Source organism: Trachinotus anak, unplaced genomic scaffold, assembly GCF_046630095.1.
Source record: "Trachinotus anak isolate AG129_WGS33_773 ecotype Australia unplaced genomic scaffold, CSIRO_AGI_Tana_v1 ptg000009l, whole genome shotgun sequence".
Taxonomy (NCBI): Eukaryota; Metazoa; Chordata; class Actinopteri; order Carangiformes; family Carangidae; genus Trachinotus; species Trachinotus anak.
This window is the reverse complement of record NW_027273860.1, coordinates 8,138,033-8,282,211: the sequence shown is the minus strand read 5'-3', so window position 1 is coordinate 8,282,211 and position 144,179 is coordinate 8,138,033. Positions and strand designations below refer to the sequence as shown.

Genomic DNA, 144,179 nt, shown 5'->3' with positions numbered 1-144,179 from the left:
GTGTGAGAGGATCAACAGATGATTTGGGGGCCAATAGGGGGCACTGGGGGCCTAATCCACAAGTTTGGGAGTAAGCAGTACACATGCCTTTCCTTTTACTTCTCCACTGTTACACTGAACCTAGTCTGAGCTGGTAAATTAAGAAAGATGAAAACTTCATGACTCTCATGTTATTTGTGGAGATAATCTGGGTTAAAGCGGCCTCACGCAATCAATCTTCTGTGCTCTGTGAGACCGCGGACACGGCTGCTGCTGTCTCAACCATCATCAGCGAGTCAGTGATGTCTAATCAGGGCTTGATTGGCATCCTGGGTAGAAGCGGCCTGTAAATCAATCAAATGTGAAGTGCTGTCTCAAGGGCTCAGTCAGTTCTCGGCAAGTATGGTTGCTGCTGCTGTGCTTCTATCAGGAAACGCATGCATTTAATACTGCTCATTTTCCTTCATATACACTCCATTTGTGCAGTTTTAATATATATAAATATATATGTATTTTTAAATCTGCTCATTATCAGACTGTGTTTATCCTATTCAACAACTTTGAGAAGCTTTCACACTAATTATAACTCTACTGTAGTGAATTATGATAAAGTACATTGTTGTCACCAATTATCCTGCATAGAGAGAGTGACCTGCTCTCCTTCTCTACCTCCTGAGCTGTGGTTACCAATGGAAACAGTGCAAGGCTAACATTTACCCTCACTCTTTTGTGTGATGTATTGCAGTAAAAGAGAAAAAAAAGATGAACAAAGCACAGTAGCATACTGTGTGTGTGTATGTGTGTGAGAGAGAGAGAGCGAGAGAGAGAGAGCGAGAGAGGGAGGGAGACAAGGCTCTGCAGAGACTGAACTTTCTCAACTAGTGTACCTTGTGAGTCTGGTGGTGACAAAGATAAATTAGCCAAAGAAAAAGAAGGGGATGCTTCAGCAGCAACCGACCCTCCGACACCAATTAGCAGATTGATTACGCGCCTGAGAGAAGCGGACGCTTGTCAATCAGCGCCACACAAGGGGAGCGACAGGAAGGAGCTGGCGTGGATGTACCTGGAATGTTAAAGGAACAAGAGGCTGCTCCAGGGAATCCATACAGAGGCACTGATCCATAGGACTGTGTAGCGCTCAACACTGACACACTGAAACAGCAAAGGTGCAAATACCACTATGCCACATGGAGGCCTGAATACCTTCACAGGCTGCAAACTTAAATACCTGTATGACTGGAGGCACACAGGCCTGTTGTGATGGCTGGTCATGCACCCAGCTTCCTGTGCTGTATGATCTGAGTGGATTACTGCAAACAGTAATTGTGCGAAAGGAGGTCTTTTTTCATGTGCACGTGTGTGTGCATGCATAGATTATTTGCACACATGTATATTCCTGTTTCTGTTCATGCACACATACACACACACTCACAGACGTGCACATCCCCACATTATCCATCAACTCCCGAGGGGCTGGGCAGTGCTGTCCTCTGGATGGTGACAGTCCTGTTCGCCTTCATTTAGCAAGGACACACCAGCAAGGACATAAAGTAAATAAACGCCAGCCGCTAAATTTAGTGCTGCCTGACAGATGCAAAGGCCCAAAGAAGAAGAGAGAGTTCATCTTTTTAACTCAGACACAAGAAGACTGCTCCTGCTGCTGTTTGTGGAGATGTAAGCCAGGTTACCTGTGTGATGTCAGTAGCAGAAATATCAAGAATCATAGCAGCTAACAGCAGGAGTAATTTGATATATAACTTCACATATGCAAAAACACACAGAGGCAAGTGAACAGTTAAAGTCCAGACAGCTCAGTCCTCTTCAATGGCACAGTTAAACTTGGAGAAGATAAGGGCACAATTAGATTTGGCTGAAGGAGGAGAGACCATTAGGTCCTGATTCTCTGCCTCCCCTTCACAATATATGGTGCACAGTCAGTCTTAAAAGGATGAGACGATGACATCACCTCCATATTCAGAATACCTTCCCCATGAAAGAATGAAAAAAAAGGAGAGGAAACAGAAACCAATTTGTTAGATTAAACATTTCTCATGCAGCCGCATGATTTAGAAGGTCTGCTGACCGCAGTCGCACAAGGTTTTACCTCCCCTAAGACACGGCATTCTGTCAATCTGGCCCAGCCAGAATTTCTAATTATAGGCTGCAGACGCAAGAAGGTCAAAAGCTTATTAAAAGTCAAGATTAAAATTCCCAATGCATATTACAAGCTACCTCCTCCCCTGACTAGCAATTATTTGCTAACTCATGCCAGTACAGTGAGCAATATTTTTTCATGATGAACTTGTTACATATGAGGTGGATGTGTGTGTCTGTGGGGTGGGGTAATGGTCTTATAAATAATTGTGGTGCGAGTTGTTTGCCTTTGCTGACATCTGCTTGCACCTGTCTATTTCCTGGTCATAAAAAAATAATTCAGATCACTTTAAAAGCATCAAATTACAGTTCAGGTGGAAGAAACTTGTGTTGTCTTGTCATTAAATTTGTCTTTTAATGGTTTGTCATAATGTGTCCGTAGATTAACTTTTCCTCCTAGAGAGCAAATCATTCACTCAGATTCTAATGTGATGTTGTTGCTACTTGCTGACTGATGAATGCAGTGTGTACAGATGGTGTCTGTGTATTGGCAGGTCAGGAGTTTAAGAGAAGCAGAAAATATCTCAAAACTTTCACAAATGAGTCATGTCACTGTTGCTTTTCCTTTGAAGTTTAGCATTGACGGATAATTCTGGTTTATCACAACTTGGGTCTTTGCGGTAAAAGATTTCAGAAATTAAAGGTAACCTAGGGATGTTGCTTACTTGTGACTAAGCAAAATAATGTTTACATTTATTGTTTTTCACCAAAATGTATTGTATTTAGCCTTGAGGCTAAACAAATGTGCATGTTCCTCATGAAGCATTTTCTGGATAATTTAAATCCAGCAATTTTTGCATCAATGTTTGTTATTTTGCTGTTCACAGGCACATGCATGATATAAACAAAAGAGGGACTCACTGGTAAAAACATAGCTCCATAGCACTGTTAGGAGCCAAAAACACCAGGTGGTACCTTTAACTTGGTGACACAATGTTGTTTTTTCCTGATAAGATTGATGGCCATAACAGCTGTAATAAAATATTATGATCCTTTAAAACGTTGACACATTTTTCAGTCCTGCTGCTATGATAAAAAAAAAGTATAAGCCTGGCTGTGGTGAAAGAGAGCCATGTAACAAACTTCTAGGATGTGCAAGTTTAAAAAAAAAAAAACACTAGTTTGAGATGTGTGTTGTGCCTGACAGAGCCCTCCTTAAAGGATGCATTTTGAGATATCCTCAGAGTAAAGGTTGTTGAAGAACTAAAGGAAATGTAATGACGCAAAGTCATTTAACGGTGGTTCAAATCAATATGTCATGACCAGAAAAACCTGGTGATGTATTCCATGCCTTGTTGATGTAGTTTCAGAGGTCTTAACTTGTAGGTTGTCTGAAAGTCTAGCCCTGGAGTAGCATGTTTTTGCACCATGGAAGCAGCCTGACAGTGTCAAGCGGGGTCATCACAATAAACATCTTTTTCTCCCTCTTGCTCAGAGAGACTGCTTTACTCACCTTCTTTAAAGAACCTACCAAAAGATGTGTGGACAGATGCCTCAGTGGACCAGCTAAGCTGTTGCTAGCAGACATGGTCTGTTATGAACCAAGGCCATTTCAGTCAGCAGGATCGATCTGGAAAAAAAAAGTGTCTCTCTCTTCTTTCTTTTTTTTTTTTTCTTTTCTGGAAAGCTTCCAGCGACATCTAATCACCTCACTGCTCCGGTATAGATTTGAGTTCACCTTCCGTTACAGCATTATAGAGCTTGAATCATAATTGAAAAATTGATTACAAAATAATGACATGACACTTGTTTAATCAGCTCCCTCCAAGCCAAGCAAATAAACTTACGTGTGCACATACACACACTTTCGGGTGTGTGGGTAATGAAAGCTGCAAGGTGAAAAGCACTTTATCAAATGAATGGCTGAAACACTGCAGACCATAGTTATTATCAGTCCCGGCTGGAGGCTGAGACTCCTGTGAAAACCGGGATGCAGCTGAGAGTAATCTCTAACTGGATTTAATTGCTAGGTGGAGAACGTGTGTGTGTGTGTGTGTGTGTGTGTGTGTGTGTGTGTGTAGCGGGAGTGGAGGGGCAACTGGGGGGGATTGCCATATTTATGAAAGTAAACATGATACCTCGCTTCCATGCTGCCTCCTCACATGTGGTTTCCCGATCTCAGGTCATCTTCCCTGCATCTGCTCCTCATGAAGGCAACTGCTGAGGAATAAAGTATTAATTATGGCTGTGTGGTTGAATGGTGTCTGGGGGTATTGGCGTGGCAGAACATTTTAAGTTTTGCCCTTCATAATTCCTGTATGTTTGAGCTCAGATGCAGGACCGGGCATGTTTACGGTCTGAACTGATGCATTCAGGGTCTAACGCAAACCCTGAAGAAAGCCATACATCTGTATTCATGTATTCACAATACAACAATGACCCTCTCTGTGGCTCCAAAGGGGGATAACGCTGGCTATGTGACATCCACACAGTGATCAATTTACTCCGCCACACAAACATGTTATTGCTGAACCCCCTCCTTGTCCTCTCTTCCTCTCTTTTGGTGTGGGTGACTGGCACTGCACAACAGGCCGACATCATCTCTGAATCACGTATTGGTTGTGTTATCTACATTGTAATAATAGGGTCACTTGATATTTCGTGGTTGTCCACATTGCATCATTCATGGCACCTGCAGAACGCTGGGAAAGAAAACCCCCCACCTCATCTCACTATGGTTTTGTACGTTTCCATTATGGTAATTTTCAAGTCTCAGTTTTTGTTTTGAATTTCCGGATAGAGCTTATCATCTGCAGACTTAACCATACATTGGATCACCATGTTTTTAGTTTTAATTTTAATCTCCTTTTGATGTGTTCTTCCACGCAGGAGAGGTAGCTTAATGCACAGGTATCAGTAAGAATTACAGGCGGGCTCCTGCACACTGTCAGCCACACTTTCTTGTGGCTTTCTAAGTAGAGCTGGCTGCTGTCGAAGATGAAGGGCCACTGTGAAGTTTTACATAGATGATCATGCCTGATGTTCTCTGCTCCAACCTTTGAACACAGGATGTGTTTCCAAGTCGAGTAATTAACTCGGGGCATAGCCATTTTTATCCTCAGTCTGTCAACACGTGTGGAGGGAAAGTTACCAAATAATGAAAGTGAAAGATCGATACTTTGCAATATTACATTGCCAGTTGCATTATTCTAAATGTGTGTGTGACTCAGTTGCAGTGATTACTTAAATTGTGTAATGAGGTCATCGAAGCAAACTTAATTTGAGCCAAGTTCTGAAACCATTTCAGCTCGCCTCATAATTTACAAATGCCTCAGTTGAACCCATTGCTCTGCATTTCCAAAGAGGAAAGTATATTACAGATTATAAATTGCTGAAATAATAAATGACAAAGCAGTTTTTGTATGGGAGTAAGTCTGAGTGTGGGACTGTGTATGTGTGTGTGTGTGTGTGTGTGTGTTTGCTTATGTGCAAACATTTGCCCAGTTTTTTTCTGCCTAAATACTAAATGTGATTGAGTGCATGACAGTGGAGTCAGGACATTTCTCCTCCTGTCCTCCTCATATTTTCTCCGTGGACACGTTGTGTCTTCTTGTCGCTTTGTCTAGTTGTCTCAGAAGCTGGAGAGAAAGTTTTGAGCTCCTCAACTCACAACGTCCTCTATCACATTTGCCCAAATCTCTATCGTTCTTGACATTTGATGATGCCAAAGAGACTCAAACTAAAGGTTCACCCACACTGTGTCCTACAGTGTCTACTGGAAAATAAACAGAAATAATGGGCAAAAAATGTTCATAAAATAACTTAACAGTGCCTCAAAAACAGTGGATTTATAAACTGCAAGTTTCTTTTTTTATTAACCCTTTTATTAACGCATTAAAAATTGTGCGCAAATACTTAACAATAGGCTAACAATAATTGGTAAGTACTGACCCACCTTAAACAATAAAAATGGCACTGAACTTTAGCTATAGCAAAAGTAGAGTTACACTTTTCTGTACAAACTTATGACACAGAATCCAAATCCTTTATGCTCCCACCAAACACCTCAGGTAAATCCTCAAGAAAACAAATTACTGTCAGTATCCAGGATGGTCTGCTAACTGCCACTGTGCAGACAGTAATTATCTGCCATCACCATTGGCTCTTCCTTTATTAGCCGACTGAGCTGATCAGGGGATTTTGGCCACTAATATGATTCAGAACAGCAGCCTATGTGTTTTGTTTTTCTTTCTGTGCATTAACTCAGAGAAAAGGAGAGACAGTATGAGTGATGTGACATCCTCTCATTTTCAAACCCAGTCACCGTATCTCTGGCAGCTTTGATCAAAAGACTGCGCTCTCAGACTAATCGCTTCACTTAAAAGTAATAAATTTGTCAGGAGGGAAAAGCAGACAACATCAGAGTCGGTGTCAGCTTATTAGAGTGTGACAGATGAAGTCATGCCTCTGGTTGCGCAAGCTGTCAAGTGAGCTAAATCTTTGCATTTAGCTACAGTTTACCTGCTGCTGTAATATGTTCGACACAAAATGAGATTCATTCTCAGTTGTACGTGCAGTCGTCAGTCTATGACACTGACAGCGTGTGAAGGAGCAGGCAGGTTGGCCCGAGTCGGTGAGCGGCTGGTTAGCTGGTTGTTTGTTTGGTAATTGTGATGCTCCCAAAGTTTTGATGTCAAAGACCCCAAAATACATGTACAGTAAGATACCTTTTTGTTGCGATGATTTAGTACAGAGCCGCAACAGCACACACTACAAGTTAAGAGATAAAAAGTTAAATAAAAGTAAACTGTTATCACAATATGATGAAAAATGTAAAGATCCCCCCCCAGATGCTTTTGTGATGTTACATCTGATCCAAAGACATACAGTATTTTCAATTAAAACTATGTACTTACTTCTTATTTACAGCAATTTGATAATATTTTTTTAATCAGTGTCAGTAGTTTAGAGTGGATGTCTTTGAAGGTGAGTTCAAACAGAATTGCAGTATGACAGTATGATTGTACCGAAAGTCGACAGAAAGACGTGAGAAGTGGACACAAACACCCCCCCAACCCCCACCCCCCATGGCAGGGCAAAAACTGAAGTGAATTATCCCAGAGCTTTACTGAAACTGTCACTGGAGACACATTTGCATAAATAATAAAAACAAGATCATCAGATACCCCTGATGAACCCTGAACCTCATTTTGGGAACCACTGGCACACTGTGGTCCTGCAGGAATTTATGTAGGAATTTGTTTTCCTAATTAAGTCATGATAAGAAATGTAATCATCAAACACAAGCATCATCTGGGTGGCGTTACGTCCTTCAGAATGCATCTGCTGTTGCAGGTTAGGAGAATGCAGACATAACTTTTAGGCGTTGTGTTGCTGTGTAAGCTGCAGACTGGTAGACTGAACAGATTCTCCTGCTGCCTTCACTGTGTCAGTGCAGCCTGAGCATCTCTGCCTCACTGCCAGCCAGAGGTATCAATGATGTAATGCTGCTCATCCAGAGACAAATACAGATATATGATATTACATCATCGGTACTAAACCTGGGTAGAGTGCGCACACACACACACACACACACGCACGCGCGCGCACACACACACACGCATACTGTACACAACCGCACACACACACCCACACACACATTTAGGATAATTAAGCTTTTGCTGCTCAGCCTGCATTGTTGACATTCAGCAGCCTTTCAGAACTTTTGAATGTGGTGCTAATTTGACAACGACGGTGCCTTTTCTCATTTAGCAGATGCTTTTCAATCATGTGTAATGCTGGGGAGGGGGTTGGGGAGAGGGGTGTCTCAGGATAGTCTAGAGGAGTTTGGTAAGTTGGTGGATTTTTTGGGGGGAAATGAGGAGGCTTTCAATGTGTCTACACTCAGGGTGGGAATGACAAGACCAGGGTGCAGGAAGAAGCAATTATATCCCCTGAAGAGTTGTTCGACAGTTTTATAGTGCAACATCTATTTTCTCTATCCTCCATATCGACATCTGTCTGGGGAAAAGAGTGCCATTAGTTCCTCTAAAACACATCTCAATAATTAATGTTATGCTTTGGAAAATCACTGAATCTGGTGGATAGAAATGTTGTAGTTGGGCCATTGTTGTCAGACTGGTCTGAGGAAAATATCAGCCTCTAATAATACACTTAAGGGTATTAAATGTTCTTGACATGTTCTTACATGTTTAAAATGAGATGCTGACAAACATAAATGCTACTTATGACACGTGTAAATCATTTTAAACACTTTCAGTGCTCAAATGTCAAAGTGGTTATATAATTAGATATCTTACAGCCTGTAATTATAAAACCCTGACAACAAACAGAACAGGATCAATAACTGGAGGATAGGGTTTCTCTGAGTGCTTGTTCATCCAGAAAGAGATTTCACAGCTGTAGAGAGGTTAGGGCAATCTAGACACTGCAAAAGTATCATATCAGTAACAACAGTCAATAGTTAACTAATGCAGCACTGCAAAACAGCTTGGTTTCTAATTTTTGATGTCATATTTTATCTTTGCCTTTGTTTCCTCTGTGCTTATCTTGTCTGGTCCACAGCTGTAGGAGGAAAGGCATGGCCATATGCAGTTCAGTTACACAAATGATAAGGATGAATTTCCAGATAGTGGAGTCCAGGACAGTAAATATTTACCTTTCCCTGCTAATGAGCCTGCCAAAGTACAATAACACTCTATAACTTCTAAGAAATTACTTGTTTGAGTATCATTAAGCTTGAAATATGATCCCAAGAAGATGGGATTAAAATCAATACCAATTTTCTTACTCCACTTTTTAAAACAATATAAAACTGCCTGCATCCAAAATACATCTGCATAACATTTTTTTCTTTTGCTTGTTGTGCAGATTTCTTTTAAATTTGTGATAGTGAGTTTTACAGTAAGTTGGGTCTAAGTGACCTAACTAACATGCTAATACTTAGCTAATATATGATTTTTATCAAAACTATAAAATAAGAAATACAACTGGACTAAATATCAGAGGTATATTTTGGTCATTAAAATGAAATGACAAGTCCATTTACGCTTCAGCAATCAATTGATAACATTTTAACAGTGAAGACAAGCTGTGAATGGAGTTATGATATCATCAGTCAGTGAGTGAGCAGACGATTTTGCCTCAGGTCACACACTCTCGGCCAAGTGGCTTCCTCTTCACTTGACTGTCTGTTACAGGTGAATTACAAAGGAAAATCAAAACAAAATCAATACATAGCTTAAAGTGCTTAAAGTGAGATGTTATTAATTAGCACATCAGGATTTGAGATCATTGAGGCATTCCTCTGAGATTTGTCAGAGCCTGCAAGGTATTAGATTTTATCCCAGTTTATTGAGAATCTGTAGGACAGAGTCTGTCCATCAGATGAAAGAAAAATGAGGAGCTACACATCAGTCTTTTTAGGAGTCTTTTCACTCTTACAGGTCCTTCTCTGCAGTTGAAAAACCTGTCACATTCAGTGTAAAAATTAAGTGGATATTGTGAGAGATGACATATCTTCATATAGGACCTAACAAGACGTAACACATTCATCAAAGCTCCTTTGTACAATAGGCGTAGCTGTATTGAGTTGATAAACTTATGATAGTAATACAATTATTGCCTTGAGCGTTCATATATAGTTCTATTCCAAAAAAGGGAAAACCTGACCGTACTGATAAAACTATACTTGGAAAGATGTACAGCTGCAAGAAGTCGACCATCAAAGCCCCTTAAGACAAATTTTCTCAATCAGCATCTTACTGTAAGTGACAGGGTCTTACACAAACACACATTCTGCCAAATTTAGAACAGTTTTGGTTATTTTGTATGATGTCTGTACCTGTCGTTTTGTCCTTAATTTGCTCACAATTTGCCCACACAGTCCCAAGGAAGCAGTGCAACTGAGTTTTTAAGCATCAAACTCTTAATAAATAATGTAATAGAATGTTTCATCTGAACTTTAATAAGTGGTACTTATTTAATGATTAATATATACAGAGAAATACTTCATATTTAAAACCAAGTTTTACTAAACACCAGAACTTTATTATCAAGGTTACAGAAAGCAGCATTAGATGTTTTACCTTCCTCATCCCTTTCATATCATTTGGTTGCAGACTGGAGGGCAAGCTGAACTGAATACCATAACTCAGCTCCCCTAACAACTCATTCTACCTTATCCAATTGGTGCTGTATTAGTTGGAGATGTGGGACGCAGGTTAGTGAAGTAAAATGACCCCACAATATTAATCCAATGGAAATATCCATTAGGTAAAGGATAGATTGTGACCATGAATCTCAGCAGCAGCATCAGCATGTTTAGAGACTGTGGGCTGTAGTGCTTAGATCATGGCTTAATTGGTTATGAAGGGTCTAATATATATATACATATATTTTTATTGTATACTCAAATACATATTTCCATTAAACTACCAGTAGCTGTCTGCAATGTTGAAAGTGGATTCATGGTGTTGGTGCCAAATTCCTACTCTGCATTGGCAGTAGTGTAACTCCTGGCAACATGTCATCTGCTTCAAAGTTTGTTAAGCTGTGTGTCCTGATGTGGCCCTCTGCATATCACTCTGCTGCTGTTTTCTTCACAGTTCTCATCAGTGCGTTTAATCCGAAGATCCACCGCTAACTGGATGGGTATTGAACCAAAATTGGCAAATTCACGTACTTAAAAAAAATCCCACAACTGCTGCAGCTGACGCACCTGGCATCAGCAGTCATATCATGTTCAAAGTTGTCTAAATCACATGTTTTAACCATTCTCACATTTAGTACAATGGAAACCAACTGCTGACTCACTGTCTGCAGGATCAAGCTGTGTGTGTAAACAGGAAGATGTTCTTAATAATGTGGCCACAGTGTGTATGAACAGGGAGGAGGAGCCTGTCTGTTTTGACCCACGCAGTGTTTTCCCACAGGAGGAATTTCATAACTGCATTGTTACGGTGAATGAACTTCCTTGTATAACATAGGCGTCAATGTATTGTGGCTTTTGTAACCAGTGAGAGTTCTTGTTGCCTCTCACAATTACGTGCGAGTGTCATCACTATTTAGCTGAATACCCTGTAATATTATTTCTTCTCACCGTGAATTAGGGACTATGAAAATTACAGGCTGGAGGTCTGCCTCACAGTTTTATGGACTTTAAGTGCTGATATTGATGGAAGGGTAATGGTAGTCCTCGGCCCTGAGTGTAAATAGTATCTAAGGTGATTACTCTTTTATCACGTGGGTAAAAAGGTGGAGGAGCACTTAGGGGAAAAGATATAATGTGAGACCTAACACAGAGGGCCGCAGTCTGAGAAAACAAATGCTGCTTTAGTTTCATCCCTATATCATCTTTATTAGTTGTCAGATTTGGTCTATGATTGAAACGTTAACATTAACAAACATTATGGTATAATGTCATGTGCTGATAAAACACCTTTTTTTCACTTTTATTATTACTATTGCTACAATTCCTACTCCTCTAGAAAGAACCTCATTCCTTGCATATCAGTAACACTTGTTGGGTGTCTAGTGGTGCAAAGTAACGTAGTATATTTACTCTACTACTAGTACTATATGTGAGCACAATTTTGTACTCGAGTATTTGCCTCTTCTGCTACTTTATGCTTCTGCTCCTCTGCATTTTAGAGGGACATCTGACAGCTATAGTTCATTAACAGTTTAAGAATTTTCATACAAATATATTACAGGCTTATAAAATATGATGCATTACTAAAATACTCAATAATTGATAATAATTGCAAAACCAATACTTCCATTTGAGTAAGATCCTGAGAGCAGGACATTTATTTACATTAAATACATTTACATTGCATATTTTACTTACTTAGGGTCTGAATATATTTTTCCAACACTGTTTCTATTATATTTTAGGTCATGTAATTTTACATGTTGTCATTGCCTCTAATGATTTGTGTGTTGCAGCTGAGGTGCAGCTTTACACAGCTGAGGTGTAGCTTTACACAGCTAAGGTGTAGTCAAAGACAAATTTCTACTTCAATAAAATGTTATGTTGATAGATTTTCCAGCTTTGCGCCAGCTGATGGGTTTGTTAAATGTTTTATTATACTATTTATAAAATGTTTAATAATAATATAATAATAACATTTATAATAATGATAAAGTTTATTATGTAACCCCTATCAAAACACTTAAATACACATATGCAGACAAATTAACACAAACTTAATAAAGCTATAAAAAAAGGCTTACACTAATAATCTATTTTGTATGCGTAATGCACATATAATAGCATTTTGATGAAAGGGTGCTGCAGATGAAAATAAGTCAGTTTTGACTCACATTAACATTTTAATTCAATCTTTATTAATCATTCATATTTGCGCAATGTGTGTGTGTTAGTGTGTAACTGCAAAATCTAATAAAATGTGAAAATAGCCAGTATATTTATGTGTGTTTGGGACAACAAACTCACTACAAACCTAGTGTACTGTATCTCCACTGAATACTTTAGCTGAGTGCGTGATCTTAAGATCTGGCAGTGGTCCACGATCTGTTCAGCATCGCTCCACAGCTGAGGACTCACCGTCACAGAACAGCACAACGCAATCTGAAAGTTGCACTCCTTTGCTACATCTCCAATCAATCTGCTTGGCAGCTCCTCTCTTCATGGTTAAGCAGCTGTTAAATTGTTTTGGTTAATTTATATCTGGAAGCTCTCGTTACGCAGAATTCCCTAAAAAAGCTCTCTTGACACCCATGTCGAAGGGTTAAGATTTTTGATTTTCATCAGTGAGTTGTGACCCCCCCCCTTCCTCCTCCTCCTCCACCACCACCCCCTCTTGCATTTGGCCTCCTCTCTCTGGGAAGCTGAACATATAGCTGATATCTTTCAATCAAGAGCTCTCCTGTCCTTGCAATCACAGTGTCATTGTTCGTCTCATGTTGTGGAAAGCTCTTTTGACAGAGCGCTGTGATGAATCACCTGGCTAAGGCTTTTGGAAAAGAAGCCTTCAGATCCCATCGCCCTCTTTTTCATAGAGTTGGAAAAAAACAACATTCAATTCATTTCTCCTGCTCTTTCATGTCTCCTGCTGCTTTTTTCGTTTCGTACACAGTGTTTTAAAAGTTATTCACTGCAAACCCTCCTCTTTTCTTCTTGCTGGGCTTCGCAAAGCAAATATCTGGCGGGTTTAGTTCATAAAGGAAGCGCTTTTACTTGCTTAAGGTGCTGACGGCAAGGCACACTCTGTTATGTTGGAGGCTTAGAAAAACAAAACTTTGCAGGGTAAGTCTCAGCGGCCAAATTAAGTGGCAGAGGCTTCTAATTCTTCCCTGCTCACCCTGTGGAAAAACGAATCCCCTCACTCTTTTGTCCAGTAAGCCGTAGCAATGTGGAGAAACTTGTGCTCTTTTTTAAGATTGTCATGAAATTCAGCTGTTTTTTTTCCTCTTATATCAACTCTTAAAAGTGAAAAGAGGGACAAATATAAACTTGCAGGAGCAGCATGTGAGCACATGATCAGGTCCGGGGTGAGTGTTTTTCAAAAGGCTGAACACATCATAGAAGAAACCGACTGTGAGAGAGGTGCAAATGACACTCCCTCAAACCAGGCAAAGAGAGTGATTTAGAGCACCTGTGATTTCACTACACGAAAGCACAATGTGCTTTCAGAGCCTGTCAATGATCACTCATTCTCTGCAGTAAGCTGATTTTAAACGCTGTTAAACATGTGCAGCATACATCAGTGTTTAAATCATGACAAGTGGCAGATTAGCAGGAGCATTTGCCTGAGATTAGAAAGCATCTTGTTAGGTTTGTTACCTGTAGCAGCTCTACCACAGGGGTTGGGTAAAGGTGAAAGATGTCATGCAAGGCAGCCAAAGGGAATTTATAGATCCAGACGCACTGTACCTGCCAGCTGTGCTGCAATCACTCCGCCCAATCCTCCAAATGCAGACATAACAAGCATCCTGAGTGATGGGATACAAACTGTGGGACTGGCCTCCAAAGGCTTAACCTTAACCAAACACTGCAAACTTCAATGACACACAGATCAAACCGTATAAATACTCATATATACATCAAGAAATTCCTGACCACACCAAACATTGGTGTGATCTGCCAAACACCTCAGGGCATGACTTTTTATACCCTACTGAGCAGGTTGTATACAGTGCAGGGAAATTATAATGCATTCTTGATTAATGTTATTTGGAAAGAGTGTAAGTACAGTGCTTAAAAGTATTGCATACACAATACAAAACTGGATATTAGACAAATGTCAGTATGTGAGAGTTTAAAGGTCGGAAGTTCTCTTTAGACCACATTTAAAAACACTACTTTCAAAAGTGTTTTGAAAGAGTCTTTTCCTATTTCTTGCTGCCTGAAATGTCTTGAATACAGGGCAAGTTTCAACATTTCAGCAAGGGGCACTGTTATTTTGTCACGATTATTTTTTAGAGGCTCTTTTATGGCGATATTGAATGAAGCAATCTGTACAATTAAGGCACAGAAGCTTCAGCAATGTGAAGTTCGGAGACCTGGACAAACCCTTTGCTGTCTGCAGCGGGAGGTCTGACACCTGGGCAAACACTGCAGCCCGATGATCTGTCATCAGCTATGGAAACCAGCACCAACCTGGTCGCTTTTGTCAGCGCACAAAAGAAAATGCCTCAAATTAATTTAGCACTCGGCATTCATCTTCTGTTGAGGCTTAAGACCTCATCTAAGCTTGCGAAACAGCAAGGGGCTCATGGGGCTTCATGTAAGAATTTTGGCTCATAGGTGAAGCCAAACGCTGTTAAGACATGACATGTTGACTGTTTAGTGAAGTATGTGTATCCTGTTAATTCAGACAGTTGGTAATACCTGGGATCTACGAAGCCCTTAGATGTACTTCTGTGTGTACCCTCCTTCTCTGATCTCTTTTACTCAGCCTTTCCTCCACAATGCCAGACCTCTTGAGGACATACAAGATAATTGTCCCTCAGCCTCCTCTCTCCCACAGACAACTTCAAACAGTATTGCCAATTCAAGATTATGTTGAGCATTGCTGGTGATGACTTCTAAAGAGCTCAATGATGGCATGTTGAGTTTTGTGGTGGCCGTCCTGGTGACACATTGCTCAGACCTGAAGTAAATGTTCACACAGTCTGGAATGCAAATGATTAATATCATATGGCTTTGAGACATGGTCGTATATCATAGCTGATCATTTTTCTCTGGAAAATGTGCATCTCAAGAGATTAAGTGGTTTATTCATGCAGTTTACAAAACAAACATACTGCTGTGAAAAAATTCCATTGAAGGTACTCTCTTTTTTATCTGCAAAGCCCCTGCTAAAATGAATATACTGTAGTTGTTCTGAAGTCCTCTGAAATCCAACTTACGTCATACACCACCTTTTCCAACTGTAATTTTCATTTCAACAGAAGGTATCCATGAAACTGACACTTACAGAAAAACAAAATTCTAACTAAAGCCAGAAAAACAAATGGTTAACAGACAAAATGTATCAGGATCAAAAGTATCATCAGTGGTAACATTGTAGAAGTACAATCTTGGTGTCACTGCCCAGATTTTTCCAAACCCATCTTGAATGAGGGATGGTAATGTATGTCCCTTCAGTGTTTTTGGATACGGTCACATGAGCAAAACAAAGAACAAATGTACCTTTGAGCAACCCTGACTCCTAAAAATTACGTTTATATGACGAGAAATGTTAATGATGATGATAAAAGTAGCTCAAGTCAAGTCAAATCATTTGATTTATATAGCCCAATATCACAAATCACAAATTTGCCTCAATGGGGTTAACAATCTGTACAGAATTATGGCACCTTCTGTCCCTAGTCCCACGAATCAAACAAGGAGAAATTCCCCTAAAAACCCTTTAACTGGAATAAATGGATTGAATAAATGGAGACTATGGGAAGAGGAACAGAGGAGGATCCCTCTTCCGCAGTGGATAGACATGCAATAAATGTCATGTGTACAGAACACAGCGGCAAAGTAGCAACTTCCAGTTGCCGCCAACAGACAGGACCAGAGATACACAGCCTCCTTACCACCATGCGGACAGACTACATAAAGGACTACACAAAACCAAGCACATCATTGACATGAAGGAAACAAACACACAGGGGAAGAGAGAGACAGTCCTGGAGGACGAAGATCCAGATCCAAAACATCTGGAATGAGGCACCAACCAGCTAGCAGAGGGAGTGAGCTCCCAGGATGGCCAATGGTCCAGCACTGAGAGCCTGAGTGAGAGGAGAGGAGAGGGAGACAAAATTTGAGGAGAGAGAGAGAGAGAGAGAGAGAGAGAGAGAGGGAAACAGGCACACACCTCAACGGAGTCAGACACCTGATGTCAGTAGGGAGGTTGTTCCAGACGAAGGTGGCACAATATGAAAAGGCCCTGGAGCCTCCAGACTTCTTTTTAACTCTGGCGACAGACAGGAGCCCCACTTTCTGGGCGCGATGAGCACTGAATAGAATATTTGGTTTAAAGAGATTAGACAGATATGAAAAGGATAGAGAGCCAATGAAGGGAAGCCAAAATGAGTGTAACTTGGTCAGATTTTCTGGATTTAGTTAAAATTCTAGCTGCAGCGTTCTGGACTTGACTTTTAGTACTAGCACGTGGCAGGCCTCAGTCTGGATGACACAAAGACATGAATTAGAGTTTTGGCATCTACCAAGACCAAATTTTAGCTATGTTACATAAGTGAAAAAAGGTGGTCTTCACAATGTTTTCATCTGCTGAGTAAAGAAGAATGGAATTTAACACCAAGGTTGTTTGTATTGTTGTTGAAAGCTGCTTGTTCAAATTGGTGTCTATGTTAGACCGGTCCAATGACAGCTCAGTTTTTATCTGAATTTGGTAGGAGGAAATTTTGTGACATCTAGCAGACAAGCAGGCCTCTAATGTGATAATTTGAGAATGGTCCTCAGCTTTTACAGGAAGACACAGCTGAGTATCATCGGCATAACAGTGGAAATGAATTCCATGACCGCGTATAATTTGGCCAAGAAGTGAAATATAGAGAGAAAAGTACTACTTGTAGATGATGTATGTATTGGAATAAGATATCTTCTGTTTTTAGTAGGAAACCTTGGTTGGCTGTGCGTGTGGTGAAAATACAATTGTGATTGTATTATAATTTTTGTTACACTTCACCACCACCACATATTTAGGGAAACTTGTGAATATAGTGAGACCAACTGGAATAAAATATATTAAATGAAAAGAAACTACTTGCTGCTGAAGAAATAATTTCTATGAATGATAATTCTGATGATGATTAATTATGTTTTTGGGTTTTTTTTGTCAATGTTATGATTACCACAAAATCTCAGAGTGGGATATATCAAAAACTCCAAAAATGTACTCTAAATTATTTATCTATTTATTTACATGGCTAGATACTGTTGGGGATAAATGAGAAAATGTATCTTTTTGTAATGTGGGTGAACTGACCCTTTAAATTTCTAAACAATGTTAAACTGATTATATATCAATTTGTGTGTGCACTCACTATTTCCATGGTTTCCATGCATTAAAGCCTCAGCTATGAATACATACATGTATTGCAGGTATGATTGCTATATGCCACAAAGCATAGCACAAAAGAAGTAACCTGAGTGCCATTTCCATGGTAACACCATGTGGCTTGGCTGCAATCAGTGCAGCGTAGCTACGGCTGTCACACAAAGCCATTCAGACAGTCAAATGACGAGAGACCTTGAGAGTAAGACAGAAGGAGAGCCAGTGTGACAGGGCCTTTTCTTCTTAGCAGTGCATTATAAGGCACGCTGCTTAGACTTGATCGCACACCAGAGGAACTCATCTTAAGCTCTTTAAACTAGCCAGTAATCCACCAATATGTGCAATGTGACATGAATCTTTTGGCTGGAAAGGAGGGCATGCTACTGCATCGCATTCAGGTCACCTAATTCCTTGTCAGAGTTATCCATCCCACATCCATGTTATTATTCTTAACAATACTTGCTTTCAGATCAAGCACTTAAAAGGGAGTTAGTGTATCATCTGGATTTACTTGAAAGGCAGGAGAGTTTGGCAAATACATCAACATGCAATGCCAGATACAACTCCAAAAATATTTTCATTGTGACATATTTCTTTTAATTTTACTGTTCATTGCATCATATACTCCTGCTACTGAACCTAAAGATTAAATGTTTAGACATGACAGCCCTTTGATGCATGTCCACTTAATCTTCTGAATAAGGATGCTTGTTTGTACCTATGTAATATAGAGCAGGCTCTCATAAAGCTGTGGACTGGGAATGTGTGAATATTAAACTCCCTCACCATAAAGTGAGTTATTTAAGAATAGCTCTATCTGGGCATATGTGCTTCATTTACTTGTTCACCGTGTGAAAATGTTTACTAAATGTTTTGCTGGGGCACCAATCCACATGCACTTATGCCAGTTGTAACAGGGCTTAACTCAGGGTTAAATAGGGAAAAAACACATTAAAATTTAAATCCTCTTGGTGGGAGTGAAAGAGTGTTCACATTTCACTTGTGCAATCAATTCACTTTAATTAAAACCCACAGAGGAAGGTGGAAAAGATGCCCACACCCGAAACAAAAAACAGAAACACTCTGCCTAGTATTTATAAGTGGCATATAAACATTTGATTAATGGTTTATAAAAACAGTATAAAGTAGATTGAAGTTTGTATTATTGTATTTGTCAGCAACTGTAACTCCTCTTGTGGACACCCATTAGAGGAAGTTGGTGTATAAACAGATAATGAATGGTGTTATAGTAATATATGACTTGATAGACTGTGCATTAACAAACACTTTAAATGTCTATATAGCTGCTTATAACTACATTACAGTATGTTGTATAACATTTATTACATGTTTATATACAGCTTTTAAATGCTAAATAGAGGTTGTTTAAGTGTTACCAGAAAGGCTGAATTTATAACATAAAGTGCAGTAAATGCCTTTAAGTAATTTATGAACTAAGATCTGCTAAAGCTCACCATGTGCACAGAACGTCTGTCAAAGACAGAATAAACTTATTCTAGCTTAACCTGTCAGCATCCATGGTGAAAAGAGCACATAGACGTCTGAACATAATTACTTCTCTGCCATATTTGTTTCTTTAGTAGTATGTCAATTGTGCCAGTATGGCTGCCACCATGCTGGTACATTTCTTTGGTAAAAAGCTTTAATAAAAAGCTTAAAAACTACAAACATGGTTGATAAAAAAAACAAATTGAGTAACTTATCATTCAGTCCTCAGTTAACAAATCCTTCCCAGGTTTCCTTCAGTGTAGCCAGAGGATGAACAATATACTTTGTCAGCCCACCAGTCTCATGGCTGGCTTCCCTGCAGGTTTCTTTTCAGCAACAGGTTAGCCACCAGGGCAGATTAAGCCTTCTCCCCTCCCCAATCATCCAGTAATACCAGCAGGCTGTATTGAGCCCATGTTGGGTTTTGCCTGTTGAATGGTGGCTTATGGCAGCTAAAGACCTCTAGAGGGGGAATCCTGAGGGGATTACTCTCACGTTCTCCATGAAGTGGGAAATCAAAACAGTCTTGAGCGTCTGGGGATGATCTCAAACATCCAGCATTCCCCCACATGCACGCACACACCCTAACCTACCACACACACACACACACACTTGTTTGCAAACATGCACAATTACACAGTCTCACAGACACACACACACACAGAAACTTTAGGCATATTCCCAACCCTCTTACCCATTGACACCCAGGGTTTTTTGATACCCAAGTATAGACATCTAACAAGGGCCAACTCCACTCTGAGAGGATTAGTGTAAGTCGGACTGATAATGAAATCATGGGCTGAGTAGCTCTTGGGAGGATTTTATACAAAAGAGGTCTGAATTACTTTGTCTTTTCTTTTTTCAAATCCTTTATTCTCTATGGTGAGAACATTAAGAACAGTATGAATTCTGCAACGCATATCACCCTGTGGCCCCCCGTCCCTCTGCGCAGGGAACCCCAACATTTCCCCCGTCCATAAAGAAACTGCTTAGCCTGGTCTCATCAGCAGCGGAACACATCGTCATGGCATTAATCTGCTGTAAGGCCTGCATCCTCTTTCACCACAAGAATTTCGACTGGGATTACACACACAATCAGTGTTCTCCTGCATAAATAGATTATTGCATGAACTAGGTACAACAAGTAGGCTGTGCCATGGTGAATAGTCAAGTGTCATCATGAATTTCTTAATCATCATATAATCCTATCTTCATTTCCTCTTCGGTTCTTCTACTCACTCTTTGAGTTGTGAGGGATCATATGTAATATTTTATGTTGTTTATTGTATAAACTGTGTTGGGTTCATGCCATGATTTGTAGGTAGCTTTTCAGAGTGAGAGAGCACACTGAATGTGACAGTTTAATTTTGTTTTATATTAAAACAAAATGGATTTTTACATCTATCCATAAATCTAAAAAAGATTTGAAATGTCCAGATACAGTTGCTGAAAGTCTTAAAAAGCAGTGAGTTGTGGAATGAGGTGATTTACAGTAAATCACAGCCATGCAGAAATGTGATGTTCAAGTTTTATAAACAGCATTTTGTTTACCCTAAATGTTGTGCTTCCTTGTGGCTGCTACCTGTCCATGGCCTTGATCACCTGCACTGATTTCAGCAACTATGAGGATGCTGAAAGGAACCAGGCCTCTGCTTTAGAGGTTTGACTTAACATTGTTTACAGTCTTGGGCATGTATGTATAGCATTTTGTCATGTTGTGTCATGTCATGTTATATTAAAATAAGTCATGTCGTGACATGTCTTGTCACATTCTGTCAAGTCTTGAGCACATACTGTGTGTTACGTTATATTCTGTATCATTTACCATTTCATGGTGCATCATGTCATGCCATATTGTTTCATTTCATGTTATGTATGAGTCATGTCATGGAATATCACGTCATGACGCATTATCTTATGTCACAGGATATTATGTCACATAAAGTCATGTTAGAGAATTTCGTGTCACATTATGATGTTCCTTGGATTGTCATGTTATGTCAGTTTACATTACATCATGTCATGGAATATTGTCTTGTTATTGTCTTGTTGTCATGCCCAACTATATCATACCATGGGATGTCAGGCATCGTCATACTGTGAATGTTGTGTCACATTATATCATGCAGTGGAATGTTATGTCGGATTATATCACGTAATGGCATGTTGTGTTGCACAGTGTTATCACATGAAACGTCATGTCACATTATTACATGTTGTGGAATGTCGTATCACAATATTCATGGGATGTTGTGTCACATTATGATGTATAATGGAATGTAATATCACATCATGTCATGCCATCCAATATCATGTCACACGATGTCATGTTATGGAATATTGTATCACATCAAGTCATAGAATTAATTGTTATGTCAATTCACATGTAATATCATGTCATTTTAGGTCATGTCACTAAATGTATGTTATGTTATGTTATGACATGTTATGTTATGTTATGTTATGCCATGTTATGCCATGTTATGTTATGCTATGCTATGCTATGCTGTGCTATGCTATGTTATATGTTCTGTTATGTTATGTTACACTTTCATTCTGTTCATTCTTGTTTTGCACAGCATTAGAAGGAACATATTTACACAGACAGAAGCCAAACTACATACAGTGGAACACCATTCAAGGACCTGTCCACCCACACCATCACTTCATCAAAGGAGGATTTTCAATGTTAGGAAGTTATCTTTTAGCATTTAAAACTGGAGTGAGTCATGCTCAAACGCCCTCTCAACTTGCTTTGAAGCAACACATCCATAAACAGCTGTTACTTTTGAAAAGAAGATTCTACTTTTGTTTGGCAAACACTGTGAGACATTTGTCAATGACTTGGCCTTCTTTAGTTTTGGTCAGAAAATAAAAATTTCCTTGACGTGCCGAGTCACAATCCCAGTGAAACTGACCTGTAGCTTATGCACAAAAAGCTTGGGGAGAAATGTAGGTCAAAAGCTAATTATGTGGTCTGGCAAGTGGGGCTTATATCAAGATATTTCACAAGGACTACCACAGATCTGCCTGCACATGCTTGCTCAAGACATGTATCATGTGATCATTAAGGCTATTTTCTGTTTGGGTATGGGATACGGTCACACCTTCACCTCATGAACTTAATGGTCTTCAGAAGCCAAAGTCCAAATGTCAGTACAAGCTGTCAGAATGCTTTTGTTGACTTAAATCGAAGAGCGAATACAACAACTCACAATTTTGTCAAACCCGTTCCTCATGGAGGGTCTCACAGAAGAGCAGTAATTTAGGGATCAGGAAGGGTGAGCCACCTGTTGAGAGATAGAGGGTAAAAGGTATCTGTAGGCCTTCCCAGCATGCCTCTGTTCACAGCCAGGAAGTACAGTTTCAGGGCTTAACGTTGCATTCCACAAGTTGCCTCAACTGTGATCTCACAGGAATGCTGCTCTCAAAGTGTTTGAGATTAATATTTAACACAACATTAGCTGAAAATGCTGCACAGAGTCTGTGGTTTGTATGGCTGTGTTTTCTTAAGAGCTCTGCTGCCACCGTTGTCAGGTTCTTGTTTATAACAAAGTATTTATGGGTTGTCTGTGTGTGATTGATGCACAGCAAGGTGTGTTGACATTGTCCCAGTGTGCATGCTGACTTTTAAAGCTCACAGGCATATGGGAGCATGGTATTATTTTTTCTGTGTTGTGAAAAAAATAAATTAACTTTGGTGTAATGATATAATAAAAATATAAATTAATTTCAGCAATTCACTGTTCTAGCAAGAAGCAAAACAGTGTTTTTTTTTTTTATTATTCATGACATCCTTATAACCCAAAATACTGCAACAATCCAAAAAATATAAAATGAGCATATGTATAATGTGTAATAATGCAGATATGCAGTAATACAGATATATGATATGCAGTATTTCTTAATCATTAAGACTTATATAGGGAGACCAGCCTTTCCTAATAACTTCATTTCTTTGATTTGACCAATTTCAGTAGGAAACTTGTGACTTGAGATTATTTTATTGTTGGTGAGTCTGTGATGTATCTGCGATTGCAGCCAGCTTTACAAATGTTAATTGAAAAGAAACTGAAAAGAAATGCGGCTTAAACAAAAATACATTTTTTACATTGTTCACATGGACATTTAAATGAGCATGCTGCTTTTGTGGCACACCCTGCTTTACACTAATTCAAACCTGGAGGGTGTCCATTTCAGTGTCATTCTGTGAGATTTAAATGTGTTTGTCAACCTGAAATAAGTTCATACACATGCATGCACAATTATATTGTTCTTGATGTCTGTATTTGTGATATATAATGCTGCAGAGCCTGTTTAAAACATCCACCACAAGGTACCATTTACTTAAATCAAGAGCAACCTGGGCCCTTGTCAGATCCACATATTGCTATAGCAACAACAGCCTGGCCATTGAGATATGAACAATGTGACAGAGCAAACGAAGCAGGCTGAGACTGGAGATGCAGGAGAGATGGGAAACTTCAGCTATAATGAAGATGTATTGGGTGTCTCCTCCAGTTCTGCTGTAGATCATTCAAACTGTGAATCTTTTGTCCTCCTCAGTATGGTATGTTCCTCAAATTCAGAAGGAATAATCTAGATTTGTGATTAAACTGAGACGTCATTAAATCACTAAATGATAATCGTTATAAATCTTAAGTAATTGCAATTTAGATGCATGGCAACAGATCCAGACAATACACTGCCCAACAATGAGGTTTTATCAGGTTTGGTTAAACATTTAATACATAATTACATTAATAATAATGTAATAGGATTTTCTTCAATAGCCTATGTAACATTGATGCTGCACTATGAAGAATGTGGTGTATATACGCACACTTAATGGCTGTAAATATTTAAAAAAACACAAAAGAAACAATGCTGTTGCAGGATTATTTCATGCAAAACCATATATGCTGAATTTGTCTTTGAATTTGTGTTGACTATAGACTTGCAATAAGAACTTGTAGCATTAAATCTTGTGCTTGATTGCTGTTCAATATTTATGAGTAACAAAAACACATCCTTCTGAGGAAGCAGTGTCAGCTGCACATTAAGACCTGATTATGGACATCCTGCTGTTAGTGGTTTGATTCATTACAATGTCACGCCAGCTTGTTCTGGGTGCTAAACTGTTTAGCAATATGAATATAATCAATAAAAACAAAAATACTTGATTTAACTTTTCAGAGAGGGAAGGAAGCTAAAAAACAGTTTGTAGGTAAAGAATGTGGAGAGTCTTAAGAAATAAAAAAAAAATAAAAAAACTGTTGGGCAAACATAACTCCCTCAGAGCGATCATTGCACTGATTGGGTGACAAAGATGAAAAAGGCCTTTTCAATAACTCAGACTAATGTTGTGCCATTGCTCAGACCGGCTGTTGCCCTGGGTGCGTGTGAAATGCTTAGCGTGGACAAAGTAAACCACGGCCGGTGCCCATGCTCCATTGTCCTCAAAGCCTCCTAAAGAGGTCTCTTCACAGGTCCAGCAAACACACTCTCCAGACTCTTGGCATATCTCTGAAGATCCTCCTTTTGTGTGAGGAAACACATTACTCTCTCAAGGAGAGGAACAGGGGAAACAAGGCAGCACTAGTGAAAAGGCTTAAGTATCTCAGCCCCCACCCCTGTCAGACTGCCTCTCCTCCTTGCCAGATGATAATTGGGACTGAAACACTTTTTTCGGTCCAAGCCTAATTCAGTGAGTAAATTGCAACATGGGAAAAACATGAATGGGGCCCAAGCTGTGTGGTGACTCAGCCACAGAGACGCTAAGAGTCGCTCTTTGTGGTCGTCTACAAAAGGGAAATGTTCTGTTAATCAGCATTGTTATATAAGTAAGTGTGCTTTCCTTCAAAACTATGTGATTGAATGCTCCTCCCGAGGGGATGAATGAAAAATATTGATACTGTGGGATGAGTATGAACGTTGCCAATAATCAATGGACATGATGTTGGAAAAGTAAACTTGAGTGAACTCAGAGTTGTAATAACTGCGTGTTATGTTTTGCCTGTATCTCAACAAAGGTCTTTCAGGTTTCTTCATTTCTTTCGTTTCAAAAGAAAGTAAATAAAAAGTTATGAGTGTGAAGTGCAACTGGATCAATTGGTGATTTCTCACAGCAGTTTAAATCCTTGTAGTTGGCATGGAAAACAAACCACAATGCTGACCTGACCAGCTTATACCGAATTGTTTCCCCCTGCTTCGATGAAAAAAGAAAAATGCAAAGCAGATTAAAATGCAACGAGGAATGCAAAAAATGCCTCTCTGCGAGGATCAGCAGCAGACTAAACTGTGCTACCCCAATGTTTACTGCACAACACAGACATACAGAGAGGTTAGACTAACAGATGCAACTCAGAAAAAGGACTGTTAATTTATAAACGTATCCACATGAGTGGGTCATATTGAGCAGCAGGATGTTGACTGCAAGTTCAGAATTAGAAGCAGGGTTAATTTGACTTTAAATTTCTGTATTTCCAAAATACCACAATATGATGGTTTATTTTCAATTTTTGAAAACCCATCAACCCAAAATATCTCTGGTTTCGGATCTGTTCGGGTATGGAGGTCATTGCTCAGATCAGATGCATGGTCTTTAACTGTCCATGGAAGTGGGAACAGTTTGTGATGATCCTGCTGTCCAATATGATTTCCTCCCCAGCAGACTGCAATATAAATTCATTATTTTATCTTATTTTATTTTTATGGAAACCAGGTTGGCATTAAACAGATTTCATGGTTTTACCAGGTAAACATCTGCCATTCTTTGTGGAGAGTTCTGACGTGTATATCTCCATCACTAAGAACTGGAGTTTTCCATTTACAATCTTCATCTTAACCCCCTGAAAATTACAATATAGCATTACCCTTCACCCCATACAAAACATGTTGAGATGGGGTGTCTTAGGGTACAAACAGCAAAATATGACTTACCATAAGGCCAGGTGAAATATGGTTGTGAAAAAGTAGAGGAAAGTGATATAAAAACAATAGTAATGTGCAGCACTTACTAGTTTTGGGCCATGGGGCTGCATAACAAATGCTGAGCAAAAGTGTGCCTTTAGAATAATAACTGTGTGTAGAGTGCCACTGTAAAATAAAGCCAAATAATGATTATGCACAGGAAATTATGAATGAAACAGCCTCCTTAGAGTAGATACCAACTCACTAAAAACTTGGGCAGGTCCTGCTTATACCAGGAAATAGACTGAAAAAAGGAACAAGAATATACAAAAGTATAGCTTCAGGCAATCACAAGTGATAATTTTCCAAATTGCTAGTCTCTTCTTTCTTCTGTCTCTCCGTACAAGTTCAAATCCCTCACTCAGACAGACGACTCTCTCATTACCACTCTCTCCATACATGTGATGTGAACAGGTAAACAGTAGCGATACAGTAGTGAGCTGAATGTGCGTCAAAACTAAGCTGTGCTATGTGATAATATTAGAAAAAAGGATGACGTCACACCTCTGGTTTGGTCAGACTATTATAAGATCACCCTATCTTATAATAGTATCATAGGTATCTGTGAAACATCATTTCAAATCACCAAGTCAGCTAGACCCAAAATGTACATTTTCAGATTAGAGTCACACCTGAAGCACTCAACCATACATTAGATTGCATAATTTTCTGTTTATGTTTTTAACTATTATATAACTGAGTACATTAGCAGAACACAGTGTTCTTGCAAGGATCCTGGGAATGTGAGCTGCGTTTCCTGGTGTATTCTGTATATTCACTGCTCGCAATGGGTAGCAAACCAAGGGACAAAAAGGATGATAATCTCCTTGGAATTCCACTGCATTTTCTTATAGAGAAGAAGGGAGTGCTGGACAGTGGGGTTGAAAGGTCAACGGGACCAGTTTGCTGAGGCCCATCTGTCGGCCCCTGCTCTGTTTACGCACCATCTCAGGAGTGAAAGGCGAGCGTCTCAAGAGCTATCCTGTTCTCATAACACCACAGCGCTTCATATTGGTGGAGGAGACACAGAGGGGAACTTGTGGTGGTCTGCGCCCAACTACCAGCAGTGTTCCCCTTCCTATTCATCATTGCTAGTCCGAAGAGACCTGCAGACAAAAAGGCTTCGACTTAAGAGGGCCTTTACTTTAGAGATTCAATGCTTTCAGCTTCGATGCTGCAGATTTCGCAATATTTTTTTTAGCAGATGAAGGCTAGAAATACATGAAAGCCTTGAATTTGTTCTCTGGAAAAGGTTATTTTTAGCCAAGTCATGTCAAAACACGTGTATTTATAGACCACTTTACAGAACAGATTTGACACAAAGTTATCTATAGAAACACATGACAGATGAAAAATAGAGTTAAAACAACAGAGTAAACGCTTAGAAATAGGGTGTGTATGAGTGTGTGTGTGCTTGTGTGTGTGTGTGTGTGTGCGCACGTCTGCACATTTGCTATGTGCTGTTTCCAAAAGTGCAAAGAGTAATTACAAATATCCCCATCAAAACGGAATGAACACTGCAAAATATAATGTGGCGGTCGCAATTAGAGAGCAGGTGTCCCATGAGCTTCAAATCAGTTTGCTCATCGATGTGTTTCTGTTTTCTTTGCTCCCATATCACATCAAAGTTAACCTGTGTTCATATTTCAACTCAGAGAGCAAAGATTTCATGCTTTTAAAATGACACATTCGCACCTGGAGGCTTGCCGGGTCTAAAATGCTCTAAGTAAGTGCTTCATACCTGCCATTTGGACTCGACAGTGAGTCGTTTCATTCACAAAATCTATGATTATACGTTTTAATAACACCGTGCCACTCAGTGATAGAAAGGATGGCTGACTGAATATCAAATGGTGATATATACAAAATGAGATGGTTATCCCAGCCACTTGAAACTATGATACTGTATTTAGAGTGCATTTTGCCTTAACTTGTAAAAATTACAGCCCTGGCTATGTATTTAAGAAGAGCTCACTACAGTCGGAAGGCAGTATATGAACAACCCATGACCACATTAAACAGCACTTTAATATTTTACTTCAAAGTGGTAAGTAAGAGCACCAGGAGCAAGCACTGACAGCAAAAACAATAATTTCATACATTAGTTAAAATTTAAATCTACTTTTAAGTGGGATTTTATTATGTTTAGCTCGTGTAATGAGAGGCTTGGATCATGAATGTGTCAGGTGAGTAAAGATTCATAAAAATCAGAAAAAATTAAATGTAGAATATTACAAAAGCTCATCTTGTATCTATTAAGTTACCTACAAAAGTTTCAGGAAATAATTTTATAATAATTTACAATAATTTTGATATGTCTGGTAAATGTAAAGAGAAAAACAGTCGGCAGCTAGCTTAGCCTAGCATATAGACTGGAAACCGGGATACAGCTAGCCAACACATCAGAGTTACACTTAGTTTTTTGTAGAGATTAAACAAACAAGATTTAACATGTAATTAGTTAATTATAGAGGTGGTGGTAAGTTGATTTTGTTATCTTTAGACAGTGCTAGGCTGGCTTCCTCTCCTTGTTTCCAGTCTACATGCTAAACTATGTTAACCGGTTGCTGGCTGCTTTATATTCACTGTTCAGATATCAAACTTTGAACCAAACTCTCAGCAAGAAAATGAATATACATATTTCCATAAATGTAACTATATCTTTAAAGTTGGAAAATGGAAAATATTTTGTCTTTTTTAAAAATTGTTGTTTGATTGTAGGGTGTCATTTACAGGTTTGCATCTTGTTTTTTTAAATCCATTTTTAATGCTATTTTGTTTTTGTTATTCGTTAAACTTGGATTCATGCTGAAGAGGTGGTTTTTGTGATTGCATTATCTAAAGAAAGGCAGCAATGTAAGAAGCTGAATACAATGCCCCTGTCAAATGAAAGTAAAGAATGAATGTTTCAGTGTTTTACTCACTGAGTTATTACTAAATTGAGGTTTACATGAGCCATGCCACAAGTGTTCAATATCATTTTTTAATATGAAAGAGTATGTAATTATAAAATAGCCCTGTGAGCAATGCTCATTACCTTAATCACTGAAGATTAAGTCGGCTTACTTAATAGATTCTGAAGTAACATCAGTCAAACGCTTCAGTGGCATGAACCCGTCCAAAAAGGAAACAATGAGGCTAAATCTTTTGAGATAACCTCACTTTGTGTTAGTGATGTGTAAACTGGGGAAATTCCTATTGTTGGCAGATGTACCAGCAGGCCTTGAAAGTCCTGTAGGCATCTACTGTGCAAGTCTTGGCTACACGAGACACAGCCTGAGGAGCTCAGACAAAATACTCACACCCCAGATACAAAAGTCATCGCACAGGTGAGAGAAGAAACATAAATTGTCTTGTCAACTCATGAGGCTTCCTGTGGAAAAAAAAAAAAAAACAGAATTATGTCACCTTAATTTTATGCTATTCAGTAAGTGGCTAATATGAAATAATGATGGAGCTTGTGACAAATAGAAACATCAGAGTTCTTGTGAAACATTTAGACTTGCTTTGTGTAGACAGACTTGATCATGCCTGGACAAGCCTGCATGAACGTTTAATAAATCTTACATTGAAGGAGGAAAACCCTCAGCAGATTGATTAACTGCTGACAGCTTTATGACAAAATTACTATTGTTGCTCTCGGAGCACTCATCATTAGTTAAATCGATGGTAAGGCATGATCATTTATACTATACCGCACTTCTAGTGTCTATGTCAGCCCTTTCATTTGGTCCAAGTCTATCACCAGTGCTCTGCAGTACAACACAGAGGCTCTCCTAATAGGCAGCAGTTATGACAGTACCTGTCATGTGACACCTAATAGCCTATAGTATGTTTATAGAACTGTAAAGGAATTATACAGTTTATTTTAATAGTGAATCTTTTAGATAATTAAATTGTTTGTTGTAAGTATGTTGTTTGTTCTGTTGTGCCAGTGACACATTTTATTTAATCTATTTTTTCTTTATCTCACTCTACCTCTAAGTCCAACTTAGTTACAGCTTACATTTACAATGAATGTGTAACTTGAGGGTAAAGGAACAACCTGCTAACAGTTGCCCCCACATCCAACAGACACGGGGCAACATTAGCATTCATTCACTAACATTGCTGGCCAGCTAACCACTAACTTTGTCTGACTGTTGAGAAATAAGCTGCATGCTGTGGCTGGTAAATAGGTCCTGAAGACAGTGGTGAGACTGAACCGAAGCAATAATGTTGCAGGCCCTTCAATCCAAAACACTGACCTGAAAGGTGCTAAAATGCTTCATTGAGCAAATAGTGTGACGATGTTTTGGGGGCTCATCACTACGAGCAGCACCTTTCATACTACATGAAGTCATTTGATCCATAGGCAATATTATAATACTTATAAGTGCAGCTTTAAAGAAAAGAAAAGTCTGTTTATTTGTGCTGTTCTTATGTGACTACTTGAGCATTGAGGTATAGCTAACGTTAGCGTGCAGTTTCCTGTTTAAGGCTGAAATTTCTGAACAAGTCCACTTTAAGGAGGCGTACATCAACAGGCTTTGAAGCAAATTAAGCAAAATGGTGGAAAAGTGGAAAAACACTCTAAACAATACCAACTTGTTTGAGTGAAATGATTAGGCTAAATCACATTTGTTTGGCCAAAGCAGCTTAAAGCAAGAGGCATGCATTGCCAACAGCAGAGAGGGTGACTGAACAGTCTGACAAAACAACAAACAGTTGGGTAATGGCCTCATTCTGTCTGGGTTTAGGTAACTGTTCATTTATATCAGACTGAAGTTTACATTTAAATGTCCAAAAGCAGACCATCACATACTGCCAGTGTTGACATTATTATTGTGCACCCAGCTATTTACTGCATTCATTCTCGTGTACATGTACAAACCTGTGCGTCAGAGCAGATCTAGAATACATCAAGTACTGATATCTATGAGCCACATTGTTTTCAGTGATGAGGTTTTAATTTAGCTTGAATTAAAATATACCATAATGGCATTTAGCGTGACATTTTCCACAACTGTAATGAATCCACAGGGCCCAGGTGATAACTGAGAGTAAATCATAGAGCTAATTAGCACTCAGTTTTGCCTTCTTATAATGATGTAACTAAATAGGATATATCCCACCCACACCTTTATAGCTCTTCCCTTGGCTGATGGGAGTCTTACTGCTGGTTTGACTACTTCTTGTAAGCGCTCACTGTGCTCGCTGAAACTTAGAATCTCACTCGACACGTACCCCTTTCAAGACGGGGCAATATAATATGCCCTCAGCCTCGGGTCAGCCCCTTCCTTCAGCAACAGCCGCACAGCTCCAGCAGTTAGTAACTTCATCTCATTCACATCATCTTTCACAAAAGGTGTGTCTGTTTACAAAACCCCGGCAAACGCGACACTTACCCCGTCGGCGGGTACAAAGCCCCAGTCGAGTGATCTGGGCCTGGCAATGAAAGATGAAAGCTCAGACTGAGACTGGTGCTCTGAAGCACGTGTCTGGATGATGCTCTCATCGGCCTTCAGACGGACAGGTGGAGGAAGAAGACGGCCAGGAGACAAGGACAGGGAGGATGGGGGGTTAAGCCTTGGCCAAGGTTGGACTAACTTCATTCCTGTTTGATACACTTTGATATGTGCACTCCACCTGAGCCCAGACTGTGAGTGTGAGGGGCGATGAGCAGGGACTTGTCAGACGCTTTATGGGATGCGCCGTTTGTTTATTAATCACTAGGTTCTGTGATGTGTCTCTCATCACCCCAACAGGTATAATTAAGCTTTAAAGGGCATGGAAGGCTTGATGTGTCTGCAATTCATTTTGTTTTATCTCCTTGTTCCTTTTGAAGTCACTGCTGCACGGGTAAAGTGTGAGTGTACACTGTAGAGTGTGTGTGTAAGCACTTGTGCGTGCATGTACAGTAGGTGAGTGTGTGTAAATCTGTGTATGGTCAGAGAGCTTCTGAATAAAGAATTTCTCTGTGGTTCCCATGTTGCATGACCTGAAATGTCTGCTTACACGCCAGCTTGTTTAGCCTGACACATCTTGCTTTGGAGGAGTGACAGTTCAAAGGTTGTCAGTTTCTGATGGCCAGGTATTGTGCTGCTTGTATGACATCTTGGGTTCCCAGCAGGCAGCTGCGCCGGCCTGTTTTTAAGCACAAGTATGTGACAAATGTTGGGGGGAAAATAAACACCAAACCGTCTCGTCACAGCGCTATTGACCCTATCAAAAGGTCAAGCAAATTGGAATATACATCAGAGAAATGTTTGAATTTCTTGAGCTCCTTCCCACTTCATCTCCTAAAATTGATTTGTGGTGTCAGATGAAGTATGTTGAGTGGGACATCATGTAGGAATGTAAACAAGGCAGCACTGTGCATTTCCAACCTTGATCTTTCATGACGACTCTCTTTCAGAGAGAGATAGATTCTTAGATTTACCTTTTAAGAAAAATCTAGCAACCAATCTTAGGAGTTATTTTCCTTTACCCCAAGCAAAATCACATATCATTATGACAAGGCAATATAGGCAATGAAAACACCTTTGCTACCTGAAAGTAGGCCAAGCCATTGTCCATACTGTCTGATGTGCTTCTTCTTGATTCTGTTCCATTTGATTCTCTGTCAGGAGCAGGAAGAGGTGTGAAAAGATGAGAAGCTCACCTGTTTACTTTGGCAGTAGAGACTGAGCAGGCAAACAGCCAGTAGCCTGTCACTTCTCCCACTGGATCACCCGGTTGTGTCCCCTCACATTTGAGTGAATCGATGCAACTCATGCAGAAATGTTACCTGGCGGTGCACTTAACATGATGAGCATGGGTCAGGGGGAATTTTCTGAATCAGTCCTGCCTGGAGGAGCTTATGTAAATTAAAGGCAGTATTTCCCTGACATACAGTACATTCATGTGGAATAACTGATTGTGTCACTGAGAGAGGACGTTATTTTGGCTTAGAACACTACTGTATATGAATATACATTATAGATTCAGAATGGCACTATTTCTACATACATCTCTAAGATTATTGTTTCCCTTGTCTACATTTGTTCCACCGTCTCTGAGCTTAGATTTTCCAATATCCAACTTTCCCATCCCCCGCCAGTTTGCACGCTGTCTCTCAAAGTCTTCTGAACTGAGTTGAATGCACCATGGGAAATGCAATTAAGTGGTGACAGTCAAACATCAAATCAACAACTTCAAGTTTACAAATTACAAATTCATTCTGTGCCACAAGGAAAACCCTCATATTTACTATAACACCCGTTTATGTCTCATTACGGGAAGGAAATCTTGATAATAAGTAAATAGATGGTTAGTTATTTTAGGTGTGGGGTTTATGTCATTAAGAAAGTCTTATTCGAGTCTCTTTTTCAAACCATGGCATTAAAGCTGGGATTCATAAATAAACATTCAACAGATGATCGGAGGAATGGATATGATGAGACAGATAATGGAAACAAAAACATCTGCGGCTGCACCTCTGGCACATTGAGTAACATGTAAATAAGTGTTGCTACTTTACCTTTCATCACGCACTAAAATTACATCAAGAAACCAAGAGACGTTGCTTGTTTGGCAGAATCTCAACAGGCTTTGAAGTATGCGAGCGATGGTGAATGACTTGCCCTCTGAATGGTGAAGCAACGTGTGTCATCTAGAAGGCAGAGATTTGATGTTTTTTTTAATCATCGGTTCTGCTTTTGACGGTCAGATTGTTTGGGGTTGTTTTACTAGAGCAAATGTTTGACAGCTTAATATCGAATGAGCTGGGAATGAGGTTGGGGATTGTATATGGCACAGTAGCAATGCACTGTATATGTATTACGCAATGTTTTCAATTATATAGGAGTATATTTTGGCTGTTCTATGTCATTATAAGCCAATGGAAAGACGAGAGGTAGGAGGAGGAGATAAAGACTGGAAATGTCATACAACAAAGGCTGGACTCAAACCTGGGACACGGCACTATACAGTCAGTGTCCTATACCCTGAGCCCACCAGGATGTCCCAGTGCTTTCTTATTGATCTTTAACCTTTACAATAAACAGTGCAGTTAAAGATGTTCACTGGATAAATGGTTAAAAGTTAAAACATGCACATTGCAACCCCTTTCTGATTTTGGTCTTGAATGAAACCATTCACACTAGCACTGCATGTCCATATTTCATACTACTAACACTGTACAGTATGTACTATTATGCTGAGATGTCCCACTTTGACAGGAGTTTCATCCCATTTTGTATAGTAGTTCTAATTATGTACCTTATTGTGTACAGCTAGTTTAGATGTATGTATAACTGCATGCCTGTGTATATGTAAGAATATGTGAGGATATACAGTATATATGAATATGAATGTAAATGTAGATATGTGAGAACTTGAGTACTATGTTCATCAGGGGTGGGAGTTATAATGGCATATACCACGAGACCATAGAATCTGTCTCCCATACCCATACCATCTATAGTATGGCATTTATCCATTGAACATATCTATGTGTATTATGCCATTGTGGGTAATGTTGCATGTGCTTAAGGCATTTGTTTATTTATGATGGGGTTTTTTTTGGTCATTTTTTAAAAGGTTTTTGTGTAGGTGTTATACTCTACCTCTTGTTGACAATGACAGGTTTTTAATTCATTGGATCAGCCAAAAAAAATCCTGTCAGATTATTTTATCCATAGGTAATTTCTCAATGTCACAATGATTGTCATATATATATCAGTGGTGCAATATAAAATGACATCTTTATATACAATACATGTCTCACATGTACTGTATATATGAAATGAAGCAGCATTTTTTAAAGATTTTAAGATTTAATTCTTTATTTATTTATTCTGAGACATTCCCTCAGGGTTGTTACACTGTTTACCACAAATTTTAGTTTTTCCATTTTGTGAGCCCAAGGAGGGGTCCATCATACTCAAACAAATTTAGTGTGCATACTGAGAATCCAGTTACTGTACAATTATTATATACTTTGGGACACAAAATGTAGGGCAAACCCATCAACATTACCTTGAAAAATTATGTTCAGTGTGTGAAAACCTAAAAATAAAAAATGTAAATACAAACAATATGGACCCTTTAAAGTTGCTCACTTGTTTTTGCCACACTTTCTTAAATTTTGTGTGTTGACGTGCTAAATATGGCTCTTTCCAATCCTTGTCACCTAAATATGGACTCATCTGTTGTAGTACATGTAAGGTAGGAGGAGGAGACAGCAGGGTCCTTCGCAGACGCGGAAAGTCCCCAATTATGTGGTAATTCTAGAGAGTGGTTGTGATATTTATTCTTATTGCCCAAAGAACTTGGCATTTATGAGACTCACCACAAACACATTCCCCACAGCACAGGCAAACTTGAGGCTGTGCACTCGTTCAATCAGATGAAATAGCTGCTGCTGCTGCTGATTTATGGCAGAGTTTGGAAGGAAGTCTCCGGCAGCCCTGCTTATTTAATTCAGGTGCGCCTTTTAAAAAATGAAATAAGTTAATTGTGTTTACAGTAGCTCCTCTTTGAGAAGGTTGATGGAATATGTCCGTAAATATATACAGCCATGACAAACACTGCTCTGTGTTTCCATCCAAGGATTAGACTTTTTATTGTGTTCATCTTAGAAAAATAATAAAAAGGTGTTTAACAACTGTAGCAATGATGAATCTGGAAATTACATCAGACAAATTCGACATCAACTTTTCAAGCATCTTTTATTTATCAGGAATACTGCCATACATTGCACCTTCAACACCCTATAAAGGTCAATTGACTGCATTCTGTACTAAAAGGTATGATTTGACTCGACTGGATATACATTGTATGTAATCAGCATGGAGTCAAAATGTAAGGATGAAAGGGAATGTGTAGAAGTTGCCATGCCTCTCAGACACAGCGGGGGCGGCAGGATTTTCAGTGCTCATGCCTTCACAGGGCACAATTTATGGCCATTATGGAGGTCTATTTCCAGCTATAGTGATGGATTCTGCTCAATTATTGTCCATTACGGAGAAAGATGGCCGCACAACCATGCCAGAAATTATTGGTTCCCACTGCAGTGACATTACATTTAGATCATTGCTGCATGTTCAGCTCAGCCAAAAGTAGCCTAAACTGAAATTCTCTTGTTTTGTGATGGAGTATTGTGGTCATTCCTAACCTTTTTTTCTTTTGATCCCTTATTATATTGCAGTGTCTACTTGTGGACCCTTACAACAGGTTGTATATCTACTGTTTGTGAGCTTGTGAGCAGTTCACTCAAAGAATGATGTTCTCCTTTCTTGATTATTTCATTTGAATAATGTTTAGAGACCTGAAGGACTTGGTATTTCACAAGAAAAAAGGAAACAAAAGGAAAAATCCAAAATAAAAACTAAAAGATTAATATTTTTGGTCTAGTTTTTTAATAACCAGGAGACCCCTTACATTAGTCTATGTGATGTGTACCTAACCCAGCATTACTTTCAAGGCCAAGGAATTTATAGTTTAAGTACATTAAAAAAAAAAAAAAAAAAAAAAAAAAAAGCCTTTTTCATAATAGCAGGTATCCATTGTGTAGTACAGTCCTTACCAATTGTGTGAAAGCTGGTTGTGGATGCTACTATATCAGAGTCTATGAATAGGCCTAACATTAGTTTATCTGTCCTGCTCATTTGGATTTAGGGAAGTTTATATCCTAGAAACCTCAGCCAGACTCATTCTCCCAGATAGCTTTGCCACATTATGAATAATAAAATATAAATGTCTTGCTCGTCAAAGTATTTAAGCTAAGAACCAAACAGGTTAATATTAGAATGAAACAAGTTTGAGAACGCATTTTTTCTCATCATACATGACCTAGCACTATATTGCAATACAAGACTGATGTGGTTTCGTACTCCCAGTGAGTTTTAAGGGACTCATGGTGAGGATCCTGACATTTGAATTTAGCCTTTCAGTCTCAGCATGGTATCAGATATGTATCAAGTATGTATTACAGACATATTTTACAAGGCCCCCACTTCAAAATGAGCCAGCTGGAAATACTGTAGTAAAAAAGACTGAAGACATGTTTTCAACCAACTCATGGAGCTAATGTAAGCTTTATTAGCTAGGTAGGTACAGGTGATAAAATTAGCCAGTGACACTTTTCTTTCTAGCCATTAAAATGGACAGTTGCTGGCTAGAATTGGGAAGCTCGCATCTGTCGTTTTTTAAAATATAAGGATTTTTTATGGCAAAACTGCCAACATTATTATTGTAAACTGCTAATTATCTAACAGTTTTATCTGCTGGTGCTGACCTATGTACCACACTATATCCAATGAGTAAACCCATCATTGCCAACCACTTCCTTTCAATATGTCTGACATATGGAGAAGAATTGGGAACTAGAGGGTTTGTTTTATTCCTGGCATCAGGACACTGCAGTGGCTGTCGTCTCGCCAGAGCTGAGGCGGGCAGTCAGCACAAACTGGAGGTAATTGAGAGGGAGAAGTCCCAGCCAGTTGCACAGTGGGGCCACCATGGGCCTCTGAATGCCACCGTAGCCCCCAGCGGACATTAATCAAAATGCCCGATCAATAACTTCTCAAGTGCTAATAAGCACTGGCACATTTCGTGATATGTGAGCCCCTTCATCATTTCAAATACCCGGAGATTTATAGGAAATCCATTGTTAGGTCCAAAGTATGAGGTAATGTAGCACTTAGTAAATGAAGTAAAACCAAAAGCCTGGGGTGATCTGTATTTCATTTACAAAGGACATGTCTAATCATTAGGAGCTCCATCTCTCGGAAAAGCAACCAAACGGCTGTAATGATGGCTGTGTTCTTTTATAGCTTACTTACTCAGCAATGACGCAGGAGATAACAGCAAATAGTAAAGACTTGCTGTCCTCTACTCCTGACTGTTTCACTCCCAGATAGCCGTGGGGGACTCCTATCCACCATGGAGTGATTAAAGTCATGTTAGGGAAGCATTATGGGTCAGGTCATAAAATAATTTGATTTCTGTCCCCCTCCACTGTCTCCTATCAAAGTGATTGGTCTCCTGGTCATCTCACCGGCTGACATAATTGTTAATTAACCATTATGGGCTGCCCTCTCTCATCTATATCTCACAGCAATTACTCATTTGACAACAAAGCAATATATCACTGTGTATGATGTATGGACACAGACCTGTTTTATGAACATGAACTGACTCAGTATCATGAAAGTGTTGCACATTTACTTACGTCTAGATGTGTTATTTACACAAGTATTGATTAGTGTAGTGTTTGTTTCACATGATATTATCCATAGGTAAAGTCTTGGTAGCTGTGTCTCACTTATTACTACAGCATATGCATGAGTACTGAAGAATTTTCCCTTTCAACCTGTTGTTGGTGCAAATTTGCAATGCAGTTCCTCAGCAAAGTTTTTTTTTTTCTTTTTTTTTTAACCTGTTGCTTAAGTCATCAGCTCTTTGCACGTCAAGGTTGAGTTGTCTTTTCAGAAATACCACAGATCAGGTAAAGAGGTCCAGGGGGAAGAAAGTTAAATAAAAAGCTCTTTAAAATGGTATTCATAAAGAAAAAGACAAACAGTGTCCCTGTTGAAAATAAAAGCGCACACTGAAATCCATTCTGATGACAGTTGGAAGAATGCAGGCTTTATGGGGGACTTGAGCCCCATCTTTGCCATATCTTTTAAGCATGATTATTTACTTAAAACAACAAACCAAAGCCCAAAGTCTGGCATTGTGGACGACAGGCCTTTGATTGAGCTCTGAGCTTGAATTCTTAACTAATAAATTGTTCCACGCCTTTGTCTGGGGCATTAACAGCAGTGGTCTGCGTTTTTCTTGCCCTAATCTCAAGAATGCAGCAGCCTCTTGAGAAGCTCAGGGGTTTCCTCCTCTCCCAGAGCCAGGTCTTCACTTTGTTTTCTTAGAGGACTCCCTGGATTGACGGGCCTCACCGTTAGCCCTCTCCTCGGCCATCTGTTTTCACTGATTCTGACTGAGCACATCAAAGTCAATCAAGACTGCAAAGCATTTTAAAAGTCATACACCCCCGCACTGTGTGTGTGAAATAAAGCAAACTTTTCATCAGGCTCACAAAAAGAGATGGTTTGGATTGTGTGTTTGTGTGTATGGTTTTCCATGTAAAGGTGACCTGTGAGGGATCCCTTAGCTCACAGCACAGGTATGAGCAGCTTAGCTTTGTTCAATGCCTACTCTGACGACAGCTGGGTGAGTCACCTAGACACATAGACTAACCTTCTTTGGTCAGGTTCCAACTGTTCACTGACACCTTCCTGACAATAAAATAATCATTAGTGAGGCTGAGATACTGTACGTAGTTTTCAAAGAGCAAAATTATTTTTGCATGGTGAAAGAAGGGGATAGAAAACTTTGTAAATGTGAGACTATCAGCAGTATTGTTATCCATACAACAGTGTAGAACTTACAATAAGTACAAGCGCAGAAATATGATAAGGAAAATGTACTTAAACATCACAATTAAAAGCACTCATTATGCAGCAGAATGGACATATCACTTCTATATTTAATATATGTAACATTATTTGATTATCGCTACTAACTTATCATTACAGTAACTTACTATTAGATAAATAAAGTGATGTAAAAACTACAATATTTCTCTGAAATGTAGTGAGGTAACAATATAAAGTAATATATTATGGAAGTATTCAAGTAAAGTAAAGCTCAAGATTACACTCAAGTATATCATGTGTAGGGAAAGGATGGAGGGATGGTTAAGAGAGGGAGGGGGGTGCTAATTAACAAAGCTGTAACCCCAGTATCTTTTTTCTTTTAAATCTCATAAATAAATAAATAAATAAATAAATAAATAAATAAAATAAAATAAAATAAAATAAATTGAAAAATAAAATAACATTAAAAAAATCACAAAAAAATATTACCATACTTGAGAAAATATACATAATTACATTCCACCACTATTTAAAAAACACCAAATAAAAGTTAATAATATTATATATAATTTTCAAGCTTTAATGAATGCATAATTTAAAAAACAGGGAAGCTTTGATAGGCACTTGGGAGATCCATCTTACAGCATCATGCCATATTATATAAAGAAATCAAAAGCATCATTGAAGGTATCGTGGTTTTCATTTGGAAACATTAACCAATCAGCTAACCCAGAGGTCTCAGCTCAACCAATCAGAGGCGGCGATGAAGCTCCGCGGTGGTGACGCGATGGGCGGGGACAGGTTACCTGGTAACCGCTCAAACACTGTGTCCATAGGATGGCAATGCGGAAGGTTTGGATTTTAGCTTGTTTACACTTCACTTTGTTATTCTGTTCATTAATGAAAATATGCTAATATACAAACTGCTGCAGATAAATCCCCAGGTTTTGTTCTTATCTCTATCTTCCTTTAGTGTTGTGTGTCGTAGAGTGAAGTTAAATTGCCCCGTTGGCTGTTTATCACCTTCTAGCTTAATGAGATAGCAAACACCTGCGTGGACTGAGCTTCACATGGTTCAATTTACAGCAAAAACAACCAAATATTGTTTAATTTATGTGTAAAATCAAGTTAGACTCCCCTCTTTGTAGGGAAACCAGAGGAAAAGTATAGTATAGCCGAGCTCTGTTGGATTTATAAAGTAATTTCTTTGACACACTTAACTGCAGCATTAGTGAATTATCTTGACCAATTATAGCGTTTCCATTTAGGCATGCAGTAATTTATTTCTGCATTTTGCAATTATTTGGTCTAGACAGTATGTTTCAGAATATATGTGGTTGTATTTATTGCTTTTACTTACCCTGGTCTGAGATAAATAAGATGTCTACATTTGGTGCTTTGCCCAAGTTATTAAGTGAGCAAAGCCTCATTCATCATTTATATAACTGCAGTGATGAACATTCTTTACAGAGCTTGGAGTCTAAATCAAGCAACAAGTTGGTGATCACCTCTGTTGCCTTTCAAGACCATCTCATGCGGAGCCTGCTGCATCCAAATTTCTCATTTTCTGACCCTTTAATGAGATGCAGAAGAAAAGCACCCAGAAATCCACATGCGGGAAGAGGAGTGGACAAGAAGGGTTTGCAGAGACAGGATGGGCGAGACGAGACAGAATATGTGCTTGATCCTGCTCCACCTCCTTTAACATTAGGTAGAGCAAACTTTAGAAATGTCTTGCAGTTTAAGACTTTCATTCATGAAAATCTTACCACCGTATTTCTTCAATCTTTTAGCTCAGAAGATGGGTTTGGTGGCTTCCCCAGCAGAGAGACTGACAGAGAATGAATGGATGCAGGTCAAGGCGAGGTCTGTTCAGCAGGGGGATTCAGCTCAGCCCTGTGCAATATGCAGGGAGGAGTTTTGCCTTCAACCTCAGGTATTCCCCCCAACACAGCAGCTACTGTTAATACTCTTTCTTTCTTTCTTTTTTTTTTCTTAAACATGTTTTCAATGTTCTGTGTCTGTCCTCGGGGAAACCTTTGTTTCCGCATACACACATGAGCACACAAACATGCACACAAAGCCCCCTGCCTGCAGTTCCTGTATGTTCTAATCTGTGTAGACAACTGTACAAATTTACCCATACTGCCTTGGAACTCAAGTGTGACGTGATGATGTAGCAATCAGTGTGTAACTGTGAGGGTCATTCAGTCTTTTACACCTTTCCGATCCCCTTTTAAGATGCCAATCTCCTCAAGAATGCGGGACTAGAATAGGCGGCCTCACAAAGCACAGTTGCCATAGATGCACGTGTAAATATTAGTTTGACTCAGGGAAAAAAAAAAAAGTTAATTAGAGCCTGCTAACAAGGGAAAGTGACAAGAGGGAATCTTTGTTGATTTGGCATTTTCTTGGAAGCCTTCATATTGTAACAATGCCACTGTGCTACAGACTTGTGTTGCATTCAAGCATTAATATGACAATGAAAAATGCTTACAACAGCAGTTGCTCTGAACCAGTTATGTGAACTGCAATCTTTGTCACTCTGTCCAGCTCATATTAATTTAATACTAACAACAAATTATCTGTCATAGATCAGGATTTAAATAGAATGTTCCTCTGCTCTCTATGAAATTTTTATTGCATTTCTTTATTGTGTGTCTGACCTTAAACTGTAGCTTGTACCCTTAAAATGTTCTGAGAAATGAAATTTCTCTCTGGCCTAATGACTTGTGGAGCTCTTGGAAATCGTACACTGCAGGGGGCCCTTTCACTGGTGATGGAGTGTGTGGGTCAGGCCAAAAACAATAGGAAATCAATATGCCTCCCCTCTGCCCTCTAGAGATCTGAGTAAACTGGTTTGTGTGCAAAGCCCCATAGCTGTGGCTGTCTCCTTTCAGACGATAAAAGAGCCCCTCTCACAGGTAGAAGGAGACTATAGTCCAGGTCCCAGTTGGCTTACTGGGGGTCATGCTGACTCCCTCTATCCGCTTGGCAAATAACACTTAAAGGCAGATACACACAGTCACATATGTGCATGAATGCACACAGATTTAGCATGGCTTAAGGCTGACATACACACACCACATGAGCACAGACTTCATATAGTATACTGTATGAGAGCCTTTCTAAGCACTTAAAGAAAACCTGAAAACCAATACACATCCTCATCCTCAACCTATGAAATCTAAACTCTCAAGATTAGTTTAGATGCTGCTTCTTAGTTTACAGCATTAGTGATACTATCGAGTATATTCATATAAAATAATTAACTTATATCAGTGTCCCTTTTCAGGTGTTGCTGTCTTGCTCACACGTTTTCCACAGAGCATGTCTGCAGGCCTTTGAGAGGTTTTCTGGGAGAAAGTGCTGCCCTATGTGCAGGAGGGAGCAGTACGAAACACGGGTGATACATGACGCATCTCGCCTCTTCAGACACCAGTGTGCTACCAGGTAAATGCACTAAGCCAGAGATACAAAGTATAACATTAAAATTTGTTTTAATATGTTTATATAAAGGCATTCACAGTAACTCAAAGTAAGAATTGTACATCACACTATCTCATCAAGTAATTTTCATAAAACTGCAGCATCTACAACCGGTGTTGAAAGAAACTAATGAACATACAAATAGATTATCTAATTGTTGGTTCTTTGTTTGTTGTGGATGTATTTTGTGCGTGTATAGAATTCAAGCATATTGGCGAGGCTATGTTGCTCGAAAGTGGTATAGATGTTTGAGGAAAACAATCTGCCCAAAAGACAAACGGCTGCAACGCAAATTCTTCGAAGCAAAGGTGAGTTTGGACTTCAACTCTGACGTGATCACATCAGGATATTATAGATTAATCATGCTTCTTTTGCCACACTGAACATACATAAGGTCACATTGCCTGTCATCTGTCTCCTCACATCACATTCTCTTCTTACATTTCACCCTGATGTTCTTTTAGCATTTAGTTGGTTTAATAAAAACTGTGACGAACATCACATCTTGAGGGTTGAGACATGGGTCTCAGGGACTCACTGACCCCACTGCTAACACACACACACACACACACACACACAAACACACACCTTCACCTGCTCTCACCCTCTCAAACTCCTTTGATGCTTTGTGAATCATACACTGTTTGTTCACTAATGTGGAGAGAGTTTTGTGTTTTAGTCAAACAGTCTGGGAATTCTAGGGTCAACACAAAAGCACGATGTCTCCTGTGCATGTTTGGGTCTGGTATTCCTTCATCGATCAGTGTGTGTGTAGCGCTGTTACTGGGTTAGATGGGAAAGGGTGAAGAGGTGAAGTTGGCCTGGGTGTTTGGATACTTGACACAGGTTGTCATTTCAGGCTTTGTTCTCTTGTCCATTTCAAAGCTATAAATCATGCAACCACTGGACTCAATAGAGGGAATATGTAAAAGTGGCTGACCAATGGTCTTGAGAACAGCCAGTGGATGGGGTCGTTTGACTCTGAAGCTTGTGTTGCCTTCATGGTGGCTCCCAGGAAAAGGGAACATTGCCACCTAGTGAACCTTGAGGCCTTGGATGACCAAAGATGACATTGATCATTTCTCTTAACCAGATATCAGTTTTTCAAGGATGCAGAGTAATTCCTGATGCAAATTCACCCAATGACCCTACTTTGAAATAATCATAGCTCCAACAATGCTCTGTATGTCCAGTGTCTTCAAGAACAGGGGTATTTATTTCTGTGTGGTGTGTTGTAATCACACAGAGTGCTCCTGCGCTTCAAAGTGGCTGATTTAGCAAAAGTGACAAACGCATGAGGGCCACACTTACAATGTGTTGCAAGGGTCGGAGTGTCCTACCCATCCCCCTGTCAGTCTCCATCATCTCTCCTATAAACCATGCCTTAACATGTCACATAAACAAAGACCCAGCATTTACTGAGCCAATTAAGTCTGTTCTAACACATTAGGCCATGTCCAGGTCCTCATACTCAGGATGGAGTCACAGACGCTGTCAGGCACTTTACATTCAAGTTGTGTGATTCAGTGGTCGTGGGTGGTCATGAGATTGTCTCATATCTTTTGTCACACTGAGGATGATCTTCAAGAGCTGCGAGCTGTGCAACACAGTGCTGAAAGGTCTGATTGACTTGATTTTCTAGGGTAAGACTTATTTGCTTAGCTGACTGTAATGCAAACAGGCGTGTTAGTGCTGGGCTGGAACCTGTGTGAGACGGAGAAACCTATTCTCTCAGCTTTCCTTGTGATAGCAGGAGGCTATAAAGCATGTTTGTACCATGTAGCCCCAGGTGTTCCCTGTGGAAAAAAAAAACATCTACGTATCAGGTATGTTACAGAACTCTTATCAGCTGATCCCGATGCCCAGCTTTCAATTTTTACTTGCTTCGGAGGTCCGACCCTGAGTCAACACATTAAGGGGGACACCACCGACATCTAGATGGATTGCCATGAGATAACGCCTCTGCACTCCACCTCCTCTCCCCCTTCTGTGTCCTCTCCTGTCCCCATCTACTGTGGAGCAAGGCAAAGTTCACCAGAGGCTGTACTGTTTGCCTTGACTGTCGAAAAGTCAGCCAGGCTCATAAAAGCCTCCATCCGAATAGTTAACTGTTGTTTAATTAGTGATAAAAACCTAGCTGTAAAGCAATTCTCATGTGACTGTGGCAGGCTAAGGGATGGGGTTTGTGTGTGTGTGTGTGTGTGTGCGTGTGTGTGTGTGTGTGTGTGTGTGTGTGTGTGTGTCAGAAACAGAGAAAACAAGTACATTTGTGCAAGCAGGTGCAGAGGGAAATGCTACTTCAATTAATGTGTTGCATAACCTTTCCCAGATGTAGTGTATGACATTAATAAAGAGCTGCAATAATAATCATTTAATTGTTCAAATAAGTTTTCAAGCAAAACTGCCAAAGTAGTTTTCACAGTTTTGACATTTTATAAACAAAATGATTAATCAATGGTTTAATCAATCTGTTGCAGCCCTGCATTAATGTACTGTTTGCTGTGATCACATTCAGTTATCGAACTAGAGAAAATGCTCAACGAAAACATTCTTATCACAAGACCTCCTTACTTTGTTGGTTTTTCTGGAACTTTCAGCCACGTCTCATGGCCTTCATCAGTAGGGTTTGCTCAGTTGTCATGGAGATGATTTAGTTGTTATAATTTAATTGTTGTTGCTTACTTTACATGCAGTCAGTTGCATAGTGCCTTTTAAACTTAGAGTATATAAATAGCCCCTCCATTTACTATTGAATATGGTTTTGATATAAACAGTAATATGCATCTAATTGTTGCTTAGCAACAGCTGTTGTAAATGGGGAAAAGACAGATGAATTATGAGATGACAGACACTCAAAGGAGTCTTTAAAAATGGTCAATGTGAAAATGGAACAGTTGACTTGGTATACCAAAGAGGGGAGATTAAAAAAAATAATTTAAATGTACAGAAAAATCATATCTTAGAATCAGGCCTGTAGAAAGATGAGATTGAGTTCCCCAAATCCATCCCTCCTCATAAAATTTGACCATACACCAGAAATAAAGTCCCGAAATGTTTAAAGTATTTGGACTTATTTTATTTAATTTATTCTGTTAGATGTTTAATTATCTAAATGCTTTTTCACACTGACAATTATTGCTCTAAAAGTAGTACATTTTGAATGTTGGTGTAATGTAAATTCTCAAGAGGTGGCCAGAATGCTAATGTGTAGGAACCTGGCTGTGGCTGCACTGGTCCAGAGAAATGGCAGTAAAATTATATAGACACTAATTAGAAGTTATTTCATAGGAGAGAAATTGGTAACTCCATAACACTTCATTTGGAGCGATTAGTAGCTAATTAATAAATTTTCTACCCAAACACTGTGTACAAGACAGAAGAGAGAACAAATGTTTATGTGAGCGTGTATGAAACAGAAAAAGTGTCAGAGATATGTGTGTTTCCATGTTTCCCAGCACTGTCTTCCTTTTCTTACTGGTTTCCATTAATTCTCCATGTTAGTGGGAGACGTGACTGTATTGATCTGGCTGTTTAACAACTGCACCCTGTCAGCGTGCCTCAGCCATTACAATACACACACACAATTAGCCTTCGCCGAAAACACGACTCTATTGTGTATCTGAATGAAACATGCCTCCTTTGTGCCAATAAAATGGTTTTTCTAATTAGTTGCAGGAGTTGAATGACAGCTTTGTCCGATACTGTCACACTGACACGGAGGCTTTTCTGAGTGATATCGACCGCTCCCTGTCATCAAGCAGACGAGTGTTCCAGCAGCTGGAGAGAAAGAGCGTCTCTGAACCACAGGAGAACGACTGGGACCGAATACAGAGCCAGGTCAGAAACAAGACACACTCTGCTGAACCAGAAGCCATTTGTATCATTGAACAGGGCCCTGTAAAATATCTAAACCTAGTCTGATTCTTCTTCACCCAGCCTTGCCTTTCCTTGACATGTTAATGCTTGCATGGGGACGACAGCATCACAGCTGCAATATAGAAAGTACACATCTCTCCTGAGGTGATCATTCACTTTACCAAATGAATGGCAGTAGTAAGGCTAATAATCCTCTGTGTTTACAAAAAACACGAGCCAGTCTGATAATGCACGGCAGGCTTTTCATTGCCTGGACTGCTGCGGAGGAACTGAAAAGACATTAAGATTTGCTGTTCCATAAGGCTCCATTGTTGGCTTTCATAGCAGCTAGTACCATTTTCCATAGAGGGGGTGGGGTGTGTGCAAAGAAGATGTCTTTTTTTTCTTTATCTGGTGTGAAAAGGTTGAGTACAAGGCAGGAGTGGCTTAGCCTTGACATGGAGTATCAAACAGTGAATGAGCTTTCAACACATACCTTGCACCTTTTTCACGGGTGCAAACTCTATAAAGCAGAGAGCAGCTCGATATGAAACATTTAACAGCAGGGCATGTTGGCCCCCAAACACAGGGACCTGTCTTTGGTTAATCACTGGTGGAGCTGTGCGTGTGTTGATTTGTTTTCATAAGGATCACTGGTAAACACGTTATCACCTCGTGTTGGGTCAAACCTGTCAGGTAGTTGCGGATTTGCTTTGGAGTCCTTTCAAATTGAATGGCATTTATTTGAGAAGTAGGGGAGACAAAGTCACTGTTATAACCTGTTATTCAACAGGACAGTTATATATCTGCAAAAAAATATTATTATGTAGATACCTATGCATCTTCCTATATAGACCTCTGTAACAGGAGATAGTTGAAGAACTTATATTGTTTGTGTCAAACTCTGACAGGTTATCCAGAGAGGTGTCTGGGACTGCCCCATCTGCCTGACTGCACTGCACAGCCTGGACCTTCCAACAGAAGCTGGTACATCAAACCATCAACAGCACAGACGAACCGTGCTCCTGTCCTGTTCTCACCTCTTCCACCAGCTCTGTTTAGAGGCCTTCGAGGCCTTTACTGCAGACAGCAGACCTTCATGTCCCCTGTGCAGATCTGTCTACCACAAGAAACTCATCTAAAACAGGACAAAAAGATGATCCCATCTGGTAAGATTTGTAGGCCCAAGTAGCCTGTTCTTGGAGTAAGCAAAAGAGATTCAAGCATTTAATCTTGATCAGAGGAATAGTTTGGTATTTGGGGAAATATACTTACCGTAGTCACCTACTTGCAGAGTTATGGGATGGTCGTTACCACTCTCCTGTCTATATGTTAAAAGAAGCTGAAGCATAAAGAAGGGTACAGTGACTTCCTATAAACTTCTTGCCACCACGAGAGAAAGAGGCAACCAGCATAGACTCAGAGAGGTTACTGTGGTCAACTAGTGTTTGCTAGAACATACTTACAGCACACAACTCCCCATAGAACCATAAGCTGTCATTTTTACATTGTTTGTTTACTTATTTTACCTTTGGACCGAGCCAGGCTAGTGGCTCCCCCTGGTTCCAGTCTTAATGCAAAGCTAAACTAAGCTAAGCTAATCAGGCCCTGGCTTTAGCTCCATCCCTAATGCAAAAACAAGGGAATTGTATTGTTCTTCTTACCCAACTCTCAGCAAGAAAGTGAGTAAGTGTATTTCCCAAAAAAAATCAAATATTCAATTAAGAACTTTATCACCACGACTTACATCTTACAATGACAAATGAAAAGATGTTGAAGCATTTTCTACTTTTATTTGCAAACACATAAACATCAAAAATAACAACATAAATTTAGCAAACTGAGAAATTGTAAAAAATACATTCACAAGACATGTACCAAAAATTACATGCAGAGACCGACTGACATACAGACAGAAATCAAAGCTGCTTCACTTACAGTACAGGCCAACTCTCACCTTTTGAAACCCCCACACAACACAGATATACCATAAAGGCAACCAGAAAAACTTGCTTGGATACAAAATGGACCTGTGAGCTTTCACCTCAGAAGCTACTGCGAGTATGATTGTGATGTGTTGTGAGGGGTGTAATGCTTCCCTGCCAGAGTCCAGTGTTACCGCATTCTGCAGCTGAGTGGATGGAAGCACAACTATGATGGAGATGTAAAACAAAAAAAACAAAAAAAAATCCACTGAGCCATTTTAGTGATTGTAGTTCATCCAGATCAAGTAATACAATCCTTTTTACTTCCACTAAATCATCTGAGAGGTAAAATTCTCTTTTACAAATTTAAAGTATAATCCTTTTTGCTTCACCATATCACTTTGCGCCATTTTGATTTTTCACAGTATCTAATGATCACAATGCTCCAGCAATAAAATAGCGGAAGATAGCAGTATGAGCATGAGATTGCATACAACATACTAGAAAACTAACAAAATTTTCTGCCAGTAAAGAATTAATCTGGACTCTTGCAATTATGTCTTTCAAATTAGAAACACCGTCCTCCCGTTATAGGTACAGCTCACCCTTCTCAGGTCTCAGATTTGCTAATTTGGGAAGATGGCTTCACTATGAGTTATTTGACTGAGAATTGCAAATTTGTCCTTTGATCCAGTCTTTGTTATACAGCAACAACCAATGGCAGATAGCTCTGATGTAAAACATTCCCTGTCCTGAGAACAAAAGTTTTAAATGCATATATAAATTAAAATTTCCTTCCTTCCTTTTCTTTTGTCATCATCATGTCATATTAGTTACCATAGAAACACATGACATCTATAACACCATAAAAACAACATTGTTCGACCACTCAACCTGATCCTAGCAAGTGCTCAAGTTTTATGGGTAATGAACGAATCTGTGACAACATTAATGGCCAAAAAAAAAAAAAATGTACGTTTTATCTAGCTGGCTTTAGACTAGAAACGTGGTGGTGTAGAGGGGATCACAGTGGAACTGTCTAGAGACAAACGATGTACATGCACACCTATGTACATGTGCATAAACAGACTACACAGAACAAGAAACAACCTTAACATTAAGCCTGTGAGATACTTGTCGTATAAGGCATTTAAGGTGGTTCTGGAGACAAAGAACATCACAGTTCAGAAGATTATGCAGCAATACAACGACATGTAAATGGGGCCTGAGTCACCAAGTCTTTCTACCACCTGCAAACTTGCACTTTTTTCACTCATGCATTCTCTGTGAAGACTGTTACAGGTTTGCCTTTGATTTAGGTGTTTATTAAAAAAAATATATGTCCAACAAAATACAGATTGCTTAGTGAGTCAGACCCTCAGTGAGAGCCAATATTTACATCAAAATAAAGCAAAAGAGGTATGAAACAAAATAATATGTACATGTAAATACAATATTTGCAAAAATGACAAATCTGATGAATCTTTCTGTGCCCTGTGAATTTAAAATATTTTTTGGGGATCAGCAAAAATATGATGACTCTTACCATGTGCATAATAAAATTTTAGGAAATACAACCACAGGCTCAGCTCCAAATGCACTAAAGCATCCTGCTCATTGAACTGAAGTGGATAAAACTCCCATATAGTTTCTCATTTGTAGATTAGCTCAAGTCAAATCTAGAGCACCTAAAAAAAACGTTCTTACCCTACTTCATACAAACTAATGACATCATCGATAAAGTTAAAGCGCACTTGAGTAAAGCCAAATAAAAAAGACAAATGATGACATGAGTGCTAAAATCTGAGGCCTATCAGTAACGACGGTGCCAATGCATACAATGTGACCTGTATCGATACCGTGCAGTTTTGCAAACTGGCTGTGATGAGTGTGAAGTGACTTCTTTCATGCTTCACAAAGCACATTTTGTTATTTTCACATTTTGAGCTTAAATCAAAAATGACAAATTGTCACCTTATCATGCCTGTACCAGTTCACACAGCAATCAGTGACCAACGATTAGAGACCATAAACTGCAAGTGCTCACTGACATCGATTACCATGGAGATACTGACATTAGAAAATGAGTCTAACTCAACTGTGGAGATCTATTTACTATGCTGAATACACAGGAGGAACAGGGTGATGGAAAAAGAACCCACTGCCTTTTAGTTTGACGTAAGACTTAAAAAAAGATAGAAGGTGCATTGTTTCACCTGCTGTACCCTCTTGCTTTTGTCTAGTGCAGCTTGATGAGGTTGTAGAAGAATACCAAGTAGCAATGCTGGGGGGGTCCTGAAGCAAGAGACGGGTGGTTTAAAGTCACAGTCGCAGTTGAGGTCAACATCAAGGTCACTGCAGTGATGCCAGTCTATTTCACTCCTCAGTCGCATCCCTGGCTCTGTCCCAGCTTCCATCCGAGATGCAGAGGATGGAATGTCACGAAGCTAAATTGCTCTCAGCCTCCATTTGCAGCATCCGTCAGACACTGCCTGGGTTTATTAAGTTCTTCCAATCCCTTTCACCTTTCAGCAGTCAGGCAGTACTGTTGAAATCTCCCTTTGGCTATGCTAAGGTGTGTGTGTGTGTGTGTGTGTGTGTGTGTGTGTGTGTGTGTGTGTGTGTGTGTGTGTGTGTGTGTGTGTGTGTGTGTGTGTGTGTGTTGATCTGTCGTCCCTTTCACAGAGTTTTCTGATGCCCGTTGGCCGAGAGCTTCCCAGATTCAGGGTCCGTGGGGCTGTTTGACAGTTGCAATTTATCCAGACCTGGGCAGGAGGAGATAAGGGAGAGAAATCTCATTAAAAAGCCTCAGACTTTCACTTAGACAGAAGTATTGATGTGCTTTTTTTCCCTTCAGTCCTTCTGTCTGACATTTTCTAACCCTATCCCACCCTGTGTATCAAACATCCAGGGCCTGTCACCACAAGCCTTTGAGACTAGCCCCATCCTCTGTCACATGTCAGTCCCGCAGCACATTGGATCTCGCTGCAATTTCTTCCATTTTGTCACTCCAGGTCGTGCTGTCTGAGAAAAATAAACACTATCTCTCTCCAAAGCCACAGCATAGGTTTCTGCTGTCGGTGTTTCAGACCAAACCTTTGTGGATTCAAAATTAGGATGAAATTGAGTAGTCAAACGATCTGCTCTCTATTACGAACTAGATTGCTTTCTAGTCTAGACAACATGCATATCAAAGGAAATACTGTTTGTTGCAAGACAATGAAAGAATATGAAGTACTCTCTGGAGATAGTATGTTGTAGTATATTAAAACGGACTAAAAACCTTCAGGATACATGAATGACAAACAGATAAACAGATAAATTTACCTAAGGCCTTGAGGAGCTCTTCCCGTATTGCTGAGGTGAATTTTCTCACCAGAGAAAGTGTTGTCACTACGGCAAACAGCAGGTTGTATGAAAGGACAATGTAAAAGTTTCCCAGCCAATTAAATCTGCCAAAGTCTCCCAACAGATCAAACCTGGTGATACCTGTGAAGAGAGTGACACAACAAATAACTGGTTAGAAATCAAGTTGACACATCAGTCCTTACACAGAACTATGACAATCCTATTACTAGCTTGGTTTGACCTATGATGACTCTTCATAAAAAGGTGTGAGAATTGATAATTGTTTTCCCTGAAGTCCAAATTATAACAAATTCCAGACAATAAACAAAACTCAAAGAAACCACAGGAAGTGAAGTTCCCCCTTGACAAGGTAAGTATTGTGTTCTTAAGCAAAATTCTTTGCAGCACAAGCCTGGGGCTGCAGCAAACGGGACAGTTTAGGAAAGTCTTCTCCATCTGCAGTTGAGGCACTTTGAGAAGTGTCTCTCTAAAGGTCCAGCTCTTTCAACAAGTACAAAAGCTCAATTTGAAAGAAGAGCTTACAAAAAACCAAACAATTTCACATCCATTGCAGTTATGATCTATTAAACTGAGGTACCCCTGATGTAAGGATAATTGTTTCACATTTTGGGTCCAAGACCTATGTGCATCATGTCCATTTTTCAGTTTTTGTCCTATTTGGCCAAGGCAAGAAAGCCACTCCCAAGTCTTCCTCAGATCAAAGTCGTCTGTACGCAAATCCACCTGAGTCAGCCACGAAGCTACTGACACATTGAATTCAAGCAGTAAACACGCACAATCTTGTGTCCGTGACGCAGGGGTTGCACAATTTATAGCAGATTTCAAGAAGAATCAAAAGGTTACCCTTACAAGCAACCTAAAACTGATAAGTCCAGTATATTTAATATCTACTTCTTACTTTTTAGCCTAAATATATAAATATGCTGACAGTGCTGTCATCAAAACATAACAAAGTTTATGTATCTTATTTAATAGAGACAGAAACAAATCCATTCAAACTTACACAAACAATCACTGCACTGCAGAGTTTATGCTTATTTTCATCACTTGACTGTCTTGGTTAGCTACTGCTGTATTGTAAGGACTGTTCCCTATGGAAGTGACTAAGTATAGCAGCAAAGGTGCAGGTGGACATCTCTCTCCCAGGACCTTCAGACAGAGATAAAGGAGCAGTTTCTCCTGCAGGGTCCTCTTAGCTCCACACTGCTAGACCAGTTTCAAACCATCTGTCACAGCTGCTCGCATGCTGCCTGGAAAGCCATCAGCACCCTATTGTTTTCCTGCTTATCCATTTCGGCCTGCCAATCCACATGTTCCCGCACCCTGCCACACAATGATCTAGCTGTACCATTCAGTAACAATGTAATGTAGGGATATAGTTAAGCTGTTGTGTACAATTGTATTTAATGTTACTAATGGTAATCACATCCTTTAAAGGTGTTAATTTTGCATGGAACATTGACCAAGGAAATGAATGCATCAATACGTTGCCCCACAATAATTTTCTATTCAGTCATCTGTGTGCAGAAATGATATTGGGATGTGTGAGACTGAAGAAGCCCTGGTCTCTGGACATTCTACTTCTCCAGTAACATCTTCACAACCTCTGTCGTCAATTAGATTGGCCAATCGATTCAGTGTCTTGAGAGATGTATTTACAGCCGCAGTAAGCAGTTTGCAAGCGTCAAGGACCTTTAACAAAATTGTCTGTGAAGAGACAGGGAGAGAGATGATGGAGACCTCAGTCAATAGAGCTTGCCACTGTGGTCTGGCTAAATTCATTTGTAATGCCAAAGGTTTTGATCTTGCTTTGGTAATTTGAGAAAATCTAATTGGTGGTAAAAAGATTATTGGCATTTGAAATGTCAGGGGTAGAGTGGCAGAGTTGGAGACATTAGCATGCAGCTGGCCTTGCATCCAAGATGCTTATGTCTGATTCATCAGGATTATACGGCACAGCGAGATTCTTTTTTTTTCCATCAATGTATGTGAACCAAAGTTAGGATCTTCATTCCTTAATAGTTTTAAAAAATCTCAACAGAAAAGCATCTGTGACCTATTGTTCTCAATATGAGTTACAAGCCATTACATCAAGGACAAATTACCATGGTGTTGTGTCCTGGTGGTGTGCAGGTTTGAAAAACTGATCATGTAATGGCAGCATCCAACCAGGTATCACTGTTGCATCATCCATCATCTCCTGTCATCTGTCTACGGCATGAGTTCTAATAAGGCCATTGAATGCTCACCAAAAACAAAAGCACAAACCTGTTCGACTGAAATACTTTTTCAAAATAAAACAACAACATTTCGAAGTATATAAACAGTATTGTTTCACTATGCAATACACACTGCTTTTGTTGCAATCCAATCTTAATACAGTAACAGCATGAGATTCATATGTGTGATCATGTACTACCTGTAAGTGGGTATTACTGTCAGGTGGTGGTTGGGGTGATTAATGGCAATAACAGTTGAGTTTTCACTAAGAATCACTGAAGCAGACAAACCTCCCAAAAGAACAAGATGGTTCACTGGGAAAGAAACATTTTTATTTTGTCTGTGGTGACCATAGTTAACCACTGGGTAGACAAAAACCATCAGCACAGTCAGCTGATTTTCTCTTTTGATTTAAATATGATTTTCTTCCACAAGTTCTTTACAGTTATATGTAAAAGTTATAAGTTCAGCCACTCAGCACCATAAAACTGCCTTCCCATTGGGACTGTCCAAACAACCACTACCAGTGTGGGAACTGATTCTCATATTTGGTACAACACTATTTGTCACTACATTGTTAAAACAGACAGAATTCAGCATACTGTGGTGTTGTAGTATACAGTTCCTTATTCTCTTGTACAGTGCATGCTTCCACACTGACACAGAGACGCGCACAAGAAACACATCAACACACAAAAACCTTTCTTGTCTCTTAACATCTCACTTCGTCACACTCAACTCTCCATGTCTCTTTTTTCTATGCTGGGAGGCTTTTTTTCTTCAACTCTGTCTCATGCATTTATTCCTTTTCATCTATTCAGTGTCACAAAGCAGAACCTGTTGATATTTTGTAAAGCTCCCAATGAGTCACTGTATGCTTGCTCCGTCCCATTCTCCTACTCTGTTGGTCTCTCTCTCTCTCTCTCTCTCACACACACACACACACACACACACACACACACACACACACACACACACACACACACACACACACACACACACACACACACACACACACACACACACACAGAGTAGTGCTATTTGAACAGCTGTGCTCTGCACTCTGCATGTTTATTAGTGCCATTGTGATGGTTCTACTCCTGTCATTTTTACCCCTTCTCCCTGCACTCCTTTCTAACGTCACTATGGGAAACTATAGGAGAATTCAACTTGCTAACCTTAATGGTCTGGTGTTGGTGGTGGTACTGAATATGGCTGTGGGGGGGGGGCATTTACTCTTTCTGTTTGGATGTGGCAAGGTCATTATGACACCTCTGAAAATTCAGTTCAACCTACACATATCTTAAAGAAAAAGTTTGACATTTTGAGAAACAGCCCAACTCTTTTCCTCGCTGAGAGTTAGATGAGAACATTAGTACCACTGTCACTTGCAGAAAATATGAAGCTACAACCGCATGCCAGTAGCATGTTCAGCATGAAGGATAGAAACAGGGAAACAGCTGGCCTGGTTCTGTACGAAGGTTAAAAAAAAAAAAAACACCTACCAGCTCCTCTAAAGCTCATTAATTAACACGTTTCATCTTGATTGTCTAATCTGTACAAAAACTGAAAAGTATAAACAACAAGTTGCAGTTTTATGGGAGCTTCTGTGCAGGACTATTTCTTAGCCTAGCATGGTGACTTTACTTCTTGATTGGTCTTTCCTCGGTTTTTGTTCATATTAAACAAACAAGATGTAACTTAACTGGATTTTGTTACATTGAGACAATGCCAGACTAGCTGGTTTCCCCTATTTCTGGTCATTATGCTAAAATAAGCCAAGCTGAGCTAACTGGCTGCTGTCTGTAGCTTCATACTTAGTTGACAGACATCAGATTGTTATTAACTTTCTCCTCTAACTCCCAGCAAGAAAATGAAAAACAATTTCCCCAAAATGTCCATCTATTGCTTTGAACATTTAATCTGTGCGCACAAGGTGTAAATAAGGAAATTAGCATGTCCACACTCTTAATACAGGCAGACAAACGCACTCCTGTACTCACCTAGGGTTCTGGACATCACTGGCAGGGCTGAACTCAGGACCAAGATTGACACACAGCAACCAATGATCTAAAAATCAGAACAGATAATCAAACTTCAAATCTCTCAAGCACATAACATACGGGTTTTAAGGGAGGACTTAAAACTTATGAGAATTGGGAGGAAATGCACCGATTGCACCATCAGTTTCAGCCGTGACAAGGCCACACATATACACGCACACCACTTGATGTTAAATTGGTTCCACATATTGTACAATTAGTACCTCTGAAGTTGCTCATTACCAGGTTCTCTCCATTGTCCTTTCAAGTCCTTTCACTGGAGCGTCATGGCTAGTTAACAAGCCTCCCCACTCCCAAACTCATTACCAAGTGAATGGTTGCCACTATGGGCCAAACAGAGCACACATCCTCCACCCCCCATCACCCCCCAAAAAACTCCACTCTCCCTCTGATGTACAAGAAAGGAGCTTGCACTTTGCCAGTGTTTGCGCAACCCACAAACAAATATTGGACAGATCAACTAAAGCCATTGAGGGGCCCCGAGGAGAACATTAGCGAGCAGTAGGAGTTCACAGTAGAGAGGAAGGCGGGAGAGAGAAGGGGAAAAAGAGGAAAGAGATGAAACACAGGGGGTCCCAAACACATCAGCACCTTAGGAGTAATCTCAGCACCCTTTCGCTCACTTCACCCCTCCCCGTCTTTACCGTTGTCATGGTTGTGTCATCCTTCCTGGGAGTGAGTCCCTCAAAGACACGCAGGCTGTAGAAGCCAACGACAGAGGACACCATCAAGTAGCTGTTGGGCAAATCAATCAAGGACCAAAAAACACTTCTCTGCTGGAAGCAAAGCAGCTTCATTGAGTTGTCTTTTCAAGTATCCCAAGTCTGCACCTTTTCACCAATGATAAAAGGTGACGAAACAGCAGAACATGTCTTCCGGAAGGTGTCCGGCTGAACTATGTCCTGGATAAACAAAGCTGGCTGGACAATGTTGCTCTTGGCCATGGAGCATGCTACTCTGGCCACAGACAAATGGGGGGGGGGGGGGGGGGGGGGGGGGGGGGGGTCACTAAAAGGATACAACATGAGGATGATCTCCAGCACCGCTTGAGCTACGCCAAATGTGGAGAGAGAGGTGTTCCCGATTCCTCGGTCCTGGATGATGGAGATAGAGACAGAAAACTGGGTTAGTCAATGTCATCACACACAAATCTTATATGAACACATCACAAATAAAAAAAAAAAAAGAAAATGGGAAACGACAGCACTGCAGGCAGTTGCACACACATGCAATTACAGAAATCCTGCATAGTAAGTACGCGGTGCATGAAGAATTTCCCCACTTGAGAAAGACAGAATCAAATTGGCAAAGTAATGAATGGAACAAGATGAAAGAGGCTCTTTTCAAATCACTGTCGATCATACAATATGTGAACAGGTGTTCAAACAAAAACGGCACATTGCTTACGGTAAGAAGAGTGTACAGGCTGAAAGCACGCCAAAAACATAAAAACAACAAAACAAATACTTCAGCAAACATACTAGACCCCCCAGCCGCCCACCCTCCCCAAACACACACACACACACACACACACACACACACACACACACACACACACACACACACACACACACACACACACACACACTCTCTCTCACCTCCCCAAACCCCTTTTGAAAGTGGAGCAAGAGAAAGACATTCATCTACATACACCACACATACCAAGCATCTTGTCAACTGATAGGTATTTGCTTTTGTTGCACTGGACACCAATGTTGATCACTTGTGTTGTATGGGGCACGCACATTACTACACAATATGTCTGCAGGTAACACGTGACCAGACTGCTCACTGTCAACATATACAAGTTAGAAATAATACTTATTTAAACTTCACACTGCATATTCAGCTCTTGTTTACTGTACAAGACCATATACAGATGCACCTGTACAGTATGTCTCCAATCAGCGTGGTATACAACACAAATGAATAATATAAAGCCTATTACATTACAATCGATAACATCAATTCACAATGTTTACCATTCTTGCCAAATACCAATATATATTACAGTTGCACAGTATATATTTACCACTGTCGTACTTTTATTATTTTCAGTTTTTTTTATTGGATTTTATTTCTTCTTAACCACCTTGAGTGTCCTTATCTTGATTTGTTTTGTAAAAGAGCCTGAAGAAAAAAGGAAAGTCTGGCAGGTTGTTTCATGCCTTTTTATGCAACTGTCATCCCTGGGAGCTTACTGCAGAGCCATGGTGCAGTGCTCTTTCTCTCTTACACAGGGAATTAGCAGACAGCATCTGATGTCATTTATTAATGGAGGGCGGGCGAGCATGCATTAGGACTGTGTGTGTGTGTGTGTGTGCACTTGCAAATGCGTGTATGCGCACACTAAGGACAGCTAGCTTTCACAGTGCGCCTCCTTTCAACTCTTTACTTCTTTTCATTCCAGTAGCAGGAAGGGTGATGGAGTGTGTGTTTGTGTGTGTCAAAGAGACGAGGGGGAGGGTGGGGGTGGGGGGGGTATATTTGTCTGTGCTGCCTGCCACAGCTCAGTCAGCAGACACATTGCATTTGTGCAATACCTGCACATTGGCATGGTTGTCAGCACCACTCACACACACACACATACAAACCTACATCTTGTGTTGTGACCATCTGACCTCAGGTGGGTCCTGTGAGTAATGGTAGCTTTTCCGAACTTAATTTTTTTTATATTCAAAAAGAAGGTATATATTTTTCTAGACATACAAATTCTAAACCAAGATGTTCTTATACTTTCCATGTACCTTTTACAAAGTCATTACTCCCTCCTACTCCTGGTTTCTTCTAACCCTTGTCCACTTGCCCACCACATAATTCCCCCAGCTCTCACATATCTAACAAGTAGGAGAACAAACATGCATTAAAGCTTCTATTAACTCTATGTATATAGTCTGAATTGCAACGATACTCTCCAACCCATATAGCAAAAACTGGCCCAACATATGCCTGGGTCTCCGGCCTGAGTCTGTCCCATATACTTACAGCTCTGGGCAGAGTCTGGCTGTTATCCTCCGAATTTAACTTACAGCCAGAGGATTTTCTGTGTGTGCACCAGATTTGGTCCAGCTGTTGAAGTAGCATCTTACAATCATGCTGTATATGGGCCAGATTCGGGCCATGGAACTGGGAGTACACTGGGCCAGAACAAAACAAGCAAGTGGCCCAAATATTGGCTGGATTTATTTTGTTGTCTTGGAAGGTGATCGACACATGTAACCCTTACTTTCAACTGGGCTATGGCCTTGATCAAGAGGCATCATGTGACATTTATAACCCACTAGGTTGAAACCAATTTGCCTAGTTTTGTGACAAATCAACAGTAGACAAAAAACCTTGGTACTTTTATCCTATATGGGGATATAATTAAAAGGCTAGATATTATTTTAGTAATTTGTAGCTCTAATTGTAGAGGTTGGAAGTCTTATTTTTTTCTTGCTGTGCACCATATTTTCATAGACACATTTATACATTTTAACATGGGAGTCTGAGTCAGAAATACGAGAGATTCCAGAGGCACATTCTCCCATATAGTTTGCTCCAATACCACCATATTGTGGCCGTTTCTTTAGTCATTTATAATTAAAGCTACAAGTCAAGCTAGGACTTTTTACTGTAGCAGTTTCATGTTTTTAATTCTACTTTATCTTGCCATAAAAATGCCATCGTCATTTTTTCTAATTTCTTAACTGTAGACCTATGGACATTTATTGGCAAAGAGTGCAACAACGTTATTCCCACTGGTATATTCACTCTCACTTTAAGACCATCTTGTCAAGTTTTTTCTTATTTGAAGAATGAATTTCCCATAATTCGTTTTTTATTGCCGGTGTGCGAATTGATGACAATCTTGAGATGTCTGTGGAATTAAACCTTTCCATTTGGGCTCTAGACTCAAGCATCTTTGTTACAGATTTCAATATTTATTCATAGTGTTTGGTATGGCCAGAATGGATGTGGCTGGACTTCTTGTATACAGATATACAAATAAAAATTAGGAAATTGTTCTAATTCGTTATTTTTGCCTCAGATAACCATTGGGGAAAGATGTAAACAGACATGGAACGAGGGGCATCAGACAAGTCAAGAAGTCGTGGTTAAGGTGCTTATGTGAGTGAAACTCTGAAGGTGCTTGAGAGAAGGGCAACTTTAGTGAGGTGAAAATTGCAGTCCAGTTGTAGCTAATTGTCTATTTTACAAAATACAGTGTCAAGTGTGGTGGCTGCCAAACAGGAGGGGCTGCAGTAACAATTTTATTGGTCGCTCTTAGTGCTTGTTCATCAAGCTGTAAAACACTGTGTCCTTTGACAGAGGCAACTCCAGTCCCCCCCCCACTCCTTGTTGTTCCTACAGCATCTTTGCATTCTCTTCTTCTCCATCCACCTGCTTCTTCCTCTTCATCTCTCATTGCTCTTCATCACCCTCCTCCACCTCCATCCTCTGCTCTGTAAAGTTGAGCGGGGCTCTGCTCAGTATGCTAAGGACTACAGAGGGATGCTTAGTTAGAAGGGAAGACAAACATTGACAGGGCACTTCCATTGTGCTCTTCCCCCACAACAATCAGCACATCAGGGTCTCATTTGACTTTCCCACAGTCTCTTTGCTTCGACAGAACCTCATCCAGACCTCAAACCAGCCGTCCTCTCCACTTCTTTATATCACTTTCCCTCCCCTGCCCTTATCTCCTTCCAGACAGAGTGCAGGTAACTTTGAGGGAATTTCTGCGCTAGAGGGAAGGAGTTTGACATCTAGAGGGTAAGGTTAACAGGTGGATAGATGGATACCATATCAATATCGATTATTTTGGAGGATAAGACCCCCCTCCTTCCCTCCCTTCTCCTTATAGTGCAGTGAGATCAGAGGTGTGGCTTCCATCCAGCTCAACAAACGCATAAACCATTTAGTGGGGCCACACTGTCAGGGAGGACAGCTTCAACCTGCATGACAAGTGTAATTTGGGGGATTTTCTGCAACGCGTCATGCCAAAGAAAACATCTCTGCTCAATAAAATAATTGGAATGTTGAGGGCAGCTCTGTCAGTTGCCCGCAAGACGCGAAATTAAATGAGGGAGAAATAGGATACATTATGTTGCCCCCTTTCAGACAAGAATGCAACCACAAACGCACACACACGCGCGAGCACACAAACACGCGCGCAAGTGCACACACACACGCGTGCGCGCACCTCTGTCACTGCAGATGAGAAGAGATAAGGAGAGCTTAAAACACATTGCATGTTAGGCGGAGATGTGAATCTCTGAGAGCCATTCCACACGCAGTTAGTCTGCCTCACAGTGAGAGCCCTTCACCTGGCCCTGTCTGCCTTTGCAGAAGGGAGGAAAAGCAGCTTATTCACCCACTGTTGACTTGAGACACGTCGCTAGCTCACTGAATCTGCACACTGCTGTGAAATGACTTTCAATGAGCTTCCAAAACAAAACCAGAGGCACAAGGTTGGGGCCTGATTAACATCTGGCGGGGCCTTTTCTTCCAGCATGCACCTGAGCATATCCGGAATTTGACTTATGTCTCCGCCAGGAACATGGCAGGTCTGTGTTTTGTGTGTGTGTGTGTGTGTGTGTGTGTGTGTGTGTGTGTGTGTGTGTGTGTGTGTGTGTGTGTGTGTGTGTGTGTGTGTGTGTGTGTGTGTGTGTGTGTGCGTGTGCAGTTTAGACAGCAGGCTTACTGTGGATCCTTTGGGCATGGCAGTCTCATCCACTAGAAGGTAGAGGATATTTAGTGCCACCATAAGAACAGAGATTGTCTGCAGACACAGAGGAAGATAAAGATTTGTTTACACATGGTATAATTATAAAAAGATTGATCAAATCCCCAAAGTATCCGGCGTCATGATATAATTGAATTGTAGGGGCCTTGCTGATCCTTAAGTATGGTAATGCATAATAACCATCTTGTGATTGTTAACTGTTCCAACATTAAGCTCCTCAAAACCTGAACAATGTGGGGGTTGTTTGATGCACGTGCCATGCGTCTCACATGGCCTTTCTGCCTTATCTAACAATATCAGACGGCGTAAATAGTATTCCCACACTATAATCTATTGAAAATCACAGTTGTTGCAGGTGGCTATTCAGCATTGTCTTAAACAGCTATTAAACAAAAGTGGTTTCCCCACCCAGACACTGTGGGAAAACTGTAAGAGGATGGGCTTTGAGGTGCACTGTTAGTCCCAGTGGCCACCAGCCAGGCTGTATACGCCATGAGTAAACAGTTGGGGCTTAATGATAGGTCAGTCTCGGCACTCACCGTTCCTGCGAGCAGGATCAGCATCACTATGGGATACAGCAAGTTCTTCTCCCAACCTGATGCTTTCTTTCTTCTCTCTGGGAGGAAATGAGAGGGAGGCAAAGTGTGAAGTTGTTTGTCTTCAGAAATATATGTAGAGCCAACTCTTTAATAGCAAGATTCAATGATGAACTAATCTCCTCCATTACAAACCACTTTCCACCACTGGTTAATTAATATGTTCATCAAAGACAAGTACTAAAACCTCAAACCCTCTGGCCTTATTTACAGGGTTTGTACAGCTTGGTTTGGTAAAACATATCGTGAGTGTGTGTACCAAACACAACCTCACCTCTCATCGCAACCCCTGGCCCCCTCCCTTCCAGGTAATATACATTTCATAACCTTCAGAAATTATGCTTTTCCTCTTTAATTAACCGCACTCATCACTGCCTTAATTAGTGGAAACAATAATAAATCCTGGATAAAAAGAAATGCAGCAAAATTACTTCTGTGATTTATGTTTTGGTCAGATGTTTGGTGTGTGTGTGTGTGTGTGTGTGTGTGTGTGTGTGTGTGTGTGTGTGTGCATGCGTGCAATGGGCAACTAATGTGTCTCACTCTTCCAATGCCAGATGAAACATTTCAACTTTATCTCTTCCATCTTCATCTTATTTCCACAGATCATCAGTCATGTTTGTAGACACTGATGACAGCCTGTAGACCTCATGCACTATGTCTTCTGTTATGGACATCCACAGTCCTCTTACAATATGCATCTGACTGCCCTCTAGTCCTACCATATTGACTTTCTTTCTCTATTTCAACCTTGTTAGTCCTCCTTATTCTCAAAGTGCACCCACCCTGCCTGCCCGAGAAGTTTGCCAAGTGCACTTTATATGCACCATCCTTCTAAATTAATGACATCACTAAAAGGCTTGCTACAATATAAAGTTTGCATCTTGTCCAATATCCTAAGTGCCTTTGTGCTCTCCTCCCCCCACCCTGCTCCCCAAAAGGCTCAAGCCTCATTTATAATATCCTAAAATGGATGGAAAATTATCAGGCTGTTCTGGTCCAAGTCCAAATTAAGAAATTAAGGCAGACAGAGAGAAAGCGGCTGCCTGTCAGCAATATGTAAAAAGCTAATTCCTTTGGCATATATTTCCAAGGCAGTTCAAGGTTTTAAGACAAAGTATATCAGACGTGTCAGAAAAACAAACACTTACCCAATTTATTTCTCTGATTTCTAATATTGTCCAATTCTTTGTTGAGCTGGTGAGCAATGCTTCCTCGAGTATAAGTGTGTGAGGACGATCCTGCAGAAAGAGAAATCATTGAAATGAATTAAATGATCGGATGTTGTCTAGGGCTGCAACTACCAATTACTTTCATGATTGATCAATCTGAAAATTGTAACAATAGTTAAGTCTATGAAAACAGTCCAAAACCCAAAGATATTCAAACTTGAAAATTGTCAAGTTGAAACTGTTTGGCTTGTTTTCTTGATGAAACAACCAAAACAATTAAATAGCCAACTGACTTTTGTCAGTCGACTAATTGTTTCAGCTCTCATGTTGTTCAAACAGATCAGATACTAAAGAGCCAGTTTCATATGTTATATATATATATATATATATATATATATATATATATATATATATATATATATATATATATATATATATATATATATATATGTATATGTATATGTATATGTATATGTATATATGTATCTGGCAGACCACTGAAGAAACTTTTTTGTTCCCCAAACATTTTTCATACAACAATCAGAAAAAATAGAGCATGGTGTCCTAATTAACAGGATGTTTACTTCACACTCACTTACCCCAGCATATGGTATTTGACTTATCTTTATTAAGCAAGCCCATCAAAACAAGTAATCCTGCTCAGAACATAACAATGTGATCTCAAACAAGTAAAAATAATCTCTTGTGTCAGGAGCTGTCTAGCACATGCCACAACTGGTTGAGTGGGCTGGAGAAGACAGCAAGGGATTCTCCAGGAAAACCACAAGGCCAGCTCATTTAAGGCTAATTTATCTATTTTACTCTGTTTTCCTTCCAGCTTGACGCACTAGCGTAGAGGCCCCTCAGAGCCAAAGTGGAAGAGTATCCATTTGCATCCCCTGGGGTGATTGGCAGATCAAGACCAATTAGTTCAGTGTTACAGTGTTACTAGCGTGCAATAAAAATACCATCTTTCATCTTTGTTACAAGAGTGAGGGACCAATCACTTTGATCAAACCTTTTTCTTCCCTCTGTCATTATGACACGCCCTGTCTGGATGGGTTTAAGTAGGCAGAAGAGGGAAGATAGACGGGGAGAGAGAGTTAACCGTCTTGTCTGTGCCTTCGCAGATACCTGTCCCGGGATCTAAGCAGGGGAAAGTTTGAACCCTCCGAGCAAATGCAGTCACAACACAACAGGAAATGTCACGGACAGTTCAACAGCTCTTTTTCTCCAGAGACGAAGTGAACACTGAACTGCCTTGGGGTAGCCAAATCTGCTCAGCCGCAAGTGAACTAATCTATCACCTATGTGCACAACATATCCAAACATGGCCTTACACATCACCAAGCACAGATAAATCATTGATCAAATGAAAAGTAGATTCCTAACAGCCATGAAAAATTGCAGCTCAAACTAAAAGACAAAGAACAATATCATCACTTGTTCCAAACAGAAGGGTAAAATGGTGAGAAACTCGACTGCAGTATCTTCAATGACATCATTCTATACTGAAGTTAAATATATCCTTCTCCTTCTGCTGGCAGCATCAAGTAAAAGACTGAGTTACAGCGTGGCAGAGATGCTGAGTGAGGCTTCTGGCAGCCAGGAAGGCCCAGAGTAATTCAACGTATCCTCTCCAACCTTCACCACAGCCGAAAAATTACGTCATCTACAAATATGCTAAACACCATGCTGAGACAACAGAGGCACTGGCAAGGTCATTGTGCCGCATAGCATCTGGACAGGCGCTCTGTTGCTCTGATATCAGCGGATCAGGGTCTTGAAAGGGCAGTGTGGACAAGCATGTGTGCCACACTGCCTGTGCTGCAGTGTATTTGTGGACTCTTGTTAAGAGATTGTACTTTGAGAACAGCTTCTCAGCCAAATTACCTGTTGAAATTACAGATACAAGTCATTGACAGGGTACAGCCTGCAGTCATTAGGCGTTATAGCCTGAATTCTTCAAAACAGCTGAGATTATTCATCTCAAAGATGCTTTACTAACTTAAGATCTGTGGCTGGAGTGATTTTAAGTATCTTTCATGTTCCTTGAACCATCTTTAAATCTGTGTGCAATGTGGCTATAAAGAAATGCACCAGACCAGAAACTGGTGATCCAACGTCAGATATGAATTAATTACACATAATATATTATAATGCCACAACAGCCTGTTTCATGTTTACATTTGAGAGTCCAGAATCAACAAATTTGGGTATTTTGGCTTTAAATAAAACTGAAACAATTAATCAGTTATAAAAAACTACTGCAAATTAATTTTATGTCAATCAATTAACTGACTCATTATTTCAGATCCAATAACCAAATCAAATCCAATTACCTTTTCAGTCTGGAACAACTTCACATTTTATAACCTTAGACTAAAGGCTCTCAAAAGCAGTAAAGAAGGGGTGCACAACTATGTAAGCAAAATGTAATAATTGTTTCTTGTAAGTTGAGTGTTAGCAGCTTATCTAGAAGTTTGAAGGAGCGTGTCTATAAACATTTTACTTATTAGGTTCATCATGCCCGTGACAAAGAAAACAGACACGCATGTCCAGTCAGGCAATTCAAGACACAACCTTCTGATCTGCAAGATTTAAAGCATCAGTAATGTCATTACCAATGGGCAATTGCACGTAGAGGGAGTACAATAAAGGCCCAGATATATAAATAAACTGATGCATCAACTGATGTGGCTCAACCGTGCACATCTACAAACACAAACTGGGAAGAGGATAATCTGTTCGAGGAGCTGGATGCACAGAGAACACAGGTGAAGCAAGAAGACGGCATTGCTCACCTCTGGAGTGTGTCCTGTGAACTGTTCCTGAACTGCCTTCTACTCAGCACTCGCAGCAGATCAAAGGAACACCACTCTAGCCTTCAGTTTCACCTATGTGTGAGCACGGACGTTGAGTGTGTGCATGTACGTACAGTGTGTGCATAAAAAACATTCACGTCAACATCCTCCTTTGCCTTTAATTCCCACCTCTTTAACAGGCAAAATGAATTGCAGCATGGCCTTAGTGCACACACGGAGATGTTGACCACTGTTTTGTTTTTTTTCGCCACACAGTGACTTGTAAAGATCAAACAGTCTTGGGGATGATAAGGAACAGATTACAATTATTCTATCATTTAGTTCAAAGCATTGCAGTGTGGAATGAGCCCTAAGGAACCATACGCTTAGGTGGCAGTCTATGGAGGAGGCCGGCGTAGCATTCGAAAACAAGCATTATCAGGGACTGATCTCCCTTACCTCCCTGGTTTGAAAGGACATTCATCCTCTTCATTTACTCGCATCTGTACACTTGGTTGCGTGCTTGAGTTAATATTAAAGTAGGTTTTGGAACCTGGCCCAAATACTTCCTGCTTTTTCAGATTATTCAACGTCAAACAAGGAATTTGGGAACACAGAGGGTGGGACATGAAAAGGAAATGCAGGCTAAAAGAATAACATCTTCACCATCCTTAAACTCTTTAAACGTTCCCTTTGTGCCCAAGTCCAGAGAACAGCACAGGGCTCCTGGTTTCTTTTCAGAAGCCAATGAAAAGTCGCCGCTCTTTAATGTCCACAGGACAAAGCCAAAACTTCTTGTAAAAGATTTAATTTCCATCCTATTACCCAGGCTACAATTCTAAGCCTGACATTAAATGAGGCAATCATTTCGCCAGCAGTGACAGTGCCACTGGAGTGTCTTAAATGGATCCTTAAAAACTTCCTAAACATAAAATATGGTCCTTGCCATGGTGGCTGCTTTGCCCTAAAGCAGAAAGTTATGAGAGTAAGACAGTGGTAGAGAAAGGCTGGTGTCAAGTGTGTGTGTGGACTTTTGTGATTGTCTGTGCATGCATGTGTGCGGCTGTGCGTGTGCCTGACTGAATTTTCAATCCTAATTGATTCCAGTGTGGCATGCTCCATCACACCCAATAGGGCAGTCAACCCCTCCCCTCCCCTATAATGTGCCAACACGTCTCCCACAGACATACCGTTTAATCTCCTCTGAAGGGCTTCCTCCTGCAAATGGATGCAGTAAATCTGCTCATCCAGGTCCTCCAGGATCTGAAGGGGAGGGAGCAGAGGAGGAAGAGATGAAATGGGTTATAATTAGGCCCAAAGTGGGACTGGAGAGAGGGCAGATGGGAAGATGAGTTGGTGATGTATTTGTAGTCCTCTGTCGCAAATGTAAATGGCCAACTGAGACAGACATCTTTCAGAGAGGGGGGGCAAAGGGGTTCAAGTCTTGAGCTGATTTGTTCAAGTTCAACTGGTCTTTCAAAGAGAACCTATTCAGTTTCTATTAACCAAACCATTTACAAATCAACCATGTATATTTTAATATTTCATCCAAATGATTACTTACTGTTGGCTTCACTAGCAACTGGCCCATGACGCTGAACATCCTGGACAATCCCACAGGAGTGCACACTACACAGCAGACAGACAACAGTGTGATCAGCCTGTGTTTCATCACAATAAGGTAAACTAACTGATGGTAACTAAACACCAGAACAGCTATGATATTCTCTTTGCTTCATTGTGTTCAGTGAGTTGAATGGCTTACTTAGTAAAAGCAGTCCCCCCATCAGAGATATACATGAGTATAGGTATGGTAGGTAGAATTCCCAAAGATCTACAGAAAAAAACCACATTAATTTAGTAAAATATACCCAATAAAAGGATATTAAAAGGATATTTTACAGTTGTACAGCAAAGGACGGGCTATTAAAGAAACAGTACCAGCATGCCACTCTCAGTCTTTTTTATATTTTGATTTTTGAAGGGATTAAACAAACAAGATAGAGTTTATTCATTTGTTAGCTAAACTTAAATTTGCTCAAGCTTTACAGGTAATACACAGTCATGAGAGGGGTATAACACTTCCCATCCAATGCTCTGCCAGAGGCAAAAAAAAAAAAAACTGCATTTCCCAAATAGTCAAATTATTCTTTTAAAGAAATACAACAAAGAGATTTACAGGCACAAATGACACAGATCTTTTAAAAACGTACCGTAGAGGGACTCCATACTGGCTGCATCGTTGTCAATGAGCGCTGATGCCACCCACACAATGCCCAGGATGAGCAAAGCCAGAAGGAAGAGCATCACAAAGGTCTCGAGAATACGTGCCTTAATGCCCTGATGGTAAAAAGTGCACATAAAAAGAAAGAAATCTATTTAGATATGACTGGTACAGTTGAAATCAGTTTCATAATATTCACACAGTTTCATTAAAAAAACGAATTCATCAAACTAATGTTCATTGCACTGAGCTGGAAGCTGGTATTTCCTATATTTTACATCCAATTTTTAATCACCAAACCAGATTCTTTTTACGAGACATCCCCCTCCTCACTCCATCCTGCCTCGCTCATACTAAACAGCATCATTTCCATTCACAGCACACAAACATGACATAAACGCTCCCACAGATTTCTGTGTAAAACAGCTCTTTTATACACACATATTGAAGTCTATAAAGTGGGTCTAACAGGGCTGGTGGTGGCAGAGGTGAAATTAAAAAGAGGAGGGGGTGCGGGGGTGCTGTAGGGAGCATGAAGCCTGGCTGGGTCAGCTACTGTCTGCGATCAAGAGCAGGCCTCCCATCTGGGGCTGATTAGGAGCTCCCTTAGCACCACGGCCGTGTCCCGAGCTAAGCAGACAAGAGGGTTTTGGGGTAATTTGGGTTTTCCGGGTCACAAACTGCTGAGTGGTTAATAAAGTCCTCCTCTACCTGTTCACACAGTTTCCATTTCCCGCCCTGCTGGAGAGCCCAGCCGTCTAGCACTGTAAGATAGATAGGCGTTCTCGTACACATGTCAGGTAGGCTACCAGGCATGGGATAACAAGGGCTCCCTGCTTTTGGAGTGCTGCTTAAATTGGGTACATATGAGCAATTTGTTACCAGCTAACATAATGGCTGTGCGGTTGCTGTTCAGTATTTGCCAACAGGTACATGAAGGGGGTCTCTCTTTGAAAGCCCCCCCCCCCCCCTGTTAATCATGAAGTCACTTTATAGAATGAAAATTGTTTTAATTCTGCAGGTTAAATCAGACAAGGTTTTTAGTTTGTTTTTTTTTGTTCCTCAACACAGTTTATGACTGTCAACCAAATATGTGCTTTAGTGTTTGTATTACAATTTGGGTCACTGGATAGCAACTGTCTTCTCTCCCTTTTAATTCACTCTTCAGCTCTCATCTCTTTTACTCTGACAAACTCCTTTCCTGGGTCAAAGACATATTTGGTAAGTATAAAGTCTGAATATTATCACTGACGCATTCAGTCCATACTTTGGATATTGATACAAGGACAATTTTTTTAATCCAGGATGTTCACCATCGTGGGCCAGTTAATTGATTGTCATGGGTTAAAAATCCGCTGTAGCATCCTTTCACTATACACGCTGCTGTATACGCTGCACTACACTGTACATGCCTCTCGCCTCCTCTTAGAGAAGCCTCAGTGAGTGAGTGTGGAATTTTCTAGCACAACACAGAGGAAAGTGGGCAGGGTCTGGAGTGCCCCAGTGTGGCCAAGGTGGACACTGCAGCCACTCGACAGGTAATGTGAGAGGGAGTGAGTGGGCCCTATAGTGGGCTTTAGTTCACTGGAAATAAACCTATATATAATATCTGATATATTATGAATGAAATATAACATTCATAAATACATTACAGTGATACCATATCTTAAGGGAACCATGTAGGTATATGCGCCATTATTCCATTAACAACAATGAGGATCAATATGCTAAAAATAAAGGCTTAAAACTGACATGGAGATGAATTCTGCTGACTGCCTCATGCTCTCTTCTAAACACTCACATACTCCGAGTACACTAGATGGATGCAGCAATCAACCATCTCACAACACAACTCAACTGGGCAGTGGGGAAAACACTCGACACAGCTGAATCAAAAAGGAAGAGAGAGATGGAGAGCGATAGAGAGAAATAAAGAGAGAGAACAACAGAGAGAGACTGGTGGAGGAGAGGAGTCAACGTCTGAGCGCATCTCATTCCCCTGAGGTAAAAGAGGTGAGAGAGGAATGCTTTCAGGGACATCAGCCACGTCCCACACGCGCTCTCTTAAGGATGCATCAGGACAAGCAGAAGCCGCAGGCAGGACGTGCGTCTGCTCAAGCGCACCAGTCCACCTTAACAAGCTGCCCAAGCCATGCTGAAGGTGTATTCCCTTTAGATAGGTCTCTCAATCATTTATAAGGCTCAAATCATTACCCATTCAGATCATTTAGGGCAAAAGCAATGCTTGTCACCTCCCTTACTATCATCCCCAGTTCCTGCCTTGCTGGAAGAACAATCCACAGTGTCAGACCTGATTTGACTGAACAAGAGAAAGAGGACACTGAACTGAGAGGCCTGATTGGTTTCATTGATCCGTCCACATGCCTGACATTGCCCATTTAAAGTTCTGTCTATCCTTACCTACTCGTGCAAGGGAAAACTTAGTCCTTTGTTCCCCATCATAACAGTAAGGAAGGGAAAATTTGTGCTTTGAAATAAATATGGTATAAAAATAGGAAAATCCAACTAAGTCATCATCATAATCAAAGATAAAACTGTCAACTTGTGAAGGAAGGGAGGAAAAAAAGAAAAAGACCTGTGCCTTGGCATTCAGAGCGCCTGCTGAAAGTTTCTATTCTTGCCATTCTAAATGTGTAACTACCTCTAAATATAGCAGCTTTGAAATATTCAGCATCCCCCGATCCTCACACTGACATCGAGTGAGGGGCTGGTTAACTGCAGCTATGTTGTACAAGACTGGAGAGACTTCCAAGAAATGCATGTAGTGGCCAGAGAGGAAAGGAACCGCTTCATATGCACTACCAAACAAACATTCATGAACTCACATACGCACACACACACAGACGGACGGACGGACGGACAGACAGACAGACAGACAGACAGACGAGCAGCCAAGTACATCAACCTCCAAATCCACCAATTACAGAAAGCCGCAGAGGGCTTGGAAACAGTTCACAAGCTTTTCGCCTAGCCTGTACTGCAGAAAAACTAAAGCACAATCTGCCACTGTCTTTGATGTAGTGCTTCGACTGGTGAATCCAGCAGAGAGTTCACCTCTGGAAGCCGAATGCAATTGTGGACAAATGTGAGAAAGAGTGAGGGATGATACTTGGGAAGGTGCAGGCAGGGCTGTGTTGGATGTTTGGTGGGGGGTGTGAGGTGGTGTGGGGTGAGGGGGGGTTGAGAGAAAGAAATCAGACAAAGGAAGAGAGTTAGGTGGTGCGGGAGCTTCCTAGTTGCTGTCATCAATCCTTAGCAGGTCAGCAGGCGGTGGCAGAGATCATCCCGCCGACCATCCTTCTGCTCACTGTCAGGGACGTGTGGAACAAGGGCCAAGAGTGTAATAAGTGAGGGAGGGGGCAGGGTCCTTTCTTGCTCCACGGCAAAAAGGACTGCCCTCCTTGCTAAAGACATGCCAGATGCCCAGGACCTTATTAGTGTATCCTTCAACCAGTCGGCCACAGCGCAATGACCGTGTCAAAGACAGAAAGCAGAGGAGAGGGACACTCCCCTGTAAAGCTGCAGAATGAACTTCTAAAGACTCTTAATAAGACTTCTTAATAAAGCCCCATGGCACGAGGGCATGGAAAATGATCGGCATCACGTCGTATTGTTCAAACTGGGGGTGGGGGGAGGTTGGCAAGAAAAGGAAAACATTGTAACGAAAGATGTACTTCAGTAATATTGTGATATGAATTAAAACTCTTTCAAAAGACCATTCTGTATCCATGCTAGTTTCCAGTTGTAAGTCAAGTTTTATTTGCCGTCCTACAGTGATGACAGCATGTTCTGATTACAGAAAGGTTAGCACCAAGTACACCTCGCAGCCTATCAACATAATACTCTGACTTTCTTGTGTTAAAGAATCCACACGTTTGATAAAAGACTTACTTTGAAATCAGCAGAAGAAACTAAAAGTCTCGTACAGAATCAGTTACGTTTCAGAACTTATTGCTTAGTTTAGAAAAACTGAGTCACGAGAGGGGAAAAAATCCTGAGCAACTCGCTTGTTCTTTTTTAAATTCCCAGCTCGAGCTAATATGTTGCTATGGTAACGAACATTGTAACAGGCAGCTTTAGGGAGACATTGTGACCTTAAAGGAAGGTATGTAAACACCACTTTATATTCTCCGGCTGGCCCGGCCCGAAAGAAGGCCTGGGAAAAATGTCTGCATGTGCAGGAGATTTGAAATAAATATCCAGGCCCCCATTGTGGAGCTCCAACAAAGAGGAGTATCTTAGTAACACCACGCGGGTTTGCTTGGCGAGACATTTTCTTTCTCTCCCCCCTTCCCCTCCTCTCCCTCCACAATAAACACACTTCTCATCATCGGCGGGTTAGGGCTTAGGATGAGATTGATGAGGAGTTTCTTTAACTACCAGATGAAACCTGTTGGCCCTTTGCTAGGTCAGTCAGGGGGTCAGACTCGTTCCAACTCGTTTCAGGATCAAACACATTTCAATACTGTGGGTAGGACCAAAAGACTATTCACAGCAAAGCACACTTTCCACAATTTATGTGGTTTCTTCCTGCAAACCTATTGTTAATTTTGCTTTCTTCATCATACTAAATTTACAACAATTTAGCTAGACATGATAAACATCTGAGCGTTAGGGCTATGAAAGTTAAGATTAGACTACACTAGAAATGGACCAGGAAGGTGTCAGTCAAAACTTTTTTTTTTTTTTTTACCTTGATCTAATTGTTTTTGTGTAAATATAGCTTCAAGATATCATTACTCATCACGTGTAATTATTAAGCCAATTTAAGTGTCTTGATATAAATAGATGTCTGAACAAAGGTTTGTGCTTGTGTCTTCACAGTGCTTGTCAGAACACACTGATCATCTCAATAAGGGTAACACACATGGCTCTCATCAATATAATGCCATCTACTGGTGGTGTGGAGACAACATAACAGATAAGTGACAGAAATGCCATAGTGGGACACAGAAAGTAACAAAAGTGGACACATTTTTATCCATCCAAGTGCATTCAAAACAACAAGAAGTACTTCATTTAGAATACTGCAAATCATGCAAGATGCAAAGGCAAAAATACACCATGGCACACAGGTTTCCTAAACATGATCACAACCTAAAAACCTAAACTACACAAGGCAAGACCTTTAGTGGCCTGTGATGCAGCTCTTCTGCAAAGATTTCAGAACACAGCAGTAAAATGGGAGACATTTTACAGCAGCAAATAAAGCTAGATCATAACATCTGACATCAAGACCCTAAGTCACTCTGATTCATCCACAATTTGGACAATTTGTTAAACTATTAATCATTCAGGTGACAGAGCCTCTGAAGAGCTGAACAGTTAACATTGAAAAAAAAAAAAAAAAAAAAAAAACATCCACATTTCCATCTTTATTCTGGTGGCGTCTTTTAGTACATCGTCAAAAGTAAACACAGCCACATGAAAAGGCTGACTTACAACGTTAGTAGTGAAATTCATCATTCACTTCATTTCCGCAGTCAAAGGGACCTCGTAGTGCCATAACATTAGCCCAGGAGGTTATAATGCCACATAAAACCTTATGACATTGTGGTCTAATGCTGTTATTGGAGAAAGGGATAATATCACATTATAAAAACTCTGATCTGTGTTTTTCATTCCCCTTGCTGTCCGCTGCATGATTGACTCTGCAGGCAGGTCGTTTTTTTTTTAGGTGCAACAGGAGTGTCACCTCCACCCCTTCCTTAGCACACACAATATATACCTGGACGTGCAGCTCAACATTGAACAGTGCTTCCTCTAAGCAAATTTATGGAAGATCAGTAGCAAGAAACAGTCTCACTAAAATGAAAAAGAACAAAAAGGAGAAACGTGAAAGAGGCCCTCATCCTGCTGCCTACACATCAGGGCCTGCCCTCTGTTGAAGAAATCCAACCGAAACAAATTAGTGGGGCTGAGGAAGAAAAGGACTGGCTATACACTACAGTACAGACTAATTTTTATGTGCTTTTGCCAGGAGGGACATAAACCAGAGGGGTTTCAAACTGTGACACAGGATAGAGGTGTATTAAAAGTAAATCTTTCCCCCTCCATTTTGCGAGGCTCTATTGTGCTGTCATGTTGCTGCGACTTTATGGACTTTTGGAACACGAGCCCCCAGCCTCTTTTTTTGGGGGTAATCAATTAAACGAGGAAGTTCGCTGAGCCTTACAACTCGATTATTAGCCTGTCCTTTTGAAGTTTTATTTTAGGGGGCTGGGGAGGGGGTGACAAGGAATCAGGCTTTAAATCAGTGGGGCCGATGCAGCAGTGTTGAAGCGTTTGCAGCCTATGGCCTTATTGGAAAGGTTTGTCAGGATGTGGTGCTGGGCGAAGACCAGATTCAGACTTTCATGGTTAATGAGCTTTCTGCGGTGGCAGTTACGGTCAGTGGCTTGAGTCAGAAAGAGGACAAGGACTAGGCACCTGCTGCTGCTGCTGCTGCTGCTTTGGCTGTTGACAGGGAAGCGTTTGCATGAATAGCAAAACATACAAATATGTCAGCAGGAAATAAGATTTTAAAAAATAAACAGGGTTTCACATTTTCCATTTCAGTTTTATTTATTTTTTGGGCCTTAGTTTTTAAATTGTGCACTTCTGACTCGGTTTAAACGTGTCAGATTCATTTTCCTTTTCTAGTGCTTTTTTGATGATAATTGGTGACCTTGCCTAAGAAACAAGAAAGAAAATAAAACTAAAAATGATACACATAAATACTACAGTAACGTAATGTACCTTTTTCGATCCTGCAAATCCCTCCGACTCCAGGAAGAAATAAGCAAAGGGCATCAGGACAAAGAGGCAAAGGTTGGAGAACAGTGACACCAGGTTCCACAGACCTGCAGAAACCAAACATATGAGCGTGAGCACATACAGTCACATACACAAACCATATGCTATGAATAAATAGTCAGTTTTATTTTCAATCTCAGATTATGACCTTTTTTTTTCAGACTCAGGGTGCACAAACACAGTTTCCCATACTTCCCAGAGTGCTTTCTCTTGAATATTATTATACAGTAGTTGTGAGGCGAGGCGCCAACACAAGGTTTTATCTGGCAAGGGTCACATTGACAATGTCATGGACTCTGATGCCCCCTGGTGGATGTTGGAACACCCAACAGCACTTCACAACATAGTTAACACAGAGTCAAGGATGATGGTGACACAAAAGAAATCACATGACAAAAAGATTGACTTTTTAAATCATGGTTTGGGATTTTAATGAGGGAAACATGAAATGGTTTCTTCCCTCTACAAGCAGCTGTTATTGATGATTCATCATTTATCAAACTTGAAGCCAAAATTATAGTCAAATATTATTATATATATTATTATGTCTTATTTAATTTGTTGTATACATCACTTACTTTAATCACAACTTGAAGTCATTCTACAACATTCTAAAAAGTTTTTGCAGAATTAAGAATCCATATTATTTAATCACTATTATGGGGGAGCCCGTTCGAATGAGCCTGATGCAGCTGATAAAGTGAATAACAAAGCTGCAGCCACAGTCTATAGGTTTATGTTTGCACCTCTGTCAGGTGTCACTGTGTGGCAAAAACCTGTGTTGGCCAACTTTTTTTCAAACAGACAATTGATCAGGAATCGATAAAGATTTAGCAAAAACGATGATGGCATTGGTATCAAAAAAAATTATCAGTTCCAATTCCTATTTCACACAAATCTAAGCCAGAAGAGGCAATTTTCCTTAGAGACAGGTGTAGGGTTGGGCAATATGATGATATATACCTATACCTTTACATTTAAGTATGATTTTTGCATCAATGTGTGATTTATCAAGTATAGAATTTACAGGATTAGACAAAAACAGACATTCCAATATTTTTTATCCCAAAGCATTTTCCAAAATACTTTAATGTATCAGCATACAGGTATATAAGTGGCCTCTGAAATTTGGGCTCCTCTGTATCTATATGGAAATAGGCAGTAATATGGCATATATCATGACTCTTTGTAGAAAAAGCTATTTCACTCAAAGATGCTTCAATGTCATTCTTGAAACTGTTACAAAAAACTCCTCTTTTCAAAGCCTGATTATGAGCAACAGCAACAACAGAGAGTTTTAAAACATGTTAAATGGTATCCATTTGTGAAACTAAGAAACAAAACACACCAAAGTTATTCAAGTTCAAAACATTTGCACACCCATGTCCATTAACCCATTCTTTCAATCCAGTTTCTGTTGTCATTTTTCTGTAAAACCTAAAGCTTGAAACAGCAACAACACAGCAATGCTTTTTTTATAGAAACCTTACTGTTAGTTGTTTTGTATAGTGTTATAGTACAAACTAAAGGAATTATTACTGACTTGAGCATTAAAACCCTCACATCAGATTAGTAGATAAAAAAAAAACAAAAAAAAAACCAACCAAAATAACATACTATATTAGCTCAAATGTTAATTTTCAAATTAATTACATGGTGGAAAAACAACCAGAGAGGGGTTACGATAGGCTTTCCAAATGTTACCTTAAGTGTATGGACATGAATTCCTATTTAAAACTTAAAAAAAAAAAAAAAGACCTTCATTAAAACATAACTTTCTCTTAAACCAATGTTTATGTGGACACCAGTCCATGATCATTTGCACATCATGTTAATCAACACATTTATTGATTCTGACATTTATGCAAAAAGTTAATTATGATTCTAATAAATGTTACTCCAGAAATGTTAGCGGTTATTTACTTTCCTTGAAAAGCAAAAATACTATATCATAAGGGGCAAGAAAGGGAGAGAAAATTAGTTCATTAAACTAAAAAGACATATGAACTGAGTGATCTACTGACCGTGAATGAGGGAGCCATTGAGCCACTGAATATAATAGTTTTTGGGGAAGGAGAGGAGGATCTCGTTACTAATGATTGAGAAAGGCAGTAGGAAGACGGCACCACCTGACACTGCCAGGGTGAAGGTGCACAAGTATAATCTGCAAATGGAATCAAACACATGTACACAAACAGACAAAAACATAGACGCACAAACACACACACACACACAAGTGTTAGGGCTAATCAAGATCAAAACTAACACATGCAGAATCACAACAAGGTAATAACACCATTTTTCTTTTTCAAATCCGATTATATGTTACAAGCTTGGTTACTTGGTTACTGGAGGATTAATTTTGGATTATATGTTATAAAAGAGTCACTGGGTTTACAGTGTGACAGGAATTAATAAGCAAATGCAATTGAGGAATTAACTTATTTAGTGACCACTTAAAGAGCACTGGATTTAACTGCCAGTGGGCTCATTGTCGATCTGTTCTTTCAATTATCCTTCCGCTTCTCACTTTATCCACCCCTGCCCCAGTCCTGGAACAAAAGATGACGACTAGCTGTGTTTCTGCAGCCTGCAATTTGTTGAGTTTCCTAGGCAGTGGGCTTCCAGATTGGGCCCAGGGGAGTGACCATCTGCTCAGTGGTCCTCGCTGGGGCGGCACAAAGTCACCCCTTCATCATATCACTAAAGAAGCTCATTAATCTGAAATGCTTTCCATTATTTTGCTGCGCCTTGAGTACCATTTTCCTCAGTTGGACTCAAAAAGGCAGGATGCAATGTGGCTACAACAAGCAGCCTTGACTGTGATGCGTCATTCTGGACTGAAATATATGTTCCAGCTTAAGTAATACATTGAGAGAATTAGTGGTAATCAGTGGGTTAAAGCAACACTCTTTCAATCTATGGAATTAGTTTTTAGTATCAGGGATAGAACTACTGATTAGTTTTGTTTTTTTTAATCTGCTGATATTTTTTTAAATTAAATCAATTAATTATTTGGTCAATAGCATATAACACAATTGTCTAACATCCATAGTCAAAATAATAATAATCAAAAACCAAAGTTCTTGACCTCACTACCATATAAAACACAGAAAGCAGAAATCCTCACTAATGATAAGACGAAACCAGAGAATATTAAAAGACAAGACTGAAATGATAAATCTATGATGAAAATACCTACATTCATTGTCTGCTGATCAATCAATTGTTTCAGTTCTATTTAAATCATTTCAAATGTATTTAATGTTATCACTTTTTTCCCTCTTTGAGTAGGTGACTAACTTCCTTTACTTGTATTTGCTTAAACATGTTTAATAAAAACAAACTTAGTTTATTAGTTTCTACTTCGGACAAACAAAAAAGTAACTAGTTAGTCTGAAAAGTTGATTAACTCAACAGTGTTTGCCAAATTTTTTTAAATGACTTCGTCCTATAAAAAAAGAATGTTCTGAAATCAGCCTGACTCACGATATTCTGTTGACAACAGCATCTTCATCCTCATGGTCATCTGTAAAGGAAACCAAACCACTTCAGTCAAAAGGTGGGACACTGAGTGGGCTATATACTTAACTCACTTCATACTTAACACAGAAATTAGAAGAACACAACAATTTATTTTTCTTATTTGGGATATACTGATGGGTTTGTAGTAGACAAGTGAAATATCTGCTACTTTCCCATCCATATCAAGATTTGAGACATGCCTATCTTATAGCAAACAGTTTTCTCTGTGCATCTGTAATTGTTTTGAAAACAATGTAATGCTAATTTAACAGTTATATTAAGATACTCAGTCTTTAAAGAACCTTTCATAAAGCTTTTCCCCCAAAAATATGAAGAAAATAACCAAGATCCACAGCACCTGGGTGTAAGAACAAGAGCAGCCTAGATTCCTACTGTATAAAACTCCAGAAGGAATTTGTGGTGCAAAGTGGTCTACTTTCAGAATGAGACAAGGGAAGCCTAGGTGACCTGGACATACTATATTTGTCCTGGGAAAATGGGATACAGTTCATAGTTTCTGCCTGGGCCTTCTTGTTTTCCTCTCAATTTTCCCCTTTATAACTAGTTCAGAAGAGATCAGACGCCTTGTGAAAGACAGTCCAGAACAATCGAACATATTTCACTACATGTCTCACATCCCATGAGTCTTGTATTTGTGATTATCATTCCGGACAAGTTATGTCCGTCGTGGAATTATTGTTACAGTGTTACACATTGTATTCATGCTGCCACAGCCCTTAGAGGAATTTGGGGCTGTTACAGTTCACAGTGATACAGAGCTTACTTTGGCAGATTACTGTACAGGCATGGGTGTGGTCACTCACAGATACACATACACCTCAACGCCTTCTTGGCACTGACTTCCTTTCACTCTAAACACAATGAAGGGATCAGTCTGTGCACAAACAAAGCATGGACAGAGATAACTTCTACACTGTTAGCCGTGAAAATGCTTCTGCTGTGTAAGTATTAAAATGATGCTTTAAGATGTGTGACGGTCTCACTGTGGCACATGTGGATTCCTGTTCCCATGGAGTGAGAAATCATATTGTACAAGAACACTCACCACTCTTCCTCTTGTATCTAGTTATGATGCAGTAGGACACAATGTAGAGGACCGCAAACAGGAGGAAACAAATCTGAAAGGACAACATAAGAATCTTAGTACAAGATATATTATGACTGGAGATGAATCAGCACATCAGCAAGCAGTTATTGACAGTAGAGTACATCTGCACTTCATTTCCTGTTATGTCCCAGACCACAGACTGGGCTGCACTTTCAGAGACCTTAAGAATCATTTTACATGTCCTATAAATTGTTTATTATAGCAAAGACACTTGTCACAGTATATATGTGAAGTATTGTCACATTATATGTCTGCAACACAGTTTAGCCCACAATCAGTTACATAAATTTATACCAGGCAGACGTGGTGTAATGGTTTGATATGATAATCCAACCAGAACTAAAATTGTGGATCTGGGTCACGTGAGAACATCGATGCCTCAGTATTTCCCATGACTAACAGTCTGAATAGTTGCAGGTAGATTCAAAGTCTTACATGGCATTTGAGTGTTAAAGTAGTATCTATAATGCATTTCCTACAACATAAACAGCATAAAGGTTCTTTTCAAGCAATGTATAGTGTCAACTGTGGAAAGTAGATCACCTAAGCGTTTGACTATCTAGTCCAGCATGCGTGCACTTGCCATGTCCTACTGCGGTGGAAGAGAATACCTTGTCTCTTAGTATCTGTACATGGATGTTTGCAGCCCAACAATTACTATATGGGGTATAGATTTATTATAATTTGCAAAGTAGGGAATATTTCCTCTTATTATTACACAAATCAGTAACTAGTCAGCAGCAGTACAGTTAAACATTATTCACTTATTTGAATATAAATCAAAAATAAATAAAAAACAGCAATGCATCACTGTTTTCATACATCTTATGACACTAGTTAGGCCAGTTCTACAAGCAAAGTGTTCCAGAAATTGTAATAAACTAATGTGGGGAATTTATTAGGTAACTCCAGGCTCAAAGCAAGCTGGACGGTCTCACAGAAAGATCACATTCCACATTCTCCCCTTCTACTGTGACAGTGACTGGGACGTAACTAATGTTAGAAGCTCCCACTTCAGCACTTTGCACCCTGTCAACATTGCACAACTCATCATGGCCAAGCTGGGATTATGAGATGACTCAGCCAGACACCAGGCACACCGTGCACATTTCAGACAGAGAAACTAGCATTAAAATATTCCAATGCTCCCCAGTCAATCTAGGAGGTACATAGTGTTATATAACAGCTGTAGCAAAAGCTGTTTTTCTTATCACTAGCAGTCCCCTCCCAAATGAAAGAGACATTAATTTCCAAGCTACAAACTCAGTAATTACATTGGCTTAAGCAAACCCACTATCCATAAACAAACCCAATATAACACAATCGGGTGCACAGGGCTGATAAACTGGCACAGACACAGAGACACAACAGTCTGTGGAAAGATAACAGCCAGCCACCACCACTGTGACTAGTCTAGATATTACTGTTTTCCCACAAAATTCAGAGTCATACAGTGAGCTACAGAGAGGGAGCAGGTAATAACGAGTCAGACTTCTTCTTAGCAGTTTGAAAGCATCCCCAACCAACTTAGCAACAGAATTTCACACCTTTATGATACATGAACTCAAGTTCGAGGTGACGGACACTTAATTACAGGGGTCTCTTCAGGTCTACTCACTTGAATATTCCTGCAAGCATGTATTGATCAGGCGCTGTAGTACTCACCGCTTCCAGCAGTAATTTCAGCAGCGTGAACAAGAAATGTGGGTTCCTTTTGCAGTTTAGTGCAAAAAAAGATCTGGATGTCTGCTGAACAAACCTAAACACTTGGTTTTTTAAGTTTGACCATGCGCACAAAAAAGATGATGGCTAGGAGGAATAAAGTGATGCTGAGAAGTCTGTATTGTAGTTCGAAGTACACGATGAACTGTCTCCTAATTGCAACATCAAGGAACTTAACAATTTGTTCAACACAGCATATGTAGGGCTGATAATGATGTTAGAGCCTTGTTTGGAGGTGGCAGGGAAAATGTAATTACTGACCAGACCACATGTAAATTATCAACGTGCTATCCTACCTTTACCTGATTACTCACAGTAACCTGATTTTCTCTAACATAGGCACAGCATTCTTTAATCATTTTCTTTACAGTAAGGCCCATTGTGGAAGACTTAGGTGTTTCCCACACCTAAGGTCTAGTAAGAGCATAGTATTTTCATGAGTCATGTTTACTAACTTTAAACAGAATAGCCTTGACTACAAAATAAGCAAGGACAACAATAAAAATCAATCCAATGGTGCCATTATTTAAATCCATCTATAAACTGAGTCACCATAAGCATTAAGGTTAAATGACAGTGAAATGAGAAAATCATGCAAAGAGATCTAAGGTGAAGAATATTAATAGGGGATACCGAGAGCCATGTGAAGAGAGATGTGTAGGATAAACTGTGAAAGCTGAATCTGAGATGTTCAGCCTGTCTACTAGTGAGTCATTTGATAGTTTGTATATTCCAAAAGTGTCTGTGAGGAATAATCGACAAGACCAGGTCCAAACAAAGTGTCCCCTCTTGAGCTTTCTAACTTACGCTGTTTTTTTCTGAAACTTTGGCTAGACATCGAGACACTCTAAAAATCATTCTGTTTATGGCGAAGGAAGATCATCATCATCATTACTGTATCGTGCTTTTGCAAGTGGCCAGCCAACAAGGTCTCATATGACACAGTAAAGCTGCAGTGGGAGTCATTTGTCAGATCAAAGTATAACCTCTAACATATGATTACATTACAAAGAAAGAACTTTGTGTCCTGCCCCAAGCCTGATAAATAGATTCTGCAAAACAGATCTCTTCCTAATACACAACTCAAGTTATTGATAATCATCCAACCAGATGAACTCATCAGAAATTAGATTTTCTACCATTAAATAATCATATAATGAAAAAAAAAATCTTATTGGAATTATAAAGCAAACAAAGGCTTTCCTCTTCTTATTTTTATTTTTTTTTAAAATAGAAACACAAACAGATCTTTGAAATCCTGCTTTACATAAGGTCCTAAAATGTAGTTATATTTAATGAAACGATGTGTTCTTTAATTTGGTCTGTACCATATTTAAATTGAAAATGTGTGTTTAAACATATGAACCCATTTCCACCAACAACCATGAATGACTTGGAGAATAATATAGAAGCATACAAAATAAAGGCTTTATCTCTCCAATTCAGGGACACTGTATTACTAAGAAATGGGACATTTTGTCCATGTCCCAGTTAAAGATCCTCCTTGTGAAGGGCTAGCATATTTATTAAAAGTCTGTTCAAATATCCCCAAGCAGTACGTTAGTTAAGCCTGACTATTGTAATCAGATAGTTAATGGTAGCTAGCGTTAACGATAGCTAACTTTAATTAGCGCGTCCACTTGGTATTTTTCATCTAAACAACATTTGTTCAGCAACCTGGCCGTACATGAAAAACCACATTTTCAGGTGCATCGCAACATGAAGTGTCAAGCTTTATAAATTCTGCCGAGTCAAACTGACAGCTGATGCTAACGCTAGCCACCATTAACGTTACTGTGCAGTAGAGGACGTTGTTAGCTAGCCAGCTAGCTTTGGCTAGCCGTACGTTACTTACGATGTACTCTCGAACTTGGCTGTGGAAATTCTGCTCTCTGATGGTAACATCGTCTTCTTCCATTCTTCATATTGCAAATACAAAAAAAGCTACAGACTCACTACATGCTAGCTCGTATAACTGGCATCATCGACAACAGCAACAACAACAACAACAACAACTCTGGACGTCTTGCCGGCTCTGCAAAAATTGCTCTGACTGGTTAAAAGACAGTTTACATCGAAGGGAAACCGCTCAGTGCTAAAAAAAAAAAAAAAAAAAAAAAAAAAAACGCCCCAAAATAAATGACGTCATTACCATGCGTCAGCTCTCCGGCGTGCCCTGGAAGGAAATGGTCACATGTTTGTGGGTCAAGTCAACAAAATAGTCCTCATGGAGATACATGTGCAGGTATTTATCTGTCTTAAATAGTCGACAGCTCTCGTTCCTTGCTTCTTTCGGTTGTTTCAAACCACAAATAACATTAGCCTGTTAGCCAAACCGACCAGCCGTGTGTTTTGAAAGAAGGCTAGCGGGTTGAGGTTAACGCAATCCAGCTCATAGTGAATGAATATATCGAGTTAAATTTGTAGAGATGAAGGAAAAATGGAAGCACGGCAAAAGCAAAAAGAAGAAGGGAAACGCCGTGTTACAGAAATACATGGTGGCCGTGGGCGACTTTGTTAAAAGCAAAAGTGGTACAGAAGAAGAAGAGCATGACCATGGGTTGAGATTTGTGAAAAAGAAAAGCAGGAAGGAGATACGCAAGGAAAAGCGAAAAATGAAAAAAGCCAAAATGAAAAGTCACTATGAGGGGAACAAGACTCTCAGTTTACCCACTGGTGATGGTGAAAACTCGGGGATACGAGCTGAGAAACAAGCACAGGTGCAGAAGAAGAAGAAAAAGGAGAAAGCTAAGAAAGAAGTGTCAAAAACACCATCAAACCAGTCTGATGGTGATACTGCAGAAAAATCAGTGAACTCTAAAGTGCCGTCATCTGCCAAGAAAGGTAAGAAAATTAATAAGCTTCAAGAATCCAGAAAAATGGCACTTATGGAAGCAAATGAACAAGAGGAAAGAGAAATAAAGAAGCTAGAGCGCTACCTGGGATTAAACAAAAGGAAAAACAAGAAAAGCCTCCCACAGTCCTTTGTGGCTGATGGACTTGATTACATCCTTGGCGCGCTTGACTCTGGCTCATCAGCTGTAGGCATGTATGATGATGATGATGATGACATGGACATGGCTAAAGAGAACTTTGAAAAGCTTGAGGAGAATGAGACGCAGTTGTCAGAGGACGATGAAGAACCTGGAGATGAATCATTAAGTGAAGGTAGTGATGAAGATATGGCTTCATTTGATGGAGAAGATGAGAATAAGGATGATGATGATGATGATGAAATGGTTGATGAGGAGGAGGAGGAAATGGATGATGACCAAGATGAGATGGTTGAGAGTGATGAAAATGAAGGGGAAACAGTGAATGAAGAAGACAATCCTGACACAACGACATCAGAAACTGTGAGTTCACAAATTTGAAATATGTTTAATTCCTTTCATAGACATCTTGTCAACCATATAACAGATCTAATCCTACTTTACATCTTCCACTGTATAGGTGTCTTCTACAGCTGGTAAGTATGTGCCGCCTCATTTGCGTAACTTTGGAGATGACAAACGCAAAGCTGAGCTCGAGAAACTGAAGAGGAACGTGAAAGGCCTGGTGAACAGGTAAAAGTCTGAGCACAGCACTACACACATCTCAAACCATTTCCTCACCAATTAACCCTCCTGTTATGTTCCGGGTCAAATTGACCAGTTTTAAAGTTTGAAGATCTAGGAAAAATAGTTAAAAGTATTTTTTCAGTATGAAACTTCTTCTGCTTGCCTTAATTTGTGTAATCAACATATAATATGAAAATGATTTGCAACCACCCCCTGCATGTTTATATCAAACTTTAAATGTTATGTTTCAATGTTATGTAAAACTATTGTGTTTCATATGTTGGTCTTTCAAAAGCAATAAAGTGGTGAAACATTTAAAAAAAAGTTTGAACATGCATTTTTTTTAATGAAAAATGAGTGAATTATCCTAATTGAACCATTACCTGTTAGAGGTAAGGAACACCATTGCACTAAATATTGATAGAATAGTTAGTAATGGAGTTAGTAATTAAATATTCACAGTGCTTGTTAGAAGTTTTTTGGCATCTTTTGGATAATTAAACATGCACTGGGTCAAATTGACCCGGGAACACCATTGCTGTTCCTGACAAATGAACATAACAGGAGGGTTAAATCTTCCACTTGATGCTAGAAAAATGAATTTTGCGAATTTAATGATGAAAATCCCACCCTTAACTCTTTCTATTAGAAAGTAAATTTTTGTGGCTTATGTATCATGAATTTGGTACATACAGTTTTGGACCCCACTGTATATGAAAATTCCACCCTGTATGCTTCTTTCTTGCTTTGTTTGGTCTAATAAAGCTCAGTGATGAAGGACATAATTATTGTATTACCCATGAGAGGAGCGAGGCCTTATCTTCCCAAATTTGTCATTTTATCATTTTATCATTACATTGACCATATAACTAACAATATGGATAGATATTAAAATATCAGCAACAGCCTTATGATTTCCTCTTAGCTTTTTTCTACAAGAAAAAAAAAATAAAACAGTAAATTTTGTAATTAACAGTACATTTAATGCTTGGAAATACAAGGCCAAGGAATAGAAATCCCATACAAATTTGGAAAAACTAATCAATAAATATTCAAGCACGGCCAACCACTGGGAGACGTGGATAAACTGGGGAAATCAGAAATGATCAGATATTGTAAACCACACTTCAGTACTTTCATCTCAAGAAATAAAGAATGAATACAAACTAAGAGACATAAAAAATTTCTTAAGTATTTGCAGTTGAAAAACTGGAAAACAGAAAACTTTGACCTCAGGAGTAGAGTTTCAACTCCAACCCACAGTCCAAAGCTCACAGATATTCAGTTTACAGCGACATAAAACAGAAAAGCAGCAAGTCTTCTCATTTGAGAAGCTGGAACCTACAAACGTTTAACAGTTTTTTTGCTTAATAGATAACTTCAACAATCATTTGCTCATCAAAATTGTTGGCAGTTAAACTTCTAATCAAGTAATTGACTAATTGTTTCGGCACTGTGGAGATGCAACCTAAATATTTGAAGATTTTGAAGAGACTGTCTTGTTCTCATAAAGATCCTTCTACAGAGTTCAGAAGAGAACTTGCTTCAAATATTTATAGATACCAATGGAAATGGGTGGAAATTGACTCTTGTTGGTCAGTGTTTTAGTCAGAATAACCACTGACTGCTGATTCAGATCTCAGGTCAGTTCTCTTAAACTAGGTATTTCTCGCATAATTACCAACTTCTTCAGGCTGAGTGAGCCCAACATGGCATCCATCAGTGGCCAGCTGGAGGAGCTGTACATGAGCTGCAGCAGGAAGGACATGAATGACACCCTGACAGAGGTGCTGCTAGCGGCCTGCGTCACCCCGGCCCTGATGCCTGACAGACTGCTGATGGAGCACGTCCTGCTGGTCAGCGTCCTCCATCACGCCGTCGGGTTGGAGGTAAAGACAGCCGCTTCAGTACTTTCTTTGGAGTTTATACACATTAAAAAAAAAAAAAAAAATAGCTTTGATTTCTGGAGGTATTTTATTTAGAGGACCTCCATTTCACTCTCAGCTCCACTGACTGCACTGACAGCAGGAGCAAGGCTGCTTTTGGTCTTACCAGCACGTGTGTGAGGAAGTAAACAGCAACCACTGATTTGGGAACTAACATAAGCTTTTTGGATTATTCATCGGAGGCCTTTTTTTCCAAAGGGATTAGCTGCTTTTGCAAATCTCAGTTGTACACTCAAGCCCTTTTAATGAATTGGAAAGTGACATCTAACACCTTGGTTTCCTTCATTTAAGGATTGTTATCTCCACCCTGGCAAACAAGAACACAGTGGGTCATCAGTAAAAATTACATGACATTTTCCAAAATAAGACAGTTAGAAGCACACAACAGTAACATTGCTTGTCTGAACTCCATTAGGTTTGACTTTACTCTGTTTGTGCACTGTTCTACAATGTAATGGGCAGATGTTTCATGTGTGTTTATGTAATTAGGTTGCATTGTGGGGTTTGTTTACAACCTTTGTGGGTTTATATTACACTCATATTCATTATATGTCAACATCAAGATATTAACATTCCTATATCAAACAGTACAATGAAGCACAAGTCTGAAATGCTCACATTTCATTATTTTGCAGGTGGGGGCCCATTTTCTAGAGACAGTTGTGCGAAAGTTTGACGAGTTGTACAAGAACCCAAGTGAAGGCAAAGAGTGCGACAACCTGGTGGCCATTGTTGCTCACCTCTATAACTTCCAGGTGGTGCATTCGCTCCTCATCTTTGACATCCTGAAACTTTTAGTGGGAGCGTTTACAGAGAAAGACATTGAATTAGTTCTGTTTGTGCTGAGGAATGTCGGCTTCGCCCTGAGGAAGGACGACGCTCTGGCTTTGAAGGAGCTCATCTCTGAAGCCCAACGCAAAGCCACCAGTTTGGGGTCAAAGTTTCAGGATCAAACCAGGGTAGGGAATAAGTAACTCAAGCAAAGAGAATCAATTTTTAAATATCTAAAATCTCTCATTGACTACAGTGTTGTGAAATTGATTTCTCAGTTAAGTGTGAATTTTGGATGCTTATCTTCGTCGTGTTTTAACTCATCCTCAGGTGCGTTTCATGTTGGAAACCATGCTGGCTTTGAAGAACAATGATATGCGGAAGATCCCAGGCTATGATCCTGAGCCTGTGGAGAGACTGAGGAAGTTGCAGAGGACACTGGTGTGTGAGGTTTACAACATGGCCATATTTGGTTACATTACTGGACATACATTTAAATTTCAACTGTAAACCTCACAGGGACTGTTTTGATTTTGCATACTGATAGTATTTCCATAGCAGCTTCCACCTGTACCACCAGGTGGCTCCAGAGTACCACCTCTGCAGACTCAGAGTCCAGAGTGTTGCTAATGCTTTTGCGATTGCAGGTGTTCTTACATTTTTGTAAAACTGGTGTTTCACTTGGTGCACTTGAGACTGATTGCTGGTGAATGTGTGTTACTTAGATTCACCGCAGTGCAGGAGGCAGTGACCTGAAACTGAGGGTCTCTCTGGACAGTCTCCTGGCTGCAGAGCAAGTCGGCCGCTGGTGGATCGTCGGCTCCTCCTGGAGTGGAGCACCCATGATCGGCGAACCAGGGAGCACATCCACGAAACAGAGCACTGCTGAAGGAAAGGTAGAGTACAGGAACCGCAGAAAATACCAGGATTGCAGCAATGTGCAGTATTTTTTTTTTATTTTATTTTTTTTTCCACAAAGTGCAAATTTTATTCAAATTATTATATTAACTAATTTCTTTCCACATGTAATATTGGTTAAAAAATTAAAACTATTTAAAATGAAATATTTACTGACTTAACATCAAATAATCTTTATTAACCACAGCTGAATTACCTATGCCATTACCAGAACAATCAGGAGGCTACAGTATGGTCAGTATTAAGACCCAGTTTCAAAACCTTAATACTGTTTTTTGATGCCAACCAAAATGTGACAGTAGCACTGAGTTTCCTTGGTCATATTAATAATATTGTTTACTTATTCCTTGTTCAGATAGTTCCTTGTTTACATCAAAATTTTGCCAGCTTTAGAATATTTTATTTATACTTTGATTTGTGTACTTTAGTGTGTGTTTAGACACAGTGAGAGGTGTATCTTGTCTTCTGTTAAAAGAGTGGGTTTTACAAAAAAAACATTTTTATATTTTTCAAAGTAAGGTTTTAGTATTATTTAAGAATCAGTAACAAAACTCAGAAATTATGGAACTGTGTGTTTGGCCTTAGCAACATCTCTCACTTAAATGTTGTCACTGCTTTATTTGTCTCAGTTTAGTGCCAAAGTCTTAGAGCTGGCCAGGAAACAGCGGATGAACACTGAAGTAAGAAGAAACATCTTCTGCGTTGTTATGACCAGCGAAGATTACCTGGACGCATTTGAGAAACTGCTGAGGTTTGTTACAGCTCACGTCTTTGTCTTTATGTCAAGCTGGTGAAACAAAAATGGAAAGAAAGAAATTTATTGTAGCAGCCTTTCATTTTCAAGGATGCTGCTGTTTCAAAGCCTTTTTATTTATTCTGTGTGAAGGATGGGCCTGAAGGATAAGCAGGAGAGAGAGATCGTACATGTTTTGATGGACTGCTGTCTGCAGGAGAAAACCTTTAATGCCTTCTACGCTGTACTGGGAGAGAAATTCTGCTCCCACGACCGCCGCTTCCAGGTACTCCAGCTAAGCCTTAACAAAGGGCATAATAAAAAACCAAAGTACTCTCACTAAAAATATTTATAAAATAGTACATAAGCTAATATATTCTTTTTAAAAGATTTCAGTCTGCTTTATTGGATGTCTGTGAAGGGAACAATAAAATCATAATTTAAAAACATTTCCATCACATCTGTATATATCAAAGATACTTGTAATAATAAATGTTGTTTCTTTCATCATTATGCAATCAAAGGTAGCATCAGTTATGTGTTTTTTTTTTCTGCAGTTCTCATAATTATTTTAACTGCAGTATTTGTATTATTTCTTCCGTAAATGTACATGATGCCTGCTCCTCTGAAAGTCATAGTTCACTCTGTACATGGTCCATAACTTAATGCCGACCACGAGCAGGTTGGGTGGAAATGTCACTGTACACAAGTGGATTTGTGTTTTGAAGGTAGATAAATTACACTCTGAAAAAAGGTCGAATCACCCGGTGTGTGTGTGTGTGTGTGTGTGTGTGTGTGTGTGTGTGTGTGTGTGTGTGTGTGTGTGTGTGTGTGTGTGTGTGTGTGTGTGTGTGTGTGTGTGTGTGTGTGTGTGTGTGTGTGTGTGTGTGTGTGTGTGTGTGTGTGACCACCCAGTCTCTTAAACTGTGTGTGACCTGCCAGTGGCCTACAGTTCACCTCTGCAGTGTGGGAGTCTCTCACACCTCTCACCTCCTTATATTATTTGACTCAGTCTGTGATTACAAACAATGGGGGCGAGACCACACTTCCTACTTTACTGCCATGTAGGCCACAGGTTCATATCAGAAACTGATGACCATTGTCCTCATCAAAGAGCTCGAACCGGGGCTGGAGGGAATGTTTGCTTTTCACATGTAAACTGGATCAGGATGAGAGGATTACCTGTGCAGGGGAGAAGATTACTGATGTTTGTAGTTTCCACTACTGTTTTTGAGAATTTAGTGCAACCATACAGTCTTTTAATTTGATGTCCCGTGTTTTCCTAGATGACTTTCCAGTTCAGCCTATGGGACAAGTTCAGGGAGCTGGCCAACCTTCCCAGCAGCACCTTTAACAATCTGGTTCAGCTGGTCACCCGCTTTCTTCAGAGAAACTGTCTCCCACTCTCCATCCTTAAAGTAAGAGACATGTATGCTGAAGCTTTCACTCTATTATATTCATATATTTGATGTTATAAAATCAATGAAATCCTACATCATATTAATTACAGTTACCTCTGTGTATTTCTGTGTAGGTAATAGAGTTTGGGGAACTAGATAAGCCTACAGTGCGCTTCTTGCGTCAGGTGCTGACTAAATTACTAAAAGAAACTGAACCAGAGGACCTAGCCAACATCTTTGGAAGGTAAGCTTCATTGTGCGTTCACTTTGTTCTTAAAGGTTTGGAGAATTAAGCATGTAAATTATTGTAAATTAAGTAGAAAAACAAAATCAAGAGTCTACTCAACAGCCATGAAATCAGCTCTGTGAGGCTAAGGAGACTTTTAATGGAAAAACCACAAATGTGAATCTCATGGTGTCACTAGAGAAGAACTCGGGGTGACCAAAGTTATTAGGATTCATCCTTTGGGGATTATGAATGTTTGTATAGAATTTCACGGCAATCCATCCAATAGTTGTTGATATATTCAGTGAAAGTGTTGGAGACAAAAATTGCCACCCACAACTGTTTGGCAATGTTAACCTATAGGAGCCCACATCTTGTCAAACCTCTCCTCTTCACTGCTTGGGACTATGTGACCGTCTGAAAATCAATGTCCCTCATTGTTTTCCCGTCCACCAGGATTTCAGGAATTCCCAAGCTAGGAATGCTGCGGGAGGGCTTGAAGCTTTTCATCAGCCACTTCCTCCTGAAGAATGCCCAGTCACAGGGACCAGCTGAGCAAGCAGCGATGCTGTCAGAGCGCGCCCAGGTCGCCACCAAAGCCATGGAGGCCAAAGAGGCCAAGCTCAAATTGTAAAACACACAACAGACGCGCTTTCAAACAGAAATGTGCAACAGAAGAAGGCAAGTTGGAGTGAAATGCCTCTTAATAAAAAGGACAGAAACCTACACTTTACTTTAAAGAAGAACAAAAATAGGATCTTGATATTAAATCTATGTTTTTGCTTGAGGGAGTCCTTGTACATAATATTTTTTCTGTGAAGGTTTTTTAATATGCGGGGTAACAAAGTTTCTCTCAAACAGATTTAATATTGTTACATTACCACAGATGTATCTTATGTTTAATGATAATTTGATAGTAATGCATTGGATATTTTATATATTTCAGCTCCCAGATACATTGTCCATAATGGTGCTTCTATATTTAAGGAAACAGGGTTAAAATGTCAGAGAGTTTTACACTTCACCAGGTTTGTTTTACATCCAGGAACTGAAGTGGAAACATGAGTCATAAAAGCCTCAATAAATCAGACATTTTGCCTAAAGCTCTGAATTATTTGTGAAGAGAAGATCTTCTCTTCTCTCATTTTTTCTTCTTTAATGCTTAGATGTTTTTTTTCTGAGACGGCCCTCATGGAGGCAGCATACAGCAAGAGTTAACATCACAGGGTTTGGACGCCTGGAACCATTCTGCTGGGCTTTACTGAGTCTATTTACACTTTCACAAAATATAGCACATTATAATACAGTCTTTTTCAGCCTTAAACTCAATTGATTTGTGAACTTTGTATGTTTTTATCTCATCCGTTGATATTTCCACTTGTCTGCTCTGAGTGTGACATAAACAAGAGCAGTGAGAATAGAGGGACGGTGGAGTCGTTCATTCAGTGTTTACACGCCCTGATGAAATGACCTGGGGCCTTGAGTCTAGCCTTTTCTGTTTGCTCGCTGACACCAGTATCTCCCCGCGTGGTTAGCATAGCAGAGTCGTTCTGTTACATTTGATACTTGCTCCTATTAATTAGCTCCATTGGTGCGGCTTGTATCAATCTAAAGCTGGAGCAGGGTCTGAGGTCAGGAATGGGCCACCGAGGTCAACCAGAGGAAATGCCCTCCTCTAGTACACAAACCACACAGTAGGCTCATACTGAAGGGAGTACAGAGGTGTTTAAATTACAGGTATGATTCAGTGTTTTGATGACAAAGAGCACACCCTTCCATCAACACAAGGACACACCAGAGATGGAGAATACTGGGAGAAAAACCTGAGAATTAGTCACTCAAAAAAATGGTGATAGCGGGATCAATAGGCTCACTGTGCAACCCATACACTGGCCATTGTCTGCAGCCGCGCGCCACAGAGTTGCCATCAGCTTTACCTGGTGTGCTCCGGTTGGGCTTGACCCTCAGCTGAACTTTGATTTTAGTCAGCTAAAGCTAAAGCAAACAGCTGAAGATAACCAGCAGATCCCTCAGTAATCCTGTTACAAATGGCCCATAATCAGTCAACCCCTGCTATAGTATAACGCTGATGACGGTGTGAACAGTGATAACGAGTAAGACCATTCTGTGGGCTGTGTTTGCTGGAAAGCAACTGATGCATAGTGTAAGCACATGCACGAGTGAGTTATCAAATTGTCCCAATAGCTCAGTCATATTGGTAGACATAAGATTACAAAACAAAGGACTATGCTGGGAAAAAAAAAATCATATTGGATATCAATATAGTAGCTGATAAGGCACCCTAAATAAAAACACGTTTTGTGTAGTAGGAAAGTGATGCTGATGGGATGTTTGTTTTGCATTTGATGAAGTCTACTCTTATTTTCTTGTAAAATACAGAGCCCAGCACAAAGTCATGTGGACAATTTATAGATGCATTATGGTAATAGTTTTTCATCATGACTTATTTTCAGTTATAATCAAATCAGGACAATTTTACATCTTGTGTCCAATTTCAGTGATCCCCCATTCGAATACCTTCAAAATAAAATGTGAGAGTCTATGATTTTGACAAAAATGGCTTAGGGCCTAATTTACTGTAGCAGCATTTAAATTGCTCTTTATAAATGGGGGAAAATATATATATTTAGAACATTTGGACTTGTAAATGAGTTTGAAATTATTTCAGGTCTGAAAATAGTGCCTGCAGCTGTCGCTTAACAAGCCGTTTAAAAGGTTTATTAATACGGGCCCATTGCTAGTGTGGTGTGAAATGTTTCCTCCGTCTGCTGCCTGCTCGCTGTTTGCTCTCACTGCACGTTTGCACAGATCCGACAGCGCTATTAACAGTAATTCCCATGACCCCACCTGTCAGAGCAAGGAGAAAAACACAAGCCTCTGTCCGGGCTGCAGCTCTGCGAGGAGCTAGGTCGTAAATCAAGGGACTAGATTTAAATAAAAAAAAAAAAAAGGAAAAAAGAATTTTATACAAAAACATTTTATTTCACATTGTTTGCACCGAGAGAGACGCTAAACAATAATTTAGCATGCACTGGTATGACCATTTTATAAATACAGTATAGAAAAATAAACATACATTTTTTTTTTTCCCAGCGTGATATGACACACTACGGAAGTATAACACCACAAAGAACAAAATAAGGCCAAAATAACAACAAATGGCAGCAGATTATAGACTGTGTGTGCTGTGGGATATTATTGAAAGGCTATTGCTGGGGAAACTAACCATCACTGCACGGAGAGATTGCGAAGTCCTGAGCCAGTTTACAGCGTTTTGCATATAAACCATGCAATGTCACAGTGTCACTATAGCCGAGTGCGGAAGGGTGTTCCTACAGAGTGTGTATCATGAAACTTAAATATCCTGTTTTTATTGCGTGTTTAGTAGCCTATGACATGAGGGTCATTTCACCTAAATTTTATTCTTTTCATGACAAAAAAAAATGCTCATTTATTCCATGTAGGTGATTAGAGGTTGGATTACATGCAACTGCATTTTATAGCGAAAATCCCCCACAGTCATTATAAATGGAGACCACCTTCTTCTTCTTCAGGGCTGAGGACTTATGTCACTGGTGTGATTCCTCTCGTCGTCCGAGGAGCAGTCTGACGAGTTGTACAGGAAATTATCGCCTTCGTCGTCGTCACTGTCCCTGAAGTCTCTTATTCTGCCATTTTTTGAGTCTGTCTTGCTGTGATAATCCGACTGTTCGAGTCCGTCAGATTTCTCCTGGCCGCTCTTGGTGCCCTTTTGCTTCTCGGCCTCCTGGGCGGCCTGCTCTTTGGCCTTCTTACTTCTCTTCCACTTCATTCGTCTGTTTTGGAACCAGATTTTGACCTGGAGAAATGAAAAACCCTTTAGTTGAATTGAATGAAGCATCTAGGCGCTGTAAAACAGGAGAGTTCGCTCTGTGGCCAAGTGACAGCAGCGGTTTCTTCAGGCTGGGGAACTTTGCTACACATCATTTTTGAACCCCTGTCTCCTCTTATTACCTGTCACTTCAGAAATAGGCACAAAATGCGCCAAAATACACAAAAATTATATAAAAACAAGAAAGTCAACTGTGCGTAACTGTGCGTAAAGACTGCGTAAAGGTCAAAATGACAACCTGGCACTGACCTCCTGGTTGTTCAATTATCCGACACTGAAAACATGTCCAAAATGTTCTTGTTTTGAGATTTTAAAAATGCCTTGAATTAAGTAAAACATGATATAGATGGGAAGACTCAACTGCCATTTCCATTGCAATTTAGATACCAGTGGTGTGATGGAAAAAATTCAAAACAAGTGAGATGAAAAATGAGATTTCACAATAACATTTTTTTTTTTTTTTTTTACTATAAATGTATTTTTCATATTAAAAGCCAAGTTTAAAAAAACCCTTTTCTAGGGTGAACCCTTTCAAAATATAACTGTGACACCAAAATAAGTTTAATGTAAATCGTGTGTGCAGACATCATTTACCTGCGTTTCCGTCAGCATGAGGGACGTGGCCACTTCAAAGCGCTTCGGTCGTGACAGATACTTATTCAGTTTGAATTGATGCTCCAGCTCCAACAGTTGCTGACTGGTGAATGCAGTTCTGGGTCTTCTGCACTTGCCAAGCAAGTTGGACTGTGCCTGAGCTGCAAGAAAAAAAACCAACATAAATTTCATGCACTTTAAAGGGTTTTAACGTAATTCCTGACACACAAACTGGATCCAATAACGTCCACAGCCAGCAGCCAGTTTATGGCAATAATTGATATTAAAAATAATAATTATATAGCATTTCGACAGGTTTATGTTGCAAGGGAAATTAGAGCCATCTTCAAAATCAGAACAAAATTGCCAACCCTCGGCTGTTATTGTATTATAAAATCTAATCTCTGAGCTCCCTGTTTAAGCAAAAAGGTCGTCCACATATGAATATGTCCATAGAGAAGCTATTTGCCACTCCATTTTGAACAAATCTGTTAAAACGAGCAGAAACAAAAAGGCAGTATCTGGTGAGCAAACAGCATGTCGACTGTGGGTTTCACACTCCTCTGCTACTTTCCCACTGTCCATTATCTGTCAATTTTAGTTCCTCTCAGAAAAAGCATCACTCTGTGACAGTCTTTTTCATTCAGACCATCTTAGTGCCCCAGAAATCTCCAAAACCGACTTTATTTTTGAAAGATAATAAGAATGCCATGCTAATCCACATGTGTCTTGAGCTGTGTTAAAGCAGCATCATTTAGGGCTTGTTAATAGCTATTAGCAAAATCACAACACATAAAGGAGACTTTTTGTTTGGGGACTATCAAATATTTTTTAGATCATCCTGGATCTACATACATAACTGATTGACTGTATAATATTTAGATTTATTTTATTTTATTATTTTTTTTTTTAAAGCCAGAGTATTCTGTAGTTCTAATAAAAAAAGATACTCACAGTTAAAGTCAGACATTTTGGGCAGCATCATCCCGGCTGTGGAGACGCGGAGCCAGTGGTCCAGCTGGAAGGTGCTGGCTGTCAGTTTGATTGGGTCACTGGTGTGGTGGTGATGGGAGCCGTGTGGATAGGAGTAGGACAGGGCAGGGTGTTGGCCTGTGAGGGCAGCAGCGGAGTAGGTATACATGGGATGGCCGTAGAGAGCCTGTGCGGGGATCCCTGCGGTGCTCTGCGGATGTAATCCAACCATGCTGTGCGGACTGTTGAGGAAACCCGGTTTAGGAATCAAGCCGCAGGTGGAAATCCTCGGCGGAGACGGCGTCTCGGCGCGTAAAGACTCGGCGCTGGTGGACAACTCCGGCGCTGCCACACTTCCAGACGAGGGGATGGAGGAAGAGGAGGAGGAGGAGGACAGGGAAGTCACAAGCGCAAGCGGGGAGGTCTGCACCTTGGGTGTATCGACTGCTAAAAGCGCGTCAATGCGAAAGTTTTTGGATTTCTCCATTGGGCCCCCGGTGCACGTCCTTGTCGCCTGTGCTGCTTGTTAAACGGAGGAGAAGTCAGTGCCGTTTTCCCACCTCTCAAAAGTTATGATGTGGGCCGGAGTGTGAGAGAGGAGCTCCGTGTGACACTTAATCCCCGTCAGATGGAGGCGATTGGTGCAGCCCTCTGGCAGGGGGCTGTCCCAAGCTTTGTATCGGACCCAACAACGCCTCTCTGCTCTAATCACTGTAAAGCACGGTGCTGGCTGCCTTATTGCTTTCATAAAATATTGCTATTATAGGAAATTGACGCAAACGTTAGAAAAAAGCTGCAGTTTTTTTTTTTTTTTTTTTTTTTTTTTTTGGATCTGCTATAACTGGATATTATTACTTTTTTTTGTTGTATATAGTAACATGCGGTTCATTAACAGAGGGTTTGTCGAGTAAAAGTGTCCAAAGTGACTAATCATAAAGGAGGAATTGATTCGTTTTTATAGGGGCTGAGTGTGCTGCACACTTCTGGAGACTGGCTTTCCGCACATTTACATATCACCAACTTGACCAAGGTCATTTTCATAAACACAAACACTCCACATTATAAATCTTATCAAATTACGCTACATCAGGCCTACATTTATCTTCAAAATATTTTCTCTTAATGAAATGAAAATCCAATTATTTCTTTTTTTTTTCTTTTTCTTGCCGTCACTGATCTGTCTTGTGTGGTTCATCTGAGGATAGGAGATGATTTAGGGACAGTGAGCTTTACACCTGAAAAACATTCATATAAATATTAAGTATATTTATTAAGTAGGCTATTAAAGGACAATACTGCATGGTGGAAACGAGCAGCTGTTTGCTCCTAGTGCAAAACGATGCTAGCGTGTAGGGTGGTGTGCAAGGTTATAGGTGCCATCTTCAGTTATTGAATTTAGATAGAAAATTGAACAGATATATATATATATATATATATATATATATATATAAGACCGTGCGCAAAAATGATCATGTTGAGCGGAGGCACCGTGAGAGGCCAACAGGGAAATTGAAGTAAAAGCCTTCCTTCTGGTGACAGGCGCACACTGACATCTTATAATGGAGCTGTATATAACCAAATGAATGAGGTTACACCCTCGCTGCTTCTCACATGATGTTATCAGCAAACCAGCTTTTGCTTTGAGACTTTGGCTCACGGATTTCCGTGCTTCGCTGTGTGTGTGTTTTCCTATTAAATCTGAAAAAAATAATATCATCACGGGTTTTTAGTGTCAAAATAAGTCACATTTTGACACGGTCCGTGAGCAACGAGCAAGGAGGGGAAAAAATGTAATTGAAACCCTCGAAGTGTGATGAGGAGAGAGATGTAATAGGCCCGTGGCTCCTGGTGACTTCGGTCTAATAAGCCACTTAAAGTTAATGGAAGAGGAGGTCAAAATGAGAATTATTGACACCCCGTCGCCCTTAACCTGTCTACCAATAAAGCTGATTAGTTTTGGTCAATTCATCAGCCAACCGCGCTCCTGGGACGTTTATTTGCTCGGGGGAAATCAACAAGTCACCGGGTGGTTTCCAAGTAAAGGATCGCCATTTAATTGTGAACCTTGATGATCATGACCAATTACAGAATGATAACGGGGAGATTGATGTGGGCTGGGATGTGGGCCTGCGTGGAAAAAAAAAAAAAAAAAAAAAAAATAGAAGGAGACAGACGGGGAGCGACAGAGGGAGTCAGTTCACTGATGTGCTTCTGCCACCAGATATCCAAACTTAGTTTTGTGGGGAAATGGTGCAATAATGCCTGATGGGACCTCCAGCCTTCTAGACTTTGTCCTCGGTGTATGAGCATTTTCTTTTATAGATGTAGCCTGTGCTGGTTATTATTATTTTTTTTTTTTTAGCCTTTGCTCTCATTTGTTTTGCTGTAGCCTATAATATAATATCCTTGAGAGCGAGTGGGCCCATGAGAAACAGCGTGGCAGCTACTTTAAAATCATGATGCTATTGGGAAGGGCTAAATAAACACCCTCACCTCTGGACATTTAGCAGAACACGGTCGCCAAAACGGAAGTCTTATTTTGTAGTTTTCTCATCAATTAAACGCCTTTATATCCGCCATCTGCATGACTATTAGGACTATTATTATTATAGCAGCCGGACTCTTCATCGCCACAAGCCCGGGCTGCGGCTTGTCTCGGGCTCCTCGGGTTTAATTTCATTAAGGGGCCCGCATGAATATTTCTATTAAAGCAGTGGTGAAATATGGAGCCATTTAGCATTGGCCTTCACCGATCACCCAGATTTATCGCTCCTTTTCATCACATCCAGGGGAGAGAAAATTAATAAGGCACCCAAGATGGAACCGGACCCTAAAACCCCGGTCTTTCCTGAAAGCTGTTAATTTGCTCCGTAATTACTTTCACAATTAACTAAAATACAAATCAAAGTGACAAATCGGGATAGTTTATATATTAATTACGTGCGGCGCTTTAAAGGGACCTGCACTGTCTCCTTTAGTGCAACAAATAGGCGATGTTCACTTAAATTGGCACAAATGGTCGCTTCCATGAAATGTGTGAAGCTGCTGTTAAAAACATTTGTGGCTCATAATCATTTTTCCTATCTGATTTTTACCCAGACTGCCTGATTTGTGTCGGGAAAAATGAATATCAATGTCAATATCAATATCACTATGACACAGTTGGGGCTAGAGGAGAGACTGCAAGTGACATCGAGATCTCAAACTCGGTTTGAAATTCAATAACGTTGGTTAATCTGCCTCAGACGTGTTATCAATACACTTTGAATGGAGAGTATACCTGCGTCCCCTTCAACACAGTAAGCCCACAGTGTTATATATAGGCCCGATCAGATCTTATTGATGAAACCATTTGCCTGAGCCTCATGCTCATGCTTTTAAAGCTTTTATTCGTTCAGCCAATAAAAAACACGATGAAATAAGTCATCAGCTTGTTGACAAAGTGTAAAAAGGGTGCAATAATAATAATAATAATAGGAAGAATATACATCTTATAAAAACTTGTCTGAATAAGAAATAATAATCATATTATTGAAGCTTATCTTCATCTGCTGTGGAATTAATAGCTATTCACAATTGGAGATTTTTTTTTAAATAAAAGGAAAAAAATATATTGGATAAGTAAAAAAAAAATACAGAGAAAGTAATTAAAGAGTTTTCAGGTTAGAATTTTTATCTGTAACATGTATCCTATATCAAAACACACATTTAATTTTTTTTAAAGGCACAAGTTTATTAGAAGCCCCATGGCTGACTTCCATTATACTCACATTTTATTGGAAACAAAAATCCCACTTTTTAAGTCCCTATAAATGCCACTTAGCTGGCATTACTGGCTGGCTTTATTTTTGATTCAACAGAAGCTGGTTCCAAAGTGGAAAAGTCAGTAACACTGATATTTATAGACTCACACATAAATTTAAAAAATGACTACAAAGCTACTTTGTGCTGATTTGATAAGTGGTCAGACTTGGGATATTTTTTGCTCTATGCTCATTACAACAAGCAAACTCTCATTTACGGCGCTGTGTTAGATGGAAGGGGAGGAAAGATGGAGTGTGACATTTCTTGCTGACTTGGTCAGAGATGCATTGTTTTATAATAGTGGTTTTGTATTTGACATATAAAGTATTATTTTTAATAGCTTTTCTTGTAGGGCTATTGTATTGGATTCTCTTTTATTATAGGCTACATGTAAACCTAATAGCTTGGATATATATGATCAATTAATGTAGTCTTCTGTTGAAATTTGCATGACATCAGGCAGGTTCAAACAGAAATACAAACAAAACAAAAAATCCTTCTCCTACTGTTATGTAAATCATAATACTCATCATACTTAATGTCAACTTTATGTATAAAATGTTTATGTAATGCTTTTCAGAACAAATGTACATGCTTTGAAATCAAGGACAGACCAGTAGCTATAATACAAATGTCTATAGCAAAAACACAGACTATAAATTATCATCACACCAGCAATTTCATCATATTACTTAACAATGTTATGAGAGGACATTGTGAACATATATTACCACGTGTTAACTCTGACTCTGTCCTGCCGGTAAACTGTTATCTATTATTTCAGTCAACTCAGACTGAAAGGAGAAACTGTGTGTGATCAGCAGGAGATATAATTTCCACTTATGTGTGATGTAGAATATAATTTGCCCCATGAATGAGCCATGAGGTACACCACAGGTAATTTCTGAACATGTCAACACACTATTAGTTAAAATGATCATTCCAGTGCAACTCACTTCATCAGTACAGGTGGTGTATAGTATCAGGTGCAGCTCTAAAGTTATGCAGTATGAACATTCACCCACAGAGGTGTTCAGTAAGGTGTCAACACAGGAGCAGGTGCAGTATTGTGCTAATGGCTGAAACTGAAAGGAAAGTTTCCAGAAATTGCAATAATTGCAGCTAATAATACTAAAGGGATTTAAAGGCCAAAACCTAAATCAGACTCAAAACATGGACAAATACCAACCTCAACACAATGCCAATACTCCAGGGATTTTTGTGGCTCTTCCTTTGCTCGTGGCATAAAATGTTACCAATGATAACATTACCTGTTAAAGGAGTACCACTGATATTAATACTTAAATGAACACCAATGCCATTAACTAACTAACTTCGGAACCAGCAACAAAAGAGTTGGGGTCAAATTCTGCAAAAAACAGCATTGCAGTATACTGGGCATGGTGGAGAGAATTTAGTTTCAGCCTTGGGTCAGCAGCGAATGGCCATTCTGGGTATATTTGACTAGCCTGTGATCACCTCATGGGGATAAATACCAGTATTATTCCCCATACATAACAGTTATAGCTGCAGATATTTTAAATAAGTATTTTATTTTTCAGATTAAAAGTTGTAAGACTAACTTTCTCCAGACATCAATGTAAACATCTTGAGATCGTCTGATCATGTAAGTTTATTTAGTAATATAAAAACACATTTTGTGGCTGTTTACAGGGCCAACAATGAACTCTCAGCAACATATTATGTGATACTGTACATCCGAAATGTTCATAATGCCTTGACTGTGGTATTATTTTGTCAAGCTTAAATATGATTTAATGTCCTTTTATTTAAGTATTTATTTACTGTGTTTTATGATTCAGCTGTATAACAAGGGTTCTATAAAGAGTTTCTTGAAGCAGTAGAAATGATTGTGTTTACTGTGTCACTGTAAGACGTGGGTACCTCCTATGATAATGTACCACACCAGAAAATAAACTCTTCCCAAATGCTCACTAATAAACAGTCCATCCATTCATTCTGTCTTTGGCCGTGGCCCAAATCTTCAAGGAGATGCATGAGCAGCAAAAGTGTTTTTGCGCATATGTTAATTGTTGAAAAAAGTCCTGTATTTACATAATACGCCAACAAACTTCCTCTTCAGAGGTCAGCAGCTAAGTTCAACTGTGGGCCCGTTTTTTCAGCATTGACTAATGTTGTGCCATCATTTAACAGTTGCAGTGGAAACACAGACTTGTAAGTATTAAATGTTTTATTTCTTTTATCAGACTGCTTTTTTAGGATTGTAGCTGAGGACATACAGTACTGTGCAAAGGCTTTAGGCACTTTAATTGTTTAGATTCTTATCTACCTCACAATACCACCAGGGCAGAGTCTGATTAGTCCCAAATCTAATCTGCTGCATGACAACGACTCCAAACATACAGCCTGAATCAGAAAAAGCTATCATCAACAACCTGAGGAACAGAGTCCTGCAACAGATGGTCTGGGCCCCAAAGAGCCCTCATCTCAAAATCACAGAGTCAGTCTGGAATTACGTGAAGAGACTGAAACAACTGAGACAGACTAAACCAACAGAAGAGATGTAGCAAGGTCTCCAAGATGCTTAAATGAACTTACCAGCTGAGTACCTCCAAAAACTGTGCGCAAGTGTACCGAGGAGAACTAGTGGTTTTTCAAAGGCAAAGCCTGGTCATGCCAAATATTGAACAATACTATTCATGTCTTTATTTATGAAAGCATCTTCATGTTACTTTTAGTGCCTAAAGCCTTTGCTGTACTGTATTTACATTTTCCTATTAGTGAGCAGCTTATGTTAATATTCATCTATCAAAAAGAAACCCATAAATCTGAATACATAAGCTTTGTGTTGCAAAATGAGAAAAAATATATAATTGTTTATTTTATAGGTCAAAGGTAATATTTATTGAAATTTACAGGAGTCTTGTATTTAAATTCAGACATATTCATATTATATCTATTTTTTCTCAAGGGACCAAATATTTTTGACCACTATTTACCCACCACTGCTCTGGTGTATGTGATTATGAGTACAGTGCAAATAAAAAAAATAACAAACAAATATAACAAAAGTCAATGTGCAGGTACTCTTCTATTTGTGAATTTATGATAGTTGTCCTCAAAGCAACAGGAAAACAATAACATAAACACACACATACAAGTCATAGGGGCTTCTCAATGGCTCTAGATGAGAGGCGGGTTTAAGACGTTATTGTCACGAATTTTGTCCAATCAGATGCCTGGTATTGCAGGAACCGGAAGCAGTTAATCTGGCTGTTCCCTGTTATGTGTTGATTTCTAGAGAGAGGAGGAAAAGAAGACTTGACGTTTGGATTAACCCCAACTACCTTCTCAGAGTTATTGTGTCTATTTCACTCCTTAATTCAAAAGTCAAAGGTAAACGATTCAGAGGTTGTTGATTTATGATTCTCAGATCAGTGTCCTGTAATATGAGCGATGTCAAAAGGGACATGCGGATAGGAAGACACCCCCCGTAAAGTTAGCCTGTCTGAGTGCTTAGCTGCTGTGCTAGCTAGCTGCAGTGCTAACGTCAACAAAATCATGCTACTTACACATATACGTATCAGTGCTGCGACATGTCACCAATAAATGTTTTGTAGTGTAGAGTCTCTGCTGCTGCTCGTTGTCAGACGAGGTAAACAGCATTGTTTAGTGCCTGACAGCTGCTGAGTCATTAGCTAGCTAAGTTAACCGGCTAGCTAACTATTGTTGCAACCAAACTGAAACTGTCAACCGGATAAGTTGCTCAGGTCGTCCAACAGACGTCCACACTGAGGTCCATGCTTGTTTTGTCTGTTACAGAGATGAAATGTTGCGACTTAATGTGTGGTTGGAGAATTTTCCAGCCGAAGTTAATCGTTTATGAGTTAGAGCCAAGTCACGAACCGTCAGGTCATTTTTGTTTCATGTTGTCACTGGTTTCAGTGTTTGCTCCACCATTGTGTATTTGATGAGGATTTCCAGTTCATTTTCGTTTCACTTTCTCTTTCCCTTTTCAGAAATTAGTGGCGACGTCTGAACCAGTCAATGGGAAAAATCTAACAATGTTTAGCTTTGAGGGTGATTTCAAGACAAGACCCAAGGTATCACTTGGAGGAGCAAGTAAAAAGGTTAGTGTCATTTGACCTTTTCACAGTGGCGAGGGAGTGAAACTCGTCACGTCTGTGCTCAGCATAGAGCATAATGTTTGTTATTGTTCAGTGTGCTTCTCTAAAGGTTGTCTCTTGTTGTTTTTCAGGAGGAGAAAGCATCTCTGCTGCACCGCACTCAAGAAGAGAGAAGAAAAAGAGAGGTAGCTGATCAGCTCATGAAAACAAGTCTTAATGCCACTGCATGTGACTGTTTTGTGTGCTTATTTGAAGGATCTGTAGTTTCTTAAGAGGGAAATGTACTAGAATACTAAAATTTATACTACCACTTTTACTACTTTGTGCCATCCATTTAACTGAAAATGCATGCAGCCCAAAAGAGTAAATGCTTCATAATGTTTGAATGCGGTGCTTCATCAGGTCTAAAGTGTGTTCTTTTCCTACTTAGGATGAAAGAAGACGTCTGAAGAATGCCATCATCATTCAGTCCTACATACGTGGCTACCAGGACTTGAAGCGTCAGGTAAATCCGGACGCACTATAGAGATCTCTTTTATGATTTTGTATATCACCTTCATAATCAGATGTTTAGTTTTGCTTTAGAAATATCAGCTGTGATGAGATGTGACCACTTGATAACTTCTAGTGAAATTACGCATAAAACCATGTAACATGCGGGTGGCTCGTGAAAGATGCTGCAATTGCAGACACCGTGTTTCTGGTGACGTAGTCTGCAGTTACAGTCAGCGGGTTAGTGTGTGTGTCGCTTCAGAAATCTGAGATGGGACTTCTGTTTGATAGCTTGTCTGAAAATTTTGGGACAGGGTGGTTAAACATCAAATCAGGAAGTCTTGAAGATGAATAAATTAAACTGCGTGGATGATTTTTTACCAGTTTGCCAGTTTGGTCAATGTGGTCCCAGAGACACCTATTGTAGCGGGAATTACCACAGAGGTGGTTGTGAGGTGGCTGGCATGTCTGTGGACAGATTTTATCACTGAGATTGCATCACAATAATGTAGTAATAACTATACATATGGGTTGGGACGTCAACATGTTGATGTGCATTGTGGCTGGTGTGGTCCGATCTCAGAATGGTCTCCATCTCCAATAGTGAATTTGTTTGTTTATAAATCTGATTATGTTTTGCTGAAGCAGTTGGTCTTTAACAGACGCAAGCTATTTCATGTTGTATTTTGATCAGTAGACATGGTGAGGACGACTTCAGATATCTGTCTCATATATATAAGGATGGCTCACCCTTGTAATTTAGGGGTTAAAATGGAGACCATTGACTGAAATGTACCCAGTTTGAGTCTGACTTGGGACCTTTGTTGCATCTCTTCTCTCATCTCTCATCTGTTCTGTATTGAAGGCATAAAAATGCCCAAAAAATACTTAAAAAACAAACAAGTCTTTGAATTGTGGAAGTGACTTTCTGGCAAGAATTATAGATTAATCTTGTACACTTAGTCAGCAAATCAAGTCAAGAGTTTTACTTTGGTTCATTTATTAGAGCACAGATAGTTACCATTAGTCAAACACACACTCATGGCAAGACCCTAACGGTTACCTGTGTGTTGGCAAAGCCGATAAATGGCAACACATCTGAGTAACTGATTATTGTCTTCACTCAACAGAGAAGTGACTTTGATGACGTTCATGTTTTATAGTCACAGTTAGCTGTTAACCTATTTGTCCAACTAGGAAAATTGTACACACACTTGATATTGCTGTACATTTGTAGTGTTTTTGCTATTATTCAAACATGTCTGCACAAAAAAATATTTGCCATATTTGACCTTTGAACTTTTGCTTCCAGTACACCATCCAGAGGGCCAGGTTTGATGAGTGTGTCACCCAGACGCAGGCAGGGGGCTCTCAGCATGTCTTGGACGGTCCTGGTCTCTGCCTCTTATCAAGACAACTCATTTTTTTTTACAGACAGAGTGTGGATGCACATAGATTGGTGAGAATACAAAATATGTCTGATTCTCAATTACAGCCATAGACCTCAACGTGTATCTTACCAATTGTTTGTTTGTGTTTTTATAAAGATATGGTTGTGCCAGAATCTGGTGAAACACAACAGTCAGTTTGTGAAACTGTTGGTGGGCCCACAGAAGCAGACATGTATGTTTCAGATTAAGAGGATCCTGGGCTTCTGCTGCAGGTACAGTACTAAATGAATAATGATTAATGGATATTTTTAGCTTGTAGATGCAAAAAGACACAGCAAGCTGGTTAGACATTTGAAGAAATGTTCACTATCTCATTTATGCCCCCTTTGTCTCCTAGACTCCTGCAGAACTGCAAGGACGACAGTTTAAATGTGGCAGTTCCTATGCGGATGCTAGAAATATTTTCTTCAGAGAGAACCTATCTTCCTGTTATTCCAGATGCTAACTATGTAGCTTCATTACTCGAGCAGATTTTGCACTATATGGTACAGAAAGGTACGTAACCAGGGGGATTCACCATCTTGTTATTCTTTATGATACTCTGATATTTCATAACTGTTGCTGCTCTGATAAATCCATCTTGTCTAATAATGTTCACATTTTATATTTGCTGCCGTTATTGTGGTGCAAAAATTTCAGTGTTGCAGACATTTATCTTATTTCACTGTTTGCTGCCACACAGACACAAATAAACCTTCTAAGGCCTTTTAAAGGGTGTATAGAGATGTCGAATGTCTGTCAGTGTCATTAGCTCCGAAGTGTTTGAGTACTTTTATCTGTACATGGGCAGTTCCTGCTCTGACTGGCACCTGAGTATATACAGTGCTGTGCACAGACCAAGTACATCTCGTAGTATTTACATTTTCCCAGAAGTATGACTCACTTTGACCAGCACTTGTTTATTTTTAAGCACTACATCAAATGCAGGAAGATGTCTTGAAGCCGGATTAACAAGGAATATCAAACTGGCCAGCCCTACTTTTACAGCTAAAAATATGAAGCCTAGGGCAGTACTGTTTTCAGTCAATGTTGCAGTTTATCCTTGCTTGTCCTGTTCCTTCTCAGTATAATGAAGACTTCAGCTTAACCCGATTTAAAGGGGAGGAACATTTAGTGCAACACTGAGAAAAGTTCAAATGGTTTTAATGCTTACACCTATGCTGCACTGATCGCTGCAAACAGGAGCATTTGCTGCTTTTTTATGTAAATTTTGTTGTGGTTTGTATGTGGTAGGTGTTAAATAGTCATACATTCTTTTTTAAATCTTATTTCCACTTGTGCTCTCTGTTCAGGATACTACAGGTCGCTGTACATTCTTGTGAATCACAGGCTGCCCTCCAGTCTGGAGTACAGCGACGCTCCCTCTATCCCTCTGGCAAGCACACTGTTGGAGCACATCCTCAAACCCCTGCACTTTACCTACTCCTCCTGCACAACAGGCGCAAGGTACAACACTACAGTAACTTGACCATTTGAGATCAGGGCCTTCACAGCTTGCTGCTTGACAGTGAGCGAAATTTAACTCCAACACTTACCGGCCAACTTTAAAACCCTAATAGTTATTATATAACTTCACAGTAATGTTGCAAAATTTTGATTTGCCACCTTGTGATGCACTTCATTTTTTTTGTTTTGTTTGCTGAAGCTCAGAGACAAGGTATGTTTGTCTGTAGAGAAAACAGAGAATCTGGTAGTTTTAGAATCTACTTAGTTCATTCCTGGATCGTCCCTGTTGAGTTCTTCCCTAAAATCAAATTTTACTGCTCTTTGGCACTTTTTAAGAGGTAGTGTCAGATGCTGATGCATGAAGTGCCATAGTGGCATGCACAAGAACATGAAGAACATGTGAGATTAAGAATTAAAAATTAAAAAAATCTCCTCATATTAAATTTTTTTATGGAGCAGTGTCTTAAATGAGCAGTAGACTTTTGCTTAGTTCGTTGTGCAGTGCTGCACTGCTAGCTTTGTTATATGACCTTCTGGAGAAGGTCACTCTCCCATATTGACAATGAATGGAGTATCACAGATAAGTCTGTCCACTATATGTTCACAAGGATCTGCTGACACACTTTAAGTTGATGATGTCTGTGGACCTCCCAGTTAGCTGCTACGTTTGCAGGAAGGAAAAATGTTTGTCCCTAGTGAATTCTTTTGAAATCATCCATTAAAGTGATCAGACAAACCGCAGCAGTTTTTTGTCCCCTCTTAGTCTGTGGCGAAGCAGTAATTGCTTCAGAGATCAATTTACAACAAGCCATAAAAGGCCCCTGGACTCGCTCGCTCGCCAGAGTGCAGCATATCAGGCTGTTTGCCCTCAGTTTGAGACATTCTTAATAACAAACGACAAGAGGAGTCCTTTTCTTTTTGAAGAAAAGCAAGGCGGGAGTGAGAGAAACTTGTGTACACACCAACTCCAACAGCTAATTATCTGACTTGACCCGCCAGATGTGTGTGACTGAGCCACACAAAGCAGCTCTGTTTGGAGAGACAATATTGGAGCTCTCATGAAGCAGACAGAGCAGGGTGATCTTACAACAGCCCACTCTCTCAGATCATTTCTGTATGAACATACAACATTTTTTTTTGTTTTCATATATATTTGTTTAGTGTGTTAACTTGTCTGATGTCTGATCTTTGCTTGTCTGTCGTCTTTCAGGCAGTTTGTATTTTCAGCCTTTACTGAGGAGTTCATCTCAGCACCATTTACTGAGCAGATCTTTCACTTCTTTATCCCGGCGCTGTCGGACCCCCGTCTCTCATTCCCATTCGAGGCCTTCCTGAGCTCCCTCCAGGCCACCATCGGCTCCTCCTCAGCAGCACAGAGCCAGGCACCGTGGCTGTTTTACTTTGTCCTCTCTGCAGGGGAGAACTGCTTAGGTAGGTGGCCAGTGTTTGTACTGTACACTGCCTGTATCTACTGTATATTGCAGTGTGTGTTAGTGAAATAAATCTGACCCATTTGAAGCATAAACTCAGAGGGAGACTGATTTATAGAGATGAGGATATGATAGTTCGTACAGTAATGAAGATGGCTGTGTGTTGGCAGGCTCACTGTCAGAGGAGGGTCTCCTGCTGTACCTTCGGGCTCTGCAGACACTGCTGCCTCTGCTGCCGGTGTCAGAGAGCAGCACCAGGCCTGAGGTGAGCAGCGACTCAGAGGACGAGGATGATGCTGGCATCCATCCACCACCCATGCAGGTAAGATCCATGTACCTGGATGCATAGGTGCAAGATTATAAACATCACAGAAGGAGCACCTATAGAACCAGGTTTCTGTACAATTTCTGTCATCAAAAGCCAAATAGGATGAGGTCATTTTTGTTTTGTCATAATTACTGTTTCGGAGTAATTTGGCATATTTGACTTATGGCAACATCAAGTTTTCAATGAAAGACAGAGACTATATAAATAGGGCAAAATAAAATTGGCGGGCAGCACGGAGGTGTCATCACTGTCACCTCACAGCAAGAAGGTTCTGGGTTCTAACCTGCCGGCCGGCTGGAACCCTTCTCTGTGGAGTTTGTGTTTTCTCCCCGTGCCTGGGTACTCTGGCTTCCTCCTACAAGCCAAAGACATGCAGGTTAGGTTTATTGGCAACTCTAAATTGCCCTTAGGATGTGAGCGTGAATGGTTGTTTATCAGCCCTGTTGTAGACTGGCAACCTGTCCAGGTCGTACTCCGCCCTTGCGTAATGTTAGCTGGGATTGACTCCAGCCCCCTGCGTCCTTAAGAGGATGAGCAGTACAGCCAATGAATGAATGAAAAATATAATTGAGTGGGTTAGAATGATTTGACACAAATAGGGAATAAATACTGGTTAACCACATCCCTATGATATACCAAAATGTGATCTGTCCTAATGTCTTTACTCCGTTACACATTCTTGCTGATGCGTGGGTGCAACTTGGCAAATTCCTGACATTGTTCCTGCCTTTCAACTCACATGTGTTTCCCCTCTCTCTCAGGATGATAGTCGGATATCTGTGCAGCTGATCACCGAGGAGTGTGTCCACAAGCTGGACACCAAGCAGCAGACGAACGCTCTGCTGAACCTGGTGTGGAGGGATTCAGCCAGTGAAGAGGTTTTCACTATGATGGCATCCATCTGTCACACACTTATGGTGCAGCATCGCCTCATGGTGCCAAAAGTCAGGTATGCATGCAGAAACCTGAGGAGACTCACTGATTTAGAGCACAGTCTTTGTTCTTGCGTGTCATTTTGGTTTTTCTAATACAAATGACCAGAAAATTGATGCATATTTATCAAAAATAACACAGACCATGTCAAGGTTGCACCTGACAGTGAAATAAAATGTAACATGAAAATAAATTTAAAGCCCTTTTCCTTTTTAATTGATATCATAACATTTTACGCATCTTGTCCAGCTCAGCCTTGTTTACACACCTACCTGATTGAGAGGAAAACTGTGTCTTTATGTGTTTCCGCGCTGTAAGCAGTAATGTAAATAACGGTGAAGTGCGGCAGGCAGGCAGTTATCTGTGGTCCGCACCCACTGGCATTTACAACCGGCAGAGGAAGCAGGGATGTCAGGGAAGCTGTCAGTTTTGGATGAGGGCAATTACCCCTTCTCAGGCTGATTACATTAGGGCCAGGATGTCAGAGGTGGTGTGGGTGCAGGGGAGGGTGCATTGACTGACGGGAGGTGATCCGGACTGAGCTTTATGGATGGTCAACCTGCTCTAGTTAATTATTAGTGAAGCCAGTTGCTGCTTGTTGATTTGTATGTATGGATGAGTATGTGAAGATTCATATCATGTTAGCAACTGTGTCTTAGTATATTTCAGGCCCTAATTTCCCCAAAACCATGCAGGATGAATAAAGCTTCGTCTGTAATAAAAACTGGACACACACAGCTGGAGTCAGATGGTCATCTAATAATTTTGCACTATTGCTTCCCAGAATTTAGGAGAATCTCATATTATCCCCCCTCCTCCTTTCCCCTTAATTTTTTACGGCTTCCTCCTTCCTTTCGCTTTTACCATAAATCCCGTCCTTCGTCTTCCATCATTATTGGATATCTGTACAAAATAATTAGCTCACTGAGAAAGATTAATCACTGCAGAAGTGGACGGGATAGCTTTACAAGAGGCTAAGGGGAGCAAATTGCATTCCGGCCTTGATTTACTGCCTTTACAGCAAAAAAAAAAAAAAGAGGCTGGCCAGTCGTCCAGCCGGCCCGGCATGCTGCCTTTTTAATAAATATGTAAAATGTCTCATGAAACTGTGCTGCCTTTTTTTCAGAGGACATCTTAAAGAGCTGTGCAATGATTCAAGACCAAAAATTGATTTTTGATTGATATGCTAATTCTCTTTAGCCCAGACTGGTTCTAGTGGGTTTGCGGTAATTTCACTTTAATTGTTTAGTGTTGGATATTTGGTGTAATTTCACTTTGATCGTTTGGTTCCACTCAGTGCGGCACCCTGTTGCTAACGGGGCTCGCTGTGATGAAAGTGAGCGCAGATGAGCTTTGGTCCTTCATTTACTTTTGAAGGCTCGCTGTGATTTTTGTGTTGTCGTGAGATAATGATGTTGATGTGAGAAAAAAACAAATTTGTATTTAGTGAGAAAGTCAGTCGTTCAGTCTTTATGGTATCGAATCTGACCTGAGCACAGCTGGTTTTTTGGGTTTTTTTTTCCTGCTGAACAGAGCTTCTTTCATTACCGCAAAATGAAATGATCCAGGCATGATTCATCAAGCTGCTTTTCACACACACACACACACACACACACACACACAGGCACGGACACGGACACGGACACACAACCCCTTTTGATGTCTTGACTTTGTTTATTAGTGGTTCATTCCATGATTGAAATGGGGGTTTGGGTTCTCTCAGGCCGTAAATCAGCATGTCAGCTGGCATTTAGTGCTTTGTTTCCCATTTCAATCAAACACCCGCATCACTTGTTATGAGCCCACAGCACTACTCCTCGCTTCTCTCCTGAGCCTTGTAGTGCTGACAGATGGTGTGTGCTCCACTCAAACCATTTTTCAAACCATACTGACGGTTGCGTGACACCCTGCTCCTGAAGCTGATTTCCATTTTGGGATTTTTGAATGGGTTATGGTAGATTGAATGGTGGGGTGGGAATCTGAGCATTGACATTGAGAGCAAAAGTAGGACCCCCCCCTTTCCTGCTCTACCTTTTCTCTTTTTGTCTCTAAGCTCTTTTTCCACCATTGACCTTTTCTCCTCTCCTCTACTGTGAACCCACGATGCCGCCCAATTAAAAGGAAGCATCCTTATAGGTGTCAGTACTGTCACTCTTCAGACAAGGGCCTATTATATGCAGGGGCACTTTATTTTGCCTTTTAGCTTACTTACCACATTATTGTCACCTGTACTTACCCTCTGTGTGAAAAGCCATGCAATTTAGGAGTATACACAAACACACACACACACGCTTGAACAAAGAGCAGCTTCACACCTTGGTGCCATAGCCCGTTGAGTGCAGAGCGACTATAGCGAGGTATGTGGGCCCTCCTCAGTGTTATCATGTAATTCACTGTGAGTGTGGAAGCATGCCGGCGATGCAGGGTCACAGTGAGGAGCAGGCTTCCCCTCCTCCTCCGTCCTCCATTGTCTTGCTCCTCTGGCCATTAAGTTAAATGGGCCTCCAGCAGGAAGCCAGAGGGCTGTTTATGACCCGAGCTGGGCACCATCGCCAGCAACTAGTTTACTAATGGAAGGTGCCTCGCCTAAATAAAGCTTAATGGCTCATTTAATCTCTTCTCGGCCCTCACAAGGTACAAAAGGGGAGAGAGAGGCCAAGAAAATTCTATGAGGAAAATGTTGGTTAACAGTGTCATTTATTTATTCCCTCCTTTCACTTGTGTCCTCTGGTGAACAGGGCAGCCTTAACAATCCTAACATAGCAGACAGGTTGGCGGAAAGTAATTTTACTGGTCTTCACACTGATTGTGTCATCTGATTGAAATAGTTCTCTAACTCACTCTTCTTCACTCTCTCAAATAAAAGTTTGACTTTAATGTGTCTTATCTCTGTGTTTGTTCTCTGCAGACTTCTGTACAGTTTAGCTTTCAATGCACGTTTCCTGAGGCATCTCTGGCACCTGATAACTTCCATGACGACTAAAATGATCACCGGGTGAGCTAATGCAGTTCTGATTATTGGCAAATGTGTTTTGACCTTTGTGTGAGTAATTGTTTAAACATGTTTGTGCTTGCATACATCACATTTCTGTCCATCACACTCACTCTCTTTCTTTCTGTGTCTGCTCCCTCAGCTCTATGGTGCCGCTACTTCAGCTGATCTCGCGAGGTTCCCCCATGTCGTTTGAGGACTCGAACCGCATCATTCCCCTCTTCTATCTCTTCAGCTCTCTCTTCAGCCACTCGCTTATCTCTGTGCATGACAGCGAGTTTTTTGGCCATGAAATGGAAGGTAATAGACTTATCCATCTCTTTAACCGGATTTTACAAAAAGTCCCTGATGTTCCGTATCAGTGCTATAATTTATATCTGCTTTCAGAGCCTTTTTTTGATACATTGTCTGGGGATTGCTGGGTATCTCAAATGTCTGATTGGGACACATATCTCCATGGACGCATCTGTTTATCATCTAGCATTTCCCTTCTCTGGAGTTCTGAGCAAAATAATATATTGGCATTGACTGTTGCTTTCATTAGTTGCATTCTGTCTTGCCGCCATGTAAATGTGAAAATCAATACCTGTAAAAGACGATGAATACTCCCCCCCCCCCCCCCCCCCCCCCCTCTCAACAGGTCAGACGCAGTCCTCCATGATGCCCTTCACGCTGTCAGAGCTGGTGACGCTGTCTCGCTGTCTGAGAGATGCATGTCTAGGAATCATCAAGCTGGCCTACCCCGAGACCAAAACAGAGCACAGAGAGGAGTATATGGCTGCCTTTCGCAGCGTGGGTGTCAAGACAAACACTGAGGTTCAGCAGCGTATCCAGGCTGAACAGAAACGCTGGGTACAGCTCTTCAAGGTAAGATGTATAAAGATATCAGTCTTAGCTGATCTTCAGCCCAATCTTTACATGGATATTAAGTGAAAATAATGGATCCTAAACCATTGAACCTGTAATTTAAATTTGTCACCATTCAGTTGATAATAAGCAAATCTTGTTGCAAACATGGTGCTCAAACTTGTTGTCTATTGTCCTCTTGCTCTCTTTGTTGTGTCTCACACTCTCACCATTGTCTTTAAATACAGCGTGGGAAATAAAGTGAGAGGTGTCAGGAAACTGCACTGCCACTGTGTGAACACACATGCTTACTCTCTTTGTGAGCAAACACACACACACACACACACACACACACACACAGGCAGTGTGTATTAGTTTTGAGTAGTGAGATGTCAGAGTATCTTCCTGCTTCATTACCATGAATGCATGGCAACATTTTTTTTTTCATTGCATAAAATGCCCCAGACGTGCATGTAGCGCCAACAGAAAAACAGTTTGCAGACTGTGCCACGCACTTCTGTCACACAACATGCTAAACAGTTTGGCCTCAGTGACAAAAAATCTCTACCTAACTTGCAACTAAACCACCAGCCTGCTTTCCTCGAGCCCCAATGTTTCCCATGAGTGTGTTGTCATTGTGACTCAAAGTACATAAACATGTGCAGTGTAAATATAATCCAGGATTGGATCACTGTATTAAGAATCTAATTGTGACCTCAATGTTAGTATTACACCTGCAGCACAGATCATAGTTCACATCTTTTAGCGTTATTATTGGTTTCACATTTGTCTTGTCTGCATCACTGGCCGCCAGTATTGGTGTCACCATTGTATGGATTTCATCCTGGAATAAACATAAATAGAATAAAGTGCTCACACATGAATGAGGAGAAACTAAAAACCAAATTTGTCTGGGAGCATAAACCATAATATGTTGCACATTAACATTAGGATTAATTGTTGTGTAGCCTGTCTGTGATTGAAGCAGGGTGACCTGATACTTGCCCGTGTTAGTGGAAATCAAGTATGTATGCATGAACAGGCAAAGACAAGATGGAGCGCTGCCATGGAGGTCATGCATTGGTTATTTACCCAGAGGAAATGAGGCAGAAGACAGCATTAACTTCATTCTCCTCGGCTCTATTCCTCATTGCACATCCCTCCTTTTCCATTTCTCCTCTCTTCTCTCCTCCATTCTCTACCAAGGAAACTGTAATTAAGTGACTTTGTTCTTGGCTGTTAGTCTTTGACAGAAGGATTTAAAAGTGAACACTGGCGTTCTGTGAAAGGTGGCAAATACGCGAAGAGCACGTCAGGAATTTTCATAAAAGATCTGCTCAAAGGCCTCTTGTCAGCTAAAACGACCCATTAAAGAAGTGGGAAGCAGGGGAAATGCATTTTCCAAATTGAACGGTGGGATTTACAGTCGGTTTAACGCCGCTGACCCCTAACACGCTAATGTTTGGTTCGTGTCATCAGCCGTCCCTCCCCATCTTTTATCACCTCCATTGTCGAGCTATCTATTTAATTGAAAGAAGTTAATTGAATGAAAATGATCAACTAAGCTTGTATTAATATTGCTAATGGAACTTTCTTCTTGGCCATGTTTGGAGAACGATGTCACGCTGGAGTTTGGGAAAGGCCCATTAAGGCTTGCACTTAACCCGATGGGCTAATTAAGGAATGCTTATTCATTCCCAGAGTCAGGGGGTAGACCTCCTCCAAACCCATCGCCACGCGCCTTTTACAGCATTTTGCACTTGCCATTATTGCGGACTCTAGTTGCGTCCTGGTGATTGGCCAAGATTGATTGTCACTCTATGAAAATGACGAGCTTCAGAAAAAAAAAAATTCGATTGAAATAATCTAGCTGGGGTATTATATGGAAATGGAGTGGCTGTAACTGTTATGGCAGACATAACAGCTCCCTTAATGAGTTGTCATTCATTGGCACAAATGAGGTTGAAAGTGAAAGCAAAGTGAATTCATGATTAAAAACTGATATTTATCTTTAACTGTGCCAGGTAAACATTGTTTATAAACACAATGTAGAGAAGGTTTTCATTGATGATATCACAGATCTAAATGTTGGTTAGCTTTTTATAGCACATCAGTCGACAGTCAACAGAAGTTCAGACAAAATAAAACTGCTCAGTTTCTTCAAAAAACAGATTTGCGTATGTTGGTGGTCGCCTGAAATGGCTCTGTGCATGGTACAAAGTGACAACATTACATCAAAGTGAAATAATATTGTAACCACAAGCCTTCTGCAGGCCGGGCGAGAGCCACGCTTCTACATGCAATGCTGTGAACTGCTGCTGCTGTGTCTTTTGCATTCTCTGTCCAATGGCTGATGTCAGCAGACCTCACCAGTAATTAACAGGGCTGGACATTGAGGGACGGTGCAGGTCGTTTTTCTTTTATACTCCCCATAAATGGTGCACTAATGGCTGGATTCTCAAATTGCTTTTTTTTCTCTAAGAGAAGGTACCTCATCCTGTTGAACAGCCCATACACAGAAAAACCTCTTTATCTGTCTTGTGTTCTCTACCCTGAAATGTACTTGAAACGTATGTTTTGCTGTTTAACAGTGTTTTGGATTTAGTTTGAGTTAGAGATGTTAATGCAATGTGTGTATGGGTGTGCCTGTCTGTGTGTTTGATCTACTGCCCAGGTCATCACTAACTTGGTGAAGATGGTGAAAGCTCGCGACATTAGACGACCTTTCTGTCCAGCAGGTCACTGGCTCTCTGAGGAGGTCAACATCCGAGCTGATAAGGTACCATCACAGCTGTTTAGATTTTACATTGCAGTTCATTGCTGCATGTGATATCAGGTCAAATTTTGGCTTTGGTGTGAAATCAAATGCATCTGGTTAAAGCACCTGATCATTTGTAGATGCATTCACAAAGGTGCCTCGTATGAGCTGGTTTATATAGAATTATGCCTTTTGCTGTTAATTTGCTTAAGACCTGAAGATACCAGAGAGGAATATTTGCTCAGAGGAGGGAGGAGAAGGACATAACTTGAGTGTTTATCAAAGAAGTAATAGTAGTTAATCTATATATTATCTATCTATCTGCTATCTATATAGTAGCTTTAGTAGCACAAGTGTTTCATGGAGAAACAGAACAATCAACATAATTTATGAAAACAAAGTTAAAATGCAAATACAGTAAATAAAACTAATATAAGTAAGTGAAGCTGCAGCTAAACCTCAAGTTCATAAAACAAATTTCAGTAGTCATTTAAAAGATATCTGATCTCAAGTTGAATTTCCTGTGGGAATATTTTCAAGAGCGCCAGAGTCCAATAGACCTATGAGTACATACATAGATAAATATATAAACAAAAGCCAAGATTGGTTTGACGAGCTCAACTGATCGATCACTGTGTTTCTAGGTCACCCAGCTGTACGTCCCTTCTGCAAGACACGTGTGGAGAACGAGAAGGATGGGCCGCATTGGGCCGCTTCAGTCAACACTCGACGGTAGTATAATCTTTTTTAATGTTTTTTATCATTACAACAAGGAAAAACGTCCCTTACGAGGATGGAGGTCTATGAATAGCACAAGACGAGTTTCCAGTCAAAAAAAAAAGTCCTGATGCTTTTGTGTTCATCATGCAAAAAATGAACACATCTGCTTAAAAAAATTGGGTGATTGTACATGTTACTGTGTCTCCATGTGCCAATAAAACATTTATACTGACCCTCACTGTTACCCTGTCCTTTAAAAACCTATTGTCTGTTGCCTTTGTATTAGAGCAGTCTGTTATGTTGTTTCTCATCAGCCTGAACAACTAGCTGTACTTAATGTACACCACAGGACTGCTCCACTGGCAATGGATGGAGATTTAGAATCGTATAATGCTTGTGTCAGCTTGATGCATTGCCCAGAAAATCATCCTAATTGCTGTCCAAAGTCACCTTCTCTGTGTTTGCTTTTCATATTCTATGGAGCTGTGCATTTATATTATTTCCTCTAAGAAACACCAGGAGTCACCCCACTAGTTTCTATCTGGAGTAGACGGAGGGAAGACGGTGAACTGTCCTTTGTAGGATGAGGAAATCTTGCTGATAGATAATAGATCCCCTCCTGTCAAATGATACCTCTTTTTTAAGCTTGGAACTAATGCTTCTTGATGTAAAGATTTCTTTCATAGCACTTCACAGGGACAGCATAAAACCTTCTCCGTTTTAACAGAGTTATAGTACCACAGTTTCTCCTTATTCACTCAATTAGGCACTGAGGAAAACACACTGATGCAGGTAGGGCTGCATCTGCTTCACTTGAAGCCATCCTGGGTTTCTGTAAAGTATGGTGTGAAAACAAGCTGAGAACAATGTGTGTATGATCTACCTAATGCCACTCAGAGGCTGTATGGGATAAATTCAATTAGTGTGAAAGTACCTGATGAACTCAGCCACATCTGGTCCATGTGTTTGTCTGGCCTTTTCTCATTTCCTTAAATGGACAGGCCCATGGCTGATGAATGAGCAACGTATTGACCACTCTGAGGCCATATTTCTCCTCAAAGATGGAAACCTGATGGGAAAATGCAGATCAGATTGACTAATTGAGCAGAATAATTGAGCTGCAGTGGATGCAAAGTGAGGAGGATGAAGAGCGGTTTAGCTATTGTGGCAAATTTACTTTTTTTTTGTGGGCCAAACAGCCTAAACCCTGACTTTAATACAAAACAAACATCAGCTTAATGGATATAGCCCGGCAGGTGGATGGGCAGCTCACAGATGGGTTAATTAAAAGGGTGTAATTAAAAGGATGTAGGATGGAAAACTCTTTAATGGCAGGCCTGTAAGCTGTGCACTGGGTCTTAACTACAGAGCTAAGCACTGAGAATGGTAATGATACTATTAGAGTGTTATACTCAGGGGACACTTTGGTACTACATGTTTGCCACCCACCTCACTCAAGTTCACTGTAAAGAAAAGATGATCTGCAGGTCTCCGCACTTTATTGATAGATGCCAGTGATGTGGACTAAAGATTGCCTAATGCATGTAAATTATATAGACCTAAATACATGGAAAGTCTTTTAAAATATTGTCAATTAATGAAGTAACAGTGCTATAGCATAGAAGTAGCCACAACAATATTGATGTCTGCTATATAAAGGCAGTTTGATTGTATCTATCCCGAATTTGATAAAAGATTAAAGAACAAATGTGAAGTTTAAAAAAAAAAAAAAAAAATCCCATAAACCCAACTGATTAAGAAAAATATAATATATCATAGAAATAACCAGAATTTACAATTTGGTTCTAACATATTGTGTTTAGGTTGAAAACATGAGGAGAAGAGAATGACTGATTGTTGAGAATGAAGAAAAGCTAATGTGTATATTTATTGTGTGTCTTTCTATAGTCGGCTCAGAGCCTCCACAGCTGTCTGTGTCTGAAGAGAGGCATCTGGCCATCCTCACAGAGCTCCCTTTTGTGGTTCCTTTTGAGGAGCGAGTCAAGGTAATGTATTGCTCTCCCACCTATAACTACAAATAAATAAATAAATAAAGGTTTGTGTGCAATATTAGGACTATGGGGGTTTTTGTTGAGTTGAAACTACACACTAGGGTATTTTAAACTATCATTATATGTATTCAACTTCTGTTGCATTTTGTCCCCTTTTCCCTTCTACTTTCTGCCACTTTTCACTGTGAACGACCAAAAAAATCCAAATAGATGATTAAATATAAAGGATGAAGAAAATACATTAAAACCTCTGGTCACAAGTAAACATTTTATAACTGAAAGGATTTGTCACTGACCCTGCCACCGGGTTTACATCCGTCTTGTAGATCTTCCAGAGGTTAATCTATGCTGACAAACGGGATGTGCAGGGGGACGGGCCATTCCCTGATGGTATCAATGTCACCATCAGACGCAACTACATCTATGAAGACGCCTATGATAAACTCTCTCCAGAAAACGGTACGGCTTGCATTATTAAAGTTTAAATTAAAGAACCATTTTTACATGTGCATTAATGTTTTGTTACTTACGAGGCTGGCACATGCTTTCATCTGAAGCGCTGTAGTGGCTGTGTTACTTCCTAAATTTATATTCAAGATGACAAGTACATGAGGAGAAGATACACGGTGTAGTAAATGTTGACACTGTCACTGAAACTCTTGTTATGGTCTATAAAACCTTAATATTGAGGATCAAGGTTCCAGTTAGCATTAAAGATTAAGGCTCGCCCTCTGTTCCTGTGCAGAGCACTGAATTTCGGTAAAGCATAATTGAGGTTCCGATTATTATAATGGATCACATAAAAGCAGAATCAATTATTTTAAGTCACCTCTTTTGTGTTTGAATTTGAAAGGGCACTTCAGTGGGGGCAATCTGATTAAAAAGAGTAGTATGAGACCTGGACTGAAGACATGATCTATATCATTTATGTGTCTATAAGTTATAGCTGCCTTGATTTATCACTGTACATTAATTATTCTGAAAGATGACCTCTTAAAGAATTTGATTTGAATATTCTGAGGTCAAGAAAATGCTTCCTTGCAAAAACATGTTTGTTTGGGGAAACAATATGATACAGTAGCTTTAAAATTTAGGATTTATAATTTTATATTTTTCAACCATTTTCTTTGTTTACAGGAGGAATGAGGTCATTATTCGTGTTTGCTTACCGGTAATCTTTACATTTGTGGTTCATTTAGTTCAGCAAATATAGAAATAGCCCAAATGTTAGTTGTAATGGAGAGGAAGGTGAGATCCTGAAAGTTAACCTTAAAACTGGGTTAGAAATTAAAACATAATTTCAAATATTATATAATCAAAACAGGATAGCATTGAGGCAGAGAACACACTCTTAGAAACTAAAATAAAATGGTGGAGGGTAAATATAGTGCACTATGTAGTAAATGGGGAGTGATTTCTGATAAAGTCTAAGACTCACTTGGCTGTTTCGTCTTTTCTTCTTTCATCTGGGCCAAATAAGTCTTGCAAAATAGATTTTCAAGGTGTCCAACTTAATTAAAAATCATGTAAAAAATGTTCCCATTTAAATGAGTAGCTTTAAGGCTAAAGTACATCTAATTCATTGTTAAAATGTAAAACGAACATGAGAATATGTGAAAGATGGGTTTAACTACTAAATACAAAGTGAGAATGTAACCATCAACTATAAGGAACTGAACACAACCTTTCTGACATGATTTACCTGCATAATGTGAAAAATGAAAATCTGAGCTCTTTGGGAGGCTGTTGTTTCAATTTATTGAGTGAAAATATACTCACAGTTTACTGTGACCATGAACTTTATTGGACAGTGTCTTGTTTATCCTTCTTTTCTTTTGTAGCCTTCTAAATTCTTTCTCATGCTCTGTGTCCTTATGTTAGAGCCGGACCTGAAGAAAAGGATTAGAGTCCATCTGCTGAATGCTCATGGTCTAGATGAAGCGGGCATCGATGGAGGTGGCATCTTTCGGGAGTTCCTCAACGAACTCCTCAAGTCTGGCTTCAATCCAAACCAGGGTTTCTTCAAGACGACCAATGAAGGCCTGCTTTATCCCAGCCCCGCTGCAGAGATGCTGGTCGGGGACTCCTTCACTAGACACTACTACTTCCTAGGCAGGATCCTCGGAAAGGTGAGCATAAAGTAAAACTGAATAAAACAAAACGATGGTGATGACTGATGTTTCCACGTCCTTACATAAAACCCCAAAATCCCTAAACAAGGAGGAATGTCTGAAGATATCAAAGCTCTTAACAAAAAAGTATCAAGAGAATTCACAGACAGCCTTCACTTGATAACCAATACGTCAATTAAAATCAGTCACAGTCAGTGTCAAGGCTGCCCTTGCTGTTTATGTAAATGTAGAGGTTGTTTTGGTGTTTGCTCTAGAAACTGACAATGTTAAGACAAATTTCCGTCATTTGTTTCTTAAAAAGATTTTAAGGTTGGGGTTAGAACTTGAACCTAGCACTCTTGCAAGCATTAGATTTGTTAATTAGCCCTGTGCGTAATCTGTTGACGGCATTGTTTTTCTGTCCTTTCCTTCCTCTGATGGTACTATTTATTAGAACCTAATGTTTCTAAATCATCCTTAATGCATGCGGTAGTGATTGTTTATCAAGATGCCTTCCTTGTCGGGGGGGCGATCATCTCAACCTGGAGAAGAATTACCTCATGACAAGCAGTCGCCTCTCAATTAGGGCTTCCATTAGCCGATGATTCCTACCTCTTGTTTGTGTAGTGATTGCATTTGGCTGGCACTAAATCAGTGGGCCCACACAGACAGGACATAAATAAGCGTTCAAAGCATGTGGTAATAGCATTTTGATCTGTTTTACAGTCAAGAACATCCAGGTCTCTTCTCTCTTGCTCAACCCAAGATGGTCCAGTCCACTTATCAGGGCATCGTAACTCCTCCTCCTCCTACTACTCTTCTTCTTTCTCTTCTCTGTATTCTGTGCAAGTGAGAAATGATCAATCAGCAGCTACAAGCTCTCCGCCCCCACTTCCTCAATATTGTCCTCTCCATAGCTAATGGTTCAGGCAATTAGGTGGGGGGAAATTAATTTGAATTTGACTTTCAATTAACCCTACCTTAAGTTCCTCTTTCTCCATAAAAATGGACGTTTGAGTGGCCATTTGAGAGGTGTATTGATATTTGTTTAGTGCCGTTATTGCCTGGATAAAAGGCAACCGTTTATATAGATTGGGATTGCATCACCACTGCCGCAATGTGCACTGTGCACATTGCGGCTCAAAGGACACAGGAGATTAATATTGTTAATTAATGTCCGAGGCGTGCCATTGTTGTGGAGGTGATGTATTACAGGCAGGAGTGGCTTGTCTAGGGTACTCACTGAAATGGGATTGAACATCAGAATAGAGGCCGGTCATCATCCTTCTTCCTCACTTGTCCACCCAGCTGGCAAGCTGAAAGATTTAAGCCACAAATGGGGAAACATGGAAACAGGTTACTTTGCTTTTGGCGTTCAAACCCTTCAGCCTAAAGACTAAAAACTTAAATTAATTGTGATGGGAGTGGTTACTGATGTCCTTTTGTCAGAATCAAATTTCTCATAATGTAATATGACCTGTGGGAGGTTCTCTTTGTGCCTCATTCATCTCGCATTAGTACAAAACCTCCAACCTCATCAGCAGTGGCCTCTCCACTCTGTAAACTATGAGGGTGAAGAAAGTTTCATCCTCCTCCCTCTCTAAACACAGCGCTTCTGCACTGTCTACTCCTCACCGATCTCCAGTGGGAGTACTGATGGCTCCCTTTAGAGGTGTGTGAGGTTGCCTCCTCTGATTGATAGAGATGCGTTTGAAAGGCATTATAATTTTATTGATTCTTAATGTTGTAAATTAAGGAATTTATTTGGCAGCTAACAGAATGCACCTGCAATGTTGTTGGCATTTATTCCACCTGATGGTGCCGCGATCTGTTTTAATTGCGTTGCCACTGCACTCACTTATATTAAAAGGCCTGGGCCATAATAATTAATTCTTTCCAGCCCAAGTCATTTTGGCACAATTTCTGGCAATAAACACTCATAAATAAAGTAAGTGGCATTGAAAAAATAAGGCTACAGGTTTTTCCCATATACTTATTGCTGCCTCTTCCCGGCACAAGTGTTATTGATAGGTTTCAAGGGGCCACGCCGCGCATATGGTCTGAAATGAGCTCAGGCCACGAGAGAAATACTAAGTGGATTATTTTGCATAAAAAATAGACAATGTTTGAAGTTGTGCAATTAACCTGTGTTTAGAAAATAGCTCTGATTTATGTGTGTGTGTGTGTTTAAGATGCATGCATTATGGAAATCCTCTAGATTTATAATCCATTTAGCTGATGCGGTCAGGGTTTTTAGCGCTATCATTTATAAAGACCTGTATATTTTAATGCCTCCAACAGGCTCTTTTTCTGACTATTCCAGTACATTAGCTTTGGGTTTTATGAGTCACCTGCTCGGCTATGGTTTTAATGGCATTTAAGGTCAAGGTGAGAATCGACATTTATAAAGTTTTCGGCGGGTGAAACAGAAGGCTGTGTGTTTTAGATAGATTGTATTCTGTATTTTGCTCTCAGTCACTCTGATGTGACCAGCTTTACTATCTAATCACTAGATTTTTTTTTGATATAAGAGTAGTTGGCAAATTTAATGTTGTGTAACATGTAATCAGATTTTTGTATATATACTTGCTACTTGATGCAGGCCGCAGCCCATTTAGTTATCTGGGTTATCTAATCATCATGTTTTATTCAGTGACACCTAAGCAATAAACAATCATGTTTAGTGCTCAGAGCATTTTCTCATTTATACTGATTGACTAATGTTTGTAGGCGGATTTACAAGAGTGGACTGTGTTCCTTGTCCTGCTGTTGTCCTCCGGTTAACATCTACATTTTCCCACAGGCGCTGTATGAGAACATGTTGGTGGAGTTGCCCTTTGCCAGTTTCTTCCTATCTAAACTTCTGGGAACCAGCGCAGATGTGGACATCCACCACCTGGCTTCACTGGACCCAGAGATGTACCGCAACCTGCTCTTCCTCAAGAGCTACGAGGGTGACGTGGAGGAGCTGGGCCTCAACTTCACTGTGGTCAACAATGATCTTGGGGAGGCTCAGGTGACCGGGGTTGGGGACAGAGTAGGATGGAGTCGGTTAATTGATTCACATCTCCTTTTTTCCATCTCTCCATCCCGGTCTCATTCAGCCGTCTTTACTTCCTCCTGTTTGGTTCGTCTTTGTGGCGTTAATAATTCATTTCCTTCACGATGTACCACTTTTCAGCTGTGAGAGAGATAAAGCACGTCGCCACTGTCGCCCTAAGCTCTGCTGTAGTGCAAGGAACACAGCCGCTCTGTTGACCATTCCACCTGCCTTTCCCCCTGAAATTATCTCAGAACACGCCTGACAGAAGCAACTAGCTGCTCTTAAGCACGTCCCCTCCAAAGCTCAAGGCTGCGGAGACGAGCCGCCGCCATCACACTGAGTCACCTGGATCCCAGACCTGCACTCTACCCGGAGCCCCTGTTTGCTCAGGGCCTTAACACGTCTTATTAGCTCTTCTCAAACAACACCTGAAATGGCTGAGTTACAATGTAGCCCTCCTGGTCGCAAATAAGGCATCGCAAACACGATAGGGAAAACAATTTGTGAAAGATTAGGCACACACCCGGGAGCAGTCTGCCCTGCATTTGCCCTCGTGAGACAGCCAAAGTAAGCAAGATAACGACAGTAATTCTCTTACATTAGCACATAATCAGAATCCACTGTGAGGGGAAAAAAAGCAGAAAATGATTAGCTGTCAGTGCAGCCTCATGCGGTACGCAGCATTCAGGGGATGGATGAAATAAGAAGAACCTTACTGTAGATTATGATACAGTCTAATTCAGTATCGTTGCACTGAATGCCTTTGTGAAGCTTATCAATCAGTTTTAGTTGAGACTGCGTCAGAGAGGTGCTGATTCATATCTATTGTGATTTTTGACTGTATTGTTGTTAAATAAATATCCTGTTAAGTGTCACTCAGTCACATTTTGTGACAGTCTACATGTGACCACTGTCGCTCATTGCTGATGCAATGTTCCTGTTTGGCAAGTGTTTCGGGAAAATGTCTCACTTTGCTGAAAGCGTACAGCAACATAGTTGTGACTCAACTTGGGAATAAACAAGATGAGTGTCCACATATTTGGTTTTGATGTTCCAAAAACTTGATCCTGCTGTGTTTTCATCAGGCCTGAAATAAAGTTTTTGGAGCTCTAATCCAGTGTGTGGATACCCTACACTTTTCTTCATACTTTTCACTGTGCCACATTGTATAATGCTGCAATCGTTGCTGCTGATAGCCTTTTGTTTTTTCCTCTGGAAGCTGCTTAATGTCGCTTTGAAAACCTAAAAAAACAGTGATGTTAGCTTTACACCACTTTTACTGGGATTTTATAGAAGGTGGTCAAAATATATATTCTTTAAAAACTGTTAAATCACTGTTGTACAATTAAGTCTTTAGGTTTTTAAAACACATGAACACATAGGCCAAATACAGGAAAACTGCATTGGAAACAGATGAACATTATATTTTGTCCCACCACAGCTGCTATGATGTCATCATACGCTCGGCTTTATGAACAGAGATGAGCACATCTTATCAACTGCTAACTGCTCTAAAGCTAATGAAAAGAGAACCTGGGGCCAAATTGTATTGGAGCAGATGTACATTGGATGTCCTATATTTAGAAACACTGAAATGCACTTAAACACTCTCTCTCTCTCTCTCTCTCTCACTCACTCACACACACACACACACACACACACACACCTCTAGCCTTACCTTTGATCAGAGTGCTGTTGGAAAATATTTGATTACCTTTGTGATTGAATTAAATCCACCAGGCACAATTAAAGCGCTTCCATTGTTTGTTGGTCATTTGGCTCTCAAGGCAGACTCAGTGATATGCCTAATGAAGTATGCAATATGGCTCCCTGACAGTAATATCACTCAACAACAGAATGGAGAATACATCATATTTATAAGAGGGAAAAAAACATTGAATATTTAAACTAAAAACTGCGTGTTTTAAGACTGAGTTTTCTTTTTGATCCAGGTGGTTGAACTGAAGCTGGGAGGCAAAGACATTCCTGTGACCACTGCGAACCGGATAGCCTACATCCATTTGGTAGCTGACTACAGACTGAACAAGCAGATCAGGCCTCACTGCCTGGCCTTCAGACAGGGCATAGCCAATGTGGTCAACCTGGAGTGGCTGCGTATGTTTGACCAGCAGGAGATCCAGGTCATCTGCATATGACAAGCAAAACTGCACAAACATGGAGCACAATTATAAGTCACAGAAACCTAAAATGTGTGTTGTGCTTTTTTCATAGGTGCTGATATCTGGGGCTCATGTGCCAATTTGTCTTGATGACCTGAAAAAGTTCACAAACTACTCAGGTAGGAACTGAAAATGTTTTATACTGTAATTGCATATGGTGCTTCCAAACACATACAGTGACATTTACTGAATAAGGTAACAGGGTATTTTCTTGATTAACACATTCACATCAGCAGCGAAACGGTTAAATGATAAAGGGTTAAATCATTTATTTTGCTCCATCATCATCTGTTTTAGGTGGGTACTCGGCCACTCACCCCGTCATCCAGATCTTCTGGGAGGTGGTCGAAGGCTTCACAGACGACGAAAAGCGCAAGCTGCTGAAGTTTGTCACCAGCTGCTCCAGACCTCCACTGCTGGGCTTCAAGGTGGGGGTTTACCAGACCTGAACTTAAACTCCATCTTTTTCTTTTCCTACCTCACTCCCTGTATCCTTCTTCATTAGCGTCAAGTTTTCCAAGCCCAACAGAAGGGAGTGTTCCCTCTTAATGGGCTTGTAATGAAAATACCTAGACTGATAACAGCCCTCAAAATGATCATTTTCAAATTAGGCGACGATAAGAGCGGGCCAGCACGGTGAAGCCTTATCTCCACGTCTACTGTTGTTTTATAGTTCATGACCTTCCTCTGTTGAAGAACTCCTTCTGCAGCTCTGTGTGTGTGGGCTTGGTCGGAGATCTTGGCTGGACAAATATTGCCATTCAGAACTCGGTAGCAGGCTGAACCTTTGAACTTTTGCCTTTTGTGTGACATGGCAGAAAGCAGCAATTTCCTGTTAAATGAGCATACAGGGAAACTATATCCACCGACTTTCAAACATTGTTTCAGCAGTGCTGAATCATTACTGCTAACCTCCTATTTCTGAAATGATTTCTTAATTGGAAACCATTTCGCTTTCTCACCGATGTGATTTGTGGGACACTTAAGTAGTTTGGGGTAAGGGGGGGGGGGCAGAAAGTGTTGCTCAGGGCCATTAATGAGTTTTTATGTGTCTTACTTCGTCTAACCAGAAGCTGTAATCATCATATGATTGGTTTTAGTACTCTTTATGACTGTCATTAGTTAGGAAAACCTAAATGGTGTTAAGCAGTAGAGCAAGGGAACCAAACTCTTTTTAAAATCCTTTGCAGTACTTCCTCTGGAGGTTTAAGAGTTGCCTTCCCTCCTCATTTAATCAATTTGACTTTGGCCAGTGGGTGGATGTTGTCCCTCCCTCCCTCTTCGTCTCTTCTCCGGGGCTGGAAAGGGCGGTAATTCGTGGGGGGAGCGGCCCCTGACCCGGCCCTCAGCCTGAGCCAGCTAAGCCTTAATTAGCTGTCGTGAAACAGCCCAGGATTCATTAGAGGAGAAATAGCTCTGTCAGGAGAAGCCATTTAAAAAAGATGATGGAAACTCTCTTTTTTTTCCAAAATGATAGCCGCGGTAATGACACTTTCTCAATAAGCAACGATAGTTTAATACGGTAATTGTCAGAAAAATGGGGTCATTACGGCTAAGCCCCCAAAGAGCCATTTAATCGGGCGAGTATGGCCACTGAACCGTAAGCGCTAACTTTAAATAGCAGGATGAAATCAGGGCGGAGGAGCTTATTTGTCGGCCCAGCTTGTGATGGAAACGGTCAGTGTCACAGTCGGTGGATGAGGTGGCCTCATCACAAGGAGGCTTGATTTTAAAAAATGCCAGATAGACAACATGAAATGACCATTCCTTCAGCGTCTCATCCAAGGGTCAAACTGTGGGCTGGTTTCCCACTCTGTACCTTTCAAGCACTAAGCTGATTTCCTAAATTTATACCTTCACTGTATTAGCTTAACGCTTAATGTCTCTCTTTTAACATTTATCCCCTTGTGGAATTTGACGTTTATTGCTTAATCTGGATTGCTTTGGACATTGTGATCATCTCTGACACGAGTTGATTCATGTCTCCATATTCCTTCTGTCTTTAAAGGCATCATGATGGCGAAATTTCTCTTGAGTTTTAATCTGCAATTACAGCTACGGTCTTTCATGTGCTTATTAACAACGTCTGTATGCCCACAGGAGCTTTACCCAGCCTTCTGCATCCACAATGGCGGCAGCGACTTGGAACGTCTGCCCACCGCCAGCACCTGCATGAACCTGCTCAAGCTCCCGGAGTTCTGCGATGAGCACCTGATGAGGAACAAGCTGCTGTACGCCATCGAGTCCTCTGCTGGGTTCGAGCTGAGCTGAGGAGGGCGAAGGCTTCTCTGTCCCTGCATCCTTGGACTCGACGCCACAGAAATGGCTTGGGAGAAAAAAAGTTTGAGACAGACAAAAAAAATAGAGGGAAAACAAATGATGCACTGACCTGCCTGATTTACTGTGTGTTTGTGTGTGGATGTGTGTGTGTGTGTGTGCCAAGTTAAAAGGTGAGGAGATGATCACCCACAGACTGAAAAGGAAATGGGTGCAAGGATGAAGTGGGGATAGGAAGCCTTTTTTTTTTTATCCTTGTTGCTTTTAAGTAATTTAAATGTTTAATCACTTGTCGGAACACTTCAGAAGAAAAGTGATGCAGTTGAATTTTGCAGGAAATATTATGCGCTGAAATAAAAACAAGAAACAAGCAGAAGCAGCTGCTCTCTTGTGTAGTATAAAATGAATGGACAGTTATTTTTCACCAAAGATTAAGTGGCATCATATTAAAAAAAGGCAATATAACAACAGAGGGACAGACTGTAGGACTCTAAAGCCACCTTGTGGTGAGCCAAGGGCTGCGGAGGCGGAGGAGCTTTTGTGAATAGCCATCGTGTACTTTCACATAGAGGTCATCGAAACTCCAGTTTTTGTGATTTCTCAAATGATTATTATTACTAGTAATAACCGTCATGTCCGATAACCATACCGTAAGTGTGCACAGGCCATCTGAAGTGTGGAAATGACTTATATTGTTGGACTAGACTGGGGGAAAGTGTTGTATGATTATGGATTTGTGAATATGTACATGTTTACAACTACTCTTGTATTATTCATTTATTCAGTATTTGTACAGGTTTGTTTTTCTTTTCCTTTGTGTGGTGAATGGAGGCCTCATGTTTTCACACATGCTAGCTAAAGTGAACAATCTCCTTCCTGGTCAGCGCCTGAAAGTTTGCTCTTAGGGAGCAACTACCGTGTCATGTTGATAAGGCTCACAATGATCAGTGTACCAACAGGGTGAAAAAAAAGAGTGTATGGAAATGAATAAACCCACTTTTCTTTTTGCATTTTCTTTCCACAAGTCTCTTTTCTTGTTGCTTGTAATTTACAGTAATGGCCAAGACGTAAAACAGTGCTTTGTGGGAAAATCTCCTCCTGAGTTTTATGGCCTCTGACATATAATTAAAGAAACATCCAGTTAAGAAACACTGAGCAGAACTATTCTGGCCTTGAGATGCATTATCGGGCTGAGCACAAATTAAGATTGTGTGCGTTTGTCATAAATCTACCTGCCCTCTGATGCAGTACAGCCCAGGAAGATATTCATCCCTCTTTGGACGGAGTCCATCTCTCCATCTTGTCCTGCATGCTGAAACAGCCAACTTGCTGCCCCCTCTTCTCCACTCACAGCCCGAACTCTGCACATCCGCCGGGCCAGGGAGCTCAAAGTGGTAATTGGGTCTTAAAAAACGGACTTGTCATTGAAATGAGGGATTCATCTCAATTACTATGAGATTTATTTAAGACTATTACCTTATGATGGATTATAACTGACAAAGTTAATGCAGGATGTTATGAATCATCCTCAGTGCGTAATATACTTTTAGCTTGCTTGGAGGCCTTTTAAGGGCTAAGTGAAGCTTTTAGCCTTGTTTATCTTGCTGCACAGCGAGGAAACATCAAAAAATCGCTTGCAGATGATTGGAGATTATAGCCTACTTTGCACAATATTATTCCAAAAGTGCTGTCAACAAGGAAGGCCTGCAAACCATGCATTAAACCAGATGTACACGAGCCCAACATGGATGCACATCTGTCAAAAGACAAAATTACACACGTACCTGCAGGCATTGTTGCAAAGAGAAAATCTTGCACCCCTCACAGTTCACCTTTTGTTATCACAGATTGCCATCTAGTGGTTAACTATTGATACTGCATTTATAAGTCTGTCTCCTGTAAATCTGCAGGATAAATCATGTAATTCATGTAAAGCCAGGCACATTTATCTACCTGTGCCATTTTCTGATGAACAAAAGTGTAAACTACAGCTCTTCTTGTAGGTGACCCCCTGGAAACGCTTCAAGGACGCATAATTATTACACATTGGCTACCTGGTTCCAGCAAATAATACAAGATGTTAAGTTTGACTATCTGGGCTCCAAAATTAGGGACCTACAGACAAAAAGAAATGTCAGAACATAGGCTTGTTAGCAGTACATTCAGACAGCGTTATGTGTGACAGTGCTGCCAAGGGAGTGTATTTCCTGCCTGTCTCAACATGAAAGGGGATTGGCCAACCTTGTTTCAGGGGTTTAGAAACATACATGCAAGTTTACATTGTTTGGCCTATTGTACATTTATCTGCCAAAGTTACTATTGTCTCATTTTTGTTGTCCTCCTACCTTGTAGCTTATCAAGTACAAAGCGGTCTGCAGCCATGAGAGTCAAAGAAAGGCATACAAGTCTATGTGAATACGTTTAGAGACAGCTATTGACTGTATGGTATGTAATGACCTGTGTATGATATGTATCGGTGTGATTCCTCTTGCTCAATGAGTCTAATTAGATACTGACTGCTCATAATATCTATTATAATTAATAGCCATCTATCATTTTCATTGGTTCCTTAGCTGGCAAGAGCTCCAGCCGGCTTTAACTGCAAGAACGACCTTCATTTTCCATTTAAAATCAATGCAAGTCTGTAATTTCAGGCTCAATTCCATTCAAAACTGCAATAACCTGCCCTGTTTCACTCTCATTCTTTGGGTTATGATGAGTTCAGCCCACTAATTCCCCCCCCCCCCCATAGATCTGCTGTGTATGCCCAGTTTTGAGCTGCAACCTGAAGATATGGAGGTCCATTCTTGCCAAGAAAGGTGAAAAAATAAAAAATTCGATGTGTGTCAAAATTTAGGCCTTGGTTCACTTCATACAAAATTATAAGCCTAATAATCCAAATTTAGTCAAAACTACTAAGGTAAAATACTGACTCGCTTTGCCACAGCTATAGACAATTTTTCTTCTCTTTGTATCTCCAATTTTGAGGTCAACCTTTGATCAAAATCTATCTTCAATTAATGAGTTTAAAATACAAACTGATGAGGGTTTTGAGGCACTAAACTGACTTCAAAGAACAAAAGCTAATTGCCTCCCATTATTTGCCTCAGGTTAAAGGCCTTACACATCACGGGCGTTGTCACTTATTTTCAAGAGATCTTCGCGGGATTTCACAAATACAGTTTGACCAGTCTTCATTTTGCTCTTAGATTAACCTAAATATGGTTTCATTGACGAGTTTAAACAAGATAAAACAATCCTTATAACACATTTTAAAAGAAGTTCCACAAAAACAACTTTTAGAGAACGTTCCAGGGACTTTTCTCGAAGGTTATGTTTGTAAAACTTTCAGAAAACCTTCCTGGAACGTTTAAGGCCTTTTCCACAGTAGACATTTTGACTTCTCATAGTAGGTAAAGCACAGGTGGGGGCTGTCTCAGTCAGCCATGGCAGTGTGACAGTGATCCAGCATGCACATTACCAACTTTATATTACACTACTTTATATTATTATGTCAGTTTTATCTTTGCAACTAAAAATATCAGATATCCCTTTAAGTTACTAATAGACATCTTACTCACTATGAGAACTTTTATTTCTAGAGTAACCCCTTGCCTTTAAGTGGCTCTCCATGGTCACCTGTTTCCTACACTACACGGCAGATGGCGCACAAAGACGTGTGTCTGGTCTTGGCACCTGCACGTTGCATGACACAAACTCGTTTATTCGCCTCATTTCTTGACTATTGCAAAAATATCTGAGATGCAGGACACGCCCTATATCTGTAGTTATGTGCAACACACATGTAAACAGCAAAGGCGGGCAGTCATCTGTCCTCAGGTTGCAGGGTGTGATGAGTGTCACCGCGGACGTGTGAGCAGGTTAGTGAAACAGCGCTGCCGTCGACACTCAAAGACATGGTGCTTTGAAGTACATCTCGTAAAAACCTCCTTTATAGGTTCAGACAGGTCTTAAACAAGAGTTGACAAGCGTTATCTTCTTAGAGTCCCAGATATGACAGATGCTATTGATGTTTATGATTTCAACATAGTCTTGAAACGGGGTGTAAATGATTTCTTTTAATAGCTGATAATACAAAAGGGCTGTTGACTTTGTAGGCTTAATATGTGCATTGACACAAGCACAAAGAACTTCTCTGATCTGGGGCCCCTAAATTTCATCTTCACGACCAGGTGCCATAACACTAGGCTTATAGCAGTAATTTTTTTTTAACTTGATGGTTTTACCTCGTCTTATTTACATTATTTAACGCTAATTTGTAATTGTAATTGAATTATCTAAAATTCAATTCTGTGAATTTCATGTTCATTGAAGCCGGCCAGGATTAAATCAGGATCAGTTTACTGTTGGTCTTTTCGTGGGATTTCTGGACATTGGAAAAATAAACAAAAGAACACCAGGCTTATCCTTTGACTGTATCCATATGTCTGATGTCCTACAGCACCTGAAGGCAGCAGCGGCACCACGGTGTGCTGGGTGATACCAGCGGCTACACCGCCACCGCCAACTGCAGTTAACGTCCGGCTTCCGCACTCAGGCGAAGGCAACCGGGGCACGGCGACCACAGGAGGGCCCTTGGAGCGGACATTTCCTTTACACAGGTGAGCAGTACCTGAGGTAGCATAAATACAAGTGTTGTATGTAATCGATAAAGGGTTCAGTTTGCTGGAAGTGCGTTTACCGTCGCATTGACTCGAGTGCTTGCGGGGATGCTGTGGTGTCGCTACCTGATGTCTCCCACACTGTCGCCCGGTGTCCGACATGAAAATACTGTTGTTGTTATTTTACCACAGATGTAGACTTCAGTTGTGTCTCGGAGTCAAGCTAGCCCGAATCGTTTCAGATCATGTGTTTGGCTTCGTGCTTTCGCCTGGCCGTCGCTCTTCCAGCCCAAATAATGATAGTTTAGCTACAGCTAGCATAAATGTTGGCTTCAGACCATCTGAAACACTGCGCGGTTTATGGCAGGTTGTGAGAATATTTCTCAACCTCCTAGTGGGTAAAACTTATAGCCTAACATCACTGTTTTTGTAGCTATATGTTTCTGTCACCGGTCCAAACATTGAAGGTCTGGCAACACGAGAATACCAGTCCAATATTGAAGTTACGACATCACTATTTTTAGAGGTCTTTTCACTTGTTATATAACCGTATTGCTATTTTATTAATATCCTCATGCTGTGTGTCAATACATCTTGAAAAAAAAAAAAAAAAAAAAAAGTTCATTCGGCTTTCAGACTTTCTGGAAGTTTCTGTTAAAAACTCTACACTTTCCTCAGGTTAGACCAGACTTTGCTTTCATTAACTGTGGTTAATAGAGGCCGTGAACATCAAGGATTAAAATTCAGCACTTGTTATTTTTGCTTGTGTAATAAAACACAGAATATATTGCCTCATTTACTGGTTCAGGAGCAGCAAACAACACAAATTTACAATTAGTTTATTGACAAAATTAGTCGTCAACAGTTTTTCACTGCTTTTTTAAAATTTTTATCACACTAAACAATAAATGGTTAATTGCCAAAGTAATCTACAGATTATTTGATACTGAAAATAGTGAGTTAATAGTAGTTAGTTATTCTTATTTAATAAATGAATGTTTAATTGGTTAGTGTTTACTACTTGTCTATTTAACATTTACCCCAATAAATGCATTTACTGCCATTTACTAAAGGAAATGTCAGGGCAGTATTGCCAGTCCAACTCATGTTAAATACCATATGAAGATTTGGCTTTCATTTTCACTCTCTTGGCCTTCAAAGCTAACCAGTTTGGCCACTTTGGTTAAATAAATTACTCGGCTTTGAATTGTGATAATCCTGTCTGCATGAGGTCTGCGTAAATCAGACTAAATTAGAGTGCCAACTAGCACATGTATTGTTATTGGGAATGTTTGATTGTTTTGACACAGTAGTTTGATTGTTGGAAACATTTAGAGATCAAATGTTTGGACAGTTTGATGGATTGTAGTTTGGTTCTGAAATACCAGTACCATCGGTATTATGAGCTTTCTTTGTTCTCTTATCAGAGCAATGGCATTAAAAGCTAATGACATAATTGTTTTATTTACTGGGTATGGTCTTTAAAGCACTCCTTCTTCACATATAAACACATATAAACACCTGTTTCCATGTGTTGGCTGATGAATTCCAGCAAATTTTGTAAATCCTGTTTAACTATTGTACGTAGCATTACCTATATAGACAATATATTCCTTGTGCCATAGTCAGCTCTACATATTATGTTCCTTTAAGTCATTAAATCTTTTTAATATAGCCTGTACATGTACAGACTTCTGAGGCAGTTTTACCAATTTCCGTAAAAAGGTTGTTTAAGAGAGGCAGATCAGTTTTAACAAATGTCCCCCTGGATTTTATATCCCACCCGTTTAATTTTGTGAATGGTTTCCCTGTCCAGGAAGAAAGTAATCACTGCTGTTTACAGTAAATGAGATCTTCTTTGGAAGATGGCCTTTTAAAATGTGTTTCCACCAGTAGAAAGTGAAGAAAAAATTCCAGAAAAAACTAAAATGAGCTGACGATCATGCGCACGGTCTGTAGTGTTTAAAGCACAAACACTTCACTTGTTGCTATGAATCATTTCAGGTAAGGTACACGCTTATTATCGTGTTGTGTTTAGCTGTCATCTGTGTCTCTGCTCTGTCAGCTGTGATTTGTGTTTGGTGTTGGTTTCTAGCTGCTCAGAGCCTGTTTTGTCCAGTGCTCTTGTCTTGTTAATGTCAGATCTGTAGTGGTGTTTGAATGTTCTTTGACACTGACAGACACACTCCAGCTACATTTTTTGATTGCAGTCACGGTGGGGGCGACTGTGTACTTAGTGTTCGGTTTGTAACAGGATGAGGCTGGGTTGGCAGGTAATTATTGTAAAAAAAAGTAGTCTGTAGGGGAAAATTGTGCCTTAAACAAAAGGGATCTGATTTTCAAATGTGGACAATCACCACTTGTTTTTTGGGAGCACCTTGCCGTCAAAGAGAGACACAGAAACAGAAAAACTGAAGTCTAATCAGAGATTTTAATCAACAGATAAAACCTAGAGCTGCTCTCCGGGTAATTAACTTGGGAGTTGTGTGCGAGTGGAAATTGTTGAAGCTTTTACAAGACAGATGTATCTTTATGAGCCCAATATGTGAGCATAACATTGGTTACAGTAAGTATGTAGTTTCAACAAGCATCAATGTTGGGGAAATTCCAGTCACACTGTCGACCTCCCGTCCTGATCTGTGTCCTATTACACAGAGTTTACAGTAAAACCAAGTCTGATCCAGTTTTTGAATAAATATTTGTCTATTTTTCTCTTCAGTAAGATAGCCACTCAGTGCGTACTTAACCTACAATAATCCAGCATCAGAATTAACTATTTAGATGTATTATAGCTGCTGAATACCTCTGCATTATGGAAACTAATGTGTATCACATCCTTCCTTAAATTATTTTTTCATAGTGACCTATAAATAAAATATCAGCAGGCTGATCTGACTTAGCACAAATACATCAGTATTTTTATAGTTATTTATATACTGTATGTAGACAGATATGAAAATAGAAAAATATAAATTTTTCTCTTTGAATTTTTTTAAGTATTTCTGATGTGTTTGCATTTTAATCCAAAGTTATTATTTATTATTTTGATGATTATTTATAATCATTTGATTTCCAGTAAATTTTTCTGTCCAACTTTTACTGTAACATTTTTGTTAAATGTTGCTGAAATCTTTAACATCTTTTTGACTGTAAAATATACTGCCCTGGTACTCTCATCCGAATGAAGTGTTTTCACATTACGATAGATCCTTTGGTCTAATGTGATTTCAATGTGGGTGAAAGCTTGTTCTAACCTGTTCTTTGAGCCTGAAGTCAGGACATGTATTGATGCACTTTAATGGAATTTACCCAAATGATTATTTATTATTCATACACCAAAAAAATGACCAAATTAATTACTGTAGGTAAAATGTGTGTCCCAGATAACACATAAAATTTCAAATGACAGTCAAAATGAATTAGTAGGAACTATAAATAATAGCCTAACATCTTTGTGTTCTTGGCTTTAGCCGTGTTTCATGTGATTCACCAGTACAAGAATTTGACTTTTAGACTCATGTATCTACTGTTACACAATATTACCCCTTCAAGAGAAATCTCATTTGGCACACCATTGCAGCACAGCTGAAAACATATTGAACAGATGTTGTTTTAATCTCCTACTGCTCAACTTGTCGGGAAGCGTTTGCTCCAAAATCCTGTGTTGACTCGGTTCCTCATTAAAAAATCTGAGCGCTGAGATCAGACCTTTGCTGTTGATTTCTGTTAACTAGCTTCACCTCTAAATGCAGGCACCTGAACCCATGAGCACGGCGTTTACAATCACTCGTAACCTTTCCCTTGGGCAGCCTTCTTTTTAAATCATTTAATATTCCCTCCTTCATCTAGCCATTGATTTTGTAGTCATATCATGTTGCTCCTGGGAAATCCCTCATTTCAAAGATAGCTTGGAAATGTGGTCTCTACAAAAATTGCTGTCTTGAGGTATCCTTGCAGTCAGTCATGCTCAGTACGCCTGTCAGAGGATTAGGTGTTGGGGTTGAGATCCTTGCCAAGAATCCAAACTACTGCAGCTTCGCTCCTGTAAAACACAGACAAAGAAGCAGCTCATCACCGAGATCTTCACCTCATCACTTACTGTAGAATAAGGCCATCTGCCCTGTGGAGAGGTTTCATTTTGGCTGCTAATAACATGCGTTCGCATTCATTGGGTGTGACATTGTGTCCATATGTCGGGGTCAGGGTCAGACTCAAGATCAACCAGCAAATTTAGAGAATTGCTTTGTGTATCAGCTCTGACACACTGCTCTCATACTGCTCCTAAGTGGTTTTTAGTTTAATGATTTCATTTCCCTCCCGAAAAGACATATTTATATACTAGGTCTGCAACATCAGTTTCTGATTTATATTCTCAATTTATCAGTTAATAATTTTGCTGAGGTAAGAATAATTGCTGATCCAAGGTCACATATTCAAATTACTTGTTATGCCTGTCCAACAGTTCAAACTTTAAAGGTGTATTCAAATTATTATCTTATTAGACAAAGAAAGACAGAAAATCTTGACCTGCTAGCTCTTAAATCACCAGCTCTTAAGTCACAACAAGCCACGACTTTAATAAATGAATAATTAACTTCCTCTTAACAATAGACTTGGGAAAACCAATAAATACCCAGATGTTTATGGGAACAGACATTCCCACAGTCAATTTGCTAAAAAATGTATGAGGTCATTGAGCTAAAGACTAGTCAGGGATTGCTGCACAGCAAAAATCCATTGATCAAATAATATTAAAAGGGACACTGTTTTTCTTTTACTGCCTATGTCTTTGTTAACTATATTTAATAACAGCTTTTAAAGCGACTTCTTCCAGTGCTAATTTCAGTAAAATTCTTTTTGTGAGCAGACAACAAGCATAGCCATCACCTCTGGTTCACTGAGGCATTGTGCGATTGACTGACCCACATCTGTTCCTCGCTCTGTGGCATGGTTCACACTGAGCAGAGCAGGAATCCATCAGATGTGGGTTAGCTGTGCTGTGTAATGCTACCTCAAGGCATAAATCTGCACATACACGCATGGATACACACACATACACGCACACACTGCACAGAACCGGGAGTCACCACATCTCTAACAGGCACTAGTGTCCATTAAATTCCAACTGCTGCAGGGAACTGGTGACAGGCGAGTGGATCAGTAATGGCTGAAGTGAGGGGGATAAAAGACGACACATTTAATATGATGAGTCAGGATATTAGACTGGTTTTTAGAAAAAATGTGAGGAAAATGGGTTATACCTCTTTATATTTAGATTGAGGTTTATATGAGGATATATGGAGAGGCAGATGGACGTTATAACAGATTTCAAATCAGTAAAATGGGGACTTGAACACAGAAAGAGGGAGGGGATAATGAAGTCTGTGCCATGTCCCAACCAGGAGTCATTTACTGGCATTGCAATGTGCCAAACACCCCCAACCCCCCACATGCTCATAACACACACAAACACAATCTAACTGCAAAGGCCACAGGTTAAAAATAGCAAACAAACAGGACACAGTGGACTCCCAGTGTAAGTAGGCCTCACTGGTTTGTTTATCATTTTTCATATGATAGCGAAGATATTTCTTGATAATTAATGCTCGGTTCTGGGTTGTCTTGGCATTTTCTTCATTGTTTTATTTGGCCTTGTGCAGTCTGATGTATGATTTTTGTCAGTCTAAGATAGACAAATACTTAAAGAGGTATTTGATTATTTAAGGTCAATGTGTGGAAGGGAATTCAGGAGCTATTTTAGTATGGCAACTTTAGGTGTGATTTTTCAGATTTGGTCTGAACAGAGAATCTGCATGGGTTTATCTCCTAACATATCCTACATTCTGTCATAGAGGTACAGATTTTATGGCTTAAAAAAGATATTGAAACAGTAATCTAATATTAAAAAAATAAGGTGCTATTATCTCCACAAAATGCGACAACTGTCTCTGGCATATCTGATCAGGAGTGGGAGTTGGTTTTGCCTGCTTGAAAATGCTGCCTCTGGCAGATTTTTCCAGCTGACTGATTTTAAAACAATAAACTTGTAAAAAGGTCTTAAATATATACATGATATTGTGAGGCTGTGAACCTCTAAATCCAATAAAGCTTTTAGTTGTTTGATATTTCCTCGTATCTGCCACCAGATCAAGACTCAATATGTCAGCATCTGTTTTTATTATACACCAAGCCAGTTAGGTACAGTGTTCAGGAGAGGTTTTGAGCAGATGATTTTGTGTGATAATATATTGGTGAAGGTTATTATCTGTGTGTAGTAGCCTATCGGAAATATCTGGGGTTAAAAACAAACTACTTGAATATCTTCTGACATTTTTTCATCAGACTTGTTCTGTCTTGTTTCGAGAGTCTGGGCTTCATAACCTCAGTATTAGATCATTTAAAAAATACTTCATGGCCTTTATAGCTATATTCAAAATTCAAAAGCATAATATGATTCACATTTTCTCTCTTTCAGCCTCAGGGTGAGGGATGATCACCCACTTATTATGTAATTTTGCTTGGCTTGTATTAGCTTAGCTGTCCTACCCCCCGCATCTCTATTTCAGTTAAGTTGATTACATTGTTGAGTATTGCCACCCTGTTTAATGCCATTGCCCTCTCCTTCCCCTTTACAAATTTAGCCCTCTGGTGTGGAAGGGAGATATCGTCCCTGTCACACATGGTTACGCTCAGTCGAAGTTTGTTGGGCTTTATCTCTCCAGGCAAACATGTCTTAACAGAACTTAACTTTCTTTCCACAGAGGCAACTTAGAGGACCCTCACACGAGACAGCACCGACAAACACACACAGACAGAGCCATGGTGGAATACTACCAGATATTAGGAGTCCAGAGAAATGCAACACAAGAGGACATCAAAAAAGCGTAAGTGTTTTCTGCCCCATTTTCCCCCGGTGTTGTTGTTGAATGTTGGTGTAATAGGTTAATTATATCCACCTCTGGCTGTACAAACTGACACAAGCAGAAAGAGAGCAGAGAGACTGCAATGCAGAAAGTTTCCACTCTTCTTCCTGTAACCTTGCTGCTGTCAAATACCTTCCTCCTACACTCACCCACCACTCACAGTCGAACCATCGAACAGGCCAGTTTCAGTTAATTACATTTCCTCACAGGTTTCTCATTAACACATTTTGTTTATTTTGGACGAGAGAAGAGTTTCTCATGAATAGAGGTGTCTGTTTGAATGTTAAGGACAGCATTGCCTGTTTGAAATTAGGCATCAGCTCCTGAGGACATTAAAAGTTATTTTGGGTAATGCAGAAAATCACTAAATAAAGTAAAAGCATGTGAGAGAGGTAAAAACCATTGATTATTACTGATTGCTGCTGATTCAATCAACCAATGTCAGAGTATTTCATTTTCCAAGAATCCAGCATAGAAAGAAGAAAGGTAGCACATGCTAAGAGGCTGCTATCTCTATGCACAGTTGCTTTGCTGCCAAAGTCAAGTGTTATCTTGACTATGACCGATTAATCAGTCTTATCTCCGCCCTGACACCCCAGCTCTCTCTTCTTGATCTCTGATTGAATTATTAGCCATATTAGCAGTTAAGCCCTAAGGATAGTAATGTCTGTGTTTCGGTCGGTCCACCTCTTTGTTCCAGAAAGAAATATATCTGCAACTACTGCATGGGTTGCCTTGTGCAAACATTCATAAATTGTAATAGCTTTGGTGATCCCTTAACTTTTACAAATCTAGCAAATGTTAGCATGCAAGCCTCGCTAAATTAAGACGGTGAACATTAGAGCCTGACTGATCTGCCAGGCTGCTATACTGGCCAAGCTGAGATTGGCTCATTGTAGATTGTAATGACATATATGTCAGCTGATAAATGACAAGAAATTAAAGTACAGAAAAGGTAAACAGGTTCACTGTTTTGATGTGTAATAGTTTCTCCACCAAAGAATTGTAACAAGTTTATTTTTCAACTGCAAAATGTTCTTTGTTATAATTTATGTCAAGAAAATGAATATTGGCTGTTATATTATTTGCTTTTTTCCTCATTTTCTCAAACATCATTATTAATATTCAAAAATCTTGTATCAGTCATGAGCATGTGCACGTTTAGCTTAAAGCCGTGCCTGCCCTCACTCTTTAATACAGGCTTCAGGCTTCAGGCTTCAAAGACCACAAAAACTGATACGTTGTACAATTATCAGCTATGCCACATTGTTCAACTTAGTCTGTCTGGTTGACCATTGACCAGGCTTTAGACCAGATAATGTCACAGATTACAACAAAGACATCGAATACAAAGACTATTCACCGTAAATCCATAACGGAGTCAATCCCTGGATTGTGTAGCCTTTTTAGCTGGTGGACTTTCAGTCCCTAGTCTCATCCACAGAATCTGTGCGTCTGCTGCCGGTGCTGCTGCTGGGCTTAGAAACAAACAGCTGATGCAGCGTAAGCTGCTGTGCAAGGCCTACATTGCACGTCAATAGAGTTCAGGCTGTCTTTGTTATTTCTGCTTGGGTGGGGAGAAGAACAGCGTGTGAGTGTGTGTGTGTGTGTGTGTGTATGCATGTGTGGAGCAGTGGTGGCTATCCATGTGTTTGGTGTAGTCATTTTTGCCACACTAAAAAAAAGATGTGCATGTGCATATCTGTTTGTGATGGGGGATGTTTAGTATTCACAGATGCAGACACTTTGTATCTCTGTATTAAGACCTAACTGTCCTTGGCATATCTATACAGCATACATTGCTTGTCTCTGTATTGTATGTCTGCTTGTATTTATACCGTTTGGTATTTATGCTCCAGTTACAGAAAATTGGCACTGAAGTGGCATCCAGACAAGAACCCAGACAACAAGGAGGAAGCAGAGAAAAGGTTCAAAGAGCTGTCAGAGGCATATGAAGTGCTCTCAGATGGTAAGGTTTTTCTGCAGAGAGAGAGGAGTCATGTTATATAGTCATGTTGAGCACTGCATATATTAATGTGACAACTGATTCTCTTAAGTGCTCTGTTTGAATGATTGAATTTTAAAGGCACATCTTGTCTTTGGCACCTTAAATATGGAAGCTTATGTTTGTCTGTTGTCATCTCTGCTGTTAAGGAAAGATGAAACTGCACTTCCATTATCTAAATATAGGGGTAGAGATTTTAATCTGAGGATTATTTTCTTGATGAACTGTTTGGTAAACAAGATGCTCATCACCATTTTCCAGAGCCAAGATTCACATCTTCAGATTGTTAGTTTTGTCCAAACATCAGTCGAACATTTTTGCCCATCAATTTACACTGAATAAGTAAGAAGAAAGACAAAGTTTTCAATACAATGGACATTTTTTGATTGTTGTCCCTGCTGATAACTTATACATGCATCAAATTTGTAAAACAACAGGTTAACTTTTCGTTATGTCATATTTCTGTTTCTTGAGTGGATGAGCACAGTGGCTTAAATATGACAGGAGTGTGTCTGGCAAGTTTGAGAGCACAGC

General features: G+C 40.0%; 6 protein-coding genes across 15 annotated transcripts in view; 4 read left to right on the top strand and 2 right to left on the bottom strand.

Moving 5' to 3' along the window:
- The first annotated feature begins 40,259 nt into the window (after nucleotides 1–40,259).
- On the top strand, nucleotides 40,260–67,886 carry rnf32 (ring finger protein 32). Of its 6 annotated transcripts, XR_011691863.1 has the most exons (9): nucleotides 40,386–40,458; nucleotides 40,985–41,225; nucleotides 41,308–41,450; nucleotides 42,810–42,967; nucleotides 43,203–43,311; nucleotides 46,673–46,840; nucleotides 47,770–48,027; nucleotides 62,973–63,067; nucleotides 64,770–65,016. XR_011691863.1 is itself a non-coding variant. In XM_071485011.1 (8 exons), the coding sequence occupies exons 1-7, from the start codon at nucleotides 40,352–40,354 to the stop codon at nucleotides 47,998–48,000; spliced, it is 1,065 nt and encodes a 354-aa protein (XP_071341112.1). In that variant the 5' UTR covers nucleotides 40,260–40,351; the 3' UTR covers nucleotides 48,001–48,027; nucleotides 51,469–51,785. The 6 variants fall into 6 exon arrangements, 5 of the variants coding, with proteins under 5 accessions (XP_071341112.1, XP_071341111.1, XP_071341110.1 ...); XM_071485011.1 differs by lacking the exons at nucleotides 40,386–40,458; nucleotides 62,973–63,067; nucleotides 64,770–65,016 and adding exons at nucleotides 40,260–40,366; nucleotides 51,469–51,785; XM_071485010.1 differs by lacking the exons at nucleotides 62,973–63,067; nucleotides 64,770–65,016 and adding an exon at nucleotides 65,479–67,886.
- Nucleotides 48,632–84,243, bottom strand: lmbr1 (limb development membrane protein 1). Of its 3 annotated transcripts, none has more exons than XM_071485006.1 (18): nucleotides 84,007–84,057; nucleotides 80,367–80,439; nucleotides 80,085–80,195; nucleotides 79,265–79,304; nucleotides 77,800–77,939; nucleotides 75,719–75,822; nucleotides 68,949–69,075; nucleotides 68,501–68,569; nucleotides 68,300–68,364; nucleotides 67,926–67,998; nucleotides 63,911–64,000; nucleotides 62,703–62,779; nucleotides 62,122–62,199; nucleotides 57,456–57,529; nucleotides 57,080–57,170; nucleotides 56,376–56,442; nucleotides 52,111–52,272; nucleotides 48,632–51,548 (listed from the first exon to the last, which is right to left on the bottom strand). In XM_071485006.1, the coding sequence occupies exons 6-18, from the start codon at nucleotides 75,770–75,772 to the stop codon at nucleotides 51,463–51,465; spliced, it is 1,113 nt and encodes a 370-aa protein (XP_071341107.1). In that variant the 5' UTR covers nucleotides 75,773–75,822; nucleotides 77,800–77,939; nucleotides 79,265–79,304; nucleotides 80,085–80,195; nucleotides 80,367–80,439; nucleotides 84,007–84,057; the 3' UTR covers nucleotides 48,632–51,462. The 3 variants fall into 3 exon arrangements, with proteins under 3 accessions (XP_071341107.1, XP_071341108.1, XP_071341106.1); XM_071485007.1 differs by having other exon boundaries at nucleotides 80,085–80,172; nucleotides 84,007–84,042; XM_071485005.1 differs by lacking the exon at nucleotides 80,085–80,195 and having other exon boundaries at nucleotides 84,007–84,243.
- A 105-nt stretch (nucleotides 84,244–84,348) lies between these two features.
- Nucleotides 84,349–93,123, top strand: nom1 (nucleolar protein with MIF4G domain 1). Its single transcript, XM_071485004.1, has 11 exons — nucleotides 84,349–85,507; nucleotides 85,605–85,717; nucleotides 87,405–87,600; nucleotides 88,293–88,616; nucleotides 88,759–88,869; nucleotides 89,154–89,324; nucleotides 89,976–90,097; nucleotides 90,233–90,365; nucleotides 91,366–91,497; nucleotides 91,614–91,723; nucleotides 92,162–93,123. Exons 1-11 carry the CDS (start codon nucleotides 84,581–84,583, stop codon nucleotides 92,337–92,339), a joined length of 2,517 nt encoding a protein of 838 aa, XP_071341105.1. The 5' UTR covers nucleotides 84,349–84,580; the 3' UTR covers nucleotides 92,340–93,123.
- A 1,564-nt stretch (nucleotides 93,124–94,687) lies between these two features.
- Nucleotides 94,688–97,920, bottom strand: mnx1 (motor neuron and pancreas homeobox 1). The gene is made up of 3 exons (XM_071485013.1): nucleotides 97,146–97,920; nucleotides 96,192–96,352; nucleotides 94,688–95,564 (listed from the first exon to the last, which is right to left on the bottom strand). Exons 1-3 carry the CDS (start codon nucleotides 97,648–97,650, stop codon nucleotides 95,277–95,279), a joined length of 954 nt encoding a protein of 317 aa, XP_071341114.1. The 5' UTR covers nucleotides 97,651–97,920; the 3' UTR covers nucleotides 94,688–95,276.
- Nucleotides 97,921–104,206: 6,286 nt separating this feature from the next.
- On the top strand, nucleotides 104,207–131,105 carry ube3c (ubiquitin protein ligase E3C). Its single transcript, XM_071485003.1, has 24 exons — nucleotides 104,207–104,345; nucleotides 104,969–105,079; nucleotides 105,208–105,261; nucleotides 105,507–105,581; nucleotides 106,881–107,027; nucleotides 107,116–107,231; nucleotides 107,357–107,514; nucleotides 108,312–108,465; nucleotides 109,676–109,896; nucleotides 110,066–110,217; nucleotides 110,985–111,172; nucleotides 114,065–114,151; nucleotides 114,291–114,448; nucleotides 114,789–115,015; nucleotides 117,669–117,773; nucleotides 118,397–118,484; nucleotides 120,381–120,478; nucleotides 120,811–120,943; nucleotides 122,366–122,613; nucleotides 125,399–125,611; nucleotides 127,591–127,779; nucleotides 127,871–127,937; nucleotides 128,116–128,246; nucleotides 129,919–131,105. The coding sequence occupies exons 2-24, from the start codon at nucleotides 105,014–105,016 to the stop codon at nucleotides 130,087–130,089; spliced, it is 3,246 nt and encodes a 1,081-aa protein (XP_071341104.1). The 5' UTR covers nucleotides 104,207–104,345; nucleotides 104,969–105,013; the 3' UTR covers nucleotides 130,090–131,105.
- A 3,455-nt stretch (nucleotides 131,106–134,560) lies between these two features.
- Nucleotides 134,561–144,179, top strand: part of dnajb6b (DnaJ heat shock protein family (Hsp40) member B6b) — a 23,740-nt gene continuing 14,121 nt past the window's right edge. For 2 of the 3 annotated variants that reach the window (XM_071485000.1, XM_071485001.1), the window contains exons 1-3: nucleotides 134,575–134,717; nucleotides 141,479–141,601; nucleotides 143,500–143,609. In XM_071485000.1, coding sequence (XP_071341101.1) covers nucleotides 141,537–141,601; nucleotides 143,500–143,609 — 175 coding nt within the window. In that variant the 5' untranslated portion in view covers nucleotides 134,575–134,717; nucleotides 141,479–141,536. Of the gene's footprint in view, nucleotides 134,718–141,478; nucleotides 141,602–143,499; nucleotides 143,610–144,179 lie in introns of all 3 variants that reach the window. The other variant, XM_071485002.1, reaches the window with a different exon arrangement.

Bases quoted from the DNA above. Each gene is read 5' to 3' on its own strand.
- ube3c (XM_071485003.1), top strand. From the start codon at position 105,014: ATGTTTAGCTTTGAGGGTGATTTCAAGACAAGACCCAAGGTATCACTT. The intron at 118,485-120,380 runs GTAGTATAATCT...GTCTTTCTATAG, and splicing joins GCTTCAGTCAACACTCGACG to TCGGCTCAGAGCCTCCACAG. The intron at 127,938-128,115 runs GTAGGAACTGAA...CATCTGTTTTAG, and splicing joins AAAGTTCACAAACTACTCAG to GTGGGTACTCGGCCACTCAC.
- rnf32 (XM_071485010.1), top strand. From the start codon at position 40,423: ATGCTAATATACAAACTGCTGCAGATAAATCCCCAG. The intron at 41,451-42,809 runs GTATTCCCCCCA...GTCCCTTTTCAG, and splicing joins AGTTTTGCCTTCAACCTCAG to GTGTTGCTGTCTTGCTCACA. The intron at 43,312-46,672 runs GTGAGTTTGGAC...TTTTCTAATTAG, and splicing joins GCAAATTCTTCGAAGCAAAG to TTGCAGGAGTTGAATGACAG.
- nom1 (XM_071485004.1), top strand. From the start codon at position 84,581: ATGAAGGAAAAATGGAAGCACGGCAAAAGCAAAAAGAAGAAGGGAAAC. The intron at 85,718-87,404 runs GTAAAAGTCTGA...CAACTTCTTCAG, and splicing joins GTGAAAGGCCTGGTGAACAG to GCTGAGTGAGCCCAACATGG. The intron at 88,870-89,153 runs GTGTGTGAGGTT...TGTGTTACTTAG, and splicing joins GGAAGTTGCAGAGGACACTG to ATTCACCGCAGTGCAGGAGG.
- mnx1 (XM_071485013.1), bottom strand. From the start codon at position 97,650: ATGGAGAAATCCAAAAACTTTCGCATTGACGCGCTTTTAGCAGTCGAT. The intron at 96,353-97,145 runs GTGAGTATCTTT...TTTTTCTTGCAG, and splicing joins CAAAATGTCTGACTTTAACT to CTCAGGCACAGTCCAACTTG. The intron at 95,565-96,191 runs GTAAATGATGTC...TCATTTCTCCAG, and splicing joins TCATGCTGACGGAAACGCAG to GTCAAAATCTGGTTCCAAAA.
- lmbr1 (XM_071485005.1), bottom strand. From the start codon at position 84,069: ATGGAAGAAGACGATGTTACCATCAGAGAGCAGAATTTCCACAGCCAA. The intron at 80,440-84,006 runs GTAAGTAACGTA...TTGTCCTTTCAG, and splicing joins GCCAAGTTCGAGAGTACATC to ATTTGTTTCCTCCTGTTTGC. The intron at 57,171-57,455 runs GTATCCTTTTAG...TTTGCCCAACAG, and splicing joins CTGGAGATCATCCTCATGTT to CTACTTGATGGTGTCCTCTG.